General features: G+C 41.4%; 3 protein-coding genes and 1 non-coding gene across 4 annotated transcripts; 1 reads left to right on the top strand and 3 right to left on the bottom strand.

Annotated features, from left to right (window-relative positions):
- Window positions 1–2,797: 2,797 nt before the first annotated feature.
- Hectd3 (HECT domain E3 ubiquitin protein ligase 3) lies at window positions 2,798–11,839 on the bottom strand. The gene is made up of 21 exons (XM_051188537.1): window positions 11,377–11,839; window positions 11,015–11,175; window positions 10,689–10,781; window positions 10,472–10,607; window positions 10,176–10,291; window positions 9,974–10,087; window positions 9,756–9,838; window positions 9,232–9,397; window positions 8,764–8,845; window positions 7,320–7,502; window positions 7,120–7,172; window positions 6,889–6,953; window positions 6,636–6,739; window positions 6,262–6,381; window positions 6,052–6,141; window positions 4,650–4,856; window positions 4,326–4,455; window positions 4,154–4,228; window positions 3,936–4,017; window positions 3,769–3,840; window positions 2,798–3,652 (listed from the first exon to the last, which is right to left on the bottom strand). The coding sequence occupies exons 1-21, from the start codon at window positions 11,743–11,745 to the stop codon at window positions 3,568–3,570; spliced, it is 2,586 nt and encodes an 861-aa protein (XP_051044494.1). The 5' UTR covers window positions 11,746–11,839; the 3' UTR covers window positions 2,798–3,567.
- Window positions 11,840–12,890: 1,051 nt separating this feature from the next.
- Window positions 12,891–17,052, top strand: Urod (uroporphyrinogen decarboxylase). The gene is made up of 10 exons (XM_051188555.1): window positions 12,891–13,037; window positions 13,663–13,775; window positions 13,887–13,966; window positions 14,040–14,102; window positions 14,356–14,553; window positions 14,657–14,818; window positions 15,581–15,718; window positions 15,867–15,967; window positions 16,064–16,130; window positions 16,815–17,052. The coding sequence occupies exons 1-10, from the start codon at window positions 13,018–13,020 to the stop codon at window positions 16,974–16,976; spliced, it is 1,104 nt and encodes a 367-aa protein (XP_051044512.1). The 5' UTR covers window positions 12,891–13,017; the 3' UTR covers window positions 16,977–17,052.
- Window positions 17,053–19,565: 2,513 nt separating this feature from the next.
- Window positions 19,566–117,080, bottom strand: Zswim5 (zinc finger SWIM-type containing 5). Its single transcript, XM_051188532.1, has 14 exons — window positions 116,346–117,080; window positions 49,529–49,885; window positions 44,568–44,716; window positions 40,615–40,765; window positions 38,009–38,188; window positions 34,452–34,628; window positions 31,878–32,024; window positions 31,266–31,403; window positions 28,654–28,914; window positions 28,149–28,284; window positions 27,273–27,430; window positions 23,435–23,598; window positions 21,333–21,414; window positions 19,566–20,841 (listed from the first exon to the last, which is right to left on the bottom strand). Exons 1-14 carry the CDS (start codon window positions 116,938–116,940, stop codon window positions 19,979–19,981), a joined length of 3,558 nt encoding a protein of 1,185 aa, XP_051044489.1. The 5' UTR covers window positions 116,941–117,080; the 3' UTR covers window positions 19,566–19,978.
- LOC127225541 (U11 spliceosomal RNA) lies at window positions 49,194–49,328 on the bottom strand. The gene has a single exon (XR_007834824.1). It is a non-coding gene; the product is annotated as a U11 spliceosomal RNA (small nuclear RNA).
- Window positions 117,081–119,678: the final 2,598 nt, after the last annotated feature.

Raw genomic sequence — 119,678 nt, 5'->3', positions numbered from 1 at the left:
GAACACTGACACTGAGCTACATTCCAAGTCCCTCGCCATGGCACTTGTGTGGAAGAGTCAGAGAACAATTTGGAGAATGAGGGTTCAAGTTCAGGTTGCCAGGCTTGGCAGCAAGAAAGTACCTTTGCCTGCTGAGCCATCTTGCCAGCCCCTTCTTTGTATTTATTTATATATTTATTTGAAAGTGCTAGGATTAAAAGTGTGAGCTTCAACTCCTGGCTGACCTTTATGTCTTACTAGGAAAAAGTTTAAGTTGTCCAGGGTGCTCTACAACTTGTGACTTCCTGCCTAGTACACCAGAGGCAGAGGCAGAGGCAGACAGATCCTTGAGTTCAAGGCCAGCCTGGTCTACAGAGCTAGTTCCAGAGAAATCCTGAGCTACACAGAGAAACCCTGTCTGGAAAAGCCATTTTTCATGTATGAGTGTCGTGCTTACATATATGTCTGTGCACCACATGTATGCCTGGTATCCACAAAGGCCAGAAGAGGGTATTGGGAACCCTGAAATGAGTTACAGATGATTGTGAGCCACCCTGTGGGTGCTGGGAATTGAACCTGAGTCCTCTGGAAGAGCAGCCAGTGCTCTTAACTGCTGAGTCATCTCTCCAGATATATATATATATATCTTCAGTCCTCTTCCCAAAGACAATTTTAAGCTGTTGGGATATATCTGAACGAAAAATAAGGATCCAGCCTCTGTAGACCTGACATTCTATCAAAGCTAGCAGCCTAAATTATAAAAAATTTAAACAATAATGACTGAAGTGAGTTTACTAAAGTTGGCATTGGGGGGAACAAGTTGGGCAAGAAGACCACACTGCAAGCTGTGATATGCTATGAGGTGTTTGTGTATGTTCACAGTACGGCAGTCAGAGGTAGACCTCAGGTGTAGTAGTTTCTTAGGAGCTCTTTACGTTGAGATAGGGCTCCTCGTTTAGCCTCCAAGATCCCTCTCTGTCTCTCCAGTGCTGGGATAACAAATGTGAGACACTACATCTAGCCTTCCCACATGGGCTCTGGGGATCGAATTGAGGTCCTCACGTTTGTATGGCTGATTACTGACTGATCTGTCTTCCCAGCTCTGAACTGAAGAGTTTTATAGAAGCCCCCTGCCTGAGCCAGTACAGGGGAAACCCAGGGCTCACACTTGTTAGTCAAGCACTTTGTCACTGAGCTATAGTCCTGGTCCTTACAAAGGACATTAAAATGTGAGAGTTGTTTCACTTAAATCTTTCTACAGTGTGTGTGTTGCTAGGGATCAAACCTCAGCCAGCATATGTCTAGGTGGCAAGTCCTATTCCACTGAACTGCATCTCCAGTCCCTCCACAATTTTTCTTTTCTCAAAAAACTTTTAGCATGCATTTATTTATGTGTGTGAATGTATGTGTATGCACATGGGAAGGTCAGAGTGCAACATACATAAACTGGTTTGCTCCTTCTACCTTATGGATTCTGGGGATTGAACTTAGGTCCTTGGGCTTGGTGGCAAGCACCTTTACCTGCTGACCATCTATCTCAGCCGAGCCTCCATGACTGTCTATCTAATAAACTGAGAAGAAAAAGGGAGCAGTTTATATCCCTAAAGATGACACATTACCAAACATCCAAAAATTCTTCCTTCCATATAAGCAATGAGAAACATGAAAATCATCTTTGGAGAGTGTCTCTCCTTCCTTCCTTCCTTCCTTCCTTCCTTCCTTCCTTCCTTCCTTCCCTCTCTCCTTTCTTCCTTCTCTCCCTCCCTCCCTCCCTCCCTCCCTCTCTCTCTCTCTCTCTCTCTTTCTTTCTTTCTTTTTCTGAGACAGTTTCTCTGCCTGTCCTGGAACTCACTCTGTAGCCTAGGCTGGCCTTGAACTCAAGAGATCCACTTACCTCTGCCACCTGAATGCTAAGATTAAAGGCTTGCATCATCACGACAAGGCCATGTTTCGTTTTTTAAGTGAATATAAAGTAGGCTGTAAAGTACAGTGTAAGAGAGATACTAAGGACACCTACCTGAGCATAGAGACAAACTACCCCCCACAGCACCCTTCCCTGACAGAACCAAGGGAGCTTCCTGGCAACAGAGCCTGGTGGACATCAGCTGCTGTGATCCCTGCTGCTTCCGCTCCTTGCGGGAGGTGGTGTTCATGTGTGTCTCCTGTGGGCCACCCAAAGTGCACGGTCAGGACAGGGCTGCCCCAAGAGGCTCAGCTGGTGAGAGTCTGGGAGAGAGGTCTGGGCATTCACACAGCCATGTGAAGAGGGTGGTAAAAGGACTTGCTTAGAGGCAGCATGAGGTCTAGAGGACATGTCAGGAAAGCTTTGATAGGTCAGGTCTGCTTTGATAGGCAACTCAAGGTCATTGTACCAGGACACCAAGACAACTGTCCAATGGACTGAGCTTGAGGGTGCAAGTACTCGGGGGAAGAGTCTCTGTACTTTGGTTATGAGGCACCTGGGGGCAGATAGGTAGGTGTTCCACATCTGTCAAAACCTACTGCCCCAGCTTTACCCTCCCTGTGCCATCCTTCTGCTCACTGGCTTCTGGAAGTGAGCTTCCAAGCTCTAGATCACCACATTCATCTCAGAAGGTGTCAGTCACCCTTTGGTTGTCTTCTCCCAGCCCCCATCCCCAGGCTGCGCTCCAGATGTAACTTACTACTGTGAAGCCCTCCGCTACCATTAGGCACACATCCCCCGCCACCAGAAGGGCCTCAGAGCTCCTTCTGGGACAGTAGCACCAAGAGTTTAGTAGGGATCACAAAACAGTCACATTCTAAAGAAATGAATTCATTCATTTATTCAATTTTCCCATGTGTAAGGCCGTCCGAAGGAGTGTCATGAAGGTCCTCAGGGTGTCACAGTCCTCTGATAAAATTTAACTTCTAGGCTTTATTTTATGGTAAAGGGGATTACTGAAAGTTCTGAGAGGACATAAAGATCCACAACTGTGTGAGATCTTGGGGGTTGGGCTGGGGATCACACAGCGGGGAGGAACGAGTCCTGGCTGCTGGTAGAAACTGAGTGTTGAGCAGATGTACATTCTAAGCCACAGGAAGGACAAAGCTCACACTCCTCTGCTCGGAAGAAAGAAGAGTAGTGTGCAAGGGTTGGGGTGCTCAACTGGGGTTCACCCTTGGGGATATGTGACCAAGGAAGACGGCCACTCCATCTGTCCTTAGCTCTTTGCTTGAAGTACCATCCTATCAGTTTTTAAACATTTTGAGCCATGGCTGAAGCTAGAAAAGGAAGGGGGAAAACAGGAGAAACCAAAAACAGGATCAAAGTCCATGGGTTGGGGAGCTAGATGGCCCCCTTCAAGTAGCTCCGGCCTGGCAGCTTGTGCTGGGCTTGCGGAAGATTCTCTTACAGAGGCTAAACACTCAGGGAAGTAAGCCCCAGGACGGGTAGGGCTTGTGGGTCTGTGAGGTTGGACTACCGGTGCCAACTCATGGCTGTCAGTGCAGCCACACACAGGCACAGGCCCCATTGTGCTGAGGATTTCCGAACCCACCACCTCTGTTGAGACCCAAGCTGGGTTGGCCTGGGTGAGGGCAGCCTGATGTGCTTAGTTGGGCACAGCCTTACTCCTCCCAGGGGCTCATGTCCGTGTCGATGGCCACACAGTTGTAGGCGGCATAGCGGAGCTTCTCCTCACATACCTTGGCACTAAAGGAGGAGAGGAAGGCTCGTCAGGCAGCTCTGCTGATCCCAGGGGTGCATTCACTGCCAGACACCCTTCCACATGAGATGCCACCCCCAAGCAAGAGCGTAGGGAAACTCACGTGGCATAGTGTGGGAGGAAGAGCGTGCTGGAGCAGGTGGAAGATTCAGGCAGAGCATCTGTGGTCTCATAGCTGAGAGGTTTGAGAGGCAAAAAGGTTAGGAAGAGCAGGAGAGGGACGTGTTTAAGTGGGAGGCACCTCAGGCCAACCTCTGTACTCATACTCACCCCAGTTTGTCTGGGTAAATGTAGATTCTAGCTGGGAGGCGGCTGCGGCCAGTGACAAAGCGGAGGAAACGGCTCCGGTCCTCTGGGTGGAGGAGAAGAAAATTAACCCCTGCACCGATGGTGAAGGCGGTTCCACGGCTCCACGGCTTCTACCCCACCCCTTCAGTCCACAAGCCACGGCCCAAGGCAATGCAAGCAGCACTCTGCCCTCTACTGACCATTGGTGAAATTGTTCAGAGCCTCCCAAAAGTACTGCACTCTTGTGTCAGATGGCTCAAAGTCCTCAAACCGAGCTGGAGGGGACAGGCAAGAATCCATTCTTAGGTCTCATTCTGCTTGTCTGTAAAGTCTCACCCCTTCAGCTTCACTGCTCTATCCCCTAGAACTCACTGAGCTTGCGCAGAGCATCCACAGTGACCTCCGGATCCCCACACACCTTCTTTTCCAACTCTTGCCAGGTCAGCAAGTCTAGCACAGCTTGTGGTACCACCTTCAGCAGACCTGCCTGCATGGCTGCTACCTAGGGAGGAGGGAAAAGCCTGGCTGGGAAAGAGGACACTGCTTTCAGCACACACTGGGGGCATCTCCGTACTCAGTGGTCAACAGGAATGAGGGGCACAGTTATGGTGAGAGCTAGAATCAGGGCTGGTAATGGTAGCCTGAGCTCTGGCTGTTAGGGAAGGAGTTTGGGAGGGTCCAAAGCTGTTTTTCTACCTGCTCCTTGCTTTCCTCTAGTCGTGCCTTCTGCACCAGCTGGATGAAACGAGAGCGGTCCTCATATCCCACCACGATGCCTGTGCCCCCAGGGATCAGCTCCACCACCTGCTGATCACTCAGTACGGTGGTGAATGTTAGTTCCTTCCCAAACTTGAACTCAAATGTCTCCTTGTCCATTCCTTCCATCACCTCCAGGAGCTTTACCTGAGAGTTGGGAAGGTGGCAGGGTGTCAGTTTTGCACTAGGGAGACAGTCTGCCTTCTTATGGGTAATGCAGAGTGCAGAGGCTAGGAAAGCCCTTAAAAACGTTGAGACCATACCTAGCTAGCTTTGGAGGTTAGGGTTAATACCCTGCAGGAAATGGCACCTGACTTGACCCAAATGACAGCCAGGCATTGCTTTGGCCACAAGCGAAGTCAGGAGAGAGACCATATTGGACAAAGCTGAGAACTCAAAAGGCCTAAAGAATGTGTGCTTGGTGCCTGAGTGTGAGTCAAATGGCTGAGTTCGTATTGTCCTAAGCCCAAGGCAAAGTCATCAGATGGTTAAAGTGAAGAAAGAAAGAAATCTCTGGCAGCATGGAAGTGAGATGGACAGGAATAGAGACAGGGGCACTAGCGTCTACATCACATGGTTGGAACAGAAGAAAAGATGACCTGAACCATGGGGATAGCAGTGAGATGGGAGAAGCAAACTAATTCCAGGGAAAGACTGGATAGGCTGTTGTGGGGAAAAGAGTTAAGGGTGACTCCAAGCCAGGCATGGTGGCTGGCACATGCCTGTAATCCCAGCACTTAGGAGGTGGAGCAGGAAGATTATAAATTCGAGGCTATCCTCAACTACATATCCTCTACTACATGAGACCTACCATAAAAAGCAAAAATCAGGGCTGGCAAGATGGTTCAGTGCATAAAAGCACTTGCCACCAAGTCTGAGGACCTGAGTTCAACTCCCAGGATCTACATGTTGGAAAGAGAACCAATTCCCAAAATTTGTCCTTTGAGCTCTACATATGAACCATGGTGAAAGCACCTACACCTACATACACACCTACACACATGCTTAAAAAAAAAGGGGGGGGCAAAACCCAAAACAAACACAAAAAGACTGGTGACTTCGGCATGGGTAAAGGGGTTTCCTGTGCCTGAGCCGAAAGGCAGCGGACTGGGGATGAGGTGAAGAGTGTGCAGAGTGCAAGGCTCAGATGTGCCGTCTTGAGGCAGATGCAACATGGCCCCAAGCTAAGGAGACAAGTGCGAGTTGAAGGTAAGGATTTTAGGAGTTACCAGAATAAAGACAGCAGCTGAATCCATGGGAGAGGATGGGTCTAGAGAGGGAACACACGTATTTGGGGGCAGCAGGTGTGGGCAGAGGAGTCATGGGTCAGGGTCCTGCTCACCAGCACGGAGTCCACAGCTGGGAAGTCTTTGTTCCAGCTCACTTCCTCACCAGAGAGCTGTTTCCACACGAACCCCGGCAGGGCCAGCACCTGGGTGACAAACACTGCTGTCTTCTCACTGAGCCTCCCAGGTTTTTTGGGCCCTTCTCTGGGGGGGGTGGGGGGGTGGGGCCTGGGCTCAGCTGACGGGCTGATGACTGGATTACTCACCAGGAACTCCTTACCCCGGAGGGCCGCCCCCATCAGCTGTCCGATCCACTCATACTTGGCAAAGTCTCGGCAAGAGGGATTAGGCACATACATGTCCCGGGCCTCACCGGTGCCATTGCCCTGCCCCAGAAACAGAGTGGTCAGCAGGACTTGGGGTAGACCCTATTTTCCTACTGCAAGTACTCCAGAGACTTCACCAGAAGTGTATTGCTTCCCCTCCACCATCCCTCCTGGTGTACAAAGGATGCTTCTCTCCCTCTGTGCAGAGGCCAACCAAGTAATTCAATCCTTCCTCTGCCCCCGCCGGCTCCATCTGGTTCTCAAGAGATTTGCAGAGATGGCAGCGATTTGGTGGTAGATGGGGAGACAATCACCTGGTTCGCCGTGCGCACAAAGAAGGGCAGAGGCACAGGGGCGTCAGCTGAGCTGGGGCACAGCTCTTCTGACATATCTGCCAGGCTGTCACGGAAACCACCACCTGAAATAGCAGATGCTTTCAGCTGGGTACATCAGAGTTCAGCCCCCGTAAGGGGTGACAAGCAGGCTTCCTATCTCTATTAGCTGGTAATCCCAGAAGGTTCTAACACTCTAGAAAGACAACAATTGGAACCCATGTCAAGGCCTCACCTTGGTCAATGATGCCTTCTGCAATGAATTTACATTCCCACCACTGGTCATAGCGCATGGGCCACCTGTAAATAGAGATGGGTGGATCTCTGCTAAGCTAGGGCTGGGCTCAGGCACATTAACTGGCCCAGATACCAGCCAGGAAAAGACTATAGAGTGGTAATAGTGAAGGGTACCAGGCGCAGTGTGTGGATATATGCCTTGGGTAAGTCCCTAACCCTCACACCATACCTGTAGTCCAAGGGCTTTTCATACTTGTCAGAAGGCTTGAGGCCTTCATAAACCTGGAGGCATGAGAAAATGGGAGTAAGTGGGAGCCATGTTAAATAGCTGTCCCTATTTTTGCCCAAAGACCTTGCTCAAGTCCTTCTTGGATTACACCCCTAAGCCCTTTATTGGCCCTCCCTCTGTCTAATCCAGGTGGTCCAGACCTGGGTGAAGACTGCATTCTTGCAGGCAGGGTCCCGAGAAGGGCAGGCACGGTGTTCCATGGCAAGGCGGCGGTTTATGTACAGTCGTGGCATGAAGCTGGGCTTGCTGCTTTCCGAATCCCGCAGGCACTGGGCTACCAGGCTGGGCCGCTGGCGTGACAGCAGTAGGAACTGTTTCACTTGCTGGTGAGGAAAGGTGGCCAAACAGAATCAGCGGGCAGTCAGCTTCTGTTTAGCCCTTGGGATGTTCCTCTATGCCTAGTCTAGTCCACTCTGTTCTTGCCTATAGCTTCTTCCTTAAACTAACCACAAAGGGGAACTTTTTAAAACAACACAAATGTATATAATGTTAAAGCTTTTTTTTTTTTTCCTTTTGTGTTTTTGAGATAGGGTTTCTCTGTATAGTCCTGGCTGTCCTGAAATTCAACTTTGTAGACCAGACTGGCCTTGAACTCACAGAGATCCACTTGCCTCTGCCTCCTGAGTGCTGGGGTTAAAGGTGTGCACTACTACTGCATGCTTCTTACACACTTTCCAATAGTTTCACTGACCAGAGCAAAGTGCCTACTGCCCATCGTAGTACACAAGGCTCTTGACAGGCAGACTGTGCTTCCTTTCAGACCCTTTCTAGCTTCATCCACGTGTCACTCCCACCTAGCTGTCTGGGTTTCTTTAAGTCCTGGAGCTGCTGCGGCGCCCAGTATACACCTCCCATGTAGCTACCCCCTGTGCTGTGCTGTTAGTCTTCCTCCCTCCTACTGCATATTTCACACGCCGGACTGGGAACTAGCCCCTCGAACACTAACTTCTGAGCACTTGTGTCTGGCTTTCTTCTTGGTTTCCAGAACCAGAAAGGGTCTAGCCCTAGGGGTTTCAGAAACGTTCTGCTAAAGAATGAAAACTAGATGAATGGGAAGGAGGAGGGTATAGCACAAGTTCTAATAGGTCTTAATAATAGAGACCCGGAGTCAGATATTAGGGGGGGAAGCTGAAAGATCGGAGAAGCAAAGCAGCCAGCCACTAGCTCTTACTTCTACCTCAGACCAAATGGGCGATCCTGTCTCCACACATCCTCAGACTGCAGCTCCTCAGACTGCCTTGAGCTCCTGCCTCTTCCCGCCTTATATTCCTCTCTCCACCCAGCCATATCACTCCTGTCTCCACCTCCCTAGTGCTGGGATCACCTTTGTGTGAGCTCTGCTTTTCTTTTAGCCTAGATCAATTCCATGTAGCCCAGAGTGGCCTTGAATTAACAGAAATCCATCTGCCTCTGCCTCCCAAGTGCTGGGATTGAAGGTGTGTGCCACCACTGCCTGGACTCTATGGCTAACTAGTGTGGTTAGCTCTGTGTTCTGAAACTCAGGCAAGCTTCTATTTGTTAGATCATAAAATATCACCACTGGAGCCCGGGGGGCTAGCTAAGTACCCCAGGGCCCAGACTCACCTTAATTTCACTGAAGGTGCCCAGTGTGTGGTCCCATGCAGGGACCAGGTGGTGCAGGACACTGTCCAGGATCTTGATGAATCTGTGGTCATTTGTGAGGATTAAGAGTTTAGCATGGGTACCAGGCAGGGGTGGCACAGTCCTTTAATCCCAGCACTTGGGAGGCAGAGGCAGGTCAATCTCAGTGAGTTTGAGGACAGCCTGGGGTACAAAGTGAGTTTTAAGACAGCCAAGGCTACACAGAGAAACCCCATCTCAAAAAACAAAATAAACAAAAAGAGTTTAGTATGGATGTAAGATCCCAGTCTCTAATCCACAGGAATGGAAGTGATGATCAGGAGATACTCTGGCCCTCGAAGCAGAGTAGTTTATTTTTACCAGACTTTGGGGCCTCCTCCATGCAGAGTCCCAAGGCTTGAGAGGGTGGGGGTGGGGGAGAGAGGCATGCAGAGCCAGGACCATAGCTACCTCTGCAGAAGAACAGCTCTTCGGTACAGTACTTCTGGGTCAGTGCCTTCTAGGCGTGGATATCGCACCAGACTGGCAGGCTGGAACAGGTCTGCATTCAAGCCTAGCTCCCGCTGTCTAGAGGACTTGATCTTGACTCCTCGAAGACGAACATCAATCCCATCATCTGAGGGAAGGGGTCAGGGTATGGTCATTTACTGTGACTGCAGCTCTGTGGGCCCTAAAACCTTGGAATAGCTCCTTAAGTGCTAGCATTTTGTCACTGTTAACACTAGAGGCTTCAGAGGTTCTGTTCCATGATTCTGATATCTATACATTCATTCCCCCTCTATGCTGTTGGGGTGCCTGTGGATCCTAACATGTTCCTTTTCTAGATGAGCCCAATTACCCCTAAGCCTTTAAGGATGGCTTAAACCTAACTCTGGCCCCATAGCTTTACCCTAACTTCAAGTGCATTCCCTTCTCTCCATACTGTCAACTTGCCCCATCCACATTCTGGGATTCCTTATAGACTTAAGCCCCACCTCGACACTCAACGATTCGGATCTCGATGATCGGAAGGTGGACAGTCATGTCCTCCAAGACACAGACATCCCCAATCAGGGTCCTAGGAGACAGGTATAAAGCAGTTCAGATACTTGCTGCCTTAGGCCTTCAGGGACTTCTGGGATGCTGTTCAAGCTGAGCTTGGCCCCATTGCTAAGATCATGCCCCACTTCCCACCCCAGGATGGCTTGCTCACTCATCAATGTTCACGTCACTCAGCTTCTTCAGGTTGTCCCCTTCGCCCCCATAGACCACTACCCGCTTAGGCATGAAGTTGTCATCTGTGGTGTCCACTGTGAGTAGCAGCTTCCTGAGGGTTCAGAGTACATATCTGAGTGAGTCCCTAGGCACCCACAGCACATGGCTCACCCATCCTGTCCTGCCCAGTGCCTACTCACTTGACAATTGTGCCTTTTTTCATTGTAAGCCGTACCCAGTGTTGGCACTGGGACCCATCGCTCTCCCAGTAGGTGTCTGCATTGCTATCTGTCAGGCAGGACACATTGAACTCCTCCTAGGGTAGGGGAGAAAGGCAGAGTCACATTTGCACTGGGCAGTAGAGCTGGGGTGCATGTAGGGTAGGAAAGGTATCTGGGGTCCCTCTAGGGATTCCAAGGGGAATGGGGATGATGGTTTGACCCTGGTTTGGGATGGGAGATCTGGACCTAGCCACAGGAGAAGTCTCAGCACTCACCGTGTAGGAGGAAACATCTATGCTCTCCACATACTGCTTCACACTACCCAGGTTTTCATCTTCTTTGCCCAGGTGGTCATATAAGAAGTGGATCAGGTCCTCGTCACACTCGTATGTCCATGTTGGGGGCACATAGCTAAGCAGCAAACCCAAACCCCTAATTAGTTTGGGTTCAGGCCCTGATCCCTCCTCTTCCACCCCATTCCAGATAACTCACAGTAGCCTTTGTACCGCTTCGGTGTATGCCTCTGCAGGCTGAGGCCTGGACCCCAGGCGATGTGAGTATGTCAGGTCCACCACCTGTTCCCATCTGGGGGCACAGTGGGGTAAATGAGGGGCGCATGGGCAACAGGGCAGTCAGTACCTCCAGAGTTCCATCTCCAAGCCTTCAGAAACCTCACCCCACCCCCTTCAGGTTTCAGCTCTGCGGGCTCTTGCCACACCTCCACCCCAAAATCTCACACAACCCAAGGTTTGGATTTGGGTTGTGTTTCCAAACCCTAGGCTCCACAGACACCAATTACGTTCTTTCAATTGCAGGACCTGAGCACAGGCCGGTAGTCTACTCCGAAGAGCTGCTGCTGACGCTGCAGGTGGTCCGGAGTGTCGATGGGTACAAGGCGGGCCCCGCCCTCCGCCGGGCGACATACCAGAAGCCAGCCTTCGTCCAGTCGGCAGTCACTCAGGTGTTCGGCAAGCTGTTCCTGCAGGGACGCGCCAGGTGGGGACAGCCGTCAGGGGACAGATGTCAGGGAACAGCTCAGCTGCTAGCCCAGCCCAGCCCAGCCCAGGGCAAAGAGCACCGAAAGCAATATCAGCTCAATATAGGAAAAGGGGGCGGAACAACCAGGGCTTTGACTGGATCCAGGGGGTCTTTTGCCTGACCCCGGCCAACTGGGGCGCACCTTGGTCAGCTTCACCCAGAGGCCGTGGCCGTTGCACAGCTCCTCGCCGGTGGTGCGCACGCAGGCGCCACGCCGAAGCTCAATACTGTCGCGGGCGGCGCGCAACGGTCCCGAACCGGTGCCCGGGGCAGGGGCCGCGGCACCCACACGCAGCCCCAGGCCCTCTGCCTCCCACACAGGCAGCAGCACGCGCGACGGTCCCGCCGGGTCCTTGTAAAGCTTGTAGAGCACCTCTCGCGGCACGAAAGCCAGCGCCGCGGGCAGCGGCAGCCCTGCCCGGAGGTTCCGCGCCGCCTCCGCCAGGAAGCGTACGCGGCCCAGGAGCTGTCGGGGGGACTCGAGCGCAGCTCCCGGGCCAGGGCCAGCCATGGTGAAGCCGCTGAGGTGAGACACGTCCAGGCAAACCCTGCCCCGCGGCAGCGGTAGCAGCGCAAGCTCAGCTTCCCACCACGCCCTGCTCCTCCTTCTAACCTGCCTTGCCGTATGTTTTAGATTACGTGCACAGTCTATTTTCACCATATGGTCAGGTGTATACTGACACTCATGATAATCCCTATTTTGTGACTCCGTCCCTGACTAATTCAGCCAGACTCAAAGTTAGACTCCTAAGGTAGGGAGGGTGTCGTTATGTAGCACAGCCTTGTTTCGAGCTATCGATCCTCTCACTGGCTTTATTCAAGCTAGTGCTATCCTTGTTCAAGCTACTATTCTACCTACCCTGGATCACTGTAACTACAAATTTTCTGGTGCTTCGGCCTCCTGTTTTTTGTCCCTCGCCCCCAACAAATATGTCAACTGGAGGGTTTTTTGTTGTCTGTCTTTCTTTCTTTCTTTCTTTCTTTCTTCCTTTTTTTTCTTTTTTCTTTTTGAGACAGGCTTTTTCTGTCCTGGAAACCACTGTGTTGAGCAGGCTGGCCTCGGACTAAAGAGATTCACCTGCCTCTGCCACCAAGTGCCACCACGCCCTACTTGAGAAGTCTTTTAAAATTTGTTAAACTATCTATCCTAGGGGCAGCGTGACTAAATATTTAGTAGAATAACCCCTTCCCCAGTCTCTAACAGGAATGTTCAACCATTCTGGATAGATGCTATTTGTTGCTTCTAATCCCAGGAGACTAATATTCTTTGTCCACTCAAATGTTAATCAACCGACTTCTGGTTTCCCAAACGAATGGTAGAGCAGTCCCAGTCTTGCTCAGCACTCTAGCAATCGAAGCAACTATTAGTAGGTAATGTAAATGGAGAGCAAAGAACTTCGGTCCGTGTACAGCTTTTTGCATCACTCATTTGCCAGACAACGTCGTAAGTTTCGTGGATGGGAGTGAAAGCGAAACACGGGCTAAGGCTTTGGGATTTCCAGACCACAAATGAGAACAATTTTCTCATGGCACCTTAAGATATATCGAGAAGTCATTTCTTTGGGTCGTTTGTACTGCGTCGCAATAGCAGACTTTACGGTGAAAATTTGTTGGGGTCCTGCGGGCAGCAGGGAGGGCAGCCCCAAAGCTGTCATTGGGGCCGTCACGTGACCCCACAACATGGCGACTCCCAAGGTTCTCTTCAGGAAGGGGCGGAGTCGAGCTGTGTGGGCGGAGATTCAGATTAAAGCGGTGACCGCTGACTGCTCAGTTACTGTTTACCATGGAGGCGAACGGGTTGGGGTGAGTTTTCTGCTGCTTGCGCTGTGGCTACCTTGCTTTCTGACCGAGTCTCCCAATTCAGGGTTATGTGCTTAAACTCTTATTTTTCTGGAGATCTCCAAGTACTAACCCAAATCGCTGAGATTCCAGTTCTTCCAATCATGGAACAGAACCTTCTCCGCTCCCTGCCCCCTCTCCCCATATTCCATTCCAGGGACTACCTTGTGGAACTGCGACCCAAGATTTTCCAGAGGTGACTCAGAACTTCTAACTAGCATCTGGGATCATCAACTCTGATCCTTTCTCCCTTGGTTTTGGGATCACCCTACTTCAGAAGCAGGCCACTCGCGGCCCTATCCCTAAGATTAGCTTCTTTCCCCCAAACTTTCCTTACTGGATTTTCATTCCATCCCCCTAGTCCCTCCAGTTTGGGAAAGCTGGACAAATGTTGAGGAGAGAGGCCCCAGGGGGCCCCCTTCTGCAGTCTTGTGTGCCACCTGATAGAGAGGAGGCGGAATGGGTGGGGAACCTTGGTTAGCAAGGGGCCTGGAGTGGACAGATAGCGGTGCCTGACTGAACATGCCTTCCCCAAACGCCAGTCTAGCATGACATTTACTCCTACCTCTACCCTCCACCTGATCGCCAGACTCCAGAATTTTCCGGAGCTGAAGAATGACACGTTCCTGAGAGCAGCTTGGGGAGAGGAGACAGACTACACTCCCGTTTGGTGCATGCGACAAGCAGGCCGATATTTACCAGGTCAGGGGCAAAGCTGTGGTCTAGATAAAACCAGAAACTCTAGTCTTCAGGGGACGGTGATAACTTTGGAAGACCTCATGGTTGAGTCCTGTCCTCCCTCTCCTCTCGCAGAGTTTAGGGAAACTAGGGCTGCCCAGGACTTCTTCAGCACCTGTCGCTCTCCTGAGGCTTGTTGCGAACTGACTCTGCAGGTGAGGGCCCCACAAACGAGGGTGGGATTTATGCCCTCAGGGTGTCACTTTACTAATCTGTTATTCCCTACAGCCACTAAGAAGGTTCCCTCTGGATGCTGCCATCATCTTCTCCGACATCCTTGTTGTACCCCAGGTACTCGATTCTGATCCTGGAATGTGGACTTAAAAAAAAAAAAAAAAAAAAAAAAGGAAAGGAAAGGACTACTTGGAAATCTTCTGTAATGTCAGGTTTCAAGATAAATACATAATTGGGTGGAGGGAAACACTGAGGAGTGGAGTTTGCCAGGGCCTTTAAATTCTTTTCTTTCCTTGTTATGTGTGGGTTGTACAAAACCCTTCCCTCTGTAGTTTCAGGTTGTGAACCCAGATATTTTATCCTCCTTAAGGCACTGGGCATGGAGGTGACCATGGTACCTGGTAAAGGACCCAGCTTCCCAGAGCCATTAAGAGAAGAGCGGGACCTGGAGCGTCTACGGGACCCAGCAACAGTAGCCTCAGAGTTGGGCTACGTGTTCCAAGCCATCACCCTTACTCGACATCAGCTGGCTGGACGTGTGCCACTAATTGGCTTTGCTGGTGCTCCGGTAATTCTGCACAGGGAATGAACTGTAGCATGAAGAGGTCACTCTGGCAGGTCTGGTATAGAGGAGGGGTTCTATGCTGTGACATCTCTGTCTCCTTCTGCAGTGGACCCTGATGACATACATGGTTGAGGGTGGCAGTTCAAGCACCATGGCTCAGGCCAAGCGGTGGCTCTACCAAAGACCGCAGGCCAGTCACAAGCTGCTTGGCATACTCACTGATGCTCTGGTCCCCTATCTAATAGGACAAGTGGCTGCTGGTGCTCAGGTGAGTCTTTAGTGACAAATAGGCTACAGTTTGGTCTGTGAGGACCCAAAGCAATGGCTTCCACAAGTGGAGAAAGCAGGGATCTTACCTTTCCTCCAGTGATCTGGTTGGAGTATCTAAGTGGGTCTCAATCTTCCTAATGTTGCAGCCCTTTAGTATGCTACTTCATAACTGTAATTTTTCTGGTGTCATGACTCATAATCTAAGTATCTGATATGTGACCCTGGTAGGGGGGGAGGTCATTTGGCCTCAAAGAGGTCATGATCCCCAGGTTGAGAACCACTTAGATCCTAAGCCCTCCCTGCAACCATCAGCAGGGCCTAAAGGAATGAGTTTTTGGAGACCAAAGCTGTTCTTAGACTGTGGAGAAGGCAAAACTCTTCTGCCTCTGCCTCCCAAGTGCTGGGATTAAAGGTGTGTGCTACTACGCCCAGCTGTTTTCTTTCTTTTTTGTTTTTTTCCTGACAGGGTTTCTCTGTGTAGCTCCTGCTGTCCTGGAACTCACTTTGTAGCCCAGGCTGGCCTTGAACTCAGAGATCTGCTTGCATTTGCTTCTTGAGTACTGGGATTAAAGGCATAGGCCACCACTGCCTGGCTTTTCTTTCCAGGCAAAACTTTTTGAGTGAAATTGAGATCCTAGTCTCAGGGAGTAGAACAGGGTTTAAAGTCACCTGAGGAGAATTAAGGCATAATCTGTATGTGGGCCTGAGGTACTTCCTCTTTGTGTGTTATGCATTCATTTTTCTTATCACCTATCTACAGGCACTGCAGCTTTTTGAGTCCCATGCAGGACATCTTGGCTCAGGGCTCTTCAGCAAGTTTGCACTACCCTACATCCGTGATGTAGCCAAGCGAGTCAAGGCTGGGCTGCAGAAGGCAGGTCTGGCACCAGTGCCCATGGTGAGGACTGGGACAGGTTGAGTCTGTAGCACTTTCAGGGCTAAGTCCTGCATGGACTGAAGTCACCACTGGAGGGCAGCAGAAGCACAGCCAAGAAAGGCTACTGGGCACAGGAAGGCTTACTGTCAGAAATCTGCTTTTTCTCCAGATCATCTTTGCTAAGGATGGACATTTTGCTCTGGAAGAGCTGGCCCAGTCTGGCTATGAGGTAGTTGGGCTTGACTGGACAGTGGCACCAAAGAAAGCCCGGTGAGTGACAGAGGAGTGGGCACTAGAGGCTGAGGAAGAAGAGGTGGAGTCCCCAGATGTGCAGTGATGAGATTGTGGCAATGGCTCTGTTTCCAGGGAGCGTGTGGGGAAGACGGTGACCTTGCAGGGGAACCTGGATCCATGTGCCTTGTATGCATCTGAGGTAATAACTGGGCCATGCAATGGATAGTTTTATTACACCTGCTTTTCCTCTCCTTTAGTGGCTATTCAATGGTCTGCCCCCTCCTCTCACCCTTTGGAGCTCAGGACCCAACCCAGAGCCTTGTGCTTGCTAGGCAAGCTTTCTACCACTTAGTTAAATTACAAAAACATCCCCTGCCCCCCCACCCCCTTTTTTTTTGGAGACATGTAGCCCAGGCTGGCCTCAAACTCACTGTGTAGCTGAGGTTTGCCTTGAACTCATCTTCCTGCTTCCACCTTCTAAAGTGCTAGGGTTGTGGATGTACCCCATCACACCCAGTGCTCTTTTGTATGTTTTGGGTAAATTTATTATTGTTGTGTGTTTGGGTGTGTATTTATGGTGCACATGAGGAGGTTAGAGGGTGACATTGTAGTCACTTATCTTCTTCTACCTTTATATGGGCCCCAGTGATTGAACTCAGGTCATCAAGATTGCATAGCAAACAGCCTAACTGCTGAGCCATCTCACAGGCCTCTCGTTTCTATTTTCTTAATGTCTGATGCCTATGAGGCATCTGGTAGAATTTGTTGAGTTGATGGCAACAATGCTGTGTAGGAGCACCCCTGCATGTATGTGCGTCACTGTTATATACAGGGAGGATAGAGCCTGCTGACACCTATACACAGTGCCCTCTTGGTCCTCTAGGAAGAGATTGGTCGACTGGTGCAGCAGATGCTGGATGAATTTGGGCCACAACGCTACATTGCCAACCTAGGGCATGGGCTTTACCCTGACATGGACCCAGAACACGTAGGAGCCTTTGTGGATGCTGTGCACAAACATTCACGTCTGCTTCGACAGAATTAAGTGTACGCCTTTCTGCTCAAGGACCACCAACGCAGGGGGTTTTCAAGAGAATAAAACTTCCAGAGTTGGAGTCTAACATGTTCCTTTGCTTGTAGGTTTATGTCCTTATCCTCAGTCTTTCTTCACTTCCTCTCTTACACACACACACACACACACACACACACACTCTCTCTCTCTCTCTCTCTCTCTCTCTCTCTCTCACACACACAAACTTGGAACTATGTAGGCCAGGTTGGCCTCAAGACTACCTCCCTCTCAAGTGCTGGGATTAAAGGTGTGTACCACATCAGGCCAGGCTCTTTTGTTCTTTTTCCTTATGCTTCCTCTGCATCTTCTTCTATGAGTCTGGGCTCAAGTATCAGTGAGCATGCCCTACAGCACTAACACCAGGCTCACAGTACCATTATGTTATCAGCCAACCAAGCCCAAGAGTGACATGACATTAGATATACCTTCTAGGTAGTTGGGACTGTGCCATTTATAGACAAAGAGTTACGGTCCATAGGACATAGGGTTTTGTGTCTCTGAGGGAAGGAGAAGATAAAAAAGGGGATACAAGTGGCTAGAACACTTGGGAGTCCTGGAGAGGAAGATGGAGTCTAAGTAAACAGGAGCTAAGGAGACTTCAGCTTTGATACCACAGGGTTAGAGAGATAAAGACCCAGAGCTAAGCTGCTGGGTCTGGAGCCTTCAGCTAGTCCATCACCAAGGCATGAAAGTCTCTGAAGCCAAAGGAGCCTCTGGCACGTCAGCTCGATGTGTATTGTTTTCTGAGCATACCCACTGATTTTCTCAAAATCTTAGGATCCTGCTTATCATGAGACATTAGGACATGACTGTTTCATTCCCAGGGCAAGGTTCTGAGGTGCCCTAGAGCTATGGAGACTGATGTGATGTAGGGAATATTTCATCTGTCCATTATTGTACATCTCTGCTTAGGCCCAACCAGATCCCTGTCCCATCAAAGGAGAGAAGGGCCTCACTGATAGAACACAATCTCTGCTTTTAGAAAAAGATCATCTTTTCTGTGATCCATGATTTATTCATAGAAAAGCACTGAGCTCACACACTTGCTAAAAAAGGGCAATCATGATACAGAAATGGGAGTGGCTTCTCCTTTTTTTGCCGACCCATTGGGCTGAGACAATGTAGGGGCCCTTGGCTGGACAGTAACACATTAGTAGCCACGAACAGCAAATACAACTTACTGGTCAGTTTGGAATAAAAAAGATGACAAGTAGTCTTCCAAAGAAAAATACAGTAAATCAAACAAAAAGGTCCTTAGTTCATACTCTAGCTATATACCATCCCCTTCCCTATCAAACCCCACCCAACTCAGGAACTAAGACACAAAACAGTAAACACTCAAGACACCTGTATCCAACTGATTCTTCTGAATGCCCTTGCTACCTCCTATAATTTCAGGCTAATCATAGGGGTCATAAAGTAGTAGGAATGTGATACACTGTGGAGGTCAGCATGGGCAAGTGGGGGTTACCCATTAGGAATTAGGAATTAGGAAGGGCAACGCTAAAGGAATACCAGCCTCAGCCTCCAGATTAGCTACCAGTAGGACCACAATGAATGTAGGCAGAGGAAGGTTGAGGTAGAGTCAGAGGAAGAAAACAAGTTTGTGTAAGAAGAACCATGGAATGAAAGTGGTCAGTCTTAATGGCAGAGGGACACTAGTGCTTAGAAACTTGTTTGCTGAGAGAAGGTAAATGGAGGAGGCACAGAGATGGATAACAATGTTCAGCTAGCAAGAGACTAAGGAATGGGCGAGAGAGAACTGGCAGAAAGAAGGCACACTCATGCAGATCCCCAAGCATGAACACTGACAGACTACATGTAGAGACTACTCACCTAAAGACATGGTCAGCAGGCATACAGTTAGACACAAACATATTTATACACAGGTACCCGTGTGTGCCTAGATACACATATACACTAAACATGGAGACATGAGTACACTGAACATTTAGGTATACATTATCACTCTCTCTCTTATACACACACACACACATGAAACAGCAAACAAACCCACAGTCTAGTATGTGTCACATAATTCACACACAGAACTGACGCAGGCATGCACATGTAACTTTGTACACAGACACGTGTTCTTATCCATACAGATATACACACGTACAAATTGGAGATGAAGCAGATTCTCTAACATGAAGGTGACCAGAGCAGATGCATCATCTAAGCTCAGTGGCTCCTTAGAGCGTTGTCTTCTCCCTGTACTTGTTACTTAGGTGTTCATCAGGCTCCTGTGTGTGTGTGAGACAGAGGCAGGAGCTTCAGTGCTGCCACAGCTTTGTGAGCAAATGTCGAATCCCAGTCTTTGACCTCTGTCTCTCAATGGCCACTAGGCTAGTTGTCCTATCTGTAGGCCATAGTTTCTGCACAGACAAGACTTGGATTTTAATTGTCCACTTTTCTCCCTGCTGCCCCCACTTAACCACCAACAACAGTATATACTCTCTCTGTATGGAAAACCTGAGAAATGGTTGTGAGTCTCCTCAGAAAACAAGTCTGTCCCCCCACCCACAGCTACTTTAAGTGCCCATCAAATCAGAGTCAGAATTATAAATAGTCACAGCTTTACAATGCTTGACAACACATATACTATAGTATTTACAGTACCATAAATGCTTCTGTTTCTCTGGTTAAGCAATCCCTGAGACGGAACAGTGTTCTGTGTTTGCCAAGGGAGAGGGGCCAATGGCCAGGACACGCAGGATATAGGGGCGTGAGGTGACATGTTGTGGGGACATCTGATCGGTCTGCAGGGCCCAGCTCCTCCAGGAACAGGGGCTGGAGTGAGAAGTTTGCCAAGGCAGGAATACTGGTTAAAGTGGGACTCTCCCATCCTTAGGTCTGTGGTACTTTTGGCTCAGCCACAAGTGCCCAAAGTCCTCTCAGGGTAGACAGATGTTTCAGAGTCCATGTCCTGACCTGGGAGCCCAGGCTGCCCTGGCAGCAAGCTATCCACTTTCTTAGCCAAAGCGCTCCCGAACCAGCAGCATCAGCTTCTTCTTGCCTTTGTAAATCTGTTTGAGGTTGTCAATGAATTGGGCAAACTGCAAGTGACCATCCTGGGGCAGTAGGAAAGTCTCCCGAGCCTTGCTCAGAAACTCAATGAACTCTCCATAATGGCGGGGACTGATGTGTGTTAGACGGGAGTGCGTGGTGTTGATATAGGCATTGATGGTGGCATCCAGTAGCTGGCGCAGTGGAGCTTTGTCCGTTGACATGAGCTTTCCAGAGCTGCGGCGGCCTGGGATGCCTGCGAGGCCTGGTGCAGTCACTGTGCACCGACGTAGGATATCGGAAAGCACTGTGGCACAGTGCACACTCTTCACCACCAGGGGGATGAGAGCTGCCAGTTCATTCTTGCCCAGAGAGTGGCTGAGGGCACAAGCCCAGAGCACATCGTTGATGGCTGGATGGGTGTCCTGGTTGTAGGCCAGGTTAAGATGGCTCATGGCCAGTGAGGCCAGCTTGAAGGCACGCAGCGGGTAGCCACGGAGCTCCATGTAGCGGGCAATAGTGAACAGCTGTGAATGAGTCATGCCACCAGCAGCAGCATCAATGGCAATCTGGTAGGCCGCCTCAAAGGCAATGTGGTCTTTCTCACAGAGTGTAAGAGCTGACAAGGCACAGCTCTGAGGATCCTTCATAGCACACTGCAGGGCCAGGGTGCGAGCACAGCTAGCCAGTTCCTCTCGCTGTGGGTAGTCAAGACTTAGGCGCAGGATAGTGGTATGGGATACGGCTGTGGCAGCCACAATACTTGTAGCCTCGGTGGGGGTGAAGAGTGTGTACCAGCTTTGCAAGATGCTCACTAGGGCCCGAACACCTGTCAGGGAGAGCCTGAGTTCAGCAGTGGCTACTGGGTCTCACTTCAAGTCTGCCCAGATTACCATTTGAGGTCTGAAACTTGGCCTGCAGAGACGAGTTTTCCCTCCTCCCCAACAGCCTTGAAATGATCTGAGGCAAACCAGGACAAGGGGAGCACCCAGATGGCCAAACCCTGTTTGGGCTCTCTTCCCATCCCTTCCTTCCTAGGCCAGAGAGCTGGAGGTCCCTGCTCTACCCTCACAGAGATGAAGCTACAGAGCCTCACATCTGCCTGCCTCAGGGCAGGGCCCTAGATTTCCCTGGAGGTAGGGTATCTGAGGAAAGTCTTGTGCTGGGGCTTTGGCTTCTAGAATGGTTCCCAAGCCTTTAAGTTGTCTGTGGTTTTCCAGAAACATAGACAGAGACTGGGCCCACTCCCTCCCAAGGGACTCCTGCCTAAAGGATGGACCTAGAAACTCCCCAAGAGGAAGAGGGAGGTGGAAGACTCACCCACTTCTGTAGCACAAGTAACCAACCATCGAACCATCTCTCGGCGCCTCCAGTTAAGGGTTGATAAGGTCATCCGCATTACCTAGACAGGAGAGGCATTTCCAGGGGGCCAAGCCTAATAGATAGGAACCTCTCTTCCCTTCTACTTTGTACTACTCTTTTATGAAAATGACATTTTTTTTTTTCCTGACAGGGTCTCTGTAAGGAGTACGGTTTTTCTTCCCGCCGCCGGTCTTGTCCCGCCACTGCGCCAGCCCCAATTAACACACTGAGACTCTGTATTTGATATAATTCTGTGATGTGTATATTCTCCTTTTGTTTAGGTATTGTGTTTATATAACTCATTAAGAAATGTAATGTGTAATTTAGCACAGATTATAGATAGTACCTATGATAGTCATATAGTTAAGATTTCTAGATATACAGAGATATATTTGAGATAGATAGGAATTCTTCAAACCTTTCAAAGACCTACAGAATATGGCATTTAACATGGTTTAGGGTTTTTCTTGACAGTGAGACATAAATGCTCCTGGCAACACCACCTGAGTCAGAAAGGAAGATGAAGATGAACATTGAAGAAACTCGTTATGGAGTTTACTTCCAATATGGCAAGACTAGCCATTTGGACAAGATACTGCTCTTGTCTGGACTGTTTGACTTTATGCTGTATAAACTGGACATGCAGGACCCACAGAAAAGTGACTGCTGATTCAAGCTGGACATTGCTACAGAGTTCCTGCTTCATGGAAGAGTCTGCCAGACAATCTGCAGGACACAGAGAAAAGTGACTGACAAATTGCCAATACAAGAAGACAGTTTAAAGTGTCCTGCTTTGCTGAAGAGTCTGCCAGACACACTATGGCCTATGGGCTGAAGATGGAAGATTACAGAAGAACTTCAGGTGACTGACAAGGCAAGATATCTCTGTCATTTCTAGAGTTTATATATTATCCTTCTGTGGTCTTTGAAGGAGTTGAAGACAGATAGTAATGATTATAGTTTTCCTTAGTTAGGTTTAAAGATAAGTTACATAGACTTTAGACTCACAAAGATAGAATAGATGATGGGATATTTTCTTAAATCTTGCTAAATGTTTACGGACTAAATATTGTTAACTATGATTATTATTTGATAACTATTGTGTGATATATTTTGCTATGTTAAGTTAAAACCCTTTTTATTTAGGCAGAAAAGGGGAGATGATGGGAGATGCCATTATGTATATATGTTTCTCATACTGGTTAATGAATAAAGCACTGTTGGCCAATAGGAAAGGAAGACAGGAGGGACTAGGAGACAAGGAGGAAAGAGGAAGGAGGAAGGAGAGCCAAGATGGAGAGACTGGGGAGACCAGACGCCTGCCCCACTCTCCAGTAAGAAAAGACCATGTGAAAATACATAGATCAGCAGAAATGGGTTAATAATTAAGACAGAGCTAGCCAATAAGAAACTAGTAACTGGCCAAGAGATTATATCAAATACAGAGTCTCTGTGCATTATTTGGGGCTGGCGCAGCGGCGGGACAAGACCAGTGGCAGCAGGAGGAAAAACCATACTCCCTACAGGTCTCCTGTAATCCAGGCTGGCTTTCTACTGTCCATTACCCTTAACTTCTAATCGTTCTGCTTCTACCTCCCCAGTGCTGATCTTAGAGATATATCCCATTATGCCCAGTGCATGCAATATTAGGGATCTTGTTGCATGTAGGTAAGTACTCTACCAAATGAGATACATTTCCAGCCCAACAACAAATATTTCTCATTATTTGAGTCATGGTGTGGATGTTTAATTTCTCCCCACCCCGCTCACTATGAGGCTTCTCTCACGACTGACAACATATGACTCTTAGCATACCCTCACTAACTTGGAGGAAGTGGTAGGTAGAAAAGATGGGGACCCGATAGTGCCTAAAGTTACTTTACTTCTGATCTTAGCTTTAAAATGGAGGCCAATTTTATAGAGTCCTTCCCTTCTGTCTACTCTATAACTTATATTCTGGAAGACAGAAAGACATGGCTATGTTCAGTCCCCTTTGAATATCTTCTGCCAACTGAGTAGGCCAGAAACTTAAAGCTGGGACAGTGGTCTCACACCCATACCTGTAACCCCAGCTCCAGGGCCACATTGAGCAGAGTGCTGTCTGTGCTGCTGTCTGTGGGAGTAGCAATCTTGAATGCATCTTGAGCCAGTTTGAAGATGAGGGAGGAAGAATGAATGTGCTTCTGTATTGCTTCCAGAATAGTTCGTAGCCTCAGCGTATCCCCTATAGTCATCAGAAAGGTAGGGACAGGGTTCATTTAAGAGTTTCCCTAGGCAGTTAGCTGTATGATAATTTACCTGATGCTTCTGTTACCATCCCTTCTATAGTTGGTCAAGTGTCTCTTCTAAACTCTCTGGTGGAGATTTCTGTTCCTAGGCACCCATATGAATTCACCTTGCCCATCTTTTTTTTTTTTTTTTTTTTTTTTTTTTTAAGTTATTTTATTTTGTGTATATAGGTGTTTTACCTGCGTATATAGAGCTGTGTATTGTGTGTGTTCCTGGTACCCACAGAGGTCAGAAGAGGACCTCCAGTTCCCTGCAACTGGAGTTACAGAAGTTGTGAGCTGCCATATGGGTGATGAGAATTGAACCCAGGTCCTCTGAAAGAACAGCCAGTGCTCTTAACCACTGAGCCATCTCTCCAGTCTCTCACCTCTCCCACATATATTTGGTGAACCAATTGAAATATTAACTGAACTCCATACTTTATGGTACATTGTCTCTGTGTTACACAGTTTACATGAATACATAATTACAATGTCATACTGGCTACTTTCATTGCCCTAAAAATTCCTATGCTTATCAAAACTTTCCCCATTTCTCTTTGACCCTGGCAAGTATAGTGCCATACAGCTGGAATCACACTGATGGGAGATGCCATTCTGTAAATATGTTTCTCTTATTGGTTGGTGAATAAAGCACTGTTGGCCAATAGAGAAGCAATACAGGTGGGACTAGGAGAGGTGGAGAATTCTGGGAAACGTAGGACAGGGTCACAATGTGATCTCAGGAGGAGAGGATGAAAGTCTGGCACTCTCGATAAAAGAAGACCATGCAGAAATACATATATTAGTAATTATGGACTAATATTTAAGACAGAGCTAGCCAATAAGAGCTCTAGCCATTGGCCAACAGCAATATAGTTAATATAGCGTCTCTGTGTGTTATTTGTGGCTGACATGGCAATGGGACCAGGCTGGCAGGAAAGTGCTTGTAACATCACACAGAATGTAGCATTTTCAGACTGACTTCTAGCAATATGCACTACACAGCTGAGGTTCCTGTATGTGAGGTTTATTTTGTTTCATTGCTAGATAACATTCCATTGTGTGGACATAATGCAATTTATCTTTTGAAACCTTTTGAAGAACATTTTGGTTGCTTTGGGGGCAAGGATGAATAGATATATAAATATTCCTGTGCACATGTGGGTATTTATATGTTTTTGACTCATTTGGGTAATACCTAGGAATATGATTACTGGAACATATGTTATGACTACATTTAGCTTTGTTCAAAACAAAACCCTGCCAAATCTCTTCCAAAATGGCTATTCTACCATACATTGCCTCAGCAGTGAGAGTTTCTGCTGTTTCACAGTGTTGCCGACATTTTGGTCTGTAGCCATTCTAACTGTGTACAGTGATATCTCATTGACTTAATTTACAGTTTCCTATGATACATGACCCTGAATAACATTTCATATGCTTGTTTGCTATCTGTAGATTTTTGTCAAGATGTCTTTTCAGATCTTTAGTCAGATTTTATTTTATTTATATTACTTTTGAGACAGGATCTCACTATGTAGCTCTGGCTACTGCAGAACTCACTGTGTAGACTAGAGTGGCCTCAAACTCAGAGATCCACCTGCCTCTGCAAGTGTGTGCTACTACTCCTGGTGATGGGGAATATCCTCTATTATGCTGTGACTATGTGTTTCTCTTATTGGTTGATGAATAAAGCTGTTTCCACTAATAGACAGGTAGAATTTAGTTAGGCAGGAATTCTGAACAAAGAGGCAGGGAGAAGGAAGACAGAATGAGAGGACTCCATGTAGCCACTGGGGAGTCAAGAGACCTGACCATCACCCGTAAGCCAAGGCTACATGATAATACACAGACCAATAGAAATGGGCTAATAATTGAGAGCTAGCCAGTAAGAAGCCTAAGTCAATGGCCAAACAATTATAAACATTTATTAAGTTCCTGAGTGGTTATTTCATAGTGGCTGTGGGGACCCAGTAGGTGGAGAGAAACCAGACCAATGGGATGGAGATAGATGGAGAAAGTTTCCCCTCCACACTCCTTGCTTTTGTCAGTTTTTAAACTGGACTACCAATTTTACTTTTGAGACAGAGTCTCATGTATTCTAGGCTGGTCTTGAATTTATGTAGTAGAGTCTGCTCTTGAACTCCTGGTCCTCCTTCCTCCAACCCCTTGAGTGTTATAATTACAGAAATGCACCGCTATGCCTGGTTTGTGCAGTTCTGGGAATCAAACCCAGGATTTCAAGCATGCTAGGCATGCTAGGCTATAACCAACTATGTTATAGCACCAGCTTCCTGATGGATTTAAGAATTCTTTGTGCCAGGAGGTGATAGAATACACCTTTAGTCCTAACACTCAGGAGGCAGAGACAGGTGGATCTCTGTGAATTCAAGGTCAGGCTGTTACACAGAGAAACCCTGTCATGAAAAACAAAAACAGAAATAAATAAACAAAAAAGAACTCTTTGTATATTTGGGATATTTTTTTTTTTCGAGACAGGATTTCTCTGTGTAGCTTTGTAGACCAGGCTGGCCTCAAACTCACAGAGATCTGTCTGCCTCTGTCTCCCAAGTGCTGGGATTAAAGGTGTGCACCACCAGTGGCATGGGATATAAGTCCTTTATTAGGCATATTAGATATATTTTTTAATACTTTCTCTGTATGTCACTTTTTTTTTATTTACTATTTTCATACTACAGAAGGAAATGGATTTTTGTTGTTGCTGTTTTATTTTGAGACAGGGTTTCTTTGTGTAACAGCTCTGGCTGTCCTGGAACTCGCTGTAGACCAGGGTAGCCTTAAACTCACAGAGATCTGCTAGCCTCTGTCTCCCGAGAACTGGGAATAAAGGTGTGCACCACCCCCACCCCACACACAGACAAAAAAGTTATCTTAAAAATCATTTGATTCTGAAGCCAGACGTGGTGGTGCACACCTTTAATCCCAGCACTTGGGAGTTAGACACAGGTAGATCTCTGTGAGTTTGAGGCCAGCCTAGACCATTACATAATGAGTTCAAGGACAGCCAGGACTATGTAGAGAGAACTGTCTTAAAAAATAAGCCAGGTGGCACATGCCTTTAATATCAGCACTTGGGAGGTAATGGCAGGTAGATCTCTGTGAGTTCAAGGCTAGCCTGACTATAGATTGAATCCTAGGACAACCAGGGCTACACAGAGAAACCCTGTCTCAAAAAACCAACTAAACAAAATAATAACAAACAAACAAAAATCATTTGATTATGGTGCTAAAGAGATAGGTTTTGGTTAAGAGAGCATATTGTTCTTGAAGAGTGCCCAAGTTCAGTTCCCAGCACCCAGGTCAGGGGGCTTACAACCACCTATAACTCCAGCTGTGAGGAGATCAGAAACCTCTGACATCACCGGTACATAGACACATAGTATGAAATAATTTATTAAAAATTTAAAAATCACTTGATTCTATACATTCAGGGTTTTACAATTAGTAACTAAGGTAACATTCTGGTCTGAAACCAGGTGCTTTCTAATGAGCAGTCAACATGAAGATTCCCACTGCTCTTGTCAACACAGAACACATGGCTTCTCTTTTTCAGGAGACTATGGGCTCTGGGTGGGGATGTTGGAGTCTGTTGTCTAGCTGCACTTACCTTTGGCAGCAGTTAGCATGGTAGAGGCTAGTTCACATTGCTGTGATTCCAAATGTCCAAGTGTGAACCAACGAGGATAACGGCTGGGCACCACAGACACCATGTGATGAGGGTGGGAAGTGTCGCTTGCAGAAGATGAGTTTTCTAGAACAGGTAACCTAGAAGACCCAGGAAGAGTCATCAGCTTCATTTAGACTCTGACCATTGTGAACCCCTGTAGGGAAGTTTGCATTTTGCTGGGGAAGAATTTGTCAGGGAAGGACAGGCTGAGAGCTTTGAAGGGTTTTAAATCTACAGTGTATAGCATGTAGAGTGCCATAGGGTTATCTTGGAAAACATAAGGAACACATGCCAAAGAATTTCCTTTTTAGCTAAGGAGTTCTAGCAGTCTTATGGCCTAACTAAATTTCTTCCTCTGTGTGGTCAGCAACCCAGAGATCTATATTCATAAAACAAGGATCCTATTCTAGTTTGAAAAGACGATTCTCACAGAGCATTATTTCTACCCCTTGGGGTATACATATTTATCTCTGCTTCTCTCACACTCCTCTGGAGACCTATACCTGGACCCATGACTGAATGGAGTTATGGAAGGACATAAATCCCTTCTCAGGCTTCCCAAGTGGCTCCAAAATAGGGAGGCACCATATTTATTATACCTCAAGGGCCTGCTCAGTCAGTCTACCATGAGTATGGAGAGGGGTCAAGTATTTCATTAATAAAGAATCCCAGATCCTAAATCATATGGAATACCTAAGCTGCTGTAAGAGAGGCTTGGTGTCAGGGAATAGACAGAGGGAAGGGGACAAGCAAAGAGAGAGGGCACTGAAGATCTATGCATTGGATAGACAAACAGGCTGGACATGGGCTACCCACCTCATGGCTCGTAAGGCTAACTTATAGGACAGGTCTGGGTCATGAGGCAGCAGAGCTGAGAACAAATACTTCGCAAAGGTGTGCATAGGAACACTCTCCCGGTGGATAACTTCTCCTAGACCGCTGAAGGGGCCTCCTGAAGGAAGAAGATGAGCCAGCCAACTATTATTTATTTTTGGTTTTTTGAGACAGAGTTTCTCTGTGTAGCCTAGCTGTCCTGGAACTTGCTCTGTAGATCAGGCCTTGAACTCAGAGATACACCTGCTTCTGCCTTCCGAGTTCTGGGATTAAAGGTGTGCACCACCATTGCCCAGTTTATTTATTTTTGTACGCTTATTCCAGACTAGATTCAGGAGCCCAGAGACCTATCTGAGTTTGTCTGCTAAACATAGGAACCATCATTACCCTTTAATGTCGTAAATATTTCTATGACTGTGCTTTATCAGAGAAGAGGGCCCAGAGTCACAACCAAAGATTTTGTTACTGTAGCCCCCTTTATTCTTACCTTCCAGGAGCAAGATGCACTGCTTCCGCAATGTCTGTACTAACTCGTCATCCAGCTGCAGTTCCTGGAGTTGGCTTAGGAGTTGCTCCTCATTACGACACACCTTGTCCTGTGCATAGAGGCCTTCAGGCATGACCCTCTGTTGACCCATGCCCATCAGAGCAACTTCCAGGGCCAATGACAGATACGACTCATTGCTGTTTGGGCAGCCTGAAGCCACAGGTACATGCTGGTACACAGGTAGTCTGCTTTCATTCATATCTGAGGGCAACAGGCATACCAGGTTCTTAGGACAGGTCCAGTAGGTTGTTCTGTGCCTCTGGCCATCCCAATTTGGGATATCAGTTGCTTAATGGTTATCACAAAGCTTAGTCAGAATCTCAAAGCAGTAAGAAAAATACACTCACTGAAAAAAGATTTTAAGATTCACAAAGATTCCTACATACCACAAATTGGCTAGGCTAGTCAGGGAAGCACAACGTCTTATCTTTTGCTAGTGCATTATAAAATCTCATAATTGTTTTTGTGTTTGTTTCTGTTACCTCAGTGTGAGCACCTTAAAGGAGTGAGACCATCTCACTGTCCTGTGTTTCTCTAGGTCCTGACATTGGAAGAGCAGTGTATGTCAGTGGTAAAGAAGTAAATCAAGTACAGCTTCAGGCTTTTCAAGCTGTAAACGCCATCGTGTAGATGAAGGGGACTGAAGAGGTGGACTCCCCATGCAGGAGATAGAAGGAAAATCAGAGACTCCATCCAGTTTAATTCTCACTTTGGAAGACTTGCATCTTCTGTATTATGATTTTATATGCTCCACTCAGAATTTTAGGAAGCAAGTGTTGATTTAAGAGCCAGTGTCTTAGTTGGATATGATGGGATATGCCTGTAGTTTTAGCTCCTCAGGATACTGTGGTGAGAGGATGGTTGGAGTGCATGAGTTCAAAACCAGCATGGTGAATAAAAAGGGATATATGGGAGAGTTTGGAGGGAAGAAATGGAAGAGAGAAATGACATAATTATAATATAATCTCAAAAACAAAACAAATAAAAAAGATCTGATTTTCTTTTCTTTCCCCTTTTTCTATTAAGTAGCTTTGGAAGACAAGTAAGTGGCAGGTAATGCTGGGATCACACGAAGATTAGTCATAATTTTTGCTTGCAAGCAGCTGATAGTGTGGTAAGAGATAGTTGTAGACATTGTAATTCAATGGACTAATATAAAAGTAAATACAAAAATTAAACAATGATAACACAAAGGAAAGAAGAAGCAATTGTGTACCTAGCCTCGCTATTGTGGGATGGTTAGGCTATTCTCCACATTTGGAAAACTGGTACAAAGCCATCACCAGGGAGCTAGCTGTTGGCAAGTTTAAAGGTCACTGGGGACTGACTCCTTCACAATCAGCAGCTATAAAATGAGGGTCTGAAACTTCAGGCTTTGATTGCTAGTTGAAAGAACTGGATCTGGGACTGGACAGATAGCCCAGCAGTTAAGAGCTTTTACTGCTCTTCCATTCCTGGCACCCATGTCAAGTGGCTCACAACTACTTGTTACTCTAGTCCAGGGGCATCTGATGCCTCTTTTAAAAAGAAATAAAGTGGGAGGTGGGAGGGGGTGATCTGAGTTTTATCTCTGGCCCTGGGTGGGAAAATGACATTTTATTCTACAGGAGAAAAATTACTATTTAGCTGCAGGCTTTCTGGTAAAGAATAAAGAGTTATCATTGCATTCTTTCTTAATACCTGGATAGGAAGGTGCCCTCAAGATGTCTGTAATAGCAGTTTTAGAAGCTGTATAAAGCCTACCTAAGAGTTTAGATCTCTATAGTCATTGTTCCCTCTCTAGGGGTGTTCTATTGTGCAATGGCCCCTCTAGCCACTGTCCACTCTCCTTTAGAAAGTGTATCACTTTACCTATAATAGAATCCAATAATCTACACTACATCTATGTGTCTTGTATATATATATATTTTTAAATTTGCTTGCTTTTGAGACAGGATCCCACTATGTAGCCTTGGCTGCCCTTGGACTTGCTATGTGTAGAGATCTTCCTGCTTTTGCCTCCTGAGTGCTGGGATTAGAGGCCTGTGCCATCATGCTCAGTCCTGTCTAAATTCTCTCAACAGAGATCACAAAGATTGGGGAGCCAAGGGGTAAACTAGCACAAGATCTTGTTAATGGTATTATATGATTTAAAGACAGATACTTTGCTGTTTTTTGAGGTACTGTGTGGTCCTGACTGGCCTTTTCCGAGTGCTGAGATTATAGGCCTGCACCACTATCCTTGGGCTTTGGGTTTTCTTTCTTTCTTTTTTTTTTTTTAATGGTAAGGTCCAGGCTAGCTCCAAAACTCAGCTCAAATGATCTTCCTGTCTTAGCCTCCTGAGTAGCTGTGGCTACAGTGGGCACTGCCGTGAACATCTTGACATAGCTGGAAATTCTATTCCATTTCCAGACTGCTCTGAACTTCTGACCTCTGTTTTCTGAAAATCCTCTGACCCTTCTTCGCTAGTAACCAAAGCAGGAAAGCAGGATGTGCACAGCCAGACCACAGACTTTGGCAAAGAGAAGGCTGCCATGGGCAGTCCTGACTTGTCTCAGGCTGACTCCTGTACCTGACATTTCCATGTAGCTGTCATCATTCAGGCGGCAGGCCTCAGTCAGAGTGAGAAACAGGCAGCCAATGGGATCCAGGGGATGGCCCACCCAGCCCTCCAAGTTTGTGATTGTTGTGGTTCCTCTCTGCAACAATTCTGGAAATAAGCAGGTTCCAAGTTTTAGACAAATAGAGATGGGGATTGTGCTTTTCTTTTGCTTTGGTTTCCTAATCAGTATCATTCAGGCCTTGACCAGAAAGTCAAAGGAAAGCTCCCCTTATTGTCATGTCTTTGCTTGATTGGCCTGAACACAAGCTCACCAGCCAGCTCTAATTTAGACTATGTGCTGGCAGTTCATATAAGAGACAGCTTTAGTTTCAAAAGCATCTTCTCTGGTCTTAATGGGCCTTCCACCTGCCCTGTGAAAGGCAGACATCATTGTTCCTATTTTACAAACAATAAAGCTGAGATTCACAGGAATAGCATGAGGCACCCACTCAGCAGGTAGAATTACTTGGAATTCTCAAGCCCATGGGCCTGAATGAAAATTAGTTTCTCGGTCTTTTTATCTCCTGAAGATCCTTGTCACCCTCAGATCCCAAGATGTTAGAGGATTCCTAATCACTATACCTTTCTTCTGGTGTTTGTAGATCTCTAGCTGCCGCTGCTGCTGCAACCTCAGAGTATTAATGATGGCCACCGTGAGTCTGAGAGCCTCTTTTGGATACCCATGAGATCGCAGCGCATCAACCCGAGCACAGGCTGTGGGCACATGCTCTAGCAGGCAGGAAGAAAATATTTTGGTTGAGTTAAAATCAGGAAAGTTCATGTTTGACAGACAAAAGGAATCTATGTACAGCCTGGTTTCTCAGATTCAACTTAGCACTGCTTTATAACAGGGACTGTGTTTTATCTTCAAGAATATAAAATTTATATATGTGGCTAGAGATAGCCTGGAAGAGTAGAGCACAGAGGCCGCTGCCTCCTTAGTGTGCCACCAAGCCCAATAACTATTAACTTCTTCCTTCCTTCCTTCCTCCCTTCATTCCACCATGCTCAATAACTACTAACTTCTTTCTTTTTTTCTTGAGACAGGGTTTCTCTGTGTGGCCTTGGCTGTACTGGAACTCCCTCTATAGATCACGTTGACCTTGAATTCACAGAGATCTACCTGCTTCTGCCTCCTGAGTGCTGGGATTAAAGGGTGTGCTAAAATTATAGAAATAATTTAGAATAATTATCGAAATGAAACCAGGCCTGGGAGATGGAAACAGGAAGATTGCTAGGGCTTTTTGGCTAGCCAGTCTAGCTGAATTGGTAAGCTCCAGGTTTAGAGACAGATTCTTTCAAAATATAGGGTGAAATGAGATTGAGGAAGATACCTGATGTCTATATCTGTCCTTTACATGTACACCCACACATCTGAATGCATAAACACACACATATACACACACATAAAGTCACGCAGAAGATTTAGACATATAAATAAGCAAAATACAAAATAAAAATAAGATAACTTCAATTTATAGTTTCATATATATTTATCAAGATTTTTCCATTTTTAAATCAAATTTTGGATATTATAATTATTGTTTTATAACTTAATAGTATATTGTAAATATTTTTCCATGGCATTAAGTATGCCTATATAACATTCAAGATAGTACATGTCATTCCACTGACTGTTCATCTACTGGTTAATCAAATTGGACATTGAAGTAGTTGCCAATTCCCATCTGTATATCATTTATTTCTGTGCTGCAATGAGCCCCTTTAATGTGCTTGCTCACATGATTTATTTATTTTGTTTGATGGGTTTTGGAAACATAGTCTCACTGTGTAACCCTAGCTGGCCTGGAACTTGCTACATAGACTACTAGCTACTAGCATTGATCTCACAGAGATCCACCTGTCTTTGTCACCAAATCAAGCTTCTAAACGGTATTTTAGAATGAGTTTTTTCTAATAAAGTTAAGGACAAACTGACCGTAGATCAGACAACTATTGCAGAAAAAAAGTTTAAATGGATGAAACAATTCTTCTTTTTCTTTTTTCTTGGCCTGTTTTTTGAGACAGGGTTTCTCTGTATTGCTTTGGAGCCTGTCCTAGAACTAGCTCTGTAGACCAGGCTGGCCTCGAACTCACAGAGATCTGCCTGCCTCTGCCTCCCAAGTGCTGGGACTAAAGGTGTGGGCCACCAACGCCTAGCCCGGAAGAAACAGTTCTATCTTGTTGTAAAGGATGCTAGGAAGATGAGACAGAGAAAAGGAAGACAGCCTGGTGATGAACACATAATGCATCCTAGTTACTAGCACAGGGTAACTGTTTTCAAACACAGTGTTATATTTATGTGTGTGTGTACATGAATGCTCATATGTGTGGAGTCCAGAGGACAATCTTGGGCGTTACCCCCAGACATTATACACCTCTTAAAAAATGTTTACATGTTTCTTATTATTATTGTGTGTGTCTGAGTGTGAGTACCACAGACTGCATGTGGAGATCAAAGCATACATTCATTTTGGCAGTGGGTTCTCTCCTTCCACTATAGGTTCCAGCAATCAAACTCAGGTCATCAAGCTTGTGCAGCAAACTTTTCTACCCACACAGCTGTTTTGCTAGCTCCTTGTTTTAAAGACAGGGTCTCTTACTGGCCTGTAACTAGCCACTTACACTAGGCTAGGCTGGCTAGCAAGCTCCAGGGATCTGCTGTCTCCACCTTCCAACTGGTATCGCAAGTACGTATTACCATGCCTGGATTCTTTTACATGGGTTCTGGGGATCAAACTCTGGTGCTTACTGACCCAGCTACCACCTCAGTTCCCGTAAGAGCTTTTCAAGCAAAACATAATAGTTTACAGTACGATATAGTGTTGCTTAGTAACAGATGACTGAAAGTGTTTCAACTGATGTCTAGTGGCTTCGTTATTACTCTTCAATACGTATTAACTGCTTTATCTTCTTCCACAGCTTAGGGAAAGAATACAAATTTCCAATGGAGATTGCTATACCTCAGTTAAGCACACATACATATGAAGTAGGCCTCAAATAAATGACCTGAGTTGGTAGTAAACCCTCCAAAAGAACGTTACAGACTCTAAGTTGTACCTAGTGTTTCCAGGACCTATACTGCTGGTTCATGTGGGCCTGGTTCAGGTAGGATTGCGCCCTGAAACTCTTGAAGCACAGCAGGGCTAGACTTACCAAGCCACAGTGGCTGGCCATGAGAATTAAAGAGTAGTCGCTCATTTTCCCGCTGGCAGGCAGGAGCCATATAGATATCACTGCTGATTATTCTCTGTAGATGGCTGTCCTGCCAATGCAACTCACGGCCTTCAATGGCTCTTGTGAAGACTGTTCGTCTTGGTCTGGATAAAGAGTCTGGGGGAAGAAAAAGAAAGGCTGAATAATCTGAAGTTCTAACACTTGCTATCACCTGGTCAGAAGAACAGTTTGGACATTCTGTCTGGGTACTTGTGCTATCTCCTTAAATAAGCCTTTTTACATCCATGTCCTCTATAAAACAAAACAAAACAAACAAAAACGCCTTATACAGAGGTCTATGAATTTCTTCCTCTTTGAACAGACTTCTACTAGTTCAGGGGCCTCAAAATGGAAGTAAATACGCAAGAAAGACTAGGGTTAAGAGGAAAAGTCTGAGCAGGAGATACACACCCGGGGACTATCAGATATTAATTAAAATAATGCATTCACCAAGGTAGCAGAGAAGGACTAAAGATAGTGCTAGGCACTTAGAGCATTGTTAAGGTAGAAAGTTGGGGAAGAGTCAGTAAGCAGCAGTAAGGAGAACTCAGAGAGTAATTGGAAATCAAATGACAAAGAGGTTTCAGGCAGACAATGATCCATGTTGAACTCTGCTAAAAGGCCAAATATCAATTAAGATTACAACCGGAAAACAACCATCCAATCTGGCCACAGATGATACGAGTGACCAGTACAGAGCTGTCTCAGTACAGATAGGGCTGAAAACCTGACCAGGGTGCACTCAAAGGGGAGTCAGAGAACATGGTAAATAAATATGACTTTTGGTATATATGGTAAACATATATGAATCTTTCAAATAATATTTCTTTTAATTTAAAAAATACTTTTTTATTGTTGTTGTTTTTGCCAGGTAGTGGTGGCACACACACCTTTAATTCCAGCAGAGGCAGAGGCAGAGGCAGGCAGGTCTCTGTGAGTTTGAAGCCAGCCTGATCTACAAAGTGACTTCCAGGACAGACAGATGTGTAATGGCTGTGTTACACAGAGAAACCCTATCTCAAAACAAACAAACAAACAAAAAACCTCCTTTAAAATTTTTTTTTCTTATTTTACATATCAATCCCAGTTCCTTCTCCCTCCCATCTTCCCATGCAACCCACCCCCCCACCCGTCCATCCTCTACCCCCACCCCCCACCCCAGCAATCCCATTCCCCATCCACTTCCCAGGGAGGGTGAGGCCTTCCAGAAGGGATCATCAAAATCTGTCAAGTCACACAAAAATTTTTTTGAGGTAGGTTTTGTTTATGTAGTCTAAGCTGGCCTTGAATTCATGATCCCCCTGCTCCCATCTTCTAAGCTAAAATTACAGGTATGTATCCTATAGTCAGCTCTGAATTATTTTTCTTAATTCTTACAGCTCAGAAAAAAGGCAGCCAGGAAGGTATGTGACTGCTTGGCTTTGTTTTGTTTTGTTTTAAGGATGAGTGACACAACAGTGGGCTTGTATTTTATAACTCATAGGAATAATTCATGGGGCGGGGAAAATTTGGATGCAGAAGAGATGGGTGATAATCACTAAAACAGTATCTTAAATAGAAGAAAAGGAGTAAGGTCTAGGGAATAAGAGAAGGATTTGGACCAGTCTAATCCCAGTACTACTTAGGAGGCAGAGGCAAGCTGATCTCTGAGTTCAAGGCTAGTCTGGTCTAGAGAGCAAGTTCCAGGACAGCAGGGCTACACAGAGAAACCCTGTCTTGAAACAGAGAGAGAGAGAGAGAGAGAGAGAGAGAGAGAGAGAGAGAGAGAGAGAGAGAGAAAGAATGAGAACTGTTTGAATTTAGAAGTACAAACGCAAAGGAAGAGGCAGAATAGATGGACATAGACAGTAACTAACTCTTTGACCTTTTTTTAAAAAATTATTTTTGTTTTTTTAAGATGGGGTTTCTCTGTGTAACATCCTTGGCAGTCCTGGAACTAGCTCTGTAGACCAGGCTGGCCTCAAACTCACAGATATCCACCTGCCTTTGCCTTCTGAGTATTGGTACAAAAGGCATGTGACACTTCCACATGATTAACTTATGTATTTTATGTTTATGAGTGTTCTATCTGCAGAGGTTATCAGATACCATTATAGATAGTTGTGAGCCACCATGTGACTGCTGGGAATTGAATTTAGGATCTCTGGAAGAGCAGCCAGTACTGAGTTGTTGTCTCTCCAGACCTCCTATAATGAGATCTTCTCAAACAAAACAAAACAATTCAGCAACAATAAAGATTGGACTGTGTGTATGGAAAAGAATATGGTAATAATAAGAACCAACACAAAATGAGAAATTCCAGGGTGGGGTGTGTCTTTGTATATATTGATTCTCTTTGCCACCTCAAGTCTATAATAAAGTGATGATGCCCTATGTTGTATAGGCTAGTTGAGTGACAGGAATGGGTAGCTTAATGAAGTGACAACATTATAGTCTCTTCATGGCTCATTAACTTAGTTATCTTAAATATATTAGCAACTAATTATAGTACTGTACAAGAGGACCAACAAAAATAATTATTTAAGTGATTTCTGCCTTGAGGCTTGAAAATGTCAATAGCTATTACTTAAAAGAAAAGAGAACAAGTATAAGATCAATGTCTGACAAAATGACCTACCAATAAAGACTAAAGAACAATAGTTAACATCAAAAGGCCTGAATTAGGAGGAATCATGTGGATGTGGGTGCTTGTTATTAAGTTACATCTGTAGGACAGTGGGCTGGCTCAAAAGCTAGAGAGTATAGTAATACTGTATGAGATCTGCCTTACAATGGGCAGGAGTCTTGTCAATAACATAGGAGGTTGTATTTGGTGTTTTCTTTTTGTTTGTTTTTTTTTTTTTTGAGACAGGGTTTCTTTGTGTATCCCTGGCTGTCTTGGCATGCACTCTGTAGACCAGGCTGGCCTCAAACTCAGAGATCCGCCTGCCTCTGCCTCACAAATGCAGCAAGAGATATGCTTTTATAAAAATATACTTTATAAAAATTTGAGGAAAACGGAGGAAGAAACAAGAGTAAGAGAGGATTTGGTAAGGGTCCCAGACATAAGGATCTGTCCACTTTCCTCTACCTCTAGGATTTTGAGAACATAGGACTGAGACAAACACAAACTGGCCTTAGGACAGTTTGTTTCGTCTTTTTTAGTTTTTGGTAGATTCTATCTCTCCTTTAAAGTGGGTTTTCTAAGCTACACAAACCAACCCAAACTGAACACAGAGAACTTGAAGGATAGAGAGGAATCAGGCAGAGAGCACCAGGACCTCATGCTGGACAATGTAGACACCCTTGATGTAGAAAAAGACAGCATCCTCACTGTTAAAGACAAATGCTTATACTTATATAAGGTTTAGCATGTTGAGATGAATAAAAGAAAAGCCTTTCTTATTTAAGACATAATTTTGACAGGAAAAAAAAAAAGACAGCCGTCCATCCACCATTGTTCTACTGTTTCTTCCTCCCACCTTTTGAAGCTCTAAGCACAAAGGTGCTTGGCTCACCCGGGCTGTGGCTGACACTCTGAGAAAGTGCATTGGTAATGTTGGGCAGTTCATGCCCATAGTTTCCATCTTCCAGGGGACAGACATCCAAGTCGTTCCACTTCTGTAGCTGTTGTAGCCAACAGGATTTTTCTTCCAGTTTGCAGTGTGGATTTAAAATGATGCACACCCACAAAGCCCCTAAAAAACAGAGCAGTCACATTCTTAGTATCTGGGACTAACATGTATGTCTGTACTTCAGGCCTCAGCACCCAAACAGCCCAAATGCCCTCAAAGCAAAAAACAAGTTATAAACCCATCAGCATCCTTCTCCCTCATACATGTGAAACATAATACATGTATACACATTAGATATAAATATGAATATAATTGCTATGATTTTCAGAATTGGCTGAGGGACCAAAACTTGGGAAACTATAAGCCAATGAATCTTAAGTTTCTGTCTGATACTATGGCCATGGCCACAGCAATGTAAAAACAACCTAATAACAGGTGAATAAAACCCTCTTTTCTGTGTTTATGAGCTGTCTGGTAGGAGAGGTGGATAAATAAACATAATGTTATGTGAATATAATGTGTTAAATTAAGATATGTTCAGGGTATAGGGCTGGGGAGATGACTCAGAGGATAAAGTCTTTGCCTTCCAAGTGTAAAGACCCCAGTTCAGATCTGGAGGGCCCATAGACAAGTTAGGTGCAGTGGCATGTGCCTGAAATCCAAGTATTGTCATGGTGAGATTCAAGGTGGAGGCAGGAGGATCTCTAGAAGCTTGCAGGGTCAGCTAGATTGGCCTGTATGACAAAGTTCCAGACCAGTGAGAGACCCTACCTCAAACAAGTGGAAGGTGCCTAAGGACCAACAAGTTGTCCTCTGGCCTCTGCATGTATGCCATATACACTTATATACATGCACACATGCACACACACACACACACACACAGGACATATTCAGGGTATAATAATGCATAGAAAAAGGCACTCAACACAAGGTCAAGGTTGGAAAGGAGGTGCTCAGAAAAGTTTCATATTTTAGTTAGATTTTTGACCTTTAAGTTCCTCAATTATTAAAATTAAGAACATGAAAACACCTATTTTATTGGGATAGTAGGAGAATTACATGAAATAAAATTTGCAAAGAATTTAGTCTAATATATTATGGAACAAATCTTAGTATATCTTTTTTCAAAGAAGAATGATTTACTTTGGACTTGGATTTTGGAACTGCTGATCAAATTTGTGATTCCTTAAAACCTTACTTCTTCCAGTTTTTTTTTCTGTCACTGTGGTAGAATATCACATATCCCAAATAAATGGTTACCATTTCTTAAAACAGGTTGTTCTTTTCTGGGTTGGCTATGTGGCTGGGCCAGACACTTTCTCAATCCCCAGTTAGCAATAAACAGAAATGAAGTGAGTTTCCCCCAGTAGGATCTTGCTAAATTACATTGTTCAGGTTAGCTGGCCTTGAACTCACCTTCCCGTGACTTATTCTCCCAAAGCTACTATATCCAGTTATGTAATGCTTCTTAACTTAATTCCACAGCCTTTCTCTAAAAAAATATTATTATTATTATTTATGCATACATATGTGTATGTCTTTATATGTTATTGTGCCTGAGGTTAGAGGCATCCCCTTGGAGCTAGAGTTACAGGCAGTTGTGAGCCGCCTGATCTAGGTGCTGGGAATTGAACTTGGGTCCTCTGCAAAAATAATACATGTTCTTAACTGTTGAGCCATGTGTCTCCAGCCCCAGATTGCATAGCCTCTTTAAATAAAATAGGATGTTTTTCACAAATAGGAATGTTTTGAAGATACTAAAGATGAAACTTTGTTTATATTGGTTCAACTCTTATTTTTAAAAAATAAAATTATGTTTATTAATATTTATTTTTTACTTTTTGAGACAAGGTCTGACCATATAGTCCTGGCTGGCCTGGAACTTTCTATGTAGACAGGATGGCCTAAAACTAGAGACCAGCTTACTTCTGCTTCTTGAGTGCAGCGATTAAATGTGTGCCGCCATGCCTGGCTTGCCATGAAGTTCTTCAACAAGTACAGAAAAAGAGAATGAAGAGTAGCATAGAAGGCCAAAGCCCAGGCACTGGAGATCTCCTCACTCCTGAGTGGTCTGGCTAGGTGTGACACCAGAGAGGAGACTTGAGGAAAACAACAAAAGTGAGGCTAAGGGTTTTGTTGTGGTGTGGGAATTCACTGAGTTACTATGGTGATCCTGAACTCCTATTTCTCCGTTCTCCACCTTCCAAGTGCTTGGAAGGTGTGTGTCAGCTTTTATGCAATGTTGATTGAACTTTGGGCCTTGTACATGCTAGGGAAGCATTCTGTTAGCTGAGCTATGTCCCCGGAACCTGAGGCTAAGGATTTAAAGAGCTAGGCTAGTGCCATGCAGCTGAAATCAAGTGAAGAGGTTCTCTTTCAGCAATGGCTTCTATGTAGATAACGTGAAATAGAATCCTTAACAGGCAAGCATAAGTGAAATTAGGAAGCTTCTGCTAAACTTAAAATGTTTCAGAGCTAGAATTAGAAAGGCCCATACAAACCCTGAAGGCAAATGTTCTCTATAGGACTTGTGAGGGATAGGGACTTACCCAGCTCATCCCAGAGCTGCCTGCATTTGTCTGTCATGCTTGTTCCCTGTTGCCTCCAGAGTGTGAGGCGGGGATCCGCCATAAATTGCTCCGTTATAAGTGTCAGCATCCTGGCTCCATTGGAATCTCTCATCCGAAGCATCTCTCGAACCTGACATATAAGGAGGGGCACACAATTGGTAACTGCAGAGCACAGAAAAGGAGGTGAAGGATGGAGAACAGGTTGCAAAGACGATGTACTTGTGTAGTGTACTTAAGAGACAGAAAGAAAGCCTCTCAGCTCTGTAAGTGAAATTCTTACATGTATCAAGAAAATCTGTTATATATAATGAGATACCTCTTTAAACACACTAGGAGAGCAGGAATAAAAAGACAGTAACAATACTGGCCTGGATGTAACGAAATCAGAACCCATGTTCTGTTGGTGGGAAGGGAAAATAAGGAGCAACCTTGGAGAACTTGTCCAAGAATGTTAATAGTAAGTAACCTTTTTTCAGAGTAGCCAAAAGGTTAAAGCAATCCAAGTCTCTAGACAAGTAACAGACAAAGGATAAATAAAACAGACTATTACTAACCATAAAGACAAACCTTTAAAACAGCATGCTTAGAAGTGAAAGATGTCAGTCAACACACACACACACACACACACACACACAACTCAAGTGTACATTTTTATTATTTGACAGTCCAGAATAGAGGACATTACAAACACAGAAAATAGAGCAAAAGTTGCCGCACTCGAGCTGGGGGTGGGTAAGTGGATATGGAGGATAAGAGAGAGTGTTAGTGTGGAGACGAAGCTGTTATCTGTGCCAGTTAGTCTGTATTGAATCAAACATTACCTTTAGGTTGTGCCTTGCCCTGACTAAGTCCTTTCTGAATGCAAATACTGATGCAAAAACGCTCCACTTCTTGTTTGTGAGGGTAAATATCTACCATCTGGCCAGCACAAACCAAAGGCACACACCAATAGACAATTCACTCATGAAAAATATTATCACCATGAACTTATCAAAACAAATCAGGAATACATGGACTTCATGTCCAAAAAAAAAAAAAGCAAAGCAGATGATGTAATCTCCTTACTGGGTCACATAAAAGGAAGGAAGGACAGCCCTTTACCAAGGAATGGATAAAGAAAATGTGTTACATTTGCATAATGGAGTATTACTCAGCTGTTAAAAACAAAGACACCAGGAAATTTGCAGGCAAATAAATGGAACTAGAAAAAAAATCATCCCAAGTGAAGTAACCCAGACGGATAAAGACAAACATGGTATGTCTTCACTTATAATTGGTATTAGCTGTAAAATAAAGGATAACTATGTTACTATCCAAAGGCCCAGAGAGACTAGGTAACAAGAAGAGTTCAAGGGTGGGAAACACAGACCTCTCTGGGAAGGGGAAATAGAAGAGATTTCGTGAGTGGACTGAGGGCAGGTGAGATGAGAATATGAACAATCAGTGGGGGAGGCATAGAGGGGTTGAATGCTGAGGGGGACTGTTGTGGGGCATTTCGGGGTCAGGTGGAAGTCTGGCACAGGGGAATCTACCAAGAATCTATGGGGAGGACCCCAGCTTAGACTCCTAGCATTAGTGGTTAAGTAGCCTGAACTGGTCATCTCTTGTGATCAGATTGGTGCCTGGCCCAACTGTCATCAGAGAGGCATCATCCAGCAACTGATGGAGGCAGATGCAGAGACCCATAGACAAACATCCTGTGGAGGAGAAGAAAGGAGTGCAGGAGCCAGAGGGGTCAAGGACACCATAGGAAGGCTCACACTATCAACTAACCTGGGTTTATAGAGCCTTGCAGAGACTGAACCAACATCCAGGGAGCCTGCATAAGACTGACCTAGGCACTCTGCATATATGTTATCGTTGTGTAGCTTGGTCCTCTTATGGGATGCCTGACAGCAGGAACAGGGGCTGTCTCTGACTCTTTTACTGGCTTTTGGGACCCTACTCCTCATACTGGGTCACCTTGTCCAGCTCAATACATGGGGAGATGCTTAGTCTTACTGCAACCTGATATGCCATATTTTATTGATACTCATGAGACGTGCTCTTTCCTGGATGGAGATGTAAGAGGAGGAGATTGGGGTATGGGAGAGGAGGATGGGGACAGGCTATGGCCAGGATGTAAAATAAATAGACAAATTAAAAAAACAAACAAACAAAAGGAAAAACATCTAACAATGGGGTACAGAGACACCTGTCAACCCATGAGCAGACCAAATGACACAGAATGATCAATAGGTGAATAACTTTTGGCTGTCACTGGGGCTTCAGCTAAGCACAATCCCTTTGCTTGACAGTGCCTGCTTAGGCTGCTGTTCTTCCAATACCGCTCTTCATCTTGAATTAGCTCTGTACTTGGAACCTGCTCTACAACTCAGAACAGTTCTGTGACTGGGCTTTCATGTCAGTATCTTCATGAACGTGTATGTGTACATGTACACACGTGTGGAAGTTAGAGGATGACTTTGAGTGTTCTTCCTCAGGTGCACTTCATCTTTCACTCGAGACAGTCTCTCATTGGCCTGGAACTCTGCTAAGTGGGCTAAGCCCAGTAGCCAATGAACTCCAGTCTGGCATTTCATCTCCCACCTTACCAGCACTGTAGGGGATCGACTACAGGCGCAATTTACCAACTGAACCATCTTCCCAAGACCTTATGTTAATATTTTATCTAACTGCCTTGAGTGACTTTCTTTGCATGTGTCTGCTCTTTGCTCTTGACCTCAGAGAAGCCTCGCTGAACTCTGTAGCTCAATCTTTTTGAATTCCCCAAAGAGTTAAAGCATCTGCTTCTCCCAGCACAAGCATACATAACATATATATAACAGATAGGAAGATGATAGATAAGTAGGTAGATGATAGATAGACGATATAGTGTGTGTGTATATAAACTGGGATGATGTATAATGTGTGATCTTACAATTAAAATTAGTGATTAATATTGGAATAAAATAAATTGTGGGGCCAGCCAGATGACTTAGCACATAAAGACACTTGGTCATTAAGCCTGGTGACTGAGTTCAATTCTTGGAACCCAGGGAGGGGGGAAACAGAACTGACTCCATATAGTCACTCTCTAAGCACTGCATTCATGTCATAAGATCCCCCCCCCAAATAAATTTTAAATTCAAGAAACCCTGCTATTGTAATGTAAAATCAGGAATAGTTGGTAAATCAAAACCAAGAAAATTGACATCACTTGTGGAGTGAATATATTGTTTTTCCATAAATTTGATGTTGTGGAAAGACAAATAAATTGTTTCTGAAGCAGCTCACTTCTGACCAATAGGTAAAGGCATGAAGTGTCTTTCTGAGGTGATAAGAATATTAATTAATTGTGGTGATAGCTCCATTCTATCTGTGACTATACCTACTCCACAAAAAAACCAAACTCCATAAGCACCCACTCAACTATACTTGAGCCTTGTACATGCTAGACAAGTGTTCTACTGCTGATATGTATCTCCAGCTAAAATTGTACTGATTATATGTGTAAACCGTATAGCATATGTATTATATCCCAGTAAAGGTGTTAATAGAAAGAGAAAAACAAACAACAAAAAGCAATCCAGCCTGTCTAGCATGAGTGCCTCAAGTTTCAAAATAGTCTCTTCTGGAACACTGTTGAAACTTTCATCTCTGAAGCTTCGTCAGGCAGCTTTGAGTTCACAGCAGAGAAGACGGTTCCTTGCTAAAGTTCTCCAACAACATTGGCTTATTTAGAGCGTATACCAGAAGCAACAGGCTACCAGAGGGAGGTCACTGGGCTCCATGGAATAGCCCGATCACAAGGGCTCTGCTTATCCTCTCCTGACAGGTGTTAAGCACTTAGTGTGGCTGGGTGAAGCAAGCCAGGTACACGGGAAGGCAGAAGTGTGGTGAGCCAGGTTTACTTGATGTTTAAAAGGAAGAAACCCTTTTTTATTTCTTACCTTGGAAAACATGGAGTTAAGCTGCTTCCCAGAGCCATAGTAACCCCCCTGGGAGAGAAACAGCTTTACTTGTTCTTTCACCTGCTCTTCATCCAAGTGCCAACAGTTCTCGTCATCGATGCTGGCCCCCGCTGTGGGGTCAGGGGCTCCTGTGAGGAACAGGAAAGGTGTAATGAATGCTCTGGATTCCCATGTCACTCATCCTACGTGCAACTTTGTGAGCATACAGATGCAGACAGTCAGTGCTTTAGCAACTGTGTGGGACTTGAGAAATGTAAAATGCATGCTAGTTTTAGGCTCACAGAAGCCACAGTCATAGCCTCCTAATGTCTATGACTACTGAAAAGCCTAGAATGGAATACACATGTGCTGTGCAGTGGTGATGCCAGCCTGATCTACAGAGTGAGTTCTAGGATAGCCAGGACTACACAGAGAAACCCTGTTTTGAAAAAAACAAAAAAAGAAAAAAGAAAAGTAATCAAGGAAGAAAAAAAAAAAAAAAGGAAACACACATATACGTGTGGCCTCTGTCCTTTACTTCATAGCATACAACTATTTTTAAAAAAGATTTTCATTTTATGTATATGAGTGTTTTGTCTGCATGTATTTTGTGTACCACATGTGTGTAGTGCCTGCAGAGGCCAGACGAGGGCACCAGATTCTCTGGGACTAGTTACAATTGTTTGTTAGCTGCCATGGGAGTGCTGGGAAATAAATCAGGTTCTCTGTAAGAGCGACAAGTACTCTTTTCTGCTGAGCCATGCCATACAACTTTAAAATCCTTGGAATTTTCAAAGTAGTGCCTTTCTGTGTGCTAATGAGTTGCCGATGACAGTCAAGACAAGCTAGACAGCTTCAGGATTGGCTCTGCTCACCTAGGCAGAGTTGAGTTATTTAGTCCCATGTGTCAACCTCTAACAAGGAGAAATAGAGTCTTGGAGGTTAAGTTGCTCACCAACGGCCAGTGATTTAAACAGCCATATATATGTAATGACACTTCCACAAAACAAAACAACAGAAAACTACAGCATAGAATTTGCAGAGCTTCCAAATAGTAGGACATGGGGAGGGGTCTCAAAAGCAGCACACCTGGAGAAAGTACAGAAGCACAGCCTCTGGTAAGACATGCTTTACCCTGTATCAGCTGCACCTTCAGTAATATATCATGACCCTGCAATTTTAAGCAAAATGTTTCCCTGATTCTGTGACCTGCCCCAGCAAATTAACTCAACATCCAGAGAAGGGTGTAGGAACCTGGGTTTATGCTCAGTCAGTCTGATACCTAGCTAAATGCTAAAACAACCTGGGGCATGTGACTGGCATCTGAAGTATGGCAGGAATAACAGACCCAGAGACGGAGCCTTCAATATGTGGACCTTACACCACCTCTGGGTAGTTAGTATCAGAAATGAATTATATTAGAGGACACGCTGGTGTCTGCTGTGGAAAAAGCTGGTTGGTGTGCAGAGAAAAAAAAAAAAAATCCACCAATAGTGGTGGTCACAAAGGTGTTCTGTGCTGTATTCTGAGGATATGGTAGGGGAAACTCAGTTTATTTCTCCTCTGTGTCTTCAAAACACAGGAGGAAAAATCTTAACATTTCCTCTCTAGGAAAGTGATATTTCTTACAAGAGGCTATGCTTTCATTCTTTCTCCAGGTATTCTGCTCTCAAGAACCCTCACCATGTCCTAATATTTGGAAGCTCTGCAAATTCTATGCTATATTTATAACAAAGAAAAAGAAAGAAAAGAAAGGAAAAGAGACCAAGTCAACATTTAGGTAAGATACAATAGAAAATCGGTGTGATTTTTAAGACTATACAGTCATCTGAAAAAAAAGCCAACAGGTCCCACAGAGAGAGGGAAGGATGGAGGTGTGTGTGTGTGTGTGTGTGTGTGTGTGTGTGTGTGTGTGTGTGTGTGTGTGTGCGTGTGTGTGTCTGTGTGTCTGTGTGTGCAGTCTTCCTATGTCAGTAAGTCTGGCTTCAATTCCATGATGTAGACAAGGTTGCTTTGAACTCTGGATCCTCCTTCCTTGGCTTCCCAAATACTGAAATTACAGGTGTGTATCATCATGCCAGAATCATAGAATATTTTATAACACAGTTTAATTTGTTTTTAAAGAAAGATTTATTTATATATGTAGATAAGCATATTATCTACATGTATGTCTACATATCAGAAGAAGGCAACAGGTCCCATGGAATTACAATTATAGATGGCTATGAGTTGTCATGTGGGTTCTGGGAATTAAACCAGGTCCTTTGGAAGTGCAGACAGTACTCAACCACTGAGCCATCTTTCCAACCCCAACAGTTTTATTTATTAAACAAACTTTTAGCCAGATGCAGTGACACATGCCTCTAATCCCAGCAACTTCTGGGACCAGGGAAGTTCAAGACTTCTGGCTAGCTTGAGTAACATAGTAAGATCTTACTTTAAAAACAAAACGAAAGCTGGGCAGTGGTGGCACATGCCTTTAATCCCACCCAGCACTAGGGAAGCAGAGGCAGGCGGATCTCTGTGAGTTTGTGGCTAGCCTGGTCTACTGAGCTAGTTCCAGGGCAGGCCCCAAAGATACAGAGAAACCTTGTCTTGAAAATCCAAAAACCAAGCCAAACCAAAACAACAAAAACAAAATAAAACAAAACAAAGTAAGCCAATAATCAATATTTACCGAGTGCCTAATATGCAGCATAATTAGTTCAAATACTGAATATTTAGTGATAAACACAGCTGATACAGTCCCTGTTATCTTGGAGGCTTTGGACTGGTTGTAGAGAATGGGAATAAACAAATATGCATATTTTTTCTGTTATGCCTTGTACATACTATCAAGAACTACTTCCCAAGCTCTTCACACACACACACTTTCATGTGGAAAGAGAGGCCACAGTAGGCTTAAAAAAATGACTGTGGAGGAGTGAATGTGAGTATGCCTGACACAAAGTGAGGGGGAAATACTGAGTGTTTTTTTTTTGTTCTAAGACAGCATGAAATCATAAACTACACTGTAATTAAATATAATTGTAATCAGAAAAGAGGACATTCTCTCAAGGAAATATCATGTTAAAATGTAGGCAATAGCTAGTTTGTGCAATGTTTGGTAGGCCAAAGAAATGTGGACTTTTCCCTAATAATAATAAGAAACCAACAAAGGATTTTAAATAAGAAACAGATCTGGGCTATAGTTGTGCAGGTCTTTAACCCCAGCACTTGGGAGGCAGAAGCAGGCAGATCTCTCTGAGATAAAATGAAAAAGGTATCTTTTATAACTAATTATTAATCAGGCCACAGCTGAGTGGTAAAATTAGTTAAATAAGAACTAGCACACCATCTCTAATATAAAAATCCTCTGGTGGTCTACTATTATTACTGAAGCATTTCGGGAAGTGGTTTTTTCTCATGAGGCTATATAATGACACATGTCCTAAAGGAGCTTCTAAGTCTGAGGGACAATTTTCTTTTCATCCTTCTTCCTCTATCTGTCCCTGTGTATCTCTGTCTCTGTCTCTCTTCCTTGAGTTGGGGCTCATGTAGCTAAAGTTGGCTTTGAACTTGCTGTGAAGTTAGGACAACCTTGAGTTCTTGAACCTTTTGGCTTTCACCTCCCAAACACTGGGATCGCAGGTGTGGCCACTGTTCCTGGTCCTTTTGTTCTTAAACATCTTCTTGAATTACAAAAGTAGTACAAACTTACTATAGAAATAATACTAGAACATAAAAAATAAAGAAACCTGTAATTCTATCAGTTATAGATTACCATTGTTAATATTACAGTGACTTTCTTAGTCTATTGTTCTGTAGACACAGGCACATGTTTAAGTGTGTGGACACTCAATTTTTTTTTGTTTTTTATGTATGAGTGCTCCACCTGCATGTACACCAGCACGCCACAAGAGGGCTTCAGATCTCACTGTAGATGGCTGTGAGCCACCATGTGGTTGCAGGGAAATGAACTCAGGACCTCTGGAAGAGCAGCTAGTGCTCTTAACTGCTGAGTCATCTCTTCAGCCCAAGTTTTTTTTTTCCCCTGAAATTAATTAAAATCTATTTTAAAAAATTAACTAAATTTTATTTTTATTTTAGCTCTAGGGACTGGACTCAAGTCCTTAGTACATGTCAGGCCAGTGCTCTATCACTGACCTATATCCCCAGATCTTACATATTTATTACAATATAAATTATGAAAATAGTACAATTTAAAGTAAAGATTGATGAACTATTACACAGCAATTAAAACTGTGTAACTACCAACCAAGTCAAGAAGTAGGATACTACTACTACCTCAGGCCAAACATCTATGGGATAGAAATTAATTGCTTTAAGACAGTTTAATCCCAGTACCCGGGAGGCAGAGACAGGAGGATCTCTGAGTTTGAGGCCAGCCTGATCTATAGAGGGAGTTCCAGGACAGGTTCCAAAGCTACAAAGAGAAACTGTCTCAAAAAACTGAAGGAAAAAAAAAAAAAAAAAAAAAAAGAAGAAGAAATTAAGAGTTAATTAGTTGTTTGGACATAATGAATTGATTAAGGTTGAATTATTAATATTGGAGAAAAAAATCCAACATCTTAAAAATACAATAAAGCAAATAAAGTAGTCAGAAAAGGGTTGTTGTTGTTTTAAGCAGGTGCTGGGACCAACTATCACCAGCTACCCAGGAACAAAAAAACTAAGCTTTCGGATATCTCTTGATGTCAATTCCGCACACGGAGCAATCTAGTTGCCCTACATGTGCCACTCACGACAGAAGCCCTTATTTTGGTTTTGTTTTTTCCCAGACAGTGTCTCTCTGTGTTGCCTTGGCTGTCCTGAAACTCACAAACTCAGAGATCCACCTGCCTCTGCCTCCGAGTGCTGGGATTAAAAGCGTGCATCACCATGCCCAGTGAAGAGTGTTGCTTTTAACGGTGGTCGTGAAAGGTAGTTTTGTTTTAATCAAGACAATGTTATAGAATTACCATTCACTTGGTTGATTTCCGAGTTGGAGGACAGAATCTCATCTGCCAGCTTCTGTGCAGTAGGAAGAACGTCGGTGTGGTGTGCTGTGATTAAATACTGAATAAACTTCTGCAGCTGGTCCCTATTCATCTGGAAAAGGGTCTCTGAGATAGGAAGACGCAATTTGACTTGGTCTGGTTTACGGATCCTGTAGAGTGACAGTGCCACCACATGAGCACAGTAGAATATGTCCTTATTCCCACAGCCACAGGTCACAGAAGTGATTTTGCATCGATCAAAACTGATTGCAACTTTGTAAGTTGATGCTGGTTCAGAAGCAGTGGCCGGTTCAGTTACTGTGCCGCTCAGATGGAAGCCTAAAGAAACAAAGGAAAACATTCTGTTTAGAGAGTAGCAGGAAACTTAAGGGCTAGTCAATTCATAATTCAGTGAGCATCTCATATACAGGCAATGAGATGTGTCTGGACAACACCTAGCTCAGGAGTGAAAGTTAAGTACAACCCAGAAAAACAAGACTCTATCTTGGAGTGAATCTCTTGGAATAATGTAAAGACTTTTTTTTTGTTGTTTGTTTGTTTTTGTTTTTTCGAGACAGGGTTTCTCTGTGTAGTTTTGGAGTCTGTCCTAGAACTAGCTCTGTAGACCAAGCTGGCCTCGAACTCACAAAGAGCTACCTGCCTCTGCCTCCTGAGTGCTGGGATTAATGCCCAGAATAAAAACTTTAAAATATACTTTTGTATATTTTTTCTGGAAGGTCAGTTATTTTCATTGCAGTCTCAAATGGATAATAAACTCTTAAAAGTTAAGAATTCTTGAAGTAGAGTTTAAAAGTTAAGAATTCTTGAAGTAGAGTTTAAACTGAAGTGGTGGTTGAGTCCACAAACAACACTAGTACAATCTGGTGACCATATGGAAGCAAGAAAGCTTAAGATACAGAACATGGTGCACAGTGTATTATAAAAGGTATTACATGTCTATTCACAAGGCACACAACATCAGTAACTATTAAATGCAGGAAGAATGGTGTTGGTAGCCTAGGAAGTCTCCAACTTGATACGTAGTCAAGGTTGACCCTGGAATCCTGACCCTTCCACCTCCGCCTCTTGAGTGGTGGGATACAGTGTGTGCCACTACTCCCAGTCTCATGCTTGTGTACCAACAACTTCATTCACTGAGATCTCTTCAGATGGAATACAGTGTTGTCTTAACAAAAGAAGTAACAGAAACAACACCAAACATTGCCCAAGACTCATGGGAAAATCAATTGCTTCACAAAGTTTTCAGGTATCTCTGTGATGATACTTCACTCACATTCTCCTCAACAGCACATGCTGGCAAAACCATATCAAAACAATTCCATGTATATCATTCATAGCATCACCCTATTTACAGAGTACTCCAATGCCCAAGAACTGTAAGCTTTTAAAACAGCCCCTGTTGCTGCCTTTAATCCCAGCCCTTGGGAAGCAGAGGCAGGCGGATCTCCGTGAGTTCGAGGCCAGCCTGGTCTAGAGCTAGTTCCAGGACAGGCTCCAAAGCCACAGAGAAACCCTGTCTTAAAAAAAAAAAAAAAAGGCCATTGTACCAGTTGTAGAACTTGAAGCATGAGAAGCAGTTAAAAAGAACATGCAACATTTACTCCACTAGTGGTTTCAGCAGGCTACAAAGGCTTGTTCTTGATGCAAAGAAATCAGGAATGGTAGACATGTAGAGACTTGGCTTTTGTTGTTGTCCTCCCCCCTTCCACCCCCACCAATTCCTCAAGACAGAGTCCACCCCCCCACACCACTTCCTCAAGACAGAGTTTCACTGTGTAGCGTTGGTTGTAGATCAGGCTGGCCTTGAACTCACAGAGATCCATCTGCCTCTGCCTCCCAAGTGCTGGGATTAAAGATGTGTGCCACCACTGCCCATAGAGACTTGTTTTAAGAGAAAATACATAAATAGACTGCTGCTCCTGTTGTATCTCTATCTCATCATATAAAAGCTTAAAAAAAAATTCTTTTTTTTGGGGGGGAAGCAAAGGCAGGTAGATCTCTTGTGAGTTCAAGGCCAACCTAGTCTACATATTAAGCACTAGGGCAGCCAGGTTACATGGAGAACAAAACAAAACAAGCCTCAAACCAATTAAAAACAAAAAACAAATTCTCAAATACTTCAATATTGAGTGGACCCAAAGAAAGCACCAAATATTTTCAAGGAGTTCCTGTTTAGTTTTATTAGTAGTATATTTTTCCCCAAATCACAAAGTAGGCTTTGACATGAAAAAGAAATGCTTTTTTACTTCAAATTTCTATCTGTGATTTGGACTCCTTCTCTACCCACTTCTATCTTATTTAGAAATATAAGAATAAGACAAGCCTTAGGCTCTTCTCCATTACACATCATGATGGCTCTGGTGTGTTAATTTCTAGGAAAATCACTGGCCTTTTAAAGGTAACTTCATGCTTGGCCTCCTACAAGGATACCATCTTGTAATCATGTTACACTTTCTTTACCTTCAGCATGCACCAAGTATCACTTGGGCAAGAATCAACAGGGCAACAGACCAGGGTGGTGGCACATTCCTGTAAGTGCAGCACTTGGGACTCAGAGCAGGATAATCATGCGTTTGGGGCTAGCTTGGGTTATATAGACACAGCAAGACTTTGTCTCAAAAGCCATTAAAATGTCCTCACAGGGAATGAACAACCAAGGGTTTCGAAGAGGTCCTTGCTAGAATTTGCTGTGCTCAAATATGTACCAAACACTGTTTATTAAAAAACCTATGCATGGCTTGTGACTTACAACACCTGTGGTTCTCCTGGCTATTATAATAAATGACAGTACAAGAAGCAATAGAAATGGTCAGACACTTTCCCTCAATGTTGTTCTAATCATTAAAAAAAAAGCAGGAGAAGCTGGGTGGCAGTGGCTCACGCCTTTAATCCCAGCACTCTAGAGGCAGAGGCAGGTGGACCTCTGAGAGTCTGAGGGCAGCCTGGCCTACAGAGCAAGTTCCAGGAAAGCCAAGTCTACACAGAGAAACCCTGCCTCGAAAAAATTAAAAAAAAAATCTGGAGGGTTCAGGAAACAGATTGAACTCAACCTTGAATTAATATAAAGTACTAAAGACAATTTTTCCTTTTGGATGTATAAATATATACTATAATATAATGGTGAAATTTCTTTTTTCCAAATAAGGAAAATGCTATATTCCCACACTGCTTAGCTCAAATATCACTTTGCATTAAAGCACCTGGTACTTCATGTTGTTAAATGATTAAATGAAAAAGCTTTAGCATTTATGCCTGTGGAGCTTAAAATTCTAGTTTACAAGAAAAATTTTGTCCAGAATGAAATAATAAGGACCTAAGAAATAATAATTTCATTGGTTGCCCAGAACAGTTATGTAATTTACATGATTATAGCCATGAGAACAAAAAACTTAAATGACCATAATTTCTGAAATATCTTGGGCTTTAAAAATTAGGAATAATAGATTTATAGTGGTTCTTGCAAATCAGTGTACTTTACAAATTCAGCCAATTGCTTATAAGCCCCTCTTTCCTCCCAGTGCTAGGGATGGAACCCAGAGCTTTCATGCACTCTGCCACTGAGCTGCATACCCTAATTAGTTCTTTTATTGATCAATATAATTTTTAATCAGCAACACTTTTTGAACATGAACACATGCTGGGCATTTTCTTTTGTTTTTTAATTTTTACATATTGCGTGCGTGCGTGCATGCGTGCGTGTGACTTGGGGTGATGCCACAGTCCTGTGTGATCAGAGGATAACTCTTTGGAGTCAGTTCTCTCCTTCTACTTTTACATGAGCTTTGGGTATTGAACTCAGGTCTTCAGCTTTCATGACATGTGCTACACCTGCTGAGCCACCTTTCTAGCTTACTCTGGCTTTTATTTAAAAAAATCATGTAATTTCCACATTATCTTGTATTTCTGGTACCTAATATAGAGGCAGCATAGAATAGACGTTTATACAAATGTTTATTGAATACAACAGTTTTGAATACTTTAATGACCTCCAATGATCCCAGGATAGTGCAATGTGTGTTGAGATCTCTCTCAGTCTCTTCAGACTTGCTCAGCACACTGCCACACCAAACTTACTGAGTGATTTATGGTGGTTGGTTTTCTCCATTTTTCCCCTTTATGCCTTTATATGTGAGATTCCCTATAACAGCGTGATCTTCTCACCTCCTCCTCATTCCAAATTCTCAACTCACAATGTATTTCACTATAAGAGTCTTCCCTATGTCTTCAGACACTTAGCTAAGTAAGTGCTTCTTCAGGGCTCTCATTTTCATTAGTTTTACCTCTATTTGAGCAAATGACTGTCAGTGTAATTAATAGTTTCATGTTTGTCTTTTCCCTTTAGATTGTGAACTCCCTGTAAACAAGGGTTTGTTTTCATCTTTATATTTTCAGCTGGCATATTGTAAGGGCTTAATAAGTATCTGTCTATAGATGAATAAGTGAACACTAAATTGAATCTTTACATATTCATATCTATAATTCACAGAGGATTAAGTATGTTTATATAATTCCTGATTTTGTGATTAAAATATATCAGCAAATTAAACAATTTTACTGAGATGGTGAACAAAGTAACAAGAATTTATACACAAAGTTAACTGACAGTCTTCCTGTCTCAGTGCAGCTGTTGTTGGAGCTGCAGTGGCTGCAGAGATGACATCTACCAGCCTTTCTGGATGCTCTCCCAAGAGTCATATGTCTGAAGTATGAAGATGCAATTCTTTAGAGCCAGTGATACATCCTGTCCTGAATGTGGCCTGGTTGTAGGTGCCTAGATTTTCAATGAAGGATGTAAATGGAGAATTTTCAGCAATGACAAATCTAACAAAAGATTCATCTCTAACTGGAGGTTCTCAGACTCTCCTGATAGACATTTGTCTGTCATGTCTGGAAAGAGTACAGGAGCTGCAAGTTTTGATGAGTTTGGCAATTCTAAGCATCAGAATAAGAGAAAAATGAGTAGTTCTAAACAAGCAATGACAAACTAAAATTCAAGGAAATCGCATGGCAGACACAAGCTCCCTTTCTTGAAATACAGTAATGGAACGAATACTTTATTAAGCAAATATACGAGGGAAAGAACTGATGCCACTGTAACTTCTGCTTGTCTGTATACTGCCTGTAGACAAGAGAGGTTTGACCCAGGACATTAAAGAAGTATGTTCTAAACCACCTTTCCACCAAAGAAACTGGTCAGTGTTTTAAACTAAGAAAGCTTTAGTAACCAGAGTAAATCTTACTAAAATGGAGGAGTTCAATTTCAGATGGTAACTATACAGAGTCTTCAAGGCTGTGGATCTGGATGTGATTCTGGGAGGAGGCCTGTTTCTGTGGCCTCAGCAGATATTTACATGATTCTGCAGCTAGCAGCCAAAACGAGGATCCCAAAAAGAAAGTGGAGAAATTGCTGGTGCTGCTGATGTTACAATCAGTCCTGCTGACTAATCTATCTTCCTTAAGCTCCTTCACATTTGACACCCTACTGAACAAACCTCCATAGCTATAAACTGAGGCAGCTACTGACACACTCTGATTCATTTGCCTATTGTACACAGTCTATTCCCAGTGCTGATTGAAACTTTAGCAGTGAGAGAGAGTATATTCCAGGCTAAGAATCATTACTTAGCATTTTCTGTATACATTAGTAAAATATGTTTAGTAATTTAAAATTTCTATTGAATTTGCTTTTAAAATTTTTGTAGTGATTTAGAGACTATATTTTAGGATATATTTGAAATTATGTAATTTTCAAATAAAGCATTTTTAAAACAATAAAGAATTTATATAGAAGTTAATAATAGTGCTATAACAAGATTCTTTTCTAAAATTAATATTTGTACCTTAAACAGATAGCTGTTAGCTTTGCGATTTTTTATAACCCTAATTAATTAGTTAACTATTTTTTTGAGACAGGTTCTTGTGCTGTAGTTCAGACTCGCTTTAAATTCAGACCAATCCTCCTGTCTCAGTCTATTGAATGCTAAGATTTCAGACATGGACCACCACATCTGACTATTTTAAAAATATATATAAAGAAGATGAGGGTTTGCAAGATGGCTCAGCAGGTAAAAAGCTCTTGTTGCACAAACCTGATGACGGGATTCAGTCTTCAGACTCCACACTGGATGGGGAGCCAAATAACTCCTGAGGGCTGTATTCTGATCCTCACACGGTGCTATGACATCTGCATTTCCATATTTTCTCTCTCCTCCTCTCCCCTACCCCACATTTATTTATTTATCTATATCTATCTATCTATCATTTATTTTTCGAGACAGGACCTCACCATATAGCTCTGGCTGTCCTGGAACTCACTATGTAGACCAGGCTGACCTCAAATTCAGAGATCTTCCTGTCTCTGCTTCTCAAGTACTGGGATTAAAGGTGTGCAACACTATGCATGGCTCATTAATTTTTTTTTGTAGTAAAAACACAAGCTATTTTATTAGTTAATATTTAGCACTTACATTCTAGAAAGTATATTTTAAGTGTTTTCTATGTGTTAACTAGTTAGATCCTGAGAACACAATGTCTGCTCTTTTTCCTTTCAGTAAGAAAACTGAAGCTCAGAGAAATAAAGGAAGTCATTCAACATCTTGAGCACAGGCAGTTTAGTTCGATAACCTGTACTTTTAAGTCATGATAAAGTGAATACGACACTACTGGATCTGAAGTATGCATCCAAAACTTTATAAAAAGTAATTAGCAAGCATAATTGTACAAAGACAAGAATCCTGCATTAATGACAAGTCAGTAAACTCTGACATCTGCCTGGTTTCCTGGGCAACTGCTCTATGCAAGTGTAACCATCAAGTGCCCTGCAACACTCTCACAGAAGGAACAAGATGGGCTCATGGACTACAAGAGAGTCATAGCACGGCATGTGAATCATCTGCATGGAGTTCTAAAGGGACACTTCTCTGCACGGCCTCTGACACCATTCAAAGGCCTTTGTGTTTCTGAGAGTAAGAAAAGCTCTGGCAAAGCCTGGGCAATTAAAACCACTTTGCTCACTGCTCTTTTGATTCCCCAAGGGCTCTAGGCAGGTGCTAATGCATGAAAACTAATGTCATTTCAGCCAATGGCAAGAAAGGGAGTGCTGTGACTTACTAAGAGGATTCTATACTTTTTAACATTTTTATTTGTTTACTTTCTCATATTTATTTATTGCGAGCGCACACGTGGGTGCGTGCGTGTGTGTGTGTGTGTGTGTGCCTATATCTGTGGGTATATACATGCCACAGCATGTTTATAGAGGTTTTCTACCATATGGATCCCAGGGAAAGGAACTCAGGTCCTCAGACTTGGCAGGCAACTTTACCTGCTGAGCCATCTTGCTGGCTCAAGAACATGTTTTCTTTTCCTTTCTTTCCCTTTTTTGTTTGTTTGTTTTGTTTTTTTCCAGATAGGTTTCTCTGTGTAGCCCTGGTTGTTGTGGAACTCATTCTGTAGACCAGTCTGGCCTTGCACTCAGAGATCTGTCTGCCTCTGCATTCTGAAAACTATTCTTAAACTGGGCATAGTGTCAGAAGTCTTTATTTAATCCCAGCACTTAGGAGGAATAGTTACTTTCTTTTTTAATCTGTGACCTAGAGAAACAGTAGCCATGAGGACTCTTAAAACCCTGAGAATACATTTATAAAATAACTAATTTCCATCTTAGAAAACTTAACTCCCAAGCTTAGCAGCTAATGCCTAAACAAGAGCACTGGAACAGCTCCAGAGAGTAACAGTAAAATACAAACAGATTGGGAGTCAATGCCTGAGTTATGATCCCAATGGCCCTCAATTCCTCTTTGCCTCAGTTTCTTAATTATACAAATAGACATAATGCTTAATCAGATTCATGTGAAAGTGTTTTGTAAAGAACATATTTCCCCAAAATACTCAATAACAATGCCAACTAGCCTGGGCCACAGCCTATATAAATTCCCAAGAAGCAGATGGCACCCACACAACTGGATCAGGGTGTGGAAGATAAAGTGAGGAGCAGTATTGTTATTCAGGAATACAAATGATGCTGCCCCATTACTCTGAAAGCTAGTTGGTCTGTTTGTATTAGAGAGGTCACCCTAAGCTTCTCAGAGCAGCTGAGTAAGCTGAAGGGCCCTTCTTGCTGCCATCTGCTCACTTCCCAGACTCCTCTGGCAAATCAAGAGGGTTTCCTTACATGAACCTCAAAAGAACAGCCATGGCCCCTTTCCCAGCCTTAGAAGGCAGCAGTCTCTGCTCTTGGTATTAGCAACCAAAGTTAAAAACAAAGCCTTCCAAGCCCAGGCATTCAACTCCAGAGATAACCTTACATCACCCAGTTTTCCAGTTTTGTTTTGTTAGTTTGTTTAACTTGCAAACATATAAGGGAATTAAGTTTATGCTTTTAAAGTTTCAGTTTTTAAAAATATTATTTTAGGAATATTTTGTTAAAAAGAAAAAAAAACAGATTTATCTGGAAAATTCATTTAGATATCTAACATACAGAAAACACAATTACCTTAAAGCAGTAATTTCACCAGGCATGATGGCACATACCTGTAATCCCAGCACTTGGGACATGGAGACAGGTAGATTAGGAGTTCAAAGTCATTGTCACCATCAGCTACATAGTAATCTGAAGCTAGCCTGTGCTTCATGAGACCTTGTCTCAAAACAAACGTCAAACACCTCAAACAGTAATTTATTTTCCTGATAACCACTTTATGGGGCAAGAGCAAATTACCTTGTATACTGGTGGGTAACCAGTCAATTTGGAATTATAGATTAGTAATCTCTTTGATGCACAGATTGGAAAGAAACTATCAGACACCTCAAATAGATCTCTGTAAAAACAGTATGTACAGGAGCTGTACCAGGTATTCTGCATATATAATGGCTTCTAGTTTAGTGTTTTTATGGGATTCCTGAGTGTGTGATTGAGTGGGTCTCTGATTCTTGTACCTTCTCTTGGGCTCTTTTCCTTCTATTTGTCTTGTTCAACTCCAATGTGATAGCGTTTTATTTTGTCTTCTGTCTTCTTATATTTTATGTTGTTGTACTTTCTTATTATCTCTTAAATGTCTGTTCTTTTCTAATGAGAGACAGAAAGAGAGTGGATCTTGATAGGAGAGGAGATGGGGAAATGTGAGGAAGAGAGGGAGGGGAACCATAATCAGGATATATTATGGGGGAAAAGAACCTATTTCCTTCCTTCCTTCCTTCCTTCCTTCCTTCCTTCCTTCCTTCTTTCCTTCCTTCCTTCCTTCCTTCCTTCCCTCCCTCCCTCCTTCCTTCCTTCCTTCCGGTTTTTCAAGACAAGGTTTCTCTGTATTGCTTTGGAGCCTGTCCTTGAACTAACTCTGTAGACCAGGCTGGCCTTGAACTTCTCACAGAGATCTGCCTGACTCTGCCTCCCGAGTTCTGTGATTAAAGGCGTGTGCCACCAATGCCTGGCAAGAATCTATTTTCTTTTTCTTTTTCTTAAAGAATATTTTCAATAGAAGGGAAAAAAAAGCATGCACATGTACAAGGTATATATGTGGCCAAAATAGGTGTTATAGTCCAACACACACACACACACACACACACCAACCTGGCCTCAAACTCCCTATGTAACTGAGGAAAGTCTTGAACTTGTGTGTGTATATGCAAGACAGACACAGACAGAGACACATAGACACACAAATACACACAGAGACAGAGACACAGACACACATACAAACACCAACCTGGCCTCAAACTCTCTAGGTAACTGAGGAACTTCTTGAACTTCTGATCTTCCTGCCTCTACTTCCAAAATGCTGGGATTACATGTGTGTGCCACCATGCTCTGTCCATTCAGTGCTGCAGATAGAATCCAGGGATTTGTGTATGCTAGATAAGCACATTATCAACTGAACTACATGCCCAGGCCCCAACCTAGGTCCTCAATTTAAACAAAGACAAAGACAATAATTATAATCTTATTTCATAAACTATTCTGCTCCATTCAGGAGTTTGTACCAATAAAGTGAAGTGTATTTAAACAAAACAAAACAAACAAACAAACAAACAAAAAAAAAACCCTGGCTTTTTAAAAGAAAAACAATAGTTATTTTTGACTGACCACAATATTGAATAATCAGACGTCTACTTTTGAGTCTTTAACGTAGTATTCAGAAGTACTTGGTTATTTATTTAATTTTGAGACAGTGCTTCTCTGTACAATCTCTGCTATCCTGGAACTCACTCTGTAGACCAGGATGGCCTATCTGCCTCTGCCTCCTAAGTGCTGGGATTAAAGGTGTGTACCACCACTTCCTGGCCAGATTTATTTTTGATTCATATTTATTATATGTTTGTGAACGTTCTGTGCACCATGTGTGTGGCCAGTGTCATGGAGTTCAGAAGAGGGTAACAGATCCCTTGGAACTGGAGTTATAGATGGCTGTGAGGCCTTAATCACTGGGCAGCCCTATAGTCCTCAGACCTCTCTTTAAAGCATTACATTCACTTAGAAGCTACATGCTCGGTGTCCATCTATAGTCATCAGCATTGAGTCTATGGCAGGAGGGTCCTCAGTCAGAAACTAGTCCAGGCTCTGCTGTGAGACTGTCGCACACAAAAGGAAACTCACAGAAACCATTTCCCATGGGGAAAAGGAGCTTCTTCAGTGTGGAAATGATCAAGATACATTGTATGCATCTATAAAATTGTTGAAGAATAAAAGATTTTTAAAAAAAGATTTCCTGTTACTTCTCTGAGATTGTGTATACTGAATTAAGTCAGGAAAATATACTACAATTATATTTAAATAAAATACACACACTCTCTCTCTCTCTCTCTCTCTCTCTCTCTCTGTGTGTGTGTGTGTGTATGTTTAGGACAGTGTCTGCCAGTATACTAAAAACGTTATCATTTCAACATTCTGACAATAACTCCAGCTGCCCCCTTTATTTTCATCTCATTTCAAGGACTCCAAATGTCATGCAGATTCTAGCCTCAAATTATCTAAAGAAAAATGCCTATGCATAAGCATCATATGAATTTTAATTACGTTCTTATGAAATAAAAAGCATAATTTTCAGATGATCTTAACTCTCATCTTTCCTAAACCCCATGACATTTTATTTCCAATATGGCCTTTTTAATATGGAGATGAATGCAAGTCCCACAAAACATCCTTTATTTAAGGGTTTCATACATGGTAAGAACAACATTCCTAACATTTAAAACATTTTGGTCAGGGCCTCATAGTACCCTCTGGCTGTCTTTTGTTCCATCTCACAAATTGACCTGTGTGGGGTAGCAAGAATGTCAACACAAATTCAATTAGGACAATCCTTTTCATTCTGTTAGAAACTGGAGCAAAATCACTTTTTATACTGTGCATAGTAACCTGATTCCAAACAAAAACCAATCAGATAAAAGGCATTCTCATTAAGCTTTTACTGGGGCTCTAAATGCATTCACATCATCATTTGGATGTGAGCAGTTCTTCACAAGAAAAATCTCCAGTGTAAGCAATTCTTCTGAGTCAAAATTACAGCACTGCACAATCCCATCAACTGGGCCGCAACGCCTTACATTCTTTTACATGGCTTCTAAAATTAATTAATTAATCTTACAGGAATATTTTGGTGCTCTAACCTCAATAACAGTGAATAGTATTACTACATAAAGCAATAGTTCTCAACATGGGGGTCGAATGACTCTTTCATAGGGGTCAAATATGAGATATCTGCATATCACTTATTTACATTATGATTCATGACAGTAGCAAAACTACAGTTATGAAATAGCAACAAAAACAATTTTATGGTTTTGGGTCACCACTGTATTGGACTTTCTTTGGGGCCACCAACCAGCTCACAAATCACAACACAGTGACTCATTAGTTATGAATGCTCAGTCTTAACTTACACTTGTCCCAATGGCTCTTATAACTTAATTTAACCTGTTTATCCTCATCTATGTTTTGCCTCGGGGGCTTTTTACCTTTCTTTCAATCTGTATGTCCTACTCCATGTCTGGCTAGCTGGGGAGTTGCTGGCTGGAGACTGCCTGGCTTTCTCCCATGGTCTCTCTCCTCTTATTCTCTCTGCCCTCCAGCCCTACCTATTCCTCTAATGCCTAGCTATTGGCTGCTCAACTTTTTATTAGACTAATCAGGTGCCTTAGGCAGGCAAGGTAAAATGGAATTGCATCTTTACACAATTAAACAAATGCAGGGTAAACAAATGTAACATATCTCTGCCTAATTAAAGTGATATTCCACAAAATGAGGAACTGTATCAAAGGGTTGCAGCATTAGGAAGGTCGTGAACCACTGACATAGAGTTAATCTAAATAGTGAATAATACATTTATAGGTTCTTATTTTCATGTGATTTTTCTTTTAAATAACGTTTTTTCTTTTCTTTTCTTTTCTTTTTTTCTAGACAGAATTTCTTTGTGTAGCTTTGAGCCTGTCCTGGAAATTGCTTCGTAGATGAGGTTAGCTTCAAACTCAGTGATCTGCCTGTTTCTGTCTCTCGAGTGCTGGGATCAAAGTGCACTACCACTGCCTGGCTTAAATAACTTTTAAACATGTATTTTGGGTGAATGTGGGTATGGGTAGTGAGCAGGTGCCATGGAGTGTGTGTCAATGTCAGAAGACACTTATGGAATTCGGTTCTTTCCTTCTACTATGTGGGTCCCAGAGATAAATTCAGGTTACCAGGCTTGCTGAAGCAAGTGCCTTCACCCTCTGAGCCATCTCATTGGCCCCTAAACTGTGAATTACACATTCATAGTCCTCATGTCCAAATGGTATTTTTGTTTTATTTTAAATTATTTTAGCACGTATTCACGGAAGGTTATGCATGTATGTACATACTATAGCCACACATGGAAGCTAGAGAATAACTTGTAGGACTCTCTCTTTCTTTCCACTTTCTCGGTCCCATTGATAAAACTCAAGTTGTCAAGCTTGGTGGCAAGCACCTTTACCTGCTGAACCATCTAGCTGACTCAATTTTTCTTTGTTTTAAAGGAAGTTGAAGCTTGATCATAAAACAGTCATGTGCTAAGGTAAAGTGCAATTTGCTCTGACCTGATTTCAGAGTGACAGATTAGAGCTCCAAAAAATACATGGGCAGGGTGGGGTGGGTAAGGGGAGACACCTCATAGAAATGAGTTGTAGACTAGAGTACCTGTCTACAGGTACCTGTGGGGAATAAAAAGTCTACATAAAGTTTCCCCCATTTAATTCATGTCTAGATTGAGAATATCTCCAAGTACAGGAAGGAGGTTCCTGACATCAAGAATATAGAGGAGGGCCGGGTAAAGATGCTTGCCAAACAACTCGGGTAACTTGATTTCAATTCCTGGAACCTACATAAAGGTGGAAAGAAACTTTCTCTGACCGCCACAAAGGGCTGTAGCACATGCACCCTGAAGTAGTAATTTGGATGAATGTAGTAATAAGTTTTAAAAACACAGATGTTTTTGGAGGCAAAGATATGCAAAGTCTTAAAGTGAAAGGAAAGACTTACCTGAAAGGCAGCTAAAGGCAAAAAGTTCAGAGTCCATGGAAATCAACAACAGATACCAGTCTCTGCACCAAAATATTATGCTGGTAAAATATTAGCTTTTTTTCTTATGCATATACAATGGGAAAAGAAAACAAACCATGTTTATAAAAATAGAAGTAATCCTAAAATTTAGTAATCATTTGAGAGAATGATTCTAAGAGAGAAACATCGATGCCAACCAGTGATGGGAGATGTCATTCTGTAAATATGTTTCTCATACTGGTTAATGAATAAAGCACTATTGGCCAATAGGAAAGCAAGATAGGTGGAACTAGGAGACAAGGAGGAAAAAGGAAGTAGTAAGGAGTCAAGATGGAGAGAGCACCGGGGAGAGCACAATGCCAGCTTATTCTCCGGTAAGATAAGACCACATGGAAATACTTAGATTAACAGAAATGGGTTAATACTTAAGACAGAGCTAGCTATAAGAAACTAGTACCTGGCCAACATCATTATATCAAATACAGAGTCTCTGTGTGTTAATTGGGGCTGGCATGGTGGTGGGACAAGACCAGCGGCAGGAGGAAAAACTACTCCTTACAAACCAGGGCTAAAGTATATATACATATACATCATATATATATTCCCCAGGATGAAAGTAGTCTTAATGACACAAACTAGGAATGGTAGGTGTTAACACTGTCAGTCAAGGCCTGGAGAGCTTTGGGAAGCCTTCCAGGCAGTAGTGATATTTATCTGTCAATCTGTGGTGCTGGAGATCATACCTAGGCCCTTGTGTGTGTTAGGCAAGTGCTCTACTTCTGACTTACAGTTCATTCTTGAAAGGTGAGTAGGAAAGATGCATCATTTGGTCATCAACATGAGAAAAATTGTATATGGAGATAAACATAGTAGATACAGTACCCAGGTAAGGCACTATGGAAATGAGGATAGGAAGTCAAAAGTTATATATAGAAAGGAAATAGCAGTGAGAAAGCCTGGCTGCAAGAAATACAGTATAGTATAGTAACTGTACTCATTTTCCATTACTGCTGTAACAATTATTAAAAACTTGGTGGCCAAAAGCAACACAAATTTACAGCTTTGGAAGTACAAAGTCTGAAACAGGTCTCACTGGGATCAAATCAGTATCATCAAAGTTACATTCCTTTGGAAGGCTAGAGGGAACATTCTTTTCCTTGCCTTTTCCTTGGCTCATGGTGGGAATCAGTTCTCTCCCTCCACCATGTGAGTCCCAAGGAATGACTAAGATAGGTAGGGTTGGTGGCAAGCACCTTTACAAGCTGAGTCATCTCACCACCAGGAATTTTAAATTAATGTATCCTGAAGCTAGCTTGGCTTCTAACCGAGTTATACTGGATCTATACATCAACTCGGAACTCCAAAAATAGTGTGTCTCTAATATCTAGGTCCTCATTTATTTAAATGTTATAGTTTTCACATTTATGAGCTCTCCTGCTCATAAATCTTGTGTTTGTTATTTATAAGTGTTATAGGATTATAATATAAATATAATTTTTTATTGCATGCACACATGGGTAGACATGCCATGATGAGCATATGGAGGCCAGAGAGCCTTTTAGAGTTGGTTCCCTCCTTTCACCTTTATGTGGGACTGAATTCAAGTTAACCAGGCTTGAGCTACAAACGTCTTTACCTGCTAAGCCACCTTGCTGGCCCCAAATACCAATCTTTGATTATTCATTGCTAGTATACACAGATATAATAACTGAATTTTATGTATTGGTCTAATAACGTGCAACCTTACTAAATATATTTATTAGTTCTATTAGCTTTTTTCTAGATTCCATTGGATATTTTACATAGGTGATTGTGTCATTAGCAAACTATAGTTTTGCTTTTTCTTTCCCAATTAAAAGTCATCTCCCCTTCCCACTACTTGCCTTATTATAATACTGGCTAGAACATCCATATAATATTAAGTAGAAATAGAGAACAGAAATTCTTAATTTTTTACATAAATATTTGTTATGTATATGGGGTGTGTGTGTGTGTGTGTGTGTGTGTGTGTGTGTGTGTGTGTGTGTACATGTTGTGTGCATACACGTGGTGACCAGAGGACAACTTGCAAGAGTTGGTTCTTTCCTCATGCCATGTAGGTCTCAGAGTCAAACTCTGGTTGTCAAGCTTTCCATTTGCCCTCTCATCTTACTCTTGATTTTGAGGAGAAAATGTAAGCCCCTTGAGCCACATGAGTGGCCAGACCCTCCCCCCAAGGACCTTTAACTGCTAGGTTCCACTCACAGAATACTCTTAACTTCCCTAACTGCTGAACCCTGCCCCTATCCTACAGAGGAAAGTGCCCAAACTATGGACATGAAATCCAATCTCTACCCTGAAAAGTTCCACCCCCTTCCCAAGAAGGGGATATAAGCCCTGTATCCTGCTCAGTTTGCTGTTGATTCTCACTCCAGCTGAGGCAGCCACCCTCCTGGCTTTTTCACTCCCAATAAACCTCTTGTGTGAGGTTTGTTGTGTGGTGTGACTTTGTGGTACTCCTTGGCTCCCAGATGCCAGGATGCCTTTCCATCCAAGCTATAATGCTTACAAAAAACATACAAGTTGTTTTTGTTTTGTTTTGTTTTTTTTTATCATTATGTATGATTTTAGCTATAGCTTTTTTGTAGATGTTCTTTACTAAGGAGAGAAGTCCTATTTCTATTTGGGGTTTGGGCTTTTCTTTTTTTCAGATTGAAACAGATTTAAAGGAAGGATAAATGTTAGGTTTCTGTCAAATGCCTTTTCTGAGTCCACTAAGATTTCACATGGTTTCCTTTTGACGTTTAAACTGACTAAGATTTGCTATAGCACAAACTCTAATTGGTGTTAGTAATAAAAATGCAGAGTCAGATATTAGGGTTAAAGCTGAAGATCAGAGAAGCAAAGTGACCAGCCACTTGAGAGTTCTCATCTCTACCAATGCTTGGATTGAAGGGGTGATCCACTGAACCTCAGACTGCACAGCTCTCCACCAAACCTCAGAATGCAATGCCTCCTGTCTCCTCCGACCTTATATTCCCATTTCTTAAAACTATTGTAAGAAAAACTATATACAATAAGTATAATAACCATATATAATATATACAGGCAATAAGCACATCAACACTGTCTAGTCCACTTGTATTTGAGAAATTTAGAGAAAATACTCCATTATCTATCCTATCTTGGTGAGTCTAAAGTCGTGTACCTAATTTACTTTTTATCATAACTTATATTACCCTCTAAAACTATCTTTTGATATATCTCAACCTTATACAATTTACAACTCTTTAATGAGTTTCTTTTCTGAGTCTGGTAAACAAGGAAAACTATATCTAGTTTTTCACTTCCAAAAAAAAAAAAAAAAAAAAAAAAGTGAGAAATGACAGAAACAGCCTGGACAGTCACCCAAGGTTCCTCTGAAATGTTGGGGCATCCATCTTTGGCTTATAGGCCTAACATATCTGACAGACTTTTTTGTGAAGCAGGATTTTTGAAGGACTGTCATACCTTGTTTTGGCAAGGTTTGCAGCCACTCTCTTGTCTCCTGCTTGTCTAATTTGGACAGCATACTGGCAGCAGTCAAGACAAGGGCACTTTCTTGCCCAGTGTATTACTTTTGCCACAAAGAAAGTAAGCTACATGTGGAATTTCTTTGGTGTCCATCATCTTCTCTGAAGTAGACTGGTACTACCAGGAGCAGACTTGTCTCATTGTCATAAAAAAAGAACCTATGTTATTAAAACTGAATTTGGCATAGGGGCCTGCAAGAGGGCCTTCAAGGACTTTTGGGAAGGCAAAGTGTTACCTTGAATAATCCCTATTGATCTACATTTATTTGTCCAATGCCTGCCCTGCCACACCTTCTGCATAATTCAGAATTATTATACAGAATTTAATTATGCAAGGAAAAAAAACATTGTTTTTAGGAACGCCCTGTTTACAATCCCTTTTAAGGTGACCTAGTTGGTCACAACTGAAGCATTTGACATTTCGATTTTTCTTTAAACCTCTGGAAATCACCTTTCCTATCCAAATATCATCATGGTCATGAGATTTAATATTGATTATATCTCGGACCCATTCCGCCAAGGATGCTGATCTTGTCTTTAATGGCCTAATTATCCTTTTGCATTGAGAATTAGCATTTTTAAAAGCCAGAGATTTAATTATTATTTGTCTAGTTTCTGAATTTGGTATCATTCTATTTACAGCTGAAGTCAGTCTTTGTAAGAAATCCGTGAAGTCTTCCTTTGGGCCCTCTATAACTTTAGTAAATGACTCAATTTTCTTTCCTACTTCTCCAATTCTGTCCCAAGCATTCAAAGGTGCTGTGCAGCATAAAGCCAGGGTGTGGTCATCATATAGCGATTGCCTTTCTTTATCAGCATAATCGTGAGGATTCAGGCATTATGCTGGCCTGCCCCTGTCACCTGGAAAAATGCACTCAGACAGTACTCTGGTCAGTCCAGGGTTCCATGACTACTAGTGTGCACACAGGTACAAAGGACCCTTTAAAAGACAGACCCCTGCCCACTTATGCTCTTGTTCCCCTGGGGCAACAGGGCTTGTCCTGTCTCCCTCTTCTGTCCACTCTCTATTGCTGGGGGATGTTTCTCTTATTGGTTGATGAACAAAACACTGTTTGGCCAATAGCCAGGCAGGAAGCATTTGATGGAGTTGAAGACAGATAGTTATGGTTATGGTTTTCCTTAGTTATGATAAAAGATAAGTTACATATAAGACTTTAGACTCACATAGATAGGATAGATGATAGAATATTTTCTTTAAACATTACTAAATGTTAATGGGCTAAATATTATAATTCTTGCTTAATAACTGGTTATATATAATTTTACTATATTAAAGTTAAAACCTTTTATTAAAGGGGAGATGATAGGGGTTGTCCTTCTGTATATATTTATCTTATTGGTTGATGAATAAAACACTGTTGGCCAATAGGGCAGCAAGATAGGCGGGTCTAGGAGATAAAGAGAATTTAGACCACAGTAGTTCAGCCTGAGCCTGTTGTGGAAATCCACCCACACCCACGTGGGTGCTAACTGAAGGTGAGGATTTAATGATATCACTAAACCCAATATAAATGATAAATGGGTGTTTATTGGGGAACAATTACACAGAAAAATACAAAGAACTGCAGGAGGGTTTCCCTGTCCTTCTTACCGGATCCACTGACCTGCCAGAAAGAAGCACACAAAGGAAAGCCATGCCTCAAGCTCTTCTCTTTCCACTTCCATCTGCCTGAGGCCACGCCTAAGGAGGTGTGGCCACTGTTACAAGTTTACTAAGACTCCTACTGACAAGGAAAAGTCTGGGGAAAGGAAGGCAGAGGGAGGCCATGGAAAGAGACACCATGTAGAGACCAGGAAGATAGGACGTGCCAGGCATTCTCCAGTAAGATAAGACCAGTGGAAATACTTAGATTAATAGAAATGGGTTAATAATTAAGAGAGAACTAGCCAGTAAAAAGTCCTAGCTATCAGCCAACAGTTTTATAATTAATATAGTGTCCATGTGTTTATTTGGGGCAAAGTGACTGTGGGACCAGGCTGGAAACTCCAGCTACACTCTTGTCTCTATATCTGTTTGTCTCTTTACCTCTTTTCTCTTTCCTCTCCCCTTTCCTGTTTTTCTTTTAAATAAAATTGTATTTAAATTAGAAACAATCTTATTTTACATACCAATCCCAGTTCCCTCTCCTTCCCATCCTTCCATGCCCCTAACCCCACCCCTCCACTTCCCTGGAAGGGTGAGGCCTTCCATGGGGGAATCATCAAAGTCTGTCACATTATTTGGGGCAGGGCCTAGGCCCTCCCCTTTGTATCTAGGCTGAGAGATATCACTCCACAGGGAATGACCTCCCAAAGTCCAATCATGCACTAGGGATGAATACTTGTTCCACTGCCAAAGCCCCATAGATCGATTTCCTAGGCCTCCCAAATGACACCCAATTTCAGGGGGTCTGGTTCAGTCATATCCTGGTTCCCCAGCTGTCAGACTGGAGTCTGTGAGCTCCCAGTTGCTCAGGTTAGCTGTTTCTGTGGGTTTCCCCAGCATGGTCTTGACCCCTTTGCTCATCACTCCTCCCTCTCTGCAACTAGATACTAGGACTTTGGCTCAGTGCTTAGCTGTGGCTCTCTGCTTCTGCTTCCCTCAGCTACTGGATGAAGGATCTAGGATGGCATTTAAGGTAGTCAACAATCTCATTATAGGGGAAGGGCATTTAAGGTAGCCTTTCCACTATTGCTTAGATTATTAGTTGTGGTCATCCTTGTGGATCCCTGGACATGTCCCTAGTGCCAGGTTTTTCCCCTCTTCCCTTTCTAATAAAACTTCTCACTAAGCTTCTGTCTGCTTGGCATATTTGTCCCCAGTCTCAGTCACTCTCACCTGCCATGGAATCCACCAAGGTTCCCCAAGTGCTTTATCATAACAATAATCTCTTTCTTTAAGAAGGTGACATTGGGAGATTTCCATACCTCTGAATCTACTCCATTGTTCAATGGTCTTAGCCTCTTCTCTGAACCAGGTACTCCATTGTAATTATGGACCAGGCTCTAAAACAGCTATAACCAAGTCTATCCAGTCTTTAGAGATAATTCTATTACAAACTGACCACACACAAGTTTAACATCTGCTTCACAAATGGTGAATGCATGTCATATGAGACTATCATTTTCTTGAGTCTCCTTAAATCTAACATTGCCACAGGAGTCCAGTTAGCTCTTACAGAGCCTCTATCATTTGGCAATTCCTATAAGGTTACTGAATATAGTAAGGTTGGTTGTTCGAAAATCTTAGACTGCTCCTCTCTAACTTTTGAGATAAATTCATATGAAAGTCATATCGGTATTTGTCTATTTTCAGTTACTATGGATTTGTTCATTCTTAATATTTCTATAAATAGAACTATATAATATGTGGCCTTTTGTAAATTTAGCACAGTGTTTTCAAGATTCATCCTTTTGGTCTTTGGTTCTTTTGTGTGTTTGAAACAAGGTCTTTCCATGTAATCTTATCTGGCCTGGAACTTGCTATGTAAACCTGGCTGGCCTCAAACTCACAGAGATCCACCTGCCTTCTGCCTTGGCCTCTTGAGTGCTGGGATTAAAAGTATGCACCATTATGCCCAACAAGGTTCATCATTTTGTAACATGTAACACTACTTCATTTTCCCCTTTCTAAAATAAATCCATTTTTAGTTATTTGGACATTTTCATACCTGCTGTAACATACCTGATCATCGTCACATATCCCTCCGTTGTTCCCTTTTGTTCCTCTTGGGCCCTTCTTTTTCCTAATTAATCCATTTATGTAATTTTAACTTAAAAATTATTTTATGTGTATGAATGTTTTGCCTGAATGTATATCTGAGTACCGTGTATATGCCTGGTGCTCATGGAGGCTAGAAGAGGAAACATTGGATCCCCTTAGACTGGAGTTATGAGCTACCATTTAGGTGCTAGAAATCAAGCCTAATCCTTCTGGAACAGCAGCCAATGCTCTTAACTGCAGAGTCATCTCTCCAGCTCTGTATTTTTAATTTTGTAGTTATATATTTTTTGTTTTTCAAGACAGGATTTCTCTGTATTGCTTTGGAGCCTGTCCTGGATCAAGCTCTGTAAACTCACAGAGATCTACCTGCCTCTGCCTCCTGAGTGCTGGGATTAAAGGTGTGCAACACTAATGCCTGGCTGTAATTATATTTTTTAAATCTCTAGAGAGAGCTCCCAGCTTCTCTTCTCTATGAGAGGGAAGGGGAAGAGAAAGAGAGAGGGAAGGTAGAAGGGAGAGAGGGAGGATGTCATAGTGTGCAAGTGGAGATCAGAAGACAACATGTAAGAGTCAAGTTTTGTTTCATTTTTCACACATTACATATATATATATATGTGTGTGTGTGTATATGTATATGTATATGTATAAATGTGAGCTCAGGCTGTGCAAAACACATCACATGTACAGAGGTCAGAGGACAATTTGTAGAAGATGTTCTCTCCTTCTACCATCTGGGTTCAGGGCATTGAACTCATAGCATCTTTACTCACTGGGCCATTCTGCTGGCCATTGATAACAGTAAGTTCATTTAACTACACTCAAATCTTCTGCTTTTGTGGAGATGGGGCAAATATTCTTTTCCTATTCTTCTCAGAAAGTATATATTTTGTAAAAGCCTAGAACACCAAATATAAAACAAACATAAAAAGACCTTGAAATGTAGAAACTAGAGGTCAGGCTCACTAGATCCAGACCCAAGAAATGTCAGGACTGTATGTCTGTATTTTCTTTTGTAGCTTTCACGTACCTAGGAATCAGAGATACAGAAAGTGGCAATCCAGAAATGTCCATGTGGTGATATTTTATTTATAATTTATTAAAGCTTGCCTGAGGATTCAGAAAGCAAAGTCAGCCTCAAGCTATAAAGATCAGGCAGTGGTGATGCGCATCTTTAATCTCAACAGCCAGAAGCTAGGAGATAGTATACACCTTTAATCCTAGGACTCAGGATTAAGAGATAGACGGATCTCTGTGAGTATAAGACCACCCAGATCTAGACAAGAGTGATCCAGTCCTAAAGAGAAACAGCTCACACAAAGAAGATCTCAGCACCTGGGATCACACACCTTTAATCCCAGCACTAGAGGGGTATAAAAGATAGGAGCAAGGTCTTCAATAGTCTGTATCATGCATTCATTCTCCATCCACACTGAGGATAGAAAGACATTAAAGTTTCAGGATTCTCCAGTCACACTGAGGAGAGGTAGCTGTCTGAGGTTTGGTGGAGCCAGGAATACCTTTCAGTCTGAGGTAGAGTGAGAGCCAGTGGCCAGCTGCTTTGCTTTTCTGATCTTCCACTTGAAGCTTGAACCCCACTATCAATCCCTAGATCTTTTATTTTTCATGATACATGACCACAGATAAAGAAAAGCATTAAAAAAATTTTTTTTGCTCTTTGTAGTTAAAAAAAAAAAAAAAGAGGGAAAGAACAGACAAATACTTAAAACAATACAGTCTGCTCCAGATGAACAGCACAGAGACCATTGCAACCCTATACCCACCAATGCCAGAAAAGGCTATGTTAGGCTTCAATAAAGTAGCCCTACCGGAGTGTGTGTCACATGAAGCTTACTGGTGACTCAGAACTTTGATTGTACAATAGTAATGAGGCCTTTTGCCATTCTATGCCTGGTACCAGTAGAGGCCATGAAGCAAACATGCTTTTCTAATTCAACATGGGACAGCTCAGGAGGAAATCAGGCCTTCTATAGCCACACGGCAATAGTGAGCTCCTCTCCTACTTCCGCCACTGCAGTGTCCCAGGACTATTAAAACAGAGAGCTTCACAGACTCTTGGCTCACTGGAAGAGTGATTATCTAGTGTGCTTCACTTGATTCCCATACCACGGCCACACCCCTGGACACACACCCACATACACAATAAAATAGTATCCAGGGTTTTATAATGCTCCAAATATCCAGGTTTCAATGGAGATCAATTGCTTCAAGAACCAGGAAAATCTCAACCGGAATCAAAAAACAATCAGTAGATATATAAATACCAAAATGACCGAGGCTAGAACCTAACAAAACTTTTTTAAGATTTTATTACACTTTTAGTTACTTTGTGTGCATCTGTGAATGGGAGGGTTCAGGAATGCTACTGCACACAAGTGCAGATCAGAGGACAACTTAAGGAAGTCAGTTCTCCTTCAATCATGTGAGCTCTGGGGATGAAGCTCAAGTTGACAGTGGTGACAGCATGTGCCTTTACCAGCTGAGCCATCTTGCTGACCTCTTTTATACAGTCCAGGAAACCCTGCCTAGGGAATGGTGCAACCCACAGTGGGAAGATCTTCCCACCTCAATTACCATAATCAAGATAATTCCACAAAGCATGCCCAGAGGCATCTCTCAGATGAAAGTAAGTTCTGTGAAGTAGACAATCCTAACCAATGTGACAAGTAATTTTACCCACAGATTAGAGTCTGAACTCAGATTATCAAGCTTGGTGTCAGGACCTTTTACCAGCTGAGCAATCTTGTTTTAGTTTTTGGAGACAGGGTTTCTCTCTGTCCTGGAACTCTCTGTAGACCAGGCTGGCTTTGATCCCAAGTGTTGGGATTAAAGGCCTGAGCCACCACCGCCTAATCCCTCATGCATTTTTTAAAATCTAGATTCTGCAGGTGAGAAAAATACATGATATCTGTTTTTCTGAGTCTAACTTACTTCACTTAACATAATGTTCTTCAGTTCCATCCACTTGATAATTTCATCTTTAAATTGAGGCAAGGAAAGGAGCTGGGGATGAAACACAGAACACTTTACTACCAAACTCAAGAACACTGAGATCTCAGCATCTCTCTCACACACACAAATCCCTAAACAGTTAAGAATAATAGAGATGAGCATACATCTTTGATCCCAGCACTTGGGAGGCAGAGGCAGGTGAGTTTGAGGCTGACTGGTCTACAGAGCAAGCTCCAGGACAGCCAGGGCTACAAGGAGAAACTGTCTTGAAAAACCAAAAGAAGAACAAAAGGATAATAAAGATGGACACAGACCAGTTCATTTCTATCTCATCCTCTTTATAGTAAGGCAATCCTTTCCTCCTATCCAAGTATCAAACTACTTGATAAAGTTTGATTAGCTCTACATTTAGTTAATTAGCTCAAATGATACTCATTTCTCCCTTTACTAAATATTTTGACTATTTATAGATAATAATCAACTATATTCTGCCACATTTTACTAACTGTGCTGGAAAGTTTTAGAAAATACCAACTGAAGGTAGAGAGAGATCATTCAGCAGTTAAGAGTATATATTACTCTTTCAGGGGACCTGAGTGGCACCCAGAACCTGATGGTTCACAACTACCTGTAATTCTGCACCTAGAGATCCTTATACTATAAGAATACCTCAACACACACTCACACACAAACACACACACACACACACACACACACACACACACAATTAAGAAAAATAAAAAATAAATTCTTAAATATCAATGTCTAAAGCCATATTCAGAGAAATAGCATTAAAAAGTGCCAAAGAAAACTGAATGTTGGCTGGTTAGTCTTGGACCACAGCTGCTTGGGTAGTCAAACCCATAAAAATACTTTCCAAAGAATTCCTGTATGTGCAGAATTCTTTGGAGTTCCCTTCTCAAAGCAATCTTGCAGCAGGCTTTCTTGGACCACCAGGCCCCAAATCATGATATGAAGACTTATTATTAATTATGAATGCTTGGCCTTAGCTTAGGCTTGTTTCTAATTAGCTTTTCTTTTTTTTAATTTAAATTAACCCATTTCTACTAATCTGTGTGCTGAGGCTCATTTACCTCATCTAAATACTGTCCATCCTTCTTTCCTGCTTCTTCCATGTCTGGCTGGCCCCTGGCTGGCTGGTTGGCTTCCCTTTTCTCTCTGCTGGCCAGCCACACCTATCTCTCCTCTGCCTAACTACTGGCCATTCAGATTTTTTATTAGACCAATCAGGTACCTTATGCAGGCAAGGTGGAATAGCAACACATCTTTATATAGTTAAACAAATATTCTATTTCACAAAACAGTCTTTTTCAAACATATTTATATCTTTACATTCTTGATCTTGCCACAGGTAGGTAGAACCATTCTGAGATGTCCTCAGGACATCTTTCTTACTATTCAGATTCAGAGTATTTGGATTGTCCTTAAGACACACTTTTCAAACAATTTCATCCTTGGCCTCAACTTCAAACATTCTTTTTTTTGGGGGGGGGGGGGGAGACAACAAAATTACAAGTGTTTCAAATCTACTTGGTTGATATTCTACTTGATTAAAAGCCAGCACTAGCCATCCCATGGGATGAATGATGTGGTACTGTATTAGTCAGGGTTCCCTAGAGTCACAGAAGTTATAAAATGAATGTATGTGTATGTATGTGTCTAGGTGTGTATGTATGTGTGTATGTATGTATGTATGTATGTATGTGTGTGTATTTTATTGGAATAACTTACAGGCTGCAGCCCAACAATGGCTGGATTTGAATGGAAAGTCACAAACCCAGTAGTTGCTCAGTCCTTATAAGGCTGGGTATCTCAGCTGGTCTTCTGTATATACCGGACCTAAGAAGTAGGCTCTAATGCCATGAAGGAAATAATGAAAGAATGTGCTACAAGGCGAGGGCAAGTGGGCAAAGAATGAACACACCCTTCTTTCTTCCATTGTCCTTATATAGGCTTCTAGCAGAAGATGTGACCCAGATTAAAGGTGTGCCTTCCCATCTCAAGATCTGGATTAAAGGTGTGTGTCATCCAGCCTCAAGATCCAGATCACAAGTGTGCCCTCCATTTCTGGATTATAGTTCATTCCAGTTAAAGCCAAGTTGACAACCAAGAATTTCTTCTACCAGATGAATTAATCTGTTATCTTTAAATTGTTAAATTTATCTCAGGCATATAGATAAATTCTTGGCCAGAATGCAATGCAATGACCATTAGTCTAATTCTCTAGTACCTACTGCTATCTGGAAAACTAAGAGCCTAGACATGATTATCTGTGTTCTATTAGCATTCTGGTCTTTTGAGCTCTATCAGAATTTCTCATTAAGTTACACTTAGAGAATTCTAGGCTTTTCCTATCCTGCTTCTCCAAAGTTTTGCAAATTCTTCCCAGTTCTCAAGGCTTCTGAACCATGGTGATGCCATATTAAAATACCCAAGGAAAAGACACAAGGGAGGGTGGATTTATTTTGGCTCCTAGTTTCAGACATTACAGTCATTGGCCCTATTGCTTCTGGATGGGAGTGCAGTGAGGCAGAACATAATCTGGAAAGGGATGGTTTCAGAATGTTGCGCACATTATTGTGACTATAGAGAATAAGACGGAGGATGGTTGTGGTGAAGCAACAAGATATATCCTTCAAAGCCACACTCCTCAGTGATCTATTTCTTATATGACCCATTCATCAGGAGCTTATCAATAGATTAACCAACTAAGGAAGTTAGTGCCACATGATCTACCAGCTGGGGACCAAGATTCAACACATAAACCTTTTGGGAAATACTTCATAGTCAAACCATAAAAACAAATTTGATTTGCACAAAGCCCTAGGTTCCAATGACAGCACTGCAGGAAACAGGTTATATAGTATTCAATTTATACAACAACTGAAATTACAAAATTATAGGAATACAAAATATATTAGTGGTTCCTAGGAGCTAGGTGTAATCAGCAGTAGAACAGGAGGGCAGGAGGGCCAGAGATACAGTTTTGTGTCGCCACCAATAGCACCCTGGGTTCTTTTCAGATGAAGACAGAAATCTTGACTTGCAGTAAAAAAGAATTTTAGGATAATCCAACATGAAAAATAATTATAATTTATTCAAAAGAGAGTGGTTTTTTTTTTTTTTTTTTTTCTCTCTGTGTGTGTGTCTGTGTGTGTTTATCAAACTCAGGGCTTGTATCTGCTAGTCAAGCACCTTATTACTGTGCTACATCTTAAGGCTCCAGAAGAAAGTTTTAACACAATTTTAAGCTTGGAGTAGCAGCAGAAGTGACTAGGAAGAGACACTCAGGAAGAGGACAAGACACATCTACTGTCGATATGGGCTTCTCATGAGAAAGTTGCATTTAAGGGTCTTAGCAATAGCTAAGCATAAGATTTTGCTGGCTCTCAAGTTACATCTCAAATGATTGCTAAGGGACTTAGATTTCAGAGTAGTTTCAGATGTGCCTTGATAGGGTTGTTACCTGAACAGAAAACCATGGATCACCAGAATTGTGCCAGGGTTAAGACAAGCCTTTTATTGTCCATGGAGGGGGGGAGGTCTTGTGGGATTCCTAGAAAATGTTGACAGGTGGGAAAGGAGAAGACCCATACTCAAAGGTCACATATGTCTCAGCCTTAAGCATGACTCATCACTATTTTGTTTTGTTTTGTTTTCAAGAGAGGTTTCTCTGTCCTGGAACTAGCTCTATAGACTAGGCTGGCCTCGAACTCAAAGAAATCTGCCTGCCTGTGCCTCCCTAGTGCTGGGATTAAAGGCATGTGCCACCAATGCCCTCATCACTATTTTAAAATTCTTACTTGAAACATTTATATAAAAAGAATACTATCTCCATGAAGGCAATCTTTACAGCAAACGGCAATTGTGCTAGAATTCTATCCTCTCAGCTGGTGATAGGCTTCAGATTCCTGGGTGAGAGTCTCCTTTCCCTTCCCGTGTTCCTTATTTTATCTGTCTCTGTCATGTTTCTTATGAATTGAGAGAGAAAAAGATATGAGAAGAAGTGGCAGTGGCTGTAAAAGATAGGCTCTTCTGGTAATAGAAATTAGTTGTATTTTAACTGTATCAATACCAATATCCTGATTGATATTCTACTATAATTTTAAGGTGTATTACTACTTGGGGGAATGATGAAAAAAGAAGCCTAATAATATAAATTCTTTTAAAAGTTTCTTTTATTAATGCATGTATGTGTGTGTGCGCGCACTTGTGAGTGGGTGCACATATGTATGAAGCGAGAGGACAATTGTAAGTATCATTCTCAGGAATGCCACCCACCTTATTTGAGTCAATGTCTCTCCTTGGCCTGGAGTTCAATGATTAGGGGGAAATGACTGGCCAAACTTCCCCAGAGATCAGCCTACTCATCTGTTCCTGGCTTAGGGATTACACACTCAGCATTTTTACATGGGTTGTAGGGATTGAACTGATGTCTTCATACTTGCCATTACCAGAGCCCCTACATTACTTCCAAAATCATAAGTGAATTTATAATCATCCCAAAATAAAAATTTAGTGGGAAGTATATAATGCTTACAAGGATGAATATTATATAATATTCCTAACCTTAGTCATCTGATGAATTCACAGTCTACTGGGGAAAACTACTAATTATCATGAAATCATTCTCTGTTCTTGAGAACTATCAAGTAGCAGAGCAGTTATGGCACATGCCTTTAATCAAGCCCATCCTTGTCTACAGTGGGGGTTCTAGGACAACCAGGGCTACACAGAGAAACCCATCTCAAAAGGCAAAACAAAACAACAAAACTGTCAAGTAGATCCTATTATCATTTTATAGGTGAATAAATTCAAGTGTAAAATAGAACACAGCTGGTATGTTATATGAAAGTTACATAGAACATATAGAAGACAGAGAGATTGGAGTAATCAGTTGTATCCAAGGAGTCTGGGATTGACACAATTTCAGAGAACAGGATTTTGATGTATATTGAGGCATTACTCCAACATTCTAAGCAGAAGGACCAATATATGCAAAAGTTACAGTAACTATTTCATTTTGAACACCAAAACATCATATTAAGCCATACTATATTTATATAATAAAAATTAACAAATAAGAAAAACATGTAAATTTCACAGATGTGAGATTAAAAGGATGCCAATAAAAGAGAAGGACTTTTAAGGCGCTGATGGGAGATGTCATTCTGTAAATATGTTTCTCATACTGGTTAATGAATAAAGCACTGTTGGCCAATAGGAAAGCAAGAGAGGAGGGACTAGGAGACAAGGAGGGAAGAGGAAGTAGGAAGGAGGAGTCAAGATGGAGAGACTGGAGAGAGCAGAACCGCCAGCCACCTCTCTCCAGTAAGATGAAACCACGTGAAAATACACAGAATTGGGTTAGAATAACAGAAATTGGTTAAAAATTAAGACAGAGCTAGCTGATTAAAAAAAAAAAAAAAACTAATACCTGGCCAACAGCATTATATCTAACACAGAGTCTCTGTGCGTTAATTGGGGCTGGTGCAGCAGCGGGACTAGACCAGTGGCAGGCAGAAAAACAATACTCCTTACAAGGCTCAGTTTTCTCCCTCAAAAAATAAGAAATTTAAGGTATTTTACTAGAGCATGTGTGTGTGCCAGAGGCTGATTGAGTCAGTCCCTCCTTCCCCCATGTGGATCCAACTCAGGCTGTCAAGCTTGGTGGCAGGTGCCTTTATCTGCTGAGCCATCTCAGTGGCCACAATCTTGTATTTGAGACTAGGCCTTTCTATGAGACCTGTGGTTCTTGGAGTTTAGGCTAGGCTGGCCTGCCAATGGACTCCAAGGACTGTCCACCCTCCTCAGACTGGGATTACAAACCTGGGTCACCACACATGCTTTTTATGTGTGTGCTGAAGACTGGGCTCAGGCCCTGGCAAGCACTTACAACTGAGCTCTCTCTTCCCCCAATCCCTTGTTCATGGTTTTCTTGTTTTTGTTTGTTTGTTTTGAGACAGGATCAATTATTTCAGACTGGCCTTGAACTCACTATGTAGGCACAGGGAACCAGGAGCTTCTGATTCTCTTGCCTCTATGTCCTTAGTATAGCATTACCTTGACTGTTTACTCAGTGCTGGACACATGAACTCAGAATCAAACTAAGGTTGTACAGACTTTGGTGATTCCCCAGGAAGTCCCTACCCCCTCTAAGGAATGGATGGCAGGTGTGGGGTGGGGGGACTGGAGGTGGGCAGGTGGGAGAAAGTGGGGGTGAGGGCTGGGGTTGTAATGTAAAATGAAAAACAAAAAACAAAAATCCTTAGGCTGCCAGGCTTGGAGGCAGGCACCTTACCAGCCCACATTTTATCTCTGGATTTACTTCTGCCTCACACCTGTTCGATTCTATGCTGTTAGTATAGTTATGTGGCTTGTAGTTAAATTATTTATGGTAAAAGTTAGAAAGTTAAAATGTTAAATTGCTTATGGTGAAAGTTTAAAAGACTTTGGAGTTAGTTGGGGAAATAAAACTACCATTTATAACATAATGTCTTTGGGAAAAATAACTTTTAAGCTAAATATGGCATATAAAGCAATTGTTCTAAAAATGTGGATCCTCTATTCAAATGTATCGTAAATGTCTGTTCAGAAGGAAAGAGATGAGTCCTTTAAAAATATTAGACTTGGAAGGAGCTGTGGGCCTTACAGAAAAGTTAATGAATAATCTTTTGTGTCTAATGCCAATTAGCTTTTTATAACAGTGCCAGCCTTCAAAGAACAGGAAGTAGCTGAGAAGAATTCATGACAAAATTCTATCCAGGCTGTAAAAGCAGCAAAGGGTAATCCTAGGAAAAGAATGATTATGTAAGCAAAATTACTTCCTTTCCTTTGAGTTCAAATGGGGGAAAAGCAGGATGCTGAAAGATGCTGAAAGGCAAGCCAAACCTGAGCTGGGATAGCAAGGCGAGAAGAGCCACTGAGCAAGATGCTTGCCTAGCCCTGGGTGTGTTGTCCAGAAAAGAATGGAAAGCAAACAAACAAACAAACAGAATGTACTTTTTCTTCTGCCTTTTTATTACTATAAGAGGTGTGGTTGGAGGCGAGCTGGGCATAGCAGCCTACAGTTTTAATCTCCAGCAATAGGGAGGCAAAGGCAGGAAGATCTCTGAATTCCAGATCAGCCTGATCTGGATGGGGAGTTCCAGGCCACCCAGAGTTATATAGTGAGACCCTGTGTTAAAAAACAGCTTCCAGGAACCTATTCCTCATACTGGATTGCTTTGCCCAGCTTTGCTACAAGGGGAGGAGCTTGGTCCTACCTCAACTTGATATACCATACTTTATTGACACGCATGGAAGGCCTGTCCCTTTCTGAACAGAAACAGAGGAGTGGATTTGGGGGGATGGGGGTGGGAGGTAAGGAGTGGCGGGGGACTTCAGTTGTGATGTAAAATAAATGAATAAATTTAATTAATAATAAAAAATAAGAAAACTAAAACCACTTCTCATTGAACCAAAATAAAAACAAAGCTACATTACAATAACAGAAGTCTTATGATAAAGTATACAGGTATGCTAACAGGTTTTATTTAATATAATTTAATGTTTTATTCTAAAGCCCCAAATTACATCCTGATGGTAGAAATGGTTTTTCTAAGAAATGCTGCTTGAAATATCCCTTTACAAATCAACCTGTAACCAAGTTAATAATGTGTCTTGAGATCATTTATAACTATGTACTCATTCTGCTTATACATAATAAATTCAACCTGTTCAGACTTAAGTGACCACTAGGAAAAGCACTGTAATCAGTCCTACTATTCTCTGTCCTTACCTTATTTGCTCCACTACTCTATACACAGGAGGATGGTCTTTGCTGAGGGTTGTTTAGACTAGACTCTTTTAGATCAGAAGGACACAGAACAGAACTCTTCTAGGTAACAACACTAGGAATTTATCTTTCTTCCTTAATGTGGCGTTACCACACTGATTGTCCCAAAATATCATTTGCAGTTATAGTTCTAGACCCTTTACTAATTGTAAAAATAATTTATTCACATTATGGAAGCAGAATCACTACATAGCCCAGGCTTCCCTGCAACCAGTGATCTTCCTGCCTCTCCCAAATGCTGAGATTCAAATGGGGAAAAAAGCAGTGTGTGAAAAAAATTCCTACCTGATACCACCATGTGAGGCCACATGGACACATTATACCTAATATGCATTTTTTATTCAAACAGATGGCCTCCTCTACCCCACCTCCCAAAATCTGCCTTCATACCTACCCCTCCTCCAATCTTATCCACCTTGGTGAGAAATCCAGAAGACTAGGGCTTCTCTCTCTAGTCTTTCAACTATATCATGTTGATCCTACCTTCCAAGATATATTATTCCTTTTACTTTTTTTCCCCACTGCCACTGGCAGCCCTGGTTGTTTACTACTTCAGACTACTGCAAGAACCTCCTACACGCCCCTCTCTCCACTGTTCATTAATAATTTAAATGCTTTTTTTTTATTTACTTTTGAGATTATCTTATTCTTTCTTGCTGTATAGATTATACTGATCCATTTTCTACCAGATAGCTAAATTGATCTTCAATATAAACTAGATCATGTCAGCAACATGGGAGAAAATATTAGCAATTACTGTGCCTGATAAGTTACTATTCAGAATATATAAGAAACTTCTACAAATCAATAATAAAAATAGCACAATTAGAACATAAAGAAATTTAAGTAGCCCATTTCCCAAAGATACACAAATAATCAACAGGCATAAGAGAAGATGTTTAACATCAGTTTAGTAGAAATGCAAATCATTTCGGGTTAGTCAGCGTGGCAATGCCACATTAAGGAAGAGAGATAAACTCTTGGTATACTTCATCAATATCATCAGAGAAGTACAAAATTACTACAGGCACAATCATACATACTTATATGTAATCTCAACACTTGGGAGATGGAGGCAGGAAGGAGGATTACGAGTTCAAGGGTAGCCTTAATTACATAATGTGTGAGATGACAGTCTGGACTATATGAGACCTTTCTGAAAAAATAAAATACAGAAAGAAAAGTTGATGGGAGATGTCATTCTGTAAATATGTTTCTCTTACTGGTAAATGAATAAAGCACTGTTAGCAAATAGGAAGGCAAGATAGGCCAGTCTAGAAGACAAGGAGAATTCTGGGTGATGTAGCAGTGGAGATTCAAGATGTAAAGACTTGAGGGAAGAGCAGACCCTGTCTCCTGTAAGATAAGACCACATGGAAACACTTAGATTAATAGAAATGGGTTAATATTTAAGACAATGCTAGCCAATAAGAAATACTAGAAACTGGCCAACAGTTTTATATCTAATACAGAGTCTCCTTGTGTTATTTGGGGCTGATGAAACTCTAGGACCAGGCCGGTGGGAAAGCTGTTCATAACAAAAAGTACAAATGTAAAGTTCTGTGAGATTCCACCTCATTTTCAACAGAATAGCTACTGTCCAAAGACTAGAGACCTGTCTATAATCCCAGAACTCACAAGGTAGAGGCAAGAGGATCACTGCAAGGTCAAGGGTAGCCTGATTCACACAATGAGTTCCAGGCCAATCAGGGAGGCAGAGTAAGACCTTGGTTCAAAAACAGAACAAAATCGCACAACAAACTCAAGAACAGAAAATGGCAAGTGCAGGTGAGGATGTAGTGAGCCCTTTTCACTACTAGAAGGAATTTAAAAAGAATTCCTGAGCTGACAAGATGGCTCGGTGGGTGAAAGCAGTATACTAAGCCTGACAACCTGAATTAGATCCCTGAGACTTACACAGTAGAAAGAGAGAACCCACAAATTGTTTCGTGACCTTCACATGAGTCATGGCATATATGTGTTCACACACAGGCATAAATAAAGTAAACATAAAAAATTAAATGAATTCCTTGTTTGTCTTTATTAAAATATAATTAAAGCAAAAGAACTATCTTAAACCACACAGCATGCTTTACTGAGGGAAACACTATTGATGTTAAAAATTATTTATGCATATTGCTAATTAATTGTTAGTATTAACCAAATTCTATGTGCATAGTATAAAATTATAAAACACAGACGAAATCTATAATATTAAATATAACTTGGAAAATACTAATAGGAATTCATTACTTTAAAAACATCCAGGTGCATAGCTTTAATCACAGCACTCAGAAGGCAGAGATCTTTGTGAGTTCAAGGCCAGCCTGATCTACAAAAAGCAAAACAAAAAAGAAAATATATTTCCTAACTCAACCAGAAAGCTTAAAAAGAATGGCATCATGGGCTCAGCAGTTAAGGGCACTTGATGTTTTTGTATGGAACCTGGGTTCCATTCCCAGCACTCACAAGATGAGTCGTAACTGTCTGTGACTCCCTTTCCAGGGGATCTGACATTGTCTTCTGACTTTCTCAAGCACTGGGCACACACATGGTGCACATACATAAATGTAGGTTAAAAAAACATACATATAAAATAAAAATATATATATTTAAATGATATCATTATGGCAACAAGCACATATTGTAAATATGCCTTGGTTTCTAATATATGTCAGTCTATCCTTTAGCAGTTGAGCCATCTCTCCAGCCCAGATCTTTCTTGGTTTCCAAAATCCATTTCTCATTAAAAGTAGTTCCTTGGTGAATTCCAGGCCTTTATACAAAAGTATCATATTTTTTCAGGGTTATTTTATATTGCCTAAAATCAATTGCAGGGTGGTAGTGGTGCTCACCTTTAGTTCTAGCACTTGGAAGGCAGAGACTACCTTCAACAACAAAAACTATCAATAAGTTCCATAAGATTTATGAAAAACAAGCTGACTACAAAAAACAAAAACAACCCTCACTTCTTTAGGGCTGGTGATTGCTTAGCAGGTAAAAGTGTCTGTTGCTAAGTCTAACAACCTGAGTTGGATCCCTAGGATCCACAGGATCCACATGATAGTAGGAAAAGTCACTTCTACCAAGTTGTCATCTGACCTAAATACACACATGCACAATAAGATATTTTACTTTAAAAAATACATCTGCAATATTTCCTTTTTCTTTTCACAATGCTTTAAAAAAAAATAATTTGTTTTGGGGTTTTTGAGACAGGATGTTTTGTGTGTAGCTCTGGCTGTCCTGGAACTTTCTCTGTAGACCAGGCTGGCTTCAAACTCAGAGGTCTACCTGCTTCTGCCTCCTGAGTGCTGAGATTAAAGGTGTGTGCCACCACCACTTAGCAATAAAAACATTTTTAAAAAACCCACTTTATTATTTTATTTATTGTTTTTTGTGATGGTACTTTTGTAAGCATTTTGACGGCTTTGATGGGATGGACAGGGACTCTGGCACTCAGGAGGCAGAATACTGAGTGTTACAGCTCAGATGGAAAGGAATACCACAGTCACAGTAAGCATAGCAGCTTACAGCCCTCTTCAGGGAAAGGCTTCCCCAGTGTATCAGCTCTGCTCTGGCAGGAGAGGGTTTCCCGGACAAAGTTGTTACCCGGGAGAGTGTAGTGTAACACTTTGCTTGGCCCACTCCACTCAGGATCCTCTCTTTGTCTCTGCCCCAAACCTCATTCAAGAGATTTATTGGGAGGGAAGAATCCAGGAGAGTGGCTGCCTTCTGCCAGGGTGGCAGAGGACAGCCAGGCAGGCTGAACAGCCACAAGCTGAACAGACACAGGGTTTATATACGTATTCTTAGGGGGTGGAGTTTTTCCGGGGGGTGGGGGGGTTGGTTATATTTCAATCCCTGAGCTCAGACTGGCTAGATCTCCTGCTCAGTGACGGTTGGTTCTCTGCACAGGTTTAGGATCAGATTTGGCTCTGGTTTCAGGGATGAAGTGTGTTTCCTTCACTGGTCCCTTTTAGCCTTTTGGCTCTAATTTTAGGACCATGGTATATTTCTTTCACTGGCTCTGATTCCAGGGGCAAAGTGTGTTTCTTTGGCACTGGTTTCAGGGTCAGGGTGCATTTCTTTGGTTCTGTTTGCAGGGCTAAAGTGTGTTTCTTTGTCTCTGCTCAGGGCATGTTTTCTTTGGTTGGCCCCTTTCCCTTACAACTTTATTTATGATCTAACAAATAACACTAGCCTGAAGATCAGAATGCAAAACTAGCCACACTGCAGTGGTGGCACATATCTTTAGTCCCAGCAGCCACACTAGTTAGCCATAGAGGCCAAGCAGTAGTGATATACACCTTTAATCCTAGCACTTGAGAGACAGATCTCTGTTAGTTCAAGGTCACCCTGAGCTACATGAACCTGATCCAGTCTAAAGAGAAATAGAGCTCACACAAAGGTCATCTCATGCCTTTAATCCCAGCACTAGAGGCAGGACGAGACAGGAACTGAGTGCAGTCTGAAGTTTGGTGGAGACAGATGCTGTTTAGATAGAAGGCAGTCTGAGGACAATATCATCCCTTTGGTCTGAGCATTGGTAGAGAGGTAAGAACCCTCTTGTGGCTGGCTGCTTTGTGTCTCTGATCTTCAGCTTTCCAGTCCCTCTACTACCTTCCTCCCTTCCTCCCTCCCTCCCAATCAAAAGATTTTTAAAGTGTCAAGGAGAGTTAGAAAATGTTTCAACTTAATGAAGAGTAACATGAAGTGTGTAAGGTGCTGCTAATGCAGGGTTTAGAGTACGTTTCCAGCATTAATGCCTGTATAATTTTAAAGAGCCCTCAGTTTATTATCTAAGCTTCTATCCTGGGTCACTTGAAAAAGAAGCACAAAGTGAATACAAATCAAGAAAAAGAAAGAAAATAAAAATTAACAATTTGGAGATGATCTGGCCACAGCATCGATTGCCAGGGTTGGGGCTGGCAGGTGCCCTCTTTCTCTCTACAGCAGCTGATGAGTAGCTGCCTTGCTCCTTGCTAGAACCTCCAAACAAGCTCTCAAGGTCTATTTGTAGGCGGACCCAGGGCAGGCAAGCCTTCAAAAACTCCAGATATATGTACCAAAATAAAATTACATGAAATTCCATATGAAAACATGTTGCTTTGAAATTTAATAAACTACTTCTAAAAATCAAATACAGAAACAACAGAGAAAAACAGTCAAGCCGAAGCTGGAAGATCAACAAGAGAAAATCGTCTACCTTGTTTAAGAGTAAAAAGGGAAGAACACAAACTGCCTATTCTGGGGAAAAAAAGAGAGGCTATCATTGAGACATCAAAAAGAATAATAAAGAATTATTAGGAATAACTCTATATATATACAAGTTCAACAACTCTGAGGAAATGAGTAATTCCTGAAAAACTCAAACAAACAACAAACTGATTACAGAGTAAACAGACAAACTAGATTCCAGAGGTGAATACTTTCAAACTTGTTTTATGAGACCATATAACCACCTTGGCACTAAAGTGAGGAGGGATGACAGGGAGGGAGAGCAAACTAGAGTTTGTTGAACTGTACCAAACATAAAAATCTCAACAAAATATTAGCATATTCAATTCAGAAATAAATACAAAAATAATGTATCATTTTATTATATTATAGAACATGAGCTCTCTCCTATAGACAGAAAACCTATGCCAATATCTGAAAGTCAATTTATTATATTAACACCTTACAGAAGAAAAAAATGTGATCATACTAATTGACACAGAAATTACATTTGGCAAGATACAATAGGCATTCTTGATTTTTTGTTTTAAACCTTGGACTCATCATCCCACTTTGTATCCCAGCTGCCTTAGCCTCCCAGGTGCTGAGATTACAGGTGTGCACTATCATACACAGCTGTATTCATGATTGTAAAGGAATTTAGCAGACTAAGGATAGCAGGAAATTTCCTCAACCCTATAAAGGGAGTTCATACTAAATAAAGACCTGATGCCTTCTACCTAAGATCTGGAACAAGAAAGGAATGTACATCTAAAGTTTTGTGTGTGTGTGTGTGTGTGTGTGTGTGTGTGTGTGTATTTCATGTATATGAGTGTCCCATCTGCATGTATGCCTGAACACTGGAAGAGAGCACCAGGCCCCATTATATATATGGTTGTGAGCCACCACGTGGTTGCTGAAAACTGAACTTAGGACTTCTAGAAAAGCAGAGCAGCCAGTGCTCTTAACTACTGAGCCCTCTCTTCAGCCCTCAGGAATATACATTCTTACCATTCTTGTTCAGTATCATAATAGAAGTCTTAGTTGGTACTTCTGACAGAAAAGAAAACTATTATAGGAATCATGCTATATGAATAATATATTACTGTTAATATTATATATTTATTATTGTTATTATTATTGATGCTGGGAGTGACACCCAAGACTTTGTACACACTAAGCACACACTGTAATACTAAGTTACACTTCCAGCCCCACACTGATTATAAAACTATAGTTATCAAGACATTGTTGCTGGGCATGGTTGTACACACCTTCATTCCCAGCACTCCAGAAGCAGAAATAGACAAGATCTCTATGAGTTCCAGAACAGCGTGGTCTATGTAGAAAGTTCCATGCAAGCTACATAGTGAAGACACTGTCTCAAATTAAATTAAATTAAATTAAATTAAATTAAATTAAATTAAATAGACATGGTGTAATAGTGAAGGGATAAACAACAAAATAGAATATAGTCTAGAAATCTTTTGACACAAGTCTGCCCAACTTAGTTTTCACAAAGATACAGAAGTAATTCAATATATGCAGCTAGTCATGTAATGATGAGTCAGCTATAAGAAAAATAAACAAATCTATTTATAAATTCATGTTTTATACTAAAAATCCATTCAAAGTGAATCATACCCGGTATGGCAGCACATACCGCAACCTCAGGAGTTGGAAGGCAAAAGTGGAAGAAACTGCTTGAAAGTTAAAGCCAACAGTGCATGTAGTGAGAGCCAGGATTACATAACTGGATATCCAACAAAGCAAAAAAAAAAAAAAAAAAAAAAAAAAAGCAAACAAACAGAAATAAAAAGAACCAAGATCTACAAGTCTACAAGTAAAATAAAAGTCTTCAAACATTACATAGTAGAAAAAATAATTGTGATTTAGAATTAGGCAGAGTTTGAAGGCGTGTTACCAAAAACATGATCCATACAAGAAACTGATAACATTAGTCTTCATAATATTTCAATTTTTTTTGCTGTACCTGAAAAGACAGGCCAAAAAAAATGGGAGAAAATATTTGCAAGACATACACCCAACAAAGGTCTTGCTTCCTAAATATATAATGAACTGTCAAATCTCAAGAAAATAAACAACCCAATTAAAAATGCATATAAGAAGTCAGGCAGTGGTGGCACACACCTTTAATCCCAGTACTTGGGAGGCAGAGGCAGATGGATCCCAATGAGTTCAAGATCAGCCTGGTCTACAGAACAAGTTCTAGGATAGTCAAAGCTACACAAAGAAACCCTGTCTCATAAACCAAAAAGAAAATAATGGAAAAAATACATACAAGAGTTGGATACTTGTCCAAAGAATACACACAGGGCAAATAAGCACATACAAGATGTTCAACATCATTATCTCTTTGGAAAATTAAAACCACAATAAGATACTACAGCATATTTATGAGAATGTATAAAATAAAAAATATTTACAATGCCAAGAATTGGTAAGGATGTAGAGCAACTGGGACTCTCATGCATTGCAGGTACAGATGTTACAATGCATAGAAGTATACATGAAAAAAGTAATGGCATTGAGCAATGTAGATGTCATTAGTGGCTCTGATGGAAAAGGGCACAAACATTACAGAATTTAATTTCAATGGTTGAAAGATATTTAAGAGAACATGGGAGAAGAGATATTGGAGTCAAGGTATAAGCAATTATTAAGTTTTACTAGAAAGAACAGAGAAGAAATATGACAGCTGACAGAAGCAGAGTTGACAAGTCTTTGTTTTTTTTTTGTGTGTCTGATGCAAGAAGAATGAACCCAGACTCTCACTGAAATACACCAAAATCCATGAGGTGATGTTTTTAAGGGCAAGAAATAAAGTTATGTTTATATATTGATAGTAAAGAATAAAAAAATAATGATGTAGCTCACGTGATTTGCATATAACTATCATCCTGCACATACACTGTAAACTGTTTAATATATGTCTGGAAGAAAGTAATTATAAAGTCTAGAAACAGCAAAAATTTGTGTCTTCAAGAACTTTTTTGATATTCAATGTATAATATATTATACACAGCTGGATGTGGTGGCACAATCCTTTTTAATTCCAGCACTCAGATGGCAGAGGCAGGCAGATCTCTTGTGAGTTCAAGGCTAGCCTGATCTACATAGAGAGTTCCAGGACAGCCAGAGCTATATAGTGAGACTCTGTCTCAAAACAAACAAATGAATAGAGATAATATATGAAGAGATACTAGCCCTCTAAAGTATGTGGCTCTGGCAGGGCTTGCCCTTCTCCCCCATTCCCTCTGCCTTGCTAAAAATTGTTTGATTGTATTCCTAAAGCTAGCCACCAAGGTCTATTCCCTTATTTGGCCATTTCTTCCTCCTGAGGTTGACTTCCAAAGTCCAATAATCAGAAACCCCACTGGTTCACCTAATTAACATTCCCAATTAAAATTAAACACCTCATCCTAACAAGGGTTTCCCCCTTTACCTTATAAACTGCCATTTGCCTATGGGCCACATCTGTTTCGTCTCTATCCAGAGACAGACCTTTGTACCTCTGGAACAAATATACTTGCCCCATTTCCCTTCTCCCTCATCTTGTATCTTCTTTACAACTGAATCCTAGCCTATTCTAACACAAACCTCCCCTTCTTTTCCTCTTAAAATTATACCTTCAAGGTTATTTTCTGCTGTTTTTACTGCCAGAGCCAGAAAGCAGCCACTTTAACTTTTACTCCCCAATTAATAAAGGATCACTCTATGAAAACAGGTGTTTGGGTATGGTTTGTACCTAATCTGGGGTCTAGAAGGGAGCCCCTAATGTGCAGAAGTCCACTTCAATATACACTATATATTATACATATATCACATATATTATATAACATATATATTACATGTATATATAAAAATAATATAATATCTTCATTCTCAAACTTTCTAGATACCAGGCATACATACATATATGCATACACACAAACCTGCATATTCTCATATTATTTATTCATGTTTATAATCCTAATACCTAAGAATGTATACTTTAATGAAAAGTATCTGCTTAATGGCTATAATATATAATAAGCTGGATCAAAAAGGCTTATTGACTCCTTTGGCCAAGGATTAGGGAATGGCTATTGATAAACTATCTACTCCATACAAGCATAATAACTTAAGTTTGGTCTCTAGAACCTACTTAAAAAGGTTGAATGTTGTAGTACATCCTTGTAATACCAGCACTTGGGACTCAGAGAAAGGAGGATATGGGCAGCTTGACAGACAGTTAACCTGGTCTACCTAGCCTACTCAGTAACCTCTGGAACAGCGAGAAACCCCCCCCCCCAAATCAAGGTAGATGGCTTCTGAGGAACATCTGAAATACTCAAGGTGACCACTGGCTTACCTACACACACATGCACATATACTCACATGCACAAATTACTCTCTCTCTCTCTCTCTCATACACACACACACACACAGGGACAAACAAAAATGTTGGCAAACTCTGGGTTAAATTAACTTACTTTCCAATGAACATCCTTTATATCCCAAAGTAATTTCTACTTTCCTGTCTACTCCATATTCCACTACTGAAATATATAGGGGTTTTTCTTTTGTTGTTTTGTTTGAGACAGCATTCCTTCTTGGGCTGGCTTTGAACTTGGGACCTCCACTTATCTCAGCTTCTTGAGTGCTGGGAGGCATGGGCCACACCATCCAGTGTTTTATTACAAACACTCTACAGTTCTTTCAGGTTCCAGTGGGCATAAATGACATTTTCCAGGTAACCAATATTATCTTTAATGAAGGGTGAACATTATCAACTTCAAAAAGAGCTAGAATGCCCCCTCAAACAGTAATTTAGACTGTTGGGGAAGAAACCCAGCACTTTACATATGGTAGTTAAGTATGCTACCAATGAACTACATCTGTAGCCCCCAAATCTAAAATTTTAAAGTGAAAAAAAAAAATAATCCTAATTCAAAACATGGCTAAACTGTTATGAAGAGAGCAGCTTAGATGAAATACATTAGTTCAAGAAACAATTTTCTTATAAAACTTCTTCTAATTAACTATGGGGGGAGAAGACAGACAGACAGACAGACCCTGTAACTTGCCAGCTTCTTACTTATAAATTTACAATTACCATTTACCCTCATAGGAAAGGTTTCTGCTTTGCAGAACTCAATTGTGCATTCAAAACCATTCCTAAGAAAGGCCTCTAATTTGTTCAATTGTTAGTCAAGTGGTTTATGAATACAGGAAAAAACTAGTCATATATAATGCAAAAAGAAAAAAAATGGGATGAGAGAAATCACCTCAGTATTTCTTACTTTTTTCTTAAACTCCAATCTTATTCTTCCCTTTTCTCATCTTCCCTTTCCCTCCAAAAGAAGGCTCTTTGGCAAACTCCACAAAAATCCTTAGTCCTCTCTCAAGCATGCAAATGTCTTTTTCTACCCAGACAACACACTCCCTCTTTAATGAACTTTAAAAAAAAAAAAAAAAAAAAAACAATCTGTGAATGCCCACAGAAAAGAGGAAAACTGCAATGAAAGAAAATACAGAGATGTGGGGGAGGGTCAAGATGGATATGGCAAGTCTGGAGCTTAAATAGACAAAAGATAATGAAGGTGAAGGGAGTGTAATCAAACAAAATGGTGTGCAGGCTGTCATTTCATACAAATTAGAGTCAGAAATATATGAATATTCACTTGAATAAAAATCATTCATTATATGAGTGGTCTTTTGAGTAAAAGGATCTCTGTCAAGGCCCAATGTGGCTAGCATTCTTTGTTTGATTTTGCAATTAAAACAAAACAAAAATGTGTGTATAGAAGAAAATGAGAGAAAATAATGTTACATGTGCACAAACCCCAAAGCCATCAAGAGCAGGAGTAAGTTTCCTCATGATATAACCAAATGCTATGTCAGAATTAGACATTCAAAGAGTGGTAATAAAGGACAAGAGACTCTTGAGCCGGTCACATGACTCGGGACCCCTCCAGATGCACATTATGATTCAGACTGGAACAGTAAACAGATAGGCTACAGGGTGGGGTGGAGGCCTTGAAGAAAAACACAATGCAGGAAAGGTCATCAAAATGAAAACTGTCTTCTCGCCTCACAATTTCAGGAGAACTTTTATTGAAAAAAAAAAAAAATAGCTGTGAACCAATTTAGGCTGAAATAATTACAACATTTTTACAATCTAACCTCTTAATGATGAATAGAATTTTTCTCCTGCTTAAGGATCAAATTGGTTGGGCTCTACACTTGTCTGGCACCATGCTGTGGGCTATTTCCCTTAATATATAACCAATCAAAGATGCATTCAGGCTTTTGTGAGATCCAAAGCTTTGTAAGTGCATATTCTAGAGCATCATGAAGTTTCTCTAAAAGGAGCAAAATGGTACACAGCCGTAGTCTCCCTTAGTAGCTACACTCAGTGGCTTCTCATGTCCTAAGGGTGGATGGACATTGAACCTTTTTATAACATACCAAATACTAAATACTTTTTCTCATAGTACTTATCTCATAATATTTATATTGTATTTTTTTCTTACTTTAATTCATACAAACACAGCACAAATCACAGTTCCTTAAGGGGAAAAGAAAAAAGGGAAACACAAGTTAACAAAACACAAAACCACCTCTTCAAACTATGTATTTGTTACAAATACCTGTAAAATAACCTGTAAGTACTAACTAGAAACAAATACTGCTTTATCAGATTTAATGATAACTATGGCAATATATTTAACATAAATCTTTATGGAATGACCATGTTCATATAAGGCATATGTAAACATTACCATTGTTAAATTTGAAATTTATAAGCAACAGTAATTTTACATATTGCCACACAAGTTGCATACCACTATCTATAGTTAAAAACCGAGACAAGGCAGCTGCATGGTGGTGGTGCAAGTCTTTAATCCCAGCATTTGGGAGGCAGAGGCAAGTGGATCTCTGTGAGTTCTAGACCAGCCTGGTCTACAAGAGCTAGAGCGAGTTCCAGGACAGGCTCCAAAGCTACACAGAGAAACCCTGTCTGGAAAAACAAAACAAAACAAAACAAAAAAAAAAAAAAAAAAAAAAAAAAAAAAAAACTGAGACAAGGCTTGGAAAATCCTCCTAGCAAAATGAATCATGGCAACCAAGGTAAGTTAAGGATTTAAGGATGGAAAAAAAAAAAAAAAATGTAACAGTTTTATATGAATTAAATTTGTACTCATTTATATTTGTAATAGATTCACAATCTATGGAATCCATAGGGTACCATAGAACAAATAGAGATAAATATTTGTTTATATTGAAAAGTAGCATGCAACTTTAGGATAAGTTATTTTGTGATTACATTATTCTTGGTGTATTTATTTGAGATGCTCTCACTATTAAGTCCAGTTAGCCTCCCATGCTGATGCAGGAGAACTGTAGGTATATGCCACCACACTTGATCCTACTATATACTTTATAAAATAACTTTGTTGATTTTCCCCTATAAATCATGTTAAAATAAAATTAATGTATAGTAACTTTTAGACTACCTAGTAAAGTTGTTATAAACACAAATAGGATTGGAGATGGAGATTACAGAAGAGAGCTTGCAGGGCATGCACAGGGCCTAGGATTGATCCTCACACCACCAGGGGGAAAATTCTGGAGTACCACAATTTGAACTTTATTTAGCCATAAAAAGAAACAAAGTGCTGATATATGAACTTTGAAGGCATTAAGAAAAAGTAGCCAACATAAAAAGTCCCACAATGTTGGCCTTCTTTTATAGTAGATACCAAAGCTGGGTGTGGTGGTATACACTTGGAAGGCAGAGGCAGGCATATCTGTGAGTTTAAGGCCAGACTGGTCTTCAGAGTGAGTTCTAGGACAGAGCTATACAGAGAAACCCTGTCTCAAAAAACAAAAACAAACAAACAAACAAACACAGGAGGAGGAGGAGAGGAGGAAAAGGAGGAAGAGAAGTTATATAAGTTGTGTGGGAAAACAGAACAATTACTTAACAGGGACAGAGTATTCTGGGGTGATACAAAAAAATTCTGAAACCAGAGAGAGATGTTGTATCCATAATATCATGAATGCACTAAATGTTACTGCATCATACATTTTAAAATGGTTAATTTTGTCATGGAAATTTCACCCCAAGAAAAAGCTTCTTACTTACTCTTTTTGACTTAAAGTAAGATGACAATGGTACATGTTCGGGAGTGATAGTGGAAGTCAAATAATAAAAACATTAGAGTACAAAGGTAGTAGAGTCAGGCGATAACATTGAAAAGTGACAAACCAGGTCTAGGGATGTGGCTCAGTTGGTAGAGTTTTGCCAAGCATGCATGATGTCTTGGTTCAACCCTTAATCACAGTGGTGTGGTTTTACACACCCATAATCCTAGTGCTTAGGAAGCAGAAGTGAAAGGACCAAGATTCTATACAATGTGGTCAATTCCAGTTTGGGCTTTATGCAACCCTGTCTTAAAAAACAAAAGCAAAACCACTAAGCAAGTGATAAATGATGGAGTAAAAGGTTAGATATTCAAAGGGTGACTGTAGGCATGATAAAATTATAAACATAAAACCACTATAGCAAAAAACAAAATAATCCTCACTTAATGAAACAATTTTAAAAGCATATTACTTATCCAAGTAGATAGGGGAGTTTGAATAAAGAAAATATCTATTATAGAATGAAGACATGCAGATAAAGAAAACATAAGCCTGCCTAGCATTACCTAAACTTTCACTAGCATCAGTTGATCTAATCCTATGATTGCTGCACTTTTTTTTTTTTTTTTTTTTTTTTTTTGAAACATGGTCTCACTATGCATCCCTGAATGGCCTGGAACTTACTATATGGAACAGGCTGCCCTTGAATTTAAGGAGATCCACCTACCTCTGCCTCCTGGGTGCCAGTATTAAAGTTTCCTGTTAAACATAGGGTTAATATTTTGACAGGTGGTGTCAAATAGAAATAGTTGAATAACAGGTTCTAGTCAAAATGTGGAGTATAGAGTCTAAGCTGGATGACAATGATCAGTGCCACTAAGAGATTACTATAGGGCAGGTAATCATGAGTAAAGAACAGAGGAAGTTAATGGTGTGGTTAATGGACTGAAGATCTAACTGAGGTGGAAACCAGCTGTAATGTGATAAGTGAGTGAACAGCCAAGAAGGAAAGAGGGTAGGGCATGTGACTTAACAATTTCAGAGTAAGACAGTTGGGAATGTTCTAAGACTTAAGGTGTGGCCAAGAAAGCATGTAACTGAAATTAAATATGAGAAAGACAACTGGAAACATGAAATTTAAAAAAGAAAAAAAAAAGGAGATTGACTTTTGACTTGTTTATTCACAAGGCTGAAAACAACCATCTTAATGGCATTGACTTCTGGTAGGATCCAAGGGTGGAGTCAGTGAGATCTCATTAGATGGTGTGGGAAGACCATTCAGTGGACAATCCTGGCAATTACTTGTGTGGTTCATGTCATAGATAAGTTCATCTCTATCAGAAGGGAACTAATACAAGGTGAATGTAAATACATACCATTGTTTTGAAATAAAAATTTCAAAGTTTTATAAAGCTACATATATTCCTACTAATGATACAAAATTGCTATTGCTGGCTTATTTTTCACACCTTGTGTGTGTGAGTTTGGGCATACACGTGCCATGGTGCATGTGTGGAGACCAGAGGGTAGCCTCAGGTATTGTTTTGCCCATTGAACATGACAGGCTAGCTGGCCTGTACGCTTCTGGAGCTTCTCCTTCTCTGTCTCCATCACAGGAGTACTGGGCTTTCATGTGGGCTCTCAGCACCCAATCCCAGCTCCTCACACTTGTTCAGTATGTGCTTCCCCCACTAAACCATTGCCCTGACCCCTTCATGCACGTGCAGCAAATATTCATTGACCAGCCATATTTTTCCAGCTCCTAATAATTTATTTTTTATTAAAAATTACTGTGTGAGTAGGGACATGTGTGCATCATCATATGCATAAGTAGATCAGAGGCCAATTTTAAGGACTTTGTTTTCTCCTCCCACCAGGAGTTCCTGGTACTGAACTCAGATCAAGCTAGTATGGTGAGTGCCTTTCCCAGCTAAGCCATCCTAATAGCTTCTTTTTAATGGAGGGAAACTGACCTGTGTCTGAATGGGGTTATTTCATTTTATTATCTATGTACATATAAAGAAAGAACTTAGTTCTGTTTAGTGAACAGGGTTGAGCAAAATTCTTACAGGTTCAAGAATAGACAGCACACCCTAGATCCAGCCATCACTGGTTATCAGGATGAACGAACTGGCTTCAGCAAACAAAGGCAAATCAGAGAGGGTCACAGTATGAATCCCTTTACTCAGGATAGCAGAAGAAAAACGTTAATTCTTGGGAGATTCTCATAGAAACCTGTTATGGAATATCTGTACACTGTGTGAAGATGTACTGCTATGATTAGTGTAATAAAAAGCAAAACGTCTGGGCAGGGAGAGAACTCTGGAAGAAGAAAGGCAGAGTCATCAGTCAGACACAGAGAGGAAATAGGAGGTGTAAGATGGAAGAGAGGTAACATCACATGACAGAATGCAGATTAACATAAATGGGTTAATTTAACTTATAAGAGCTAGTTGAGACAAGCCTAAGCTAAAGGCCAAATTTTCATAATTAATAGTAAGTCTCCATGTTGTTATTTGCAGGCTGGTGGTCCCTACAAAAAAGTACTACTACATAGCTGGTGACTCTACCTTTCTTCTTCCCAGAGGTCTCTCTCTGCCCAGAAGTCCCGCCTACACATCCTACTTAGCTATTGGCAATTCAGCTTTTTATTATACCAACCACAGCAATACATCTTCACATAGTGTACAAATATGCCACAACAGAAATACACATTAAGCTAGTCATAGCACTTCCAGAAAAGCAAAGCCCTTTTGAAAAGGTAGACTGTATTATGCCTCTCAAGGAACTACCCTGGGTCAACTGAATCAATGAAGTTGGCTAATCTACTCTATGGAGTCTCCCTCACATGAAATGACCTTATTGGTCTTTGTTTAAAAAAAAAAAAAAAAAAAAAAAAAAAAAAAGGTTCAATGCTAAATTAGGTCACATAGTGAGTAATGAGCCAGCCAGGACTACATAGCAAAATCTTATGTTTAAAAAAAAAAAAAAAAAGCAAACTAAACTGAACAAAATAGAAACCCGGACCAGGAACAGAGCATAGGATGGTTTCATAGGCCTGTAATCTCAGCATTTGGAAGGCTGAAACAGGAGGACTGATAATTTGAGGGTATTCTGGGCTACATAACAAGACTGTATTTTAAAAATACGTAAATGAATTTGTTGGACACTGAGATTCTGCTCTGTGGAAACCAACAACCATATCATTGAAGTGTCTCAGCCTGTACCACCTGGCCACAAAGCAGAGAGTATAGTGATGAACTCACTAAGGGTTTCCCTTGATGAGAAGTGGTGGGAACCAGATCACCTTATATTCAGAATGAATGAATCTCTACTACAACTTTCAGACAATATTGAGGAGAGGAAATGCCTCTCTACTAAACACAGAATAGAGATTTGAGTTGGTTTTAATTTAAAGAAATAAGAAAGAGACTACACTTCACTCCGAGTCTTATGAGGCATATCACACCAGTTGCATGCTAATTATGTAAACCAGCTAGTATAGTATCTGGCTCATAGCAATTAGTTATAAAATGGCAGCAGTGGCTGTTCCTAGTTCAGAGGAAGAAAGAAATATTGCCTACAATATTAAGGAGAATGGTTATAACCAAGAAAATTAGGAGAAATGTTTGAGTTTATGGGAGATAATTTGGCATCAACCACACTGAGTTTGAGTAGGAACCTGCATCCACACAGTGATGGCTGTTGGTTAGAATTGCATATCCCACTGTTCTGTTTACTGAAATCTGACCGTTTTTTCTACCACCTTCCAGATACTCTTTCCACCTTCTTGCTTTCCACTCTTCTTGCTTTCTTCCATTCCCTTGGCACTTTAACATTCCCACTATACATCCTGTTTTATGTCAATTATTATTTCTAATGCTTACTTTATAAACAAGACTTTGTGTTCCCTGAGAAGAAGTCAGGCAACTACTGAAGTCAGGGAGATTGTTGTTTGTCCCAACGGATTTTTCCCATGATGAATACTTAATAACTCTATCAGCAACAATTAAGGGAGAGATCCAGGGCTCTATATGAGCCTAGGATTAGATTGTCTAAACATCCACATCAGATAATCAGAGAGAACCAGGGATTCAGTGAGATCCTAACTCCCACAGCTTCACTAATTGCCTTAAGCTGCTCAGTTGCCTCAATACCTTTTATGCCCAGTTTCTGCAAGGAGCCCAGCATTCTCAGATTACCACACAATGCTCAGATGTGTCTATGAGCAATGAGACAAATGCTCCACATGATTCAACACTACTTATTCCCCTTCCCTTATTTTTTTCCATAGCATTTATCACCCCCTGATGATTGAGTTGTTTCCCAACTCTTAAATATAAATTCCATGAACACAGATATGAGATTCTGTTCTATTCACTGCTAGAACTCCAAACCTAGAGCAGAACCTGGCTCATGCAGTGACTTGCAGACCATATTTGATTTTTACATAAAGAGAGATTGAAAGCAATCCAGATTGAGTAATGCTGACCTTCAACAGGAAGCTATTAGAAAAGTTTATTTGGGTACTGACATATTTACATTTGTCTGCTAGGTTGATTTGTCTGAAAAGACAAATGTAAACATGTCACTATCCAAATAAGACAAATTAGACAAAGAATGGCTTCTGGAGAAACCTTTTAGGCAAATGCTGGAGTCCTGGAGAAAGAGTATGACAGTTTGGCTAAGGATTGAGAGGCAAAAGATAAGTTTCAGATTGATTGGAATATTTAGGAAGCAGTAACATCAGGACTCAGTGACAGGTTAGATATAATGAGTAAGCAAAATGAAAGACTCAAAAATAAGCCTATGGGTTAAGGGAGCTGGCTCAGCAGTTAAAAGCACTGGTTGCTCTTCCAGAAAACCTGGATTAAATTCCCATTACCCATATGGCAATTTACAACTGTTGTAACTTCAGTTCCAGGGAATATATTGTCCTCTTCTGGCCTCCACAAGGCCATGTGTACATGTGATACACATACATACATATAAGAAAAACACACATAATAATAATGATAATAATAATTTTAAAAAATTAATCTTGTTTCCATCTGAACTATTAAGTTTATGAAATGACCTATCCCACACAGGAGACTTTAAATTTAAAAAAAAAAGTAAGTTGAGTCTTAGAGATCTAGTTTAAAATGACATAAATTGGCTTAGTCTGGAACCTTAACATAATGAAATTATACAATATGCATTTTGGTAAAGTTTTTCACTCAATTTTAGTTTTATGTTTAGTGTGTACACGCGCGCACGCACACACACACACACACACACACACACACAAGCAAGAAGAAGTAGAAGACATCTTGTGAAGGTTAAATCTCTAATGCTGTGAAGAGACACCATGACCACGGCTTATAAGAAAAACATTTAATTGAGGGGGCTTGATTACAGTTTCAGAGATTCAGTTCATTATCATCATGGAGGAGAGCATGGCTGAGTGCAGGCAGACATGGCGCAGGAATAGTAGCTAAGAGTGCTACATATTGTAGGCAACAGAAAGTCTACTTACTCACTGGGCAGTATGCTCAGCACAGGAAACCTCAAAGCCCACCCCTACAGTGACACACTTCCTCCAACAAGGTCATACCCACTCCAAAAAGGCCACGCCTCCTAATGGTGCAGCTCCCTATGAGATTATGGGGGCCAATTACATTCAAACTACCAGAGAGCCTTTAAAATTAAACTCAGGTCAACAGGTCTGACAACAGGTGCCTTTATCTGCTACCATTTTATTATCCCATCAGTCAGCATACTTTTAGATCTATGCATATTGCTTGTATGTATGTATCCGTAGTTTATTTCTTTCCATTTCCGAAAAGTAGTATTTCAATGTATGACCATGCCAGTTCATTCAGCTATTCTCTTGATCAAGTACAATTAGGCTGCTTCTAGTTTGGAACCGTTATTACTAAAGCTACCATGAACATACTTGTAAAAAACATTTTTGGCTGTCATAAAATTCACTTTCATTTAATTAGGGTGAATATTCAGGAGTAGAATGTAGTAGAATGTAAGATAAATGAATGTTAGACCATTTTCCAAAATGGCTGTGTGCTATTTTAGATTCCTAATAACAATATATATCTGAAAATTTTGACTTTTAATTTCAGCTATTCTGACTGGAATGTAGTAATATCAGGATAGATTTAATTTACACTGGGAGTCTTTAATGACAAATTATGCCAAGTGCTTTTTATATACTTATTAGCCATTTGAATATAATATATTGTGATTGGTTTGTTTCCCTTTTTTGCCCATGTTTTATTGGGTTGTTTGTCTTTTTTATTACTAAGCTGCCTATACACCTTGGATAACCATCTTTTGTCAACTAAACTTTTGGTAAATATCTCCTAGGAGGTAAGTATTTATTGACTGAACTCCTTTCAAAATCAAATAGAAACTAACTGTGAGATTTTGAACAAGGTATTTAACTTTGAAAGGTTTTTTTTTTTTAATCCATAAACTAGAGATAAAGCTTATCATTATAGAGTTATGATAACTTAAGACAATGGAGCTTGACATATCTGGTACATAAAAGTTCTCAAGTAGGTGTTAGTCATGTTCCTTTTTAATTTTAGTTCTATGATAATATGGCAGTCGCTGCCTTAAATAGCTGAACTGCAACTCTTAGAGTATAAAACTCTATAAAAATTTAAATTTTCACAATGGTATAAATCATTGCAATAGGAGACTATAAAAAACAAGGCTCCTGGGAAAAGATTAACGTGTCTTTCTTTTATTCTAGTACAGTAACATGCAAAATAAGATTGAATCTAAAAATAATCCATCTGGAGGTAACACTGGAAAAAAAGGTATAGAATTTATATGATTTTGTGTTAACAGTCATGTCCTATAGCATATTTAAATGACATGCTATGTTACAAACATTTGTACTGAATCCCTTCTACACTAGAATTAGTCAAATTTTATCTCTTGTATAAAAGATTCACATAAAATTACCTTCAGCATGTTGGTAAAAGTTATACTAGTAAGTTACTAAAAATAAGTTAGTTTTAATAACCACTGTAAGAGCTATGCAGTACAGAATTTTAGGTCCATTTTATTTAATGGGTTTGGGTGTTTTGCCTGTATGTACGTCTGTGTACCACATGTATGCTGGGTGCCTTTGAAGGTCAGAAGAAGGCACTGAACCCCCTGGAACAGGAGTTAGAGATGGCTGTGAGTCACCACATAAATGCTGGGAACAGACTACACCTGATGTCTTTGCAAAAGCAACAAGTACTCTTGACCACTGAACCATATCTCCATCAACTACCCTATTTTCTGTTCTTATGGTTATTGCTGTATTTCTATATATGTATGTGTAACAGGTTCCAAATACAAATTCTGTCCCTCTAATGTACTAGCTAAATTAGTTAATGCCTCTAATTAATTTTTTATTTTTAAATGTAGATATTATCTAATGTAGATTAAATGAGACAACCTCACAAAACCTTTACTTAGCACATATTTCTCTTAATATAACAAATAGTTATGTATTACTTTGTTAAAATAATTTAGTCAAATTTTCTTTTAAGTTTCTGTGAATACTTTTGGTTTTAATAATTCCAATTAGGAAAAGTAACTAAGATATAATTACAACTCACCTGTCAAACCGAAAATCATTCACAGAGATTATAATGTTTTAATACTTCACATGCCATTTTTTTTTTTTTTTGTTTTGTTTTGTTTTTGTTTTGGAGACAGGGTCTTTCTTATGTAGCCCTTGCCAGGAATTCACTATGTAGACCAGGTTGGTCTCAAACTCAGAGATCCAATTGTCTCTGCTTCCCTAGTGCTGGAATGAAAGGCATGTGCCATCACATCCAGGCCACATGTCATCGTAAATGTCACTTTCTTGAAGAGATCTACTAAATAACCATTCCTTATACTTTCCAAAACTAAGCAGAAAATAGGGAATAATGATATAGAAAATAAGAAAAAAAATCTTATGATATTGAAAAGGGCAAGCAAGTATTTTCTTAACTGTAGTAAGCATTTGTTTTATAAGCAACACAACTTATTTTGTGTTGCTAACTGTTAATAGTTGCCACAGGTTATGACAAAGTTATACTCTATGACCACCTCTTTCTCCATCTGGTAACTAGAAAACTAAATACACTTTGCACACAGGAGTGGAGAGGGGCAACAATCCCTCCAAGTCCTATGTTCCTTACAACCCAAAGCGGAAAACCAATAATGGTTAAAACCAGAGAGTATTATGCCTTATTGGCAAAGCAAAACATTTCTCCATTTGAATTCTTGTTAGACGGCAGACAAAAGACAAAGGTATTCTCCCAACCCTTCAATGAGAAAATTCAGGAAGACTGAGCAATCAGTCACTACTTGACACCAAATGCTAACCAGCTGTCACAAGCCCTCACATTGCCTCTTCCTCCTTCCTGGGCTTGCTTTATCTTTTCAATTCTTGCTTCTCTAGAATAGCAAAGTAGCATATTAAAAATAATTTTCCTCCAGGTGGTGGTGGCATGAACCTTTAATCATAGCACTCAGTAGGCACAGGCAGGGGGATCTCAGTGGGTAGAGGCCAGCATAGTCTACAGATCAAGTTCCAGGACAGACAGAGCTACACAGAGAAATCCTGTCTCAAAAAAGAAAACAGAAAGGGGGGGGGAGAGAGAAAGAGAGAGAAAGGAAGAAAGAAATTCCCAAGCAAAAGAGATGGTTCAGTAGGTCAAAGCACTTCCTTGAAAAGCCTGCCCAGGCCTTCTAACTGATACCCATGTTTCAGGGGTCTAAGTCTGTCCAATGCTGGTTTCCCAGCTATCAGTCTGGGGGTCCATTAGCTCCCCCTTGTTCAGGTCAGCTGTCTGATGTCCTCTGATCTCCACACATGTGTCATGGTATACACTCATTCCCAGACAACAATAATACAATTTTTAAAAGTCAATTTCTAATTCATTGCAAGCAAAACTGCCCCTTACATTCAGTGCATTCTATGGCACAAACAAAATGTGCACCCATTCAAAGCTGTGTTGTTCATAGCAACTGAAAGAAAAAACAGGTCCAGCCTAATAGCACAAGCCTGTAATCCCAGGTACTCTGGAGGCTGAAGCAGGAACAGCAACAGGTTCAAAGCCAGTCTTGGAAACTTAATAACACTGAGCCTCAAAATAAAAAGTAAAAAGACCAGCAATACTGTATTTTATCTTTAATGTCAATATAACAGCCCTGCTTGTAAGGACACACAATGTGCTACCTTTGCAAAAGCTAGAGTTTATATAGAGTGCAAGAGATTCACCTGCACGAAGAACACCAACAGAAAGTAGGTGACATTCAGCATTTAGGCTGTCACTGAGACATCTCTGAGTACCCCTGACAGAAACAAGCAATGAGGCCCAAGAAAGGACAAGGTAAGGAGGCCCAAATGCCTTGGTGAAGACATCCACCCTCACTCTCAGGTAAACTATTCATCCATGCAGAGAGTCTGTTCAAGAATCCAGAAAGAACACTACCAGTCTTAGGATAGCAGCTGCAGTAACTTACCCATTAATCTTACTCTTTAAAATTTCCCCAGAAAACAGACTAAACCAAATCCTGGAAAAGCTACATCCACACAGGATGAATTTTCCATATGAAGGAAGTTCAGGAAACACAGGGAATGTATTACCCAGATCCTTCTTTCAGGATAAAGGTGCTCATTCCTTTAACTACCAGGATGGTTGTCTGCGGGGAGCTCACAGCTGTGTCCCTCTCCCCAAGCAACCCTCCACCCAAGTATTCAAGGTGAGCTCTCTGAAAGTAGATGACAGAACTGATGTGAAACTGCTATCATGTGGGAAGGGAAGGCAGCAGAATGAGGGCTGTGAAGAGGAACAAGTCCAGCTGCAACACATGCCTGGCCAAAGATCAGCCAGCCAGGCAGGTCTCTCCAGCCCATTTCTACTGACCTGTGCTGGCTCACTTTGCTCAGCCATCTGTAAACTTGTCCTTAGGTGGAATTCGGTCAGACTTTGCTGATAAATGCATCCTTACCTGCTAAGCCATCCCAATAGCCCTTTCCACTCTTTACAGAGCCCAGTCTGATCATTTAATCCAACTTAACCCACAAATTCCAAATCTAGTTAGGAACAATTTGGAGTATAAATTAACTCTATCGATTTCTCACCACTTTCCAAGTGGTGCTGTGGAGCAGTGATTCCCAAGCAATCTTAGTTACCAAGACCTCAGGAGAGTGGAGCCCCAGGATAGGGACTTCACAAAGTTCAAGTGGCTCTGGAAAGCTGCCAGGGCTGGGAATCACCATTAGGCAAGTTATACAAAAAAATGAATTAATGCCCCCAATTTACTTCAACAAAAACTTGTTTAAACTCCATTATTAGGGAGGAGAGATAGAGTTTGCTTTCTATTGCTGTGATAAACCCCATGACCAAAAGGTTTATCTCATCTTACAGCCCATCATAACGGGAAGTTAGGTCAGGAGCTCAAGGCAGGAATAAAAGGAAAGGCCATGGAGGAACAATGCCTACTGGCTTGCTCATGATCAGCCACATTTCTCTCTTTTTCTCCTTTTTTTTTCCCCCAAGGCAGATTTCTCTGTGTAGCCCTAGCTGTCCTGGAACTCAGAGATCTACCAGCCTCTGCCTCCTGAGTGCTAGGATTAAAGGTATATGCCACTATCACCTGGCTTCAACTGCCTTTCTTATACCTCTAGGACCATCTACTCAGAGGTACCTAGGCTCAAGTAGGCTAGGCCTTCCCACATCAATCATTAATCAAGAAAAGACCCATAGACCAATCTGATGAAGGCATTTTGCCAATTGAGGTTTCCTCTTCCCAAATAACTCTAGCAAGCTGCTCCAAAACAGCAAAAGAAAGCAAAGTATATTATAAAGCCTATGAGGGACACTTGTAACCCTTGTCCTGGGAAAGTTTGCAGACAAGAAGGAAGGACAATACTTATAACAAACAATTATGGTACAAGCTAAAGACAGAGAGTGTTTATCACCTCACTGAGATGTATGCCCTGGGAGATAAATAAAAACAAAACAAAACAAAAAACCTTTTTGTTCACTGCTATATCTCCAGGGGATAAACTAAAACCTAACACATTGGTATTCAATAAGTAATTGCTAAATAACACAACAAGCTAAGAATAATTTTAATTTCAATTAAATAGAAAAGGAAATACCATTTTTGAGAACAGAAAGAATTTTAAGAAACAAGGACAGGGAAGCTTCTTCTTGCAGTAGATGACAGTTAACACAGAGACCCACATTGGTCAATGTCCAGAGAATAAGAGACTGTGGAGTGCTCAGTCCTTAAATGGGACATCAATACCACAGGAATCACTACAGAAGAAAGGGTAGATCACCACAGCAAAACAGTGTTTTATGGACACATCAGGGCAGTTGCAGGAATGAACTCACAGAGGCTGTGACAGCCAAAATCCCAGCAAAACCCAGTTGGTCAAGAAATTCCACCCCTAGCTGAAAAGCTATTGGCAAGTGATGGTTCCTGGAAAAGGAAGAGTTGGTTTTCTTCAGGGATGTAGCCCCTGACAAGCTAGCCATATGCCAAGAGACAGCCCTACACCCATACACATACCAGCAACACCAAGTGAACTCATTAGGCTTTTTTAAAAAACACATGAAATTGGGAGGGAATATGAGGATGAGGAAAGCGTTAGATGGGAGAGAATAAGGGGTAGACTTGATCAAAGAAATTCATACATATATAAAATTCTTTTTTTTTTTTTTTTTTTTAAGAAGCAAGGCAAGGCCAGCTGGTGGTGGTGCACACCTTTAATCCCAGCACTCAGTAGGCAAATCTCTGAGTTCCAGACCAGCCTGGTCTACAGAGTGAGTTCCAGGACAGCCAGGAATGTTACACAGAGAAACCCTATAGAAAAAAAAGGAGAGAGAGAGAAGAGGGGGGCAAGAGAGAGGGAGAAAGAAAGAGAGAGACAGAGAAGGGAGGGAGGGAGGGAGGGAAAAGCAAGGAAAAGAGTTGCATTCATGGTACTCCCACAACAGCTAAGAAATGCTGAGCTGTTTATATATGTGAACTCATTTAACATGATACTGTGTTCCTAATTTGTAGACAAAGAAACACAATCAGACAGCTTAAGACCTTGACCAAAATTTCACAGCTAAAGTAATAGAATTAGGATCTAAGCACAGGTCTCTAGATACAGTGATTAGGAATTCAGACCTCATTCCCAGTGAAACAGAATATCTTTGAAGTTTTTTTCTCTGGGGAGGGGTTCAAAAGAGGCTCTCACTGATTTTATTTATTCATTTATTTATTTATTTATTTTTACAGGGCCTGTCTTCAGCTATAAATAGAATCAGATCCAAAAGTTAGACAAATACTAGTTGAATCACTGGCTTTTGGAAATGCTAATTCAGAATGCAAAAGAGTGATTAGGCCTTTAAAGGAAAGATTAGCAGTCTTAGATGAATAGATTAGAAAAATCGCTGATATTGTATCTCATGTTTATGACGCTGTTTTGATAGAAGTAATTTCTACAAATTTTAAGAAAAGTCATAATGTCAGATTTTTTTTATTGTGGTAAACAAGGTCACTTGAAAAGGGATTGTAGGCAAGGCACTCCCTATAAACAATGTTTTTTCTAGAGATAACACAAACAGAAGGCCCCAGCTTTGTGGAGTATGCAGATGATCACTGAACTAATGAATGCAGATGAACAAGAGACAGGCAAGGTAACCTTTTGCCATTGGGAAACACCCTGAGGGGCCTTCCACAGGCCCCAATATCAAATTTGGCTCAATCGTTTCCTGTCAGCATCAGAGAAACTCATTTACAGAGCAATTAAAAGACTTATTACTCAATATTTAATTAAAAGACTTAATACCTGTTGTTAAAAACCACATCGCTCTGGATATAACCAAAGACAGAACAACTTCTGTAGATAAAACAAAAGGTTTAGGGTTCAGGAGAGACCAGAAAACAAATATTTTGGCAAACTGCTATAAATGATCAGAGATCAAAGCTAAAAAAATACATATAAATAGCATCAAAATTGAGGGTTTAGTAGTCAAAAAAGTGCAGACTGAACAATAATTTCACCAAAATCCTGGCATCCAGATTGGCCTCTTCAGGAGATAAAGTTTCAACTTCTTGGAAGTAGAACTTTATCTCAGGTTAAAAAAAAAAAAAAGTACAAGATGGGACAAATACATAGGACCAGAAGGACAGATAGAAAAATTAAAACCATATGTGGCTAACATAGCAATGAATTTATGGGAACATGATTTATTGCAACAATGAAAAACACAGATTAATATTCCTCCAACTTCAGAAACAAACCATAAATAAAGGATGCTTCTGAGAGAAATATTAAAATGTATGGTACCAACACTCCTACCTTTAAAATGGTTAACTGACAAACCTGTCTGGGTGTAACAATGTCCTTTAACATGAGAAAAATTAGAGGCCTTAGAACAGCTGATAAAGGAGCAGCTAAATGTTTAACAGATTGAAGAATCAACCAATCCTTGGAATTTTCCTGTCTTTGTTATTAAAAAGAAATTTGGAAAATGAAGAATGGTACCTGATCTAAGAGCTATTAATAAGGTGGTTGAGCCAATAGGCTCTATACAGCCTGTAAATTCCTGTCTTCTCTATTACCTAAAGGATGGTCTATTACAGTGACCGATTTAAAAGACTGCTTCTTTACTATTCCTTTACAAGAACAGAATAGAGGATAATTTGCCTTCACAGTACCTACTTATAATAATTCCCAACCTGTTAAAAGGGGTCAGTGGAAAGTTCTTCCACAAGGGATGTTAACCCCATTTTGTACAACAGTCATTGGAAATAATTCATAAACAATTTCCTCAATCTATAATTTACCATTATATGGACGATATCTTACTAGCTGATTCAGATGCAGATACCTTAGATAAAAAATGTTTGAAGAAGAAAATTTTACTCAGGGATTACAAACTGCTTCTGAAAAAATATGAAGAAGAGTTTCTATTAATCACCTAGGATATAAGATAGAATTACAAAAAAATCAACTAAATAAATGAGGAGAGATCAATTGCAAACTCTTAATGATTTTCAAAAATTGCTGGGAGATATTAACTGGTTGTGGCCCACAATTACATCAGTAACTCAAGAGCTCAGTAAGCTATTTCAAACATTACAATATAAGTCAGTCTGATGGATTTCTCAAATGAGGTTCCTTCTTCCCAGACAATTCTAGCTTATAGCAAGATGACAAAATAGACAGCACAGTGATCATAAATAATGCCACTCTAAACATGGTCATATAAACACCTGTTCAAGTCCCTGCTTTCAATTATTCTGAATTATATACCCAGAACTAGAACTGCTGGGTCATATAGTAATTCTGTTTTATTTTTGGTGGAAACATCATACCATTTTCCAGAGCAAGTACACCACTTTAAACTTCCAAAGGATTCTGATTCCTCCACATCTTTGCTTGTATTTGGGAGTAGAGTTTAATAATAAATCCCAGGAGCTAGAGAAATAGCTCAGTGTCTCAGTGGTAGAGTCCTTGTCTAGCATGTTCAATGCCCTGCATTGAATCTCTAGCACCATCAAGAAAAAAGAAAAGAGAGGAAGAGACATTCTGATAGACAAACACACACACAGAAAGAGAACTGATAAATTAACAATAATTATATTTATCCTGATGTGTGTGAATTGGTATCTCATCCTCAACCTAACTGCCATTTCCTTAATGATTGATTTGTGATGTGGATTTTTCTCGTACTTATTAGTTATTTTTATATTTTCTTTGCAGAAATATTTTTCAAACCGTTTTCCCATTAGGAATTAAGTTAGATTTTTTTGTTGTTGTTAGCTTCTGGTGTTCTTTACATTCTGGATATTAATCCCTTATCCAATGTATTGGTTTTGAATACTGTTATATTAATATACAAAAGGCTATTTTACTTATAGAATCCATCATGTATTTGTACCTCAAAGCAATAATAATCTTTAAAAGAAAAATAAATATATGATAATAAAACTAGTATAAAATATAAGTATGTAATGTTTATTTTTAGAAAAATTACTCATATCTGATAATATTTCTGTCAACTTTCTTATCAATATTGTCCTTTTGGATCAAGTAGCTACATACTGGGTACTAGAAGGCCATATGGAATGTCATACACAAGGAATTCCATAAAAGGTTAATCAAGCTTGTGACAGTAAACAAATTTCTTAATCTTTATTGCAATACTAGCTGTAATTTAAATTTTCGTTTTTTATATTTTTATTTTATGTTCATTGTTGTGTTTGCCTGCCTGCATGTCTGTGTGAGGGTGTCAGAGGCTCAGAACTGAAGTTACAGACAGGTATGAACTGCCATGTGGGTGCTGGGATCTGGGTCCTCTGGAAGAACAGCCAGTGCTCTTAACTGCTGAGCCAACTCTCTAGCACCTTAAAATTTCTTATAGTTGTAATTATATTAAAATAGTCAAATTGTATTAAAACAGTTGAAATATATTCAGAAACATAACACAACAATCCAGAATTGTTTTCTTTAAAATATAATTTTGAGTCAAGCATAGAGGTACATGACTTAATTAATTCCAGCACTCGGGAGGCACAGGCAGGTAGATCTCTGTGAGTTCAAGGCCAGCCCAGTCTGCAGAGGGAGCCAGAGCAACATAATAAGACCTAAAAGACACTGTCTCAAAGAAAAATTAAAACAAATTTTGAAGAATGAATCCAGGACCTGCACTCTAGGCAAGCATTCAAGCACTCGGCCATAGCACCACCCTAAAAATTCTCAGACGTAACTGCAAAAATGAAATCTCTTTCATTTGTCCATTATCTTTAAAATCTAAAACTCTATTCTTGAGATGATCAACTTTATAAGAATTTGTGTAATTTTCTGTATTCAGAAAAAAATGATAAATCACCACTTCACATATGATGCTGTAGTACTCATCCATTTCCCAGCTGGTCAAACTTGGAGTATCTCCACCACTTCCTATGGCATGATCACACTAAAAATTCAGGGCTATCTCTCTTCTCTCTTCAGGAATTTTGTTGTTGATTTTTGTTTTTCTCAGTTGAATATGTTATTTTTTGTTTGTTTGCTTGCTTACTTAGCTGATTGGTTGGTCGGATGGTCTTTTGAGAAAGAAGCCTTGTTATTTTATAGTATGCTGTTAACAACTCCTGGACTCAAGCTATTCTCCTAGCTCAGTCCTTTGAGTAGCTGGGCCTATAGGTGCACTGGCAACAGTCCATTGTTATAGAATATTATTTGTTTATGCTGTGGAACATTTGTTGCATTCTTTTATGTTGCATTTATTTTACTCTGTGAAGCTGTGTTGCTTTGCCTGTCTAAAACATCTGACTAGTCTAATAAAGAGCTGAATGGAAAATAGCTATACAGGAGAAAAGGATAGGCAGGGCTGGCAGGCAGAGACAATAAGTAGAAGGAATCCAGGAAGAGAGGCTCAGAACAAGAAAGGAGGAGAGAGGACTCCAGAGGCTAGCCACCCAACTACACAGCAAGCCACAGAGCAAGAAATAAAGAAATGCAGAAATAAAGGTAAAAACCCAGAGGTAAAGGTAGACTGGATAATTTAAGAAAAGATGGCTAGAAACAAGCCAAGCTAAGGCCTGGCATTTATAAATAATAATAAACTTCCACGTGTGCTTTACTTGGGAGCTGGCTTTCAGGCCCCCAAAAGAGCAGAAAACCAAAAAAGTAAACAACAACAACTACAGTCTATTCAGTTTTACAACACTAAAAAGTTGATTCTTAACACATTCATTCAACAACAATTACCAAACTCTAACAAGCACTTACAGGAGCTGGGAAGATGGCTCAGTCAATAAAGTACTTGCCTTGCAAGCACAAGTTCCTGCACCTACATAGAAAGCCAGGCATGGTGGGGCACTTGGAATAAGCACTACAGAGTCAGAAATAAACAGATTCCAGGGGCTTGCTGGCTGGTCAGGTCAACCTAGCCTAAGCCATGAGCCCCAGCTTATAGTAGAAGAGCTCATCTCAAAAAACAAGGTAGGAGCTAGAGAGAAGTTAAGAGTGCATACTGTTCTCACGTACATTAGGTAGCTCGCAATCATCTGTAACTCAATGAGCCCAAAGCCTCTGGCCTCCAAGGGCACCAACACTCACATGCACATACTGATATGTGTGCACGTGCACGCACACACACACATTTAAAACTAATTTTTTTTTTTAAAGAGAGGAGAGGTGAAAAGCTCTCCAGAGTATTGGAATAATACCTGATCCTGATCTCTGGCTTCCACATAAACTTGCAAACACACCTGCATATAAACATATTCACATAAAAAAAATTAAAACTCCATATATACAATAAGGAGGAAGGAAAGAACTCACTATGAAAAAATAAAAAAGAAACAAAAGATTTAAAATTTGATAAACTTCTTCACTAAAAAAAAAAAAAAAAAAAAATGCTACCAGACCATGGAGATGGCTCAGTAGATAAAAGCATTTGGCACTATGGCCAATGACCTGACTTTGATCCCTGGGACCAAAGTGGAGTGAGAGAACCTATTCCCACAAATTGTCCTCTGATCTCTGCACACATCATTTCATAAATGTACGTACACACACACACATGTAACAGGTTTATTTTTTATCAGCTGGATGTAATGGGGCACACCATTGATCCCAGTACTTGCTGGAACAGAGACGGGCAGATCTCTGTGAGTTCAGAGCCAGCCTGGTCTTCAAAAATAGCAAATTCCAGGCCAGCTAGGCATACATAGTAAGACTCTCAAACAACAACAAGAAAATTTAATATCACCAAATATTCTTTAAAGGTATATGGCTGTCTTTTGTGATATCCTACACATAAATTAAGCTATTTTCATTATGAAATTTTGTTGTAATTTTACCTATTCTATTCCAGTTTACAGGGGATACTATAAATCTCTCTAGCAGATTTAAATATCTTTTGTGCCCCCCAATATTATACACAGAAATTAATTTCATATAAAATTCAGTAACTGGTATAAGTCAGTAGTAGAGTGTTTGCCTAGCTTGGGCTACATACTAGATATCACAAAACAAACAATAAAAAGAATAGTTATTATACTTGTTATGATTCATAGGAAATTTCATAGATATGTTTATTGGTGATACACAACTATATATAACTATAGACTTAACTACCTGGTGTTTAAATTGTGGATAATTTCCTGAAATTGACCTTTTCTACTACAACTGTTCACTTTGTAGTTATACCTATTCCAAACAAGGTAGTATTGGCATCCATATAAAACATTTTTAAAATCTGAATTATATTACCTTCATAAATGTGAGAGATCAGATTGCAAATTTATTAACACAGCTTCAAGCTTAGAGAAATACCAGAAAATACTAAATTTCCCCTTTTAAAAGGAACAATACTTTTGGATCAATACTATTATGTAAAAGAATGTATCTTTATATATAATAAACCTACATTTTTCTCTTATGTTGACATCAAGGTTAAGTTTTAGTTCTCATTCAAAATGTGATGTTTTCTAGAGTACCCAAGCACACTGACTTCTACTACTGACTCAATGTGGAGTTACAGAATTTAGCCTACATGTGGAAATTCATTTAAAGTTACATATTTAACCTATATAGTCTTTATAAAAGTGTTGTTTGCTTTTATTTTCTGTAAAAACTTTTGTGTGCTGTGCTTTCATTTGTTTGTGAAAGGGTCTTACTATGTAACCAAGCTGGCCTCAAACTCATGATTCTCCCGTCTCTACCAGAATGCTGGTTTTTACCATATGCTGTATTATGCAAACAAACAAAAAACACTTTATAAGGGGCCTGGAGAGTTGGCTCATCAATTAAAATTGCTTGGTGACTGATTTTATAGAGGCTCTGAGTTCAGTTCCCAGCACAACCACTACAACTCCAGCTCCAGAGGATCTGACCAGCCCTCTCCATACTGGGAAAGCAGCAGCACTCACATGCACCCCCCCACCCTTCACACACACACACACACACACACACACTCACACACTCAAGTAATTAAAAATTTAAAATATATTTTTAAAATTTCTATTATGAATATTTTAAAGGATATTAAAACTTGGTGCTTCGTGTCTGTAATGCTAGCACTTAGGATACTGAGACAGGAGGATTGCCTTGAGTTTGAGGACAGCCTGGTCTACAGAGCAAGACCTTGTCTCAAAAAACCAAAAGTTTAAGGCTGTAGAAATGGCTCAGCAGTTAAGAGCACTAGCTGCTCTTGCAGAGCTTTGGGTTTGGTTCCCAGCACCTACACGGCAGCTCACGACTTGGCTGTAGTTCCAGGGGTTCCGACTCCCTCTTCTGGCCTCCATGGCCATGGCCATCAGGCACACATCTAGACACTCACATGTATACACAAAATAAATCTTTAAAACAAATTAAAAGAATAAAATGATGTTATTATAGAACTATCCAGATTTTTCTATCTTTAGTGACCCCTAGTTCCAAGAAACACTAAGAAAATTAGAGAATTCTTAGTGGGATGTAAGAATTAAACTGAGTTTGAAGGTTATAAATTAAGAAACATGATTTACTCTCAGATTATATGCAAATAGCTCACTTATCTCTTTGCAATGCTTTTAGAAAACTGATTATCTAGATTAAGTCACACAAAACATTAAGAGGGAAGGGTTTTTTGTTTTACAAGGTGAATAATGACAAAATGCTTTAAATAATAAAGAAGGTATCTTCTTCCATACTTACTAGTACAAATTAAGGTCAGAGAGATAAAAATACAAAGCACCTGGTTCTCAAATACAGTCAATCCATTCCTTTTCTAGGAAATCCAAATAAATCAGACAATGTCCGTGTCCTTCTCAGGGTCCCAGAAATGATCATGTACAAATATGTTATCCCATAAGTACACCAAGTATCACATATGAAAAGAAAAATATGTGATTTAAATATGATCTGGATCATCCTCTAAATCTGATTTCACTTAGAACTTGACATTTTAATCACTCTAAAAATAGGTACCTCTTGGGGCTAGAGTTACAGCTCAGTGATAGTGTTCGCCTAGCATGCCAGAGGCCCTAGGTTCAATTCCCAGCACTGGGAGGTGGGGGTGGAGAAGGTCTTCTCCCTTATTTCCTACCTTCAAGTTTGAAATTCTTTCAAATCCATTTCCATCCCTAATACAACCACTTAAACCGACTCATCAATTTAAAATGTTTTAAATTAAATAAGAATCTTTAAAAGTTAACTGTTCTAAGCTCTCAGCAATATTAAAGCTTAAAGATTAATAAAATGAACCATATTCATCTTCATGTTTTCAACATTTCAATATTAAAACTGTATACCATAATCACCTATTTATCCAACTCATTCTTTCTAAAACATACACAAATACACAAAGCACTGATAACTTTCAAATAAGCATAACTTGTCAATCCAGTGTCCCTATATTCTAGCACATAATAAGTATGCATTTTATGTTTACTTAAGAATTACGGTATGCTTTCTTTTTTTAAAAAAATGACAGAATTTATTCACTCTCAATAACTGGAAGCAGACTGTTATCTATATAAGACACTGTGATATGCTAGTTTTCAAAGGGAAATAATTCCAAATATGTTGGTTTTACCTGGGGAGAAGAGAGCTAGCTGCTTGGGCTTATATATGTAAATGTGCCTGAGACTGTGAAAGTCCTCCTTTCAACTCCTTTAGAAAAATCAGTATTGCCTTTAGTAAATATAAGCATATACTGTACGATAAAATACATAAAGATATGTACTCCCAGAATGCTATAATAATCCAAATATGCCCCAAAAGTGTTTTAGTATTCTGCATAGCAAATCAATATTAAACAATATCTTTTTTCCTTTCTCCCTGGTCATTCCACAAATGAGGTACACTTTAGTTAAACATTTAATAAGATTAACAAACTAACTAGAAGCTCAAGAGAAAGCTAGATGGAAAATAACAGTTTCCATTTTTGTACAAACAAAAAGATAAAACAAAAGCGAATACGAAGACGTGGTAAATGAAAAGCATTTGAAACATCCAACGTGACTGGCTTTTGATTTACCCCAGTCTGACAAGGAAGGCAGACCCCGCCCCCACTCCAGATTGTGTAGCTTTTTTTTCCCCCTTTCCCATGGATGGGGGTGTAGAGAAGAGAAGCTGTCACATTTCCATCTTCGGTTATTGTTAATCTGCAACCTAGATTCCCAAGCACCACTGGCCCAGGGGGGGAAAATATTAAAACGGACAATTAAAATTGTCTAAAATGCACAGTATTCTGTTCTTTTTTCCGATGTGAAAGTTAATTACACCCGGATTCAGTCTGCTATAACTACAGATTGGCTGTGACAGCCTGTCCCTCAAACACTCCCTCTAAGAAGACCTATTGCTCCAGATTCACTAACAATCCCGTCTCCTCTAAACTTAAATCAGTAAAACACGTTTCAAAAATTGCTGCATCCAAAAAAGGCACCCACCTCATCCACCTCACCATCCTTATGCCTTTAGTGTGGGGAACAGGAGGAAAGAGACAGGAGAGAGAGGGAGAGAGAGAGAGAGAGAGAGAGAGAGAGAGAGAGAGAGAGAGAGAGAGAGAGAGAGAGAGAGTCCTATTCGCTCTTCAAACAAAAAGAAATGGGGTAGCCGGTGAGGGGGAAAGAACAGAAGTGGACCTAAAGGAAACGTTAGGAAAAGTTTTTTATGTGACTTTCTTATCCTTCGGCGAGGATACAGGAGTTGGGCAGAAAGCCGGGGTTTCGATTCGGGGGCTTAGGAGGCACCTGCAGAAGAGGCAGTGGACTGAGCGGGGCCAGGCAGCACCTACCGACTTGCAGCACGTTCTCCACGGAGCCGCTGTCCAGCAGACGGATGCCCCGGCGGAACGGCAGCCCCTCGCCTCCGCCGCTCGCCACGCTATTCCCAGTGCCCAGCCCGGGAGACGCGCCTGCCCCGGCGGCCCCGGGGGCGGAGCCGGCCGGAGCGGCGGCTCCCGGGGGTGGCGGCGGCCCCTCCTCGACCGGCGAAGACCCCGCCGCGCCGGCAGCCGCTCCGGCGCCCGGGCCGCCCCGGTACTGGAAGCTGGAGTACATGCAGATCTCCCGCTCATTCCGCGGGAAGGACCAGTAGACGATGCGGCGCTGCACCGGCTCCGGGATCCGCTCGAAGCGCTCCTCCACACGCTCGTACGCCCACTTTTCCGCCACCGTCTTGGCGGCGCAGTCCAGCAAGGACTCGGGCTGCAGGTGGGGGCGGGCCCCGGGGGCCAGGCAGCCGCCGCCGCCGACCCCCGCCCCTCCGCCTGCTGCCCCGGGAGTCCCGCGGGGGTGGTGAGCTTGCGGGCTGGGCCAAGAGCACAGCCGCTTGGCCGGAGAGATCGGCGGCGGCGAAAGCGGCTCCTCTCGCTCACCTCCTTCCGCCATTGCTGGGGACTGACTGACTGACTGAGGCGGAGGCGGAGGCGGCTGCTCGGGCTGCGGCGGAGACCCCGGCCACGGCCACGCGCCCCGCGCAAGCGCCCAGCGGCGGCGCTGTGGGGAGGGGGCGGGGCGAACGAACCCACGAGCTCGCCGGCCCGAGTGGGAAGCCGGGGCCGGTCCCGTGCTCGCGCCGCTCGGGCCGCCGCTGGTTGGCCTGAGGACCAGCGCGAGGCGACGCGCGCCGTCCGGGCCGCCGCGGGCGCGAGGAGACGCGGGAGCGAGCACGGGCTGCCGGCGCGCTCCGGGCGCAGCCAGCCTCGAAGACAAGCCGAGCGCTCGCTCCGGGCCGCGGGCCGCTGAGGTCGAGGAGTGCGCGGGACCAGGTGCCTCCAGCCCACCTGCCGCCCGGCCAGAGCGGATTGGGCCGCGTGGCCACGCGAAAAGACGCCGCCGTCGCCGTGAAGTAAAAGGCTTGCGGGACAAGAGGAGAGGAAACAACTCCAAATCGGGCTCCTGCGGCACACAGAACTGACAGGCGACTGTCGCAGCCGAAGGAGCACCAACCAAGCAGAAAGATGCTAGGAAGGAAGACACCGGGGTGGGGGGGGGGGGTGAGGGGAGGATCAGAAAGTTCGAGGGATGGAAACTCTTCTCATGCCACAATATAGGATAGCGTCGGCGCCCCCGCCAGCTCACAAAGTGGCCAAGTCCACCAGCCGGTCCGAACAATGGGGCGCCAGGAGCTGAGCGCTGAGGCAGCAGCACCCTCCTGGGGTTCCGTGAGGGCTTCAGCACTTTGCATCCAATGGAAAGACGGAACAGTTTTTGTGTCGTTTTTGATCGAATTCTCTGATCCTTGCCTCATATTTAAATTAGGATTTTCATGTTTTTCTTGTCTGCCTTCTATTCCTCCCCTGAATTACTTACCTAGAAATGAATGCGGTTTTTGTTATTTAATGCCCGACTGCCCAACTTGGAGTAAACTCCATGACAGTGAAGGTCTTCATTGTGGTGTCTCCTCACCCACAACTTCAACAGCAAGCTCTCCAGAAACAATACAGAACCATGTCTGTCTTTTACTCAGATTGTAGGATTTGCTGACAAACTAATCACTACAACTTTTAAAAAGTTCCAGGAACTATATAAGAAGACATCTGATAGCTGAAGGAGAGTGAAGGACAAAAAAAGAAAATAAGAGAAGGCCTGGAGTCAAAGTAGTCAGAAGTAAAGAACACAGGCTGTAACTAAGGCATGAATGGCTCTTGCTAATTACTAATCACCAAGCACTTGATTTGTAAAAGGGAGCTGATAACAATGTAAGCATATAACTTGTAAGTATTAAAAATGAGGTCAATTGCTTCTTTCACAAATGGGTAGTTGACATTATTTCAGCCTGTAGATTTGGATTACGATAAAGTACCAATCTCTACTTAAATGCCCCTCCTTGAATCTCATACCATAGTCATGGGCTTTCATAACACCTATTCTTTTCAGAAGTGTGTGTGTGTATGTATGTGTGTGTGTAAATATTCCTTTAATGTCTGTCTTGACTCCACTATTAGATTTATAAGTACAGAAATCATTTATTTCTTTTCTCCCCCCCCCCAAGGTGATGTTTCTGTGAATCTCTGGCTGTCCTGGAGCTCACCCAGTGGACAAGGCTGGCCTTGAATTCACAGAGATCCTCCTGCCTCTGCCTACCAAGTGCTGGGATTAAAGGTGTGCACAGTGACACCCAGCCAGAAACCATTTCTAAGTAAGGGATAATTCTCACCTGTCGTAATACTTAAAAATGGAAGCTGCAGGGCTGAAGGAATGGCTCAGCAGTTAACAGCACACTGACTGTTCTTCCAGTAGACCCCAGGTTCAAATCCCAGCACTCACATGGCAGCTCACAACTGTCTGTAACTCTAAGGTCTGAAGACACCCTCACACAGACATACACACAGGCAAACACCAATGCAAATAAAAAATATTTCTTTTAAACAGAAGCTGCTTCAAGTATGTTTGGTTTTTTTAAAAAAGAAAGGAAAAATGATGATAGGCAATAGAGAAAAGGAATATTTCATTTTGAATCAACCAATATGTTCATTTGATTTGTTCAGTTGTTGGCAAGCATGATTAATTAGGATAGGAAGAAATGTTACTTAAAAATAGTAACAGTAAAGTTTGATTTAAGCAGATTTCTAAGATTTTTTTTATTTTTGAGTACAAAGAATCTGTACTCATATAGGCTCATCATTCAGAATTAATCATTATTATTTGCTACATCTAAATCCACTTCAACCATCTCTGTATAACTTCTTCAGAAGCATCTATAATTTGAATTTAGAGTCTATTTGCAAATTGCATGTGTGTAACAGTTTTGTATATTTTTGTTTAATTTAAATGGTTTGATTCTGTACTCATCTTCTGGTGCCTTGTTTCTTCCTATGCATAATAAAAATTATCAGGCATTCCCAGGTGCCATAAAAGTCTGTATCATATTTTGAAGGTGGGGAGATGACTCAGTTGATCAAGGGCCTGCTTTAAACATGCTGCAATATGATCCTACTGGAGTATGATCCTTTACTGGATATCAGCAGATTCTCCCATATTGACCAGATCCCTGGAACTCTCTAGTGGCTGGCTGCTTTGCTTCTCTGATTTTCAGGCAAGTTTTATTAGATCATAAGCAAAATATCACCACACCTACATAAAATCCCAGGTGCCTCTAAACACAGTGCTAAAGGATATTGAGA

The sequence above is a fragment of the Phodopus roborovskii genome, unplaced genomic scaffold (assembly GCF_943737965.1).
Source record: "Phodopus roborovskii unplaced genomic scaffold, PHOROB, whole genome shotgun sequence".
Taxonomy (NCBI): Eukaryota; Metazoa; Chordata; class Mammalia; order Rodentia; family Cricetidae; genus Phodopus; species Phodopus roborovskii.
This window is presented reverse-complemented; position numbering and strand designations above follow the sequence as displayed.

Bases quoted from the DNA above. Each gene is read 5' to 3' on its own strand.
- Hectd3 (XM_051188537.1), bottom strand. From the start codon at position 11,745: ATGGCTGGCCCTGGCCCGGGAGCTGCGCTCGAGTCCCCCCGACAGCTC. The intron at 10,292-10,471 runs GTGAGTGCTGAG...CCCCTACCCTAG, and splicing joins TAGATGTTTCCTCCTACACG to GAGGAGTTCAATGTGTCCTG. The intron at 7,503-8,763 runs GTGAGTCTGGGC...TTTCCTCACCAG, and splicing joins GCACCTTCAGTGAAATTAAG to CAAGTGAAACAGTTCCTACT.
- Urod (XM_051188555.1), top strand. From the start codon at position 13,018: ATGGAGGCGAACGGGTTGGG. The intron at 13,038-13,662 runs GTGAGTTTTCTG...CCTGATCGCCAG, and splicing joins ATGGAGGCGAACGGGTTGGG to ACTCCAGAATTTTCCGGAGC. The intron at 13,967-14,039 runs GTGAGGGCCCCA...TATTCCCTACAG, and splicing joins GTTGCGAACTGACTCTGCAG to CCACTAAGAAGGTTCCCTCT.
- Zswim5 (XM_051188532.1), bottom strand. From the start codon at position 116,940: ATGGCGGAAGGAGGTGAGCGAGAGGAGCCGCTTTCGCCGCCGCCGATC. The intron at 44,717-49,528 runs GTAATTCTATAA...TGTTCCTCACAG, and splicing joins GGAAATCAACCAAGTGAATG to GAGCCCCTGACCCCACAGCG. The intron at 23,599-27,272 runs GTAAGTGCAGCT...TGATGACTATAG, and splicing joins CATGCTAACTGCTGCCAAAG to GGGATACGCTGAGGCTACGA.